The 121,585-nt window shown below is 41.7% G+C and overlaps 5 protein-coding genes and 1 non-coding gene across 19 annotated transcripts; 3 read left to right on the top strand and 3 right to left on the bottom strand.

Moving 5' to 3' along the window:
• Positions 1-7,059: 7,059 nt before the first annotated feature.
• trnat-ugu (transfer RNA threonine (anticodon UGU)) lies at positions 7,060-7,132 on the bottom strand. The gene has a single exon. It is a non-coding gene; the product is annotated as a tRNA-Thr (tRNA).
• A 74-nt stretch (positions 7,133-7,206) lies between these two features.
• On the top strand, positions 7,207-13,850 carry LOC104926956 (cholesterol 24-hydroxylase). The gene is made up of 15 exons (XM_019269845.2): positions 7,207-7,445; positions 7,556-7,633; positions 8,230-8,311; positions 8,552-8,625; positions 8,889-8,975; positions 10,038-10,176; positions 10,314-10,424; positions 10,510-10,672; positions 11,009-11,074; positions 11,243-11,315; positions 11,402-11,486; positions 12,391-12,501; positions 12,690-12,778; positions 12,874-12,940; positions 13,027-13,850. The coding sequence occupies exons 1-15, from the start codon at positions 7,297-7,299 to the stop codon at positions 13,165-13,167; spliced, it is 1,515 nt and encodes a 504-aa protein (XP_019125390.2). The 5' UTR covers positions 7,207-7,296; the 3' UTR covers positions 13,168-13,850.
• Positions 13,851-13,986: 136 nt separating this feature from the next.
• On the top strand, positions 13,987-60,185 carry ccdc85cb (coiled-coil domain containing 85C, b). 7 transcript variants are annotated; one of them, XM_027283987.1, is made up of 9 exons: positions 13,987-14,270; positions 14,396-14,533; positions 14,790-15,518; positions 44,088-44,167; positions 45,345-45,386; positions 50,433-50,537; positions 55,129-55,221; positions 56,033-56,131; positions 57,178-60,185. In XM_027283987.1, the coding sequence occupies exons 3-9, from the start codon at positions 14,801-14,803 to the stop codon at positions 57,265-57,267; spliced, it is 1,227 nt and encodes a 408-aa protein (XP_027139788.1). In that variant the 5' UTR covers positions 13,987-14,270; positions 14,396-14,533; positions 14,790-14,800; the 3' UTR covers positions 57,268-60,185. The 7 variants fall into 7 exon arrangements, with proteins under 7 accessions (XP_027139788.1, XP_010739225.1, XP_019125420.1 ...); XM_010740923.3 differs by having other exon boundaries at positions 14,396-15,518; positions 50,436-50,537; XM_019269875.2 differs by having other exon boundaries at positions 14,396-15,518.
• A 322-nt stretch (positions 60,186-60,507) lies between these two features.
• Positions 60,508-67,075, bottom strand: ccnk (cyclin K). Of its 3 annotated transcripts, none has more exons than XM_010740924.3 (11): positions 66,883-67,075; positions 65,713-65,951; positions 65,334-65,415; positions 65,099-65,239; positions 63,891-63,996; positions 63,744-63,801; positions 63,194-63,363; positions 62,878-63,086; positions 62,673-62,703; positions 62,311-62,382; positions 60,508-61,848 (listed from the first exon to the last, which is right to left on the bottom strand). In XM_010740924.3, the coding sequence occupies exons 1-11, from the start codon at positions 66,889-66,891 to the stop codon at positions 61,301-61,303; spliced, it is 1,665 nt and encodes a 554-aa protein (XP_010739226.2). In that variant the 5' UTR covers positions 66,892-67,075; the 3' UTR covers positions 60,508-61,300. The 3 variants fall into 3 exon arrangements, with proteins under 3 accessions (XP_010739226.2, XP_019125383.1, XP_010739227.2); XM_019269838.2 differs by having other exon boundaries at positions 65,108-65,239; XM_010740925.3 differs by having other exon boundaries at positions 65,713-65,948.
• A 4,183-nt stretch (positions 67,076-71,258) lies between these two features.
• On the top strand, positions 71,259-102,114 carry bcl11bb (BCL11 transcription factor B b). 6 transcript variants are annotated; one of them, XM_019269871.2, is made up of 4 exons: positions 71,259-71,763; positions 71,892-72,196; positions 80,106-80,489; positions 96,887-102,114. In XM_019269871.2, exons 2-4 carry the CDS (start codon positions 72,133-72,135, stop codon positions 98,950-98,952), a joined length of 2,514 nt encoding a protein of 837 aa, XP_019125416.1. In that variant the 5' UTR covers positions 71,259-71,763; positions 71,892-72,132; the 3' UTR covers positions 98,953-102,114. The 6 variants fall into 6 exon arrangements, with proteins under 6 accessions (XP_019125416.1, XP_010739230.2, XP_019125417.1 ...); XM_010740928.3 differs by having other exon boundaries at positions 71,259-71,794; XM_019269872.2 differs by having other exon boundaries at positions 71,259-72,196; positions 80,109-80,489.
• A 6,749-nt stretch (positions 102,115-108,863) lies between these two features.
• On the bottom strand, positions 108,864-110,261 carry LOC104926961 (hypothetical protein). Its single transcript, XM_019269857.2, has 4 exons — positions 110,186-110,261; positions 110,056-110,111; positions 109,664-109,981; positions 108,864-109,555 (listed from the first exon to the last, which is right to left on the bottom strand). The coding sequence occupies exons 1-4, from the start codon at positions 110,209-110,211 to the stop codon at positions 108,945-108,947; spliced, it is 1,011 nt and encodes a 336-aa protein (XP_019125402.2). The 5' UTR covers positions 110,212-110,261; the 3' UTR covers positions 108,864-108,944.
• Positions 110,262-121,585: the final 11,324 nt, after the last annotated feature.

The raw sequence follows: 121,585 nt of genomic DNA, 5'->3' as shown, positions 1-121,585 counted from the left end.
ATATCGAATTCCCTTATAAGTTTATTCCCTTGTAAAGTGCTTTAACAGTCAAATACAAAGTCAGACCATCAAGAGAGGTTCCTGAATTCAGTAACTTGTCCACATAGCTGAGCTGGTGGAAGTTGTGATGCTAAGTTGTTAAATATAATTTGTGGTTTTGTGTGTTAGTAATGTGCTGCATGCAATTGTAATTATTCATCTACATTTTACCTTGTATCCAACACGGCGATGACAGGATTCAATTAGGTATTCATGAGGCATGAGTTCTTTTGCAAGCACATACGAGCAGTGTGTCGCAGTCGCTTTTTGAACCGGCGGCATCAAACGTTCTCTGTTTACTGTTTTTTTCGTCCGTGTATTCTCAATCGAACATTTGTTTTCTTCATGAGTTCAGTTTCACAACTAGAAGTCAAAAGTCGTACTAACATTTTTCAGACCTCTAAACAGACAGCCGCAGCTTTTTTAAACCATGTACGCTTCAGGATTTACACATGTGTTGTGAGCATTCTTTTGGTGATTCACAAGAATGACACATTGTTCGTGGATATGATTTTTAGTTGTGGTCTGGGCCTAAAGTTACAACTCCAAGCAACAGCAAGGAGGTTGGTTGTGTCGGCTTGAGACTCCTTTAAACTGAGATTCCCCGAAAGACAAGCTAAATATCCAAATTATACACAAGGTTCCAGTCAACCACTCAGACAGAATAACCTTGCTAATACACACTTAATACACAAATTTAACCTTTAAGCCCTTACATGGCTTGACTAACTGCCACCATCACTGTCATCCATCTCCACTGTGGTATCTAGGTTGATTTATTCGTCCCATCATGCCGTCTGAGGCTATACTCTTTCCAGAGGATTAAATAACACTGAGATTAAAAGTTCAAAGGTTAGGGTAATGCAAATCCATAGGCTTAGGCAATCCAAATACTCTTCTTAGATACTCTAATTCCTGTAGGTCATGATGTCTATCCTCTGCTTGCTGCTCTCATTGACTGAATGGAAGAGAGAGAGAGAGAGAAAAAGCCTGGTTATGCATTTACAAAAGTGGGACACAATTAGCAGGGGATGTACTAATGTTCATGTGCATAACCAAGGGGATGCTTAGAAATCCATATATCCGTCTGCGTGGTGATCATCCACTGTGGAATGAGTGATAAAGAGCATGGTAGGTCTACTATAGCCCTTCAGTAATTCTTAACTTGACTACAGATGAGTGGAGCGTGGAGGGAAGCCAGACACATGTTGACCACATTGCTGCCGCAGAATAACAGATAAATAACCGCAGATGTGTAGACAGAGGAGAAAGCGGAGAGAAGGGAAAACAGAAGAGAGGGGAGAGAAGGAACATGAAAGAGAAGGGAGGTTTCAAAACTCTGCGGCTAAAAGATGTTATCTAAAATATTGAATGAAGCAAGAGTTCCCAGGCGGATGCTTTTAAAAAGTGGGTGAATACACTTCACAGCTTATGGAGGACATGTGTGTCATGTCACTGAGGGGAGTACGCTGTGGTTACACAGAAGTTCAAGCTAACCAAAATCATTGTGTTTGCAATTTAGCATGAATTATTTCACATACGAGATGTGAGAAGGTTGCATTGCCTTCCAAAAAATCTAAATGCATGCTTCACCAAGCATCTACATTCAGTGAATCTGTGTGTGCGTGTGTGTGTGTGTGTGTGTGTGTGTGTGATGTGATTCATTCCTTTAGTTATAGCACTGGTGGCCCAGGCCTGGTGCCAGCGCTCGGTGGTTGCAGATCTGTTTACTTTTGTAGGCTGGCAGGAACATGAGATTTCCTCTGGGTGTACTGTGGCTGGTCGACCTGCAAAACAGCATGGCCCTTCAAGTCTGTTGCTGCTCCTGTTACAGGCTGCCTCGTCCCCAGCGCACCCCCCCCTCCCCCCGCAGATGACTTGCGCTGAGGGTAACCCCATGCAAACAAACATACACTCACACAGACACTGAAAAGGGTTCATTGAAGTCGTGAAAAACCGGCCCGACATACTGCGCTAATGCTGGCAAACACGCTCGCTCCAAACCCACTTACAAACTCACACACATACTTCAGCTGCTCTGCCTACATGACTCATAAGAATGCCAGTGGATCTTATGGATTATCTGGAGTTTGGACTTATCCCATTCCCTGACCAGCTTGACACAGAGGAAAGCCTTGTTCTGAGATGATCAGCAAGTCTAATCACAAAATGGAGCCTCCATTCATAAGAGGCAGAGATGCAAAGGTTATATAGCACAAATAACACTTTTTGTTTGGCCTACTTTCTTCAGCCGCCAGTGATGCGGGTTGTTCATTTTCCAAGAAATAGCTAGACTAAAAGTTGACAGTTATGCTTTAGTGCTTTGAGCTGAATGCTAGTATGCTCAAAGCTCGTGCTCAGTATGCGAACATGTTTACAATGACAATGTTTACATACTAATGTTTAGCAGGTATGTTTACCATGTTCACATCATAGTTTAGTTAGCACACTAACATTTGCTAATTAGTAGTAAACACAAAGTATGGGCTGATGGGAAAGTATTTATCTAAGTATTTCATCATAACTGTGTCGTAACAACATATTGGACACATTTTTACTTGATAATGGCCTTATGCACGAAGAGAAGGGATTACACAAGCTGTTAAAAAAATTCATCCTGGAGGGAGTGTCTGTACCAAATTTCAACTATTCAGCTATCTCAACAGTTATTGGATAATTGGTGAGACATTTCACTCAAAACCACAAATGTCAAACTCACAAACATTTCTTGTGTCACCAAAGTCAAGCAGGATTTATCATCTAGGGACCATGAAAGTCCACAGTTCATTTTGTGGTTATCCATTGAATTATTTTCAAGATATTTTACTAAAAGAACAGAGATGTCACTCTAGTGGTAGCGCTACAGGAAAAGTCAGGGGATCACCAAAGTCAAGAGGATTCATTTTCTGGGGACCATGAATGACCCAAAAGTTCCATGACAATGCATAATTGGTGTTGAGATATTTCACTAGAACATACTGGTGGACTTGTATGTGTATCTTACAATATTTTTTTAAGATGCCTAGGGTCAAAATGCCCTTTCATGTTAATATTTTCCATGCTTCTCAATCTTGCAGACAGAGAGAGTACAGGCAAATTGTTTTATCAAGCAAGAACAATATTCAGCAGGAAAATGCCAACACTGGACATCAATATCCTCAGAGAAGTCTGAATAACTGACATTCTTCAGATCAACCAGACTCTACAAACTTTTGTTTGTTTACTCACGTCCAGTGGGAGTCTTAATTTTCTCTCTCTCTCTTTCTCTGTTCATAATATAATCAAAAGAGCAGCCAACACAATACCTTCGGACATGAGACAGATCTAGTAGTACTGAGGCGGCAGCCAGCCAGCCATAACAACATCAAACAACCCCTAGCCTCCAGCGTTTACACAGAGCCAAGACCCTGGACCAAAACTATGATTGCTCATTCTTTTTAAGATAAAAATGCAGACACGCTTGAAGGTTATTGCAAACAATATCTACAGGTATGAAGTGGCCATAGTGGTAAGAAGTGGATTGATCATAGCAAACCAGTAGGTACAAAGTGGTAGTTCAAGTCAGATGAGATCAGAGATATTGTCTTGCAGAAATTACAAACATGGACAACACTCCCATGTAAATGTGCAATATGCAGGCATGTTTTGACACTAGAAAGCCATAATACAAGACATAATCTGTCTTATATGAGCTGGTCTTCTACAATCCATGTTCTCAAAGTAAAAGCTGAGATGTTACTCAACATTCTAGGAAACTGACAAAGAGCACCCTCTGCTGACCAACATGACTAAGTACAACAGGCCGCAATTCAGATTGAACCTCCAACTATTCTGTCTAAAATTTTAGCAGTTTAGCATAATTAAAAACTTTGTTGTTTGTAATATTATTCAGAATAATATTACTTTTATATCAGACAAATTCAACAGGATTTTTTCTCACCAAAAAAACTTTAAAGCTTTTAAAGTTATAGGGCTGCAGCTAACCGTGTTCATTATCAATTAATCTGCCAGTTGCTGTCTCGTATGTGAAATTTAGGGAAATCTATTTATATAATATGGCAGAAATGGGATATAAAAGTCATAAGTATTTTTTTATCAGTATATAATCACCTTAAATGTTTATATTTCTGCCCAGAACAAGCAAACCAAACACTGACTCTGTACAGGGGTTTTCAGGGTTTTCTTTTTCTGTGTGTGGCCACTGTAGGTTCTCCTGTAGCGAGGGGTATTCAGTAGGCTGCAATCTGCAACCTTGCACTTGATGCCACATAAAGGATGCAGGACCCTGAAGGGGGTTATTTTCACGACAATTACCCACTTACTGTACACAGTTACTTACTAGAGAAACTAGAGAAATCTATATTAGCAACGATCTGCTAAACAGAAATAACTGTAGACCGTAGAATGCTGTAAATGACCAATCAGAACCAGGTATTCAACCTGTGAAGCCTACACACTGGACCTTTAAGTTTAAAGTTAGGTTACTTTATTGTCTCCCATAGGAGAAACTTGTCTTGAATTAGGGGAAGTGCTGCCTCAACAAACAGACCAGAGATAAATCAACATAAAGTCATTCAAAGACATACTTCCCAGAACATACACATCGGTGTACATGAATTACAACCAAGAACACATCTCCATTTACATGTAAAACCAACTAAGTTCCATTAATCACTAAGTTTTCTCGTCTGTCTGTACTCCAGGAGTTGACCATTAATGAGTTTAACCGATCAAAAGCAGTGAATCAGATTTTTATCTTTAAATTGTCATCAGTTCAGTCGGATGAACAAAAACATTGTTGGTTTATCCTAAAGAATCATATTTTACTTTCCCCGTTTCAGCGCCTGGTTAAGCAGTTTACATGCATTTTACCACAGTAGCGGTGTGTGTAGATTTGCATTGCCTCCCCTTTTCATGTTGGTAATTTAACTCCTCCACACCGCAAGTCTGAAAAGCTGTTAACAACTTGGTTTACCACGTCAAAATAATCCTAATTTGTGTGTGTGTACCACCACCTATGGGTTGAGATGGTGCTCTTATAAGTTACATACGTTATATACATAGATAAAACAGTATTGCATACATGTTGAAGTTTTTTTTTTTGGTTTATAGGTTAAAATGACAGCAGAGTTTGATCACCAAAAAGACATTGCTTACATTTCATAGCTATAATTAATCAGGGATATTTTTTTCTTTTAGCACTTCACCCCATTACCTCCTACAAACAGGGTATGGAGTAATGCCTTAGGCAAAAAAAGGGAGTACATCAGACGCAATCAATCAAAAATTAATGGTAGTTCTTGATTGTGTGTTTTCTGCGCTTACTTTCACAGTCACAGTCACAGCTTTTAGTCATTTTAGCACTGAGGAATGTGCTTTATGATGAGCCAATATAATGAGCAAACCTAAGCATTTGATTTACAATGTCTATCTGCATCACTTAGCTTATCACTTCTTGAGAATTGAGAATATGCAATTCTGTGTTGACTCAGATAATTACCATGTTATTCCAGTGCTGCTGGAGATTAGTGTAATTGTATAAACCCAGGGAGAATTTCTGAAGTGAAAGCTGGCGGCATCTGATGTGTGAAATGCATCTACCTACGTAGTTGTACGCTTCAAATGGTAATACTGATGCTATTTTCAGTCATGGAGGAATTCCCATGTCAACTAATTGGTGAGAAAACTCATAAAACTCTCTAATTCACCTCTGCGTCATGTTTATCGTGGGCCGAAGTTTACACGGTGCATTGGGTGCATGCATCATAGGGTTTCTGCTTCATTAAGAAGGCATCACATCTCAGTTTTAGGGACCTGATATAATCCTATGAAGTTATGTCTAAACAGTTTTTTGTTTGCTTTATTATTTTCCTGTATGCTACTTTTCAGGACACAGCTGACGTGGTATACCCTGTGATATAACCTGAAAAAATAGATTCATAATGTCATAAAGATCCTAACTAAACTGAAGTAAAAAGTTTGCTATAACATGAATGTCAACAAAACAAAAGAGATTGTCGTTGACTTCAGGAAAAATCAGCCAAGTCACACACCCCCCTCCTCATCAATAACGCTGCAGTGAAGCTGGTCAGCAGCACCAAATTCCTGGGGGTGCAGATCACAGATACACTGACCTGGTCCCTTCACACCTCTGCTCTCGTGAAGAGAGCACAGCAGCATCTGCACCTTCTGTGTCGGATGAGGAGAGCAAACCTCCCCACTCCCATTCTAACCACTTTCTACAGAGGGACAATTGAGAGCATACTGACCAGCTGCATCTCCGTCTGGTTTTTGGGCCTGCAAGGCCTCAGACTGGAAATGTGTAGAGAATGTTGACAGTGGATAGAATCATCGGGACAGCACTTCCTTCCATCCACAACACTGCACGCAGACACTGCCTGGCCAGGGCTCAGACAATCACCCCCACCATGGACTGTTCTCCTGTTGCCCTCTGGTAAGAGGTTCTGCAGCATCAAAAGCAGAGCAGCCAGATTCTACAGCAGCTTCATCCCCCACGCCATAAGACTATTAAACTCCCAATAATCCCATATTACACTAGTCCCTTTACATTGATACTGTGAACTCTATTGCACTGATAATCTGTTAACTCTATTTGCACTATTCATATTGTCTATTTATAAGTCCTAATTTTATTCTGTTTCTTTTTATATTTTATTCTATTTTACATTTCATATACTTTTATATTTATACTGTTATTACTAGGTCTCTTGTTTTTATTCTGATTCTTAGCAACGAAATTTCACTCAAATGTACATTGGAAATGTGCAGTTGGATGACATTAAGTCAGTAAAGTCTGTCTATGTCTATGTCATGTATAGTTTTTACTCTGTCCTGGTAGAACTGAGTCAGTCTGCAACTGATAAAGTCTGAATTTCTCAAAGAAAAATCTGTTTTCCTGGTTATGATAATAAATGCTGTACCATGATGTTTTCTATGAGTGGTTGGTGTTAAAGTAATGCGCCAGATATTTGTAGTCAAAAATGAAAAGGTTCACCCGACAGGCCCCAGCGAGGATCGAACTCGCGACCCCTGGTTTACAAGACCAGTGCTCTAACCACTGAGCTATGGAGCCTGTTATGCTGCCGACAGAGGTCGTCCTACATTTTTAAGCTGTCTCTGCACCAAGGCCCATACGGAAATGTTTTGCGCAGTTAGTGCGCTGACATTTTCTTTTCACGGTGGACTGGCTCGCTCGCAGGATAACGTTAGGGTTTTTGTGGGAGATTACTTTCCGACATGGCCGTTTTCCATTTGATTTTGAGCTGGACTGGTCATGCTTTAATGTTTCTGCTGGTTCTACTTTTCATAGCGTTTATTGGTTATTGTCTGTATATTAAATACACTCACCTGAAATACGACCACATACCTGGGCCACCGAGAGACAGGTGACTAAGTTCAGTGGTTGACACTAAAATTAATGTTACTCTTTTTCTAAACAGATATTGAGCTAAAAAACAAATTGTAACGTTGTTAGCTGACTACTTTTCTTCCACAGTTTTCTTTTCGGACATTCAGCAACGATATTGAGAATAATGAGAAGTGGTGGCGTAGTACACGACCAATTTCTGGAGTGGTAAGTACTACCATATTATTATTATTTATTCAAATGTGGAAGATAAATAAGTGTGTTAAATGTCACTAGATAACATTTACCATCTCAAAGTCCATGTATGCCAATGCAGTATACCCCCCTCTACAGGCTGTTATAAGCTGTAACATCTGCCAACTAACGCTAGGTCTATGATATGTGGGTTGGTTAAGTACTATTAACAACAACAAAAAATAAACACTTTTGTTTTTGTGCCCACTTTTCATTGTTTTAAGCAAAAACATGTGACTTCTTTTATGCACTCTATCTCTCAAATAGACCTTTTTCGTAATAATGTGCAATAATCATGCTGTTGAGTCAGCATCTTGATCTGGCACACTTGCCAGGTGAATGGATTATCTTGGCTAAGGATAAGTGCTGACTAACACAAATATGTGAACAAAAATTGAAAGAAAAAAAAGTTTTTTTTGTGTATAGAAAGAGAAGGAGAACAATAGTGTTTTGATTATATTTGTCTTAAGTGTGGTTTCGATATGTGTGTACTGTTCCTGTTCTGCATGTGTAAATATAGATGTAGTATTATTTGCAATATAAGTTTATAACAAAGATGTAATTCATAGGTGCGAGGCTTATGAGCCTATTTGCAGGATAAATCTTCTGCATTACGTTATGATCGCTGTGACCTGTCCAGAGGCAACCAAGGTAAACTCCTGCACCTTATAATAACATTTGTGCCACCATTAGTTGCATTAGCATTGTGCAATAAACAGTATAAAAGGGAACACAGAGAAAAGTAGAAATCATTAAAAAATAAAGAATCCAAACAAAAGTCTAACATTGCCAGCTAGTGCTATTGCTATTGCTTTTTGGTAGGTATAAACATATATCCTGACAATAACAACTTGTCTTTTATTGTTCCCTCTTTCGATGGCTCTGTTTCAGGAAATCCTGATGTCTCCCAAGTACCCCAAGGATAAGTTTGTCTACGGGAAACTCTTCTACCTGTTTGGCCAAAGGTAGTTTATCAAACTGTCTGATTAGTTCGCTATACTATTCATCCTGAATACAGCACAGAATACAGTGGCATGGTCAATTATTGTTAATTAACGGATAATTTAGCAACGATAAGTAGAGGTAGTGTAATTCATCATACTGAATTCCTGAACTGAAATTACAGAGTAAAATACATACACTCTAATGTCAACTCAAGTAATCCTGGCATCATTTACAATCTTATTTTGCTATTTTCAAAGTATTATGTTCCACGTCTCTCTTCAAGGTTCCTAGGTAACGGCCTAGTAACAGCACAGGACCACGATCAGTGGTATAAACAGCGCCGGATCATGGACCCTGCATTCAGCAGCTTGTGAGTTGCTCAACCTTTACTTTATATCTGGTGTTTGCCGTCACTGTGTATTCAAGATAATCCTAAAATTAACCCGTATTAATCCCCATTGGGGAAGTCCGGGTGTTACAGCAGCACAAGGACAGAATAAGTACAGATAAATAGAGAAACTTGAAGAGAACTAGAGAGGGAAAATCGAATGCCACTTGTTGAAAAGCTTGACTAATGACTAGGAGCTAGACTGATTGGACTGGTTACACAGCAGACATTTTGACATGTCAAAGCTAAAAAAAAACACAGGTAATAACTGTAACAATAGTTCAATTGCACTCAGTGTCCCAGTAACAGTAACAGTGAACAACAGGACTTCCCCTAAGTCCACGGTTCTCAAAGTGTGGGGCGCACCCCACTGGTGGGGAATCAAGGCGTGACAGGTGGGGCACGCCAAACGGGAGGAAATTTTTTATGCCTATCTTTATCCAGACATCCCAACTCTCCCGGAAGTTCTGGAAGTCTCCCACGTATTGATAGTGGCTCACTGATGCCTGCAAATGAGATCCAATCTCCTGGTATCTGGAGCAAGGCCGCGCACTAGACTAGAGAGTGACTTAGTGTGTGTGTGTTTGTGTGACACACGCGTGTGCTCTTAGTTATTACGGAAGACAATACAGGTTGGAGGCTCATGGAGCCAAAAGTATGTTTGCTTCCAGAGTTACATGTTTGCAACCAGCAAAGTGAAAATCGTAGGACTGAGCAAGTATAAAAGAATATTTTAGATGATTTTATACAGCCATTCTCCACTATAGCTTGGAACATTCTGCCCCATAAACACTAATACAAAAGTGAAGTGAAGTGGAATTGTGTAAAAGGCATGGCAGATGAAAGAAAATTGAAAAGTGAAAAATTTCTCAAGGGTTATGAAAGTTTGAAATAGAGTTTCTAGGTGAATATTCGACTGAGTGGGAAGAGATTGAAGATGGGTGAAGTGGGTTTGAAGGGGCTTCAGTTCGATTACTAACTCGATGACTAAGCAAAGAGAGTTAAATACTCTCAAATGTTTTAATGAGGACTTATTATTTGCAGGTATTTGAGAGGTCTTATGGGCACCTTCAATGAGAGGGCAGAGAAACTAATGGATAAACTGTCGGAAGTTGCTGATAACAAAACAGAGGCCCATATGCACCGGCTATTTAACTGTGTTACCCTTGATGTCATTGCAAAGGTACAGTGCTATGGTCTGTTTTTCCTCTGCAGTAGTCTTGATCAGATCCGTTTTTATTGGATAACTAATCACAGCAGTTCATCTGATTAGGTCGTAACTGTCTTAGTATGTAAGTTTTTTTTCTTGATAACCTTCAGGTTGCTTTTGGTGTCGATTTAGACCTGATGGAGAATACTACACCTTTCCCTCAAGCCATAGAGCTTTGTCTGAAAGGGATGGTGTTCCATGTCAGAGACTCCTTTTTTTGGGTAAGACTTCTTTGCTTGCTTGTATGGAGTTTGTTTGGTGAAAATATTGCAAACTGTGTCAAAGCCTAAAATCCTGTATTTCCAGTTGAATCCAAGGAACCGACCATTCATGAATAAAGTGAGGGAAGCTTGCTCTCTGCTGCGCACAACTGGAGCTCAGTGGATTCATAAGAGGAAGGTGGCCATGCAAAACGGTGAAGACGTCCCCAAGGACATCCTCACGCAGATCATCAAAACTGCTGGCAAAGGTTATGGTCGCCAAAGTTCAGCTTGGTTTTACCATCAGTGTTGTAATGAACAATAGTTTTTTATGTCGAGTTAAGAAGTAAATATTTATTTTGAAATGTGCTAAAACAAATGATATAAAAACATCATCTCAAAATGCATAATTAACATTTCCATACTGATAAACTGCAGAGCAGAAGTGCAGTCATTTACAGTAGAGTATATATCTAGGTAAGATAGGTCTGTATGGTATGTGTGTATAGTTCAACATCAATGTTTATGTTTATAAATTATATGATATATGATATGACAAAAATACTGGTTTACTTGTCCAAATTTATTTTATTTTATTATTCCAGAGGAAAGCATGACTCAAGAAGATGAAGAGTTTATGTTGGACAATTTTGTGACATTTTTCATTGCTGGTGAGTCTGTGTGTGAAATCGTCCTAAATGTTATTTTTTAGTGTTTTAAGGTGAACCGAAGCTGCATCTGTGGTTTCAATCACAATCACTTTAAAATGGGTTGTTAATCCGTTTTTGCTCCATTTGAAGGTAATATTCTGATTCATTTTGCCACCTGTAACATTTTAGGACAGGAAACAACAGCTAATCAGCTGGCTTTTTGCATCATGGAACTTGCAAGACTCCCTGATGTACTGGAGAAGTAAGAACTAATAATGCCATGCAAAGCAGTTTCAGTTAATGTTGCAACTGAACAATGGTTTATTCAGTTGTGTTCTTGTTTCCCAGAGTGAAGAAAGAAGTGGATGAAGTCATTGGGATGAAACAGGAAATTAGTTATGACGAGCTGGGACAACTGGTCTACCTCTCACAGGTACAGTGCAGGAAGTTAACCCTTTGATGCACAGAATAGGTCAAAAGTGACCCGACTGAGTTTTTACTGTATGTTCTATATCTTTGCAATAAATTAATTTTATCATTTAGTATTCAAGGTTTTTGATCATCATACATTCTTATTTTATGTTTTCTTTTATTACTTTATTACAAACTTAATGTGAAGCAAGTTATAAGATTTTTGAAATAGTATTAATAAACTCAAATGACTGCAAATGCATTCATTTTTAGGGTTTATTAGTACTATTACATAAATCTTATTACTTGCTTCACATTAGGTTTATTAGTTGATTTACATTAAACCTATGTAATTCAAATAGATGGAAATTTTCTATGTTATTGAAATGAATAAGTCTGCATTTTTGCCAAAACTCGAGTGTATTCACCTGCTAGATGTTTCACAGCTCCCTTTGCACAACTGATACTTTTACAATTGTTCTAATGCTAACCTAAGAAAATATTTGATAATTCTGAAAGATAGCTGTGCATAATATTTGATTAGGTTTAGGTTACCTTGAGAGTACCTTGTACCTTGTCAGAAAGGTGCAAGTAATTACTGTTAGCCAGCTAGCTGTTGATATATTCTATTTAAGTTAGCTAATTATATTGTAGTTAGCTTAGCTAACTTTAGTAAAAAGTGAGATGGCAATTTGTGTAGTGATGTGATCAGCAAATATTAAATGTATGAGTGTCTGACCCCACTCACTGGTAAAGTAATTATTTGAAACAAATTATTGTTATAGCATTAAGTCATTTTATGTTAAATCGCATCAAATGTGGCATGTGTGTAAACTTTTTTTTACCTAAAGTATGAAAGGAAAACTGAAAATAATGATCTGTTGTAATCAAAAACAAGATTTTTTGAATACTGTACCCCCCCCCAGGTGCTGAAAGAGACTCTGAGGATGTACCCCACAGCTCCAGGCACATCTCGTGACGTAATGGAAGACATTGTCATTGACGGTGTCCACATACCCAGAGGAGTAAATTGTGTGGTGAGTGATTCACTTTTTGTTTGTGCCTCTTAAAACAGGAAGTGTGTGTCAGAAGCCAAAAACGTTTTATTGTGTGTTTGTGCTTTATATTCATAAAGGTCAATGATACCTATGACTTAAAAACACAAACAACAACGGGATGTGTCTTTTAGAATTACTGACAACGCTTAAATTATTCTGAAATTCAGTTCAGCTCCTATGTGAATGGGAGAATGGAAAAATTCTTCAAGGACCCGCTGACTTTTGATCCAGACAGATTTCACCCAGATGCTCCTAAGTAAGTAGTTTTTTTTTTTACAACACTGATCATTGTCCCAGATAAAAACAAAAAGGTGTGTATTGACTGAATCTGCCTCGTATCTGCTTTACAAGGCCTTATTACTGCTACTACCCCTTTGCCCTCGGTCCACGTTCATGCCTCGGACAGAACTTTGCTCAGGTGGGTAGTTATGAAGACGTGAAGAACCAACACAGACTGGCAGAAAACATAACAACACATGTAATTAACTGGTGCTGTGATTATAGATGGAGGCTAAAGTGGTGATGGCCAAGCTGCTGCAGAGGTTTGAGTTCAGCCTTGTGCCGGGACAGAGCTTTGACATCCTGGACAATGGCACGCTCAGACCGAAGAGTGGAGTGGTGTGCTCTGTTCGACACAGGAAGTAAATGGTTATACAGCACCATGGCAGCAAAAAAAAAACAACAAAAAAAAAAACACAGTATATTCAAATGAAGTTATGGTGATGATTTTTATTTCATGATGAGGATTAATTATTACGTCATTAAGCACTTTAATCTTGTTGTGATTAACTCTTAAGCTCCTCCAAACCCGCTGAGCTCCTAAACCTGTTGTGCCTTTAACACTAATATAAAAATGCTGTAATTACCACTTTTACACAAATACACTACAGATGAAAATCACACACTGATGCAGAAATAACTCGCCAGTTTGTTTGTTTTGCACTTTAATAAACTGAAAATTAATTTAACGCCAGATAGCCTGATTTCATTTCATGTTCAGAAGTGTTTTTGTTGTTGTTGTGATTGTTGTTTGTACTCAATCAGCCATGTTTTGTCCGTTACAGGCAGTGTAACACAGGGGGGCGCTATGACCATGCAAAGAAATCTCAAACGCACCTGTTAAACTCCAAATTCCCCCAAAAACAAAACACCCTCACTTATCTCAGCTGATTTGCTGGAGTTTGTTTTCATGTTTATTAATATTTAAAACCAGGATGTTATGCGGTGAATCACACTGTAGGCACAGGCTGATTTCAATATAATCTGTTTAAAAATGTAAAAATCAACTAAATAAGGTCAAAAATAATAAAATGTTTACAAATATTAAAGGCTGTGTGTGTGTTTGTGTGTTTATCATATAATGATAATATATTGTAGTGCTGTGTTGCTGTTTCTTTGACACGGTTCGTGTGTTTTGGTCTCGCTGTTCCTTTAAGAGGGCCGAGCCTTGAGCCCCGTGAGGCTTCACCGCACTTCTCGTGTACCTGCTGCCCACTCCTCTCCCACGTCTTGATTGGCCGTCTTGGACCAAATCCTCTTGAATGATTTCAAACCCGAGTGTTTGGACAAGAAGAAGAAAAGGGAGGAGGAGGGTAGTGGAGAGGAGAGGGGGGGACTGCTGCTGCTGATTCCGTGCTGGCTGAGCTGAGAGGGGGCTTGAATCCTCCGTCCACCGACACAGCACCTCAGCAAAGAGGCTTATCCGAGGAGCGTTGTTGACGGTAAAACGCGTTCAGGAGAGATCACCGGTGAGACATAGTGAGCTTTGTTATTATTTTTTTTTTACAGGTGTCGTTTTTTTTCACCTTTTAGGTTACATTTGAGCTAATATTAAAATTAGATTTTTTTTTAGTTTCCCATCATTTGAATGGAGCGATGTCCAGCGGAGACGGTGCACATTGCGATGGGACGCGGTTTGTTGTTCTGACGGGACTCCGCTCCGGGGACCACGACCTGATCGAAAATCACTGCTGATCGATTAAAAATCATGTGTTGTCGTTACTGACGGAATGTGAGTACAAACTGTTGTTACCGAGACTCATAACGGATTTAAGATTTAATGAGGCCATTCAGTTCATGCACGGGTTGCCATAGCATCATATTAATATTTCTCTTTTTCATTACCGGCCTGTTGAAGAGGAGGAGAGCATAACCATACTTTTCATATTTTGGACAATGCATTCGTGTTTTGCTTAAATGAGTTTTGACAGTTCATTTTAAGGCGACTTTTTTTTTTTTAAACAAACAAAACAAACTGAGACTCACAGCCAACACAGTCATGGCTAAAAATCCGTCCGAGGGACCGAAGGACGAGCTGAGCCAGCTGACGGACGAGGAGCTGCTGAGGTGCAGCAAAGACGAGCTGGTCCGGAGATTAAGGAGGGTTGACAGCGAGAAAATGAACTTAATGATCGAGCATGGCAACATGATGAAAGACATCAACCGGAGGCTGCAGGTGCACCTGCACGAAATCCGGAGTCTGAAGGAGATCAACCAGAAGCTGCAGGACGACAACCACGAGCTCCGGGAGCTCTGCTGCTTCCTGGACGATGACCGACAAAAGGGCAAGAAGCTGTCCCGGGAGTGGCAACGCTTCGGCCGCTACACTGCCAGCGCCATGTGGAAGGAGGTGGGCACCTACATGATGAAGCTGAAGGAGCTAGAGGCCAACCAGGACACCGTGTTGAGGGAGAACACTGAGCTGAAGGAGATCATCCTCATGCTGGATGAGGAGAGGAACGGAGCAGGGTCCAGGAGCTCCATAGACAGTCAGTCCAGTTTAACCAACCTGAACGGTGGCACCGGAACGGTAAGGGATGTCGGGGACGGGAGTAGCACGTCCAGCACAGGTAGTGCTGGGAGCCCTGATCACCACAATCACAACCACATACACAAGCCCACCTCAGAGAACAGTAAGATGGGCCCCACCATGAGGAGGTCCATGGATGACCTGTCAGCACCACACCATCACAGGAGCATCCCCAATGGACTAAATGGTGAGTACACACACCTGACTTAACACAAGCCCCACAAGATGCACACCCCAGAGTCAATCAGACTTGAACTTAAACTGGCCTTTTACACTTTATTTTTATGCCCAAAAGTTACTCACATGGGCTGGGATGGATGACCAGAAGTTGCCCCTATGTTGACACAAGTTGTTGCTTTTTTGAGGCCTCCTAAATTTATAGTTGTTATTGTGTATTTCTATGTGGTTGAACTCTCAAAAGACACACATGCCACTGGTGTTTTTACATCTGTAGTCCCCCTTCTTGGCTTCAGCGCGCATAGTTTTGCGCATTTACCATGTGCGTGTGATTGCACTGACAACATATGCTGATCAAAATTACTGTGAGGGATTAACATGGGGGAGTGGGGGGGCTTAACCTCACTGTAAAGTCTTGATTGGGGTGATTATAGGACACACACACACATACACACGTGCACACACAGCATCCTTAAGTGGCCTTTTGAGTCCCACGCCATCCCATCATGTGAGTCTGCACTGATTTAGGTCAGTGCACTCATGGTCCTCAAGGAAGAGGACTTATCTAAAAGGCTTTTAAAGGGGGCTCAAGTAAATTGATTTTTTTTTGGGGGGGGGGGTTTGGTGTTTTCTGATTATCATTGTCGTCTTTTGGTTGTGGAAGAGCACTCATGTCTGCTTAGGGCCCGTTGGAAATGTGTGGCATGGGACCAAAAATCAATGTTCCTGTTTTAAGACCTAAATACACAGCTGAGAGCTGGGATGAAAATGCCGTGATGGAACAGGAGGACACTAAGCCTCGTTTAGCCAGCACATGGGCTGATAACTCGGCATGATCTGTTTGGCAAGGGGAATAAATTCTGTTTCCCGGGAGGAGGAAAAAAAAAATAAAATCCTCCATCCAGTTGAACCTTGTATTTTATTTATTTTTTCACCCAGATTTACAAGGACAGGTCGTCCGCAGCATATAGGAGCTCAGAGCGAGCAGCTTTAAATCAGATCACATAGATCACATGGTATTCATCGCACATTCCTGGAATTGTGGACTGTGGAAACCGTGAAGGTAACAAACGCTAAAGGTTGGAAACATACAAGAGGGAGAGCCGAGGGAGCCCTTAATCTGGAAAAAGATAGACACATGTGAACTCGCACGGCTACACACACATTTTTGGGTGCTGTTTTTGGCTGTCATTACATAACATCAGTATTGTATCTGCAGCAACCCCAGCACCTCTCTAAGCTGCTGTTTTGCTAGTTGTGTGTGACATTGTGTGCCCCTGAGGCTCTGGCTCAGTGTGTTCATCATTGTCAATGATGAACTCAAACACACACACAACACAGCTAGCATGGGAATGACCCGCTTCACATGAGTTTCATTGTAAACTAATGCATTGGTAATGAGTTTGATGCTATCTAGTCCTCAACAAAGCTGGCTTTAACATAATTGCAAACAACTCCATGTGGAAAGAAACAGAACTGGTTGTAAAATAACCCAAGATGGGAATCAATAAAACCAACAACAAAGCAATACATCATTGATCCTAATCAGCTATTACACAAGTTGGATGAGTGCAATCAGAAACAATACACCTCAAAAGCATGCTGGGATATAAAATGTAATTTTGTCCTCAGGTCCATGATAGCTTCTAAAAGCCTGATGAGTAAGAAAAGTCTTCACCAGCACAGATTTACTCAGTTGGCTGCTTTGAAATCTGAGTGGAGTGACCATGTTGCGAGGTCAGATCTGGCCACGGTGTGAGGTCTGCAGAGTGACTTTATTTAATGCTGTCCAAATGCCAGTGGCTCCCCTGAGCATTTAGGAGACAAGCTCGAGGATTGCCGCTCAAGTGCTAAATGAACAGCATCTGTCCGCTTGCCAGACACACACACACACACACACACACACACACACACACACACACAGACTGGAAGAAGATGAGGAGGATTGCACTTGGTGTCCTAAGAGTAAAACCGACCAATTATTTGAGCTTGTGTTTACGGCTTTTCAGTCAATCATTTTTTTTGCATTTCTTTGCATCATTTTGGCAAATATAAATCTAGATGTTTGTCTTTTTAGAGGCAAAAGAGGTACTGGGAGAGAAGTGTATGAAAGGGGGGCCCAGCAAAGGGCCCTGAATGAGTTTTGGTAGTTTTGGGGGAGTGGCTGAACGGGAATAAGGGGTTGGCTGGGAAGCCAGGGGGTGGAAGGGGTGGGGGACCGTAGGAGGGCATATTGAGCTCAAAGGAGGTTGGGTTTCGGAGACATCCTGCTGTCTGCTTAATTGAATTTCTTGTGCGTTGACACGGCTGGCAACCCCCCTCCACTCCTCTTCCTTTAGGGATACAGGCTTTGTGTGTGTGTGTGCATGTTTACTCGGACATGGTGTGTGTGTGTGTGTATATGAGTATTTGTGTGAGGAGAGCGAGAGCTTCTGTTCTGAAGACGTAAAAAAAGAAAAGAAAGAACAGCAGGGGCTACGCTGAGCACAACTGTGTTCCATAACCTACAATAGTGACTTCTGTTTTCCAGACTTCTCAGCATCTGCGTTCACTTTTGGTGGTCTGGAACCCAATTCTAGTCGAAGACCGCCTGAAATATGATGCTGTCACACAGAGCTTGCGTTAGACTCCTCTATAGTGCCACACAGCTCAGTATAGCTGCGTGAGACTAAAACAAAGTGGCCAAGCGAGACGGCAAAGTGCTGCTTTGACATTGTCCAGATGAACTGACAAGGATCCTCTCTGCAATAATGCTTGTTGACCTTTAACAGACCCTCACACATTCGCCTGGCCTTTCATCTGCCAACTGGTTTTAAAAGGAGCGATGTTACAAAGTCAGCAGGTAAAGTGACTCTAAACAGAGTGAGGTTTCTCAGACACAGACAGAGAAGGAGAATATTACCCAAGCTAGGCTGACGTCAACATATTTTGCTACATCAACCACAATTGGAGGGACAGTGTTGTACAGAGGGCAGGTTTTTTTTTTCATTAAAAGCATTACAAAGTTGTCCACATCGATGATGTCACCAATATGATGCATGACTTGCGGTTTGAACCCATGAAAGCAAATTAATTCCAGTCAGAAGTAGAAGAAACGGATGTTCTCGTTGCTCAGAGTTTCTGTACCCTTGGTGATGTAAGTAAGGTTGCATAGAATCACACGTGTACACTAATGTAGGGTAATAAAACAGTGATTTAGTAAATGGGATTCAGTCCAACTGTGCAGGCCCACTGAGGCTAGTTCTAACACATTTATGCAAGCAGTGGCATTATCCTTCACCTGCACACAAAACCGGTATGTGTGTGTTTGTTTTTCCACCTGTGCGCCAGACAGGCTTCAACTTCTGTCGACTGCTGGAGATGGCACGTGAAAGCAGTGAACCTTCACTGAAGGGTTTCCAGTGGCCTTTCCCTCCCCTCCCTCCCTTCTCTCATTCCTAAATGCTTGGTCATGCCAGCATATGAAACAACTTTGTAGTGAGATCAGTTCCTGTGAACTTCCTTGCAGGTGTGACATAAATGTATGTGGAACTTGTGGAAATGAGCTCATCTTTGGTGAACCTTGACCCAAAGATTCAAGTCCAAGACCATTGGCCATCTTTACAGTGAATTTGTGTGATCAGCCCATCTTTACATTTGAGGGAAGCTGAAAGCTGAAACTTTAACTCTTATTTAACCCCCCTCTGCTGGATTATAAACTGCTAACTAAAACTTGTTTTAGGATAGTTTAGGATAGATAATATAACAGGGTTCTGGAGCCAAATAATTTATGTGACAAGGCCTTAATGCTTTTCGGACCTCTTGTTTTTTTAAATTTCACTTTTATTTAACCAAGAAATGAAATAAAAATCTTTTTTTCAAAGAAGTTCTGGCCAAGAAACAGCACAAACAAAGAAAAAGTAAATTAAAAACTTACACAAAACAAAACAGAAAGTATTAAAAACATAATTCAAAGTGCAGTATGAGTTTAACACGAGTCTGTCACTCCAATCAGTCGCTCTTTTGGGCCTCTTTGAAACCAGTCAGATGGGTTAGTGACTCACCAGAGATTTACACTCGTAAGAGCTACAGCACAATGCATTCATTAGAATCTGATTTCTATATTGTTTCGATTCTAAGAAGGCTGCTTGCACTGGCGTCCTACATTTGTTCTCTTGAGTAAAATCTGCTGTTCCTAAGGAGACATTCCTTCCTATGTTTAGTCACTCTGTTGAGTCACCCTGTAAACCTGCCCACTTAGGCTCAAATTAGGCTCAAATTAGTACCAATTAAGTCACTGAGAGCTCATAAAATTGTGTGTTTAAACTGAGGTCTTTAGCACTTGGCCTTTCTATGCATGTGTTTCTCAATATATGAGGTGCCACAGTGATCGTGAACTCTTTCCCCTCTCTGATCTAGAGGCTTTTCTCGCTCTGTCTCGCTCTCTCTCTCTTCAGTTTTCTTTTCTTTTGCCCTTGGGGAGTGATGTGACCTAAAATCTCACAATGAAACTGTAAAACCAGCCCTCCCAGTTGGCCAACAGTGTGTGTGTGTGTGTATGCGTGTCATCACGCTAATGCAAATGAGTCAGTGCCTGGATTTTCACATTCATGTTTGACAGGAGCATTTGCCAATTTTCTGCCTGTCAATAAGCTTTAAAAGTCAGACCACGCAGATCTCTTTCATAAAAGCGCAGTCTTAAGTTAAAAGTCACTTTTTATGTGACAGAATCAAAGTCCATGTTTGCTAAAATCAGTCAGGCTTTTAATATCTCTTGTGTTTTTCTTAGTAAGACCCAGCTAGATAAAGGGAGCCTTGCTGTTTCTCTATGTGAGCTCCATTCTTGTTTCAAAGGAAACCAGAGGATCAACAACACAATGGTGTTTTCCTCTCGTCTGTGGTTTCATGTCATTGTGTGGCATGTCTGCCGGGCTGAAAAAGGGCGTCTAAGCAGGAATAGGATGTTTCTGTCGCTGATTTCCTGTTTGTCCACACTCTCCAAGACGCTGAATCAACACCTCCACCTCCATTGTCAGGGCTTAAAAAAAAGACTTACTAAACTGAAATGACAGCTAAGATTATTATAATTGCGAAAATTAATAGGATCACATTGGGTCATGTTGAAACATGTAACAGAAAGTGTAGCCCTTTTTATGACCTTTTTTAATTGTCCCACAAGGAAATGCTGACATATCATTTGCTTTCGTGTTTAGTCTTGCAAGAGATATTTTTTTCTTTCATTAACTTCTAATTATATTTTAAGGCAAGTTTTTTTTTTTTTTTTTGTCTGCAGAGTTGTATCAAGTGTTTTGTTTTGAGAGTTTCCCTGGAGCACAGCATGGGCTCTCCTCCACTCTCTGGCTTGCGTTCCCAGCACCCTGTCTTCCTGGGTGAGGCCTGGTCGGCTGATAAGAGAGATAACGGAGTAAAAACACTGACACACACACACACACACACACACACACACACACACACAGGAGAGACTGAGAGAAAGAGCCCCAGGGGGAACTCTCAGCTGTGTACTGTCAATGAAAAGCCAGCCTGTCAGGACGTCCCGCATTCCTGAATAAACAAAAGAGGAAGTGGGTCTCTCTTCTCTTAGTGACACAGCAGGAATGAGACTGTGTGGAAAGGGGAACAGGAAGTGTCTCTAGGTTGCCGTTTTGAACTTTTACCACCCTCAACTTCCCTTACTTGACAGACTTCACTTCTCCAGTCTTTCCCTCTACCTCCATCTATCTCGATTCCTGTGAATCTGCCGTCTGATCCACTGTTCGCTCACTCCCATCAACGCAGCATTCAGCCGACAGAATGAGGGTACAGAGCCAGCATGAGCCTCGCACACACAGACATGGACTCACTGGTAGATCTAGTGCCAGTGCCTTTTACAAAGGAAAAAAAAGAAAAATAAGTTTGCTGTTTGTGTGGTCGTCACCGACATTTTTCAGGGACATAAATGTTATGTCATACTAAGCAAAGAATGGGTTATCTTCCAAATATGTAAGGCAGTTTCAGCCACTTATCTCAGCATTCCTTTCTTTGCGTTTCTCGCTATGATCCAAATTTTTGGCCTTCTTTTCTGATTGTTGGGCTGCTGGAGGGGCTTGGTTGCTCAGTCGCCTAGGCAACGGCAATGATCAGTGGGGCGAGTGGACAGAGCCCACGCCTAGCCTCAGAGTCACTGAAGCGGAGGGAAGTAAGGGATAGGGGGATGGGGATAGGTTTGGGCATGATTGGCCTCCATGCTGGTTGACCCGTGTAGAATGATGCCAGCCAGAGCGAGGTCAGCTCTTTGTGTGTTTGTGTGTCTGCTCGCTGTTTTGAAGTAACTTACTCATAAGAGACAAACAGGGTGTGGTTTGAGTTACACACTTGTTTTCAGTTCTAATAGAATATTGGTTATAATCTAATAATTCATGCTTTGAGCATATTATTGTGCAATATTGTATCTGAACTTCCAGTATGTAATACCACAATAGTTCATATATACTAAAATACAATATCTAAAAGTAAAAGTAAATCTCTGTCTAAAACAAACTTTCTTTCTTTTTGGGGAAAGTAACTGACACTAGACAGCCCAGGGTTCGAATCCGACCTGTGGCTCTTACCCGCATGTCATTCCCCATCTCTTTCCCCACATTCCTGTCACTCTTCAAGCTGTCTCTGTCAATTAAAGCCTCCCCAAAAAAGATAAGCTGGGTGGCTTTAATTGTGATGTAATTGGTATATGTCTTTGGACTGCAAATTCATATGATTTAAATTAGAAATATCTTATTTCACCTGTTAAGTAAGAAGAAACTGTCAGTGTTGTATAGCAACAGATCAACTGTAAAAATCCACCAGCAGGATTAATGCTTTTTGTTAGTATAGTTGATTCTGCTTTTGATTTTGATACTCAAAATTGAAAGCTCATTTTGATTGATTTTTTTATTTAAAAATGAAATTGTGACACGTCTAATGGAGATGTGTCTATGAATGCACCTGCCAGGATTCACTCAAAATGGATTTTAAAGATAGACACAAATAGATATGAGGTAAAATAATGGACTCACTCCAATTTCCATTAAACCTAACCCTCTGGGGGTCTAAGCGATCAATTGCCCACACATTTGGTGATTTATAGGATTCCACAGAGTTTATGTCATCTTTACTCTATGCAATACAAATATGCGTACTTGTCTTTCTCAATATTGAGAAATAATAAGTTTATTTTACATGTGTCTTTCTCAATATTGAGAAATAATAAGTTTATTTTACATGTATTTCCTAACAAAGTAATATGCTGTGCAATAAACTCTAAAAATATTGCTGCACTCTACAGCCCAGCTTATGGAGGGCATCAATATTTTTAGTAAGAGGTTTCTGTAGGAGGTTTTATCAAAGGCACTGTCCCTCGCTTGTCCTCTGTCCCATTGTCAGCCTGCCCTTAACTGACTAAAGTAGATTTTAATGTGCAGCACTGCACCTCTGGAAAGACCCATATTGATCTGTGTTATATGTCAAATATAAACATCTGATTAAGATGCAAACGAGAGACACGGGAGGGCAGTTCAAAAGAGTATCTGGGTTCAGGTGGCACAGTGACAAAAACCCATCACAAACTGCACCACAAACTCATCATCAGCAGTTCGATTCTGTCTATGCAACACACCCAGTGACCTTCGATAGTGAAACAGTCCCAGGTTGCCAAAAGTCAGCAACTCCTAAACAGAACACCTCTTCATCAGCTCATTTCGAGGCCCTGGGAGGAACAAGGCGTTCATCTGGATTTTCTGCCTGTCAGCTCTTTGCTTTTGGTTGCTGTGACATTGGAGACTGGAGTCAGCAGATGTCTTCACCTTGCTCGCATTTAGATACTGCTGTCACAACACTCCAGCATGTAGTTTAACAATTATAGATTCCTCTGGTGCATTAAATGTGGGCATGGGGCCACTTTTGGTGGGTCTTCTCTCATGGAATGCCTCAATAGTTTTCAAGTTGAGAGACATAATTCCTCATTTTGAATACGCACAAATGTTGCAATCATGAAATATTGAATCGCTTGACTGGTTACGTGGATGATAACAACTTTGCAGTCATAGTCGGGACATAACTGGAGCGCCTGCAAAAAATGTAGATCTGGCAGTGAGCCTTCTAGATGAATGAGATATTGCAGAGCTTCTATGGTCGGCTGAAGCATCTGGAATGAGTTGTACAGTCTCAACATCGTTGCTCTATCCTCAGGATGTTTTTTAGGATGGTTTCAGGTAACTTTGCTTTGCTGTTCTGGAGACTAATTTCCTCTTGCAGGCCAGCATTTAGTGCCAAGACTGGACTGTGTAACTTTGGAATCATGTATCTGTTTTGGTTTGGGATGGGCCTCGAGAAAGGCATTTCTCTTGACTTATTACTTAGAGAAGCGACTTGGAGAGAAGCAGTAGTTGAAAAACTTGGCTGACAAGCGATCAGTCAAAGGGGATTATGTGTGCAATGAATGCAGAAGTTAGATGCTTTCCAACTTCCAACTAATTTTCTAAACACGTAGAGAATTAACTGATTTGGGAACATATGATACGGTATTTTGAGGTCTTGTGTTACAGGGGGTTATGGAGTTCGAGGGGTTGCAGTGTAACCGCCCTCCTCCTCCTTTCCAATAATGCCTCACTTTAAGGCCACTGTGGCCATCTGTCAGTGTAGTCTATTGTTATTAAGATAAAGTTACAAAGACGGCGGAAATAGGAGTTTCTTTTCTGTCCCTCTGAAATTATGAAACACTTACATGGAAGTATATCTTCACATAGCAAAAACAGGAAGCAGCTCTACAGTTCATGAAGGAAAAGGGGAAATTTTGTTCCAACTGTGAAGACAGTTCTTTCAAAAATGGGATTCCTTTACCTGTTAGCCATGTGAATGGTATCAGCCTGACGATGGCAATGTCAGTCCACCCCTTTGGTCCAGTGCCATGAAATTTGGTACAAACATCAATCTTCCCCAGAGGATGACCCCCCTGACTACCGGCAGGTCAAAGTCTTCACTCATCCTTGATGTCTACCCAATGGATTGGCATAAAATTTGTTATAGACATTCCCAAAAGTTGATTCATACTGACTTTTCATCTAGTGCATGGTTTTACAGGATAGATTACCATGAAACGTGTTAGAGATGTGACTCAGGATAGACAACAAATCACCAGTCACATAAATATCAAATGCATTCATAAGTGTTGTCCCCACGTGTTTCCTGTGGGATCTTTAACCTTGTGCTTTATTAGGAAAAGAGGAATTTTGACAGATGAATAATAGGTAAGTCACACGGGTTAGATCAGAGGCCATCTTTGAAATCTCACTGCTGTGAGTACATCATCAATATTCTCCCATATTCCAAGTTCAATTCCCACATTAAGTTTATTAAAAGATGATTAATCTGTTTTCCCAGCGTCGTGCTGCTTATGACGAATATTCAGCGACAATCTGATTGCTGTTGAAATTTCATCAGAAACGTATTAAAACCACCCCACTTAACTGGGCTTGGCCTTGGATTATAAGGGCTGATCAAAGTCATTATTTTTTTGAAGCCAGTCAAGTGTAGAGCGTTCGATTCCACTGATGTGACTGTCACAATCATAAAGCGCTTAGGTGAAAGCTGATAATCATCAAGGCAGTTTGTCTGGCTAAATCAATGGCTGGCAGCCTTGATGGATGAGAGAGAGGGGAACAAGTACAAGTGCGTTTCATCCTTTCATCTATGCGCATTTATTTGACATTTTCAGTATTGGAGGATTGGAGTATTAATGTTGGTGGAACATCCATCAGAGATGTCCACATGATTATCTAAAACTCTGCAGATGTTCCTAGGTCTCCGTCCGATCCTCTTTAACTCCATCAGTGTAAGCATCAGGGTTCAGCCGACGTATAATGTCTGATCACACACAAGCAGCTTGACACTGGTTGGCCACAGTGACCACTCTTAAAATGGGACATGGTGGGGATTGATAAATGGAGAATGGAATGAAAGTGGAGATAGGGACACTTTGGTTTAAGAGTGTTTTGATGGAGGATAGAGGGAAGAGATGTCATGACGGCCATTATGGCTTCATATAGAGCTGGATGGAGCCAGTTATTCATCTTCAAATGGGCGTCATGCAGCATATTTCATACACAGGAGATGACACTTCTGACAGTCAATTATAGCCGGCCTGTTTCTCCTCTCCAATAGTGCTGACTCTTTAGTTCTGATCTCACACTGCTTCACTCCTCTGCTGCTGTTTTTTGGAGAGTTCAACATCAGCACATTTTGAATCAGGGATTAGCTTGTCATTTGTTCACATTTCCAAGTGTGCCTTTACAAGGCACTATAAACATGTCATAGCCTGAATTAAATGCATTATGATATAATTTATGCTTCTTTATGGTATGGACATTACAGCGCGTATAATTTGCACTGGGCAATAAATGGATTCTATTAAATTATTAATGTTATGGACGGCCAACAATGCTGAAGTTTAACCACTTTATCTGGCCAGAGGTCCAAAGTCTTTAAGTGGTTTAAGATGACAAATACCAGAAGATGACACAAGAAAAATATAGTGCAACAAATGTATTTGGAAATTACAAATATGTATCAGGATATAAATTTTAGGTTTTGTCATCCAGCAGTATGGTAGTGAGTATGGTTCCTCTATTCCTTCCTTTATATAACAAGATAAAAACTGAACTTTAAACTTTAAGTTTTAATCCTGTCGTAATTTTATTTTGCAACAAATTTGGTGACTGGTGGTAATGGCAAGTAAGTTTTTAATAATCCCAATGCTGTGTTCAAAATGTATCCACCACTGAAGACAGCAAACACACCTTGAGCAACTAATATGTTTACAGTAAAGCCAACCAACTGTGGGCTGAGATGGTTCACTGCGTCACACAGGTTTGATAAATAAGACTGTAACAATACTGATTTCTGTCTTTTGAATTACATGACATGCATGTTTACACCTGAGGTGCATTCATAATTTTCCATGAATACCTGTCTGGATGTGTGGGTGTGATTTTAATCTTGCACTGGAAAGGTGGACAATGAGCGCAAAACTACTTTTGCAAAACTACTTAAACAACTTAGATGTTGGACTAGGCCAGACAAGGCTGCAGCATTATATAATACGCTTCTGATTCTTAACAATTGATGGAGACGCCACTGCAGCTGTGACATTTTCAGTGACATCTGGGTGAGCTTAGAATGATGAGTGAACTCAATGAACCCTCCCACACATCGCCGCACACAACTACACAGAAGAATCCTTCTCAGAAACCTCACCCATTTCTTTGGTGACTCTTCTTTGACCTGCGCTTGTCTCCATAGCTCATCGCTATTTTTATTTTTTTTATGGAATATATTGATTGAGTAACAAAGGGGGATTTCAGAGGATGTTTTACAGTGCCTTATCTCCTATATATCCTCGCTGTCTTGCTCGCTCCCCTCTCAGTCAACAAAAGATGTAAGGGGATTAAACCATTGATGCCGTAGCTTTGCCGTGGCTCTCTGAAACATGGTGGAGGGTTAGGAGGGGAGGGCTTCTCCGTTAAAAGGATTTGGAGAGCGGGATACAGAGCTGTATCTCTGCCCACCACTCTTTTAAATACATGGCACGTAGCCCTGCGTATGATATGCAATGTATGAACCGAGGCGCTCTCTTAAACCCTTTAGAAGACATAACAGTGTTAAATACCATGCACCCTTGATGAAAGTGCCCTTTATTAGGGTGCAACAGGGTGTCCTAACAGGAAGTTGAAGGATAAAGGATGGAGGGAGGGAGGGGATGGGGTGTCTCCTTCAGTGTTGTTGAGGAGAACCTCTAAAAGAAAGATGCAAAGTTGAAGATTCAGGAGCAACAGAGGACACTGCAGAGCATGCAGCTTCTCCTTTCGCTTGTTGCTAGGATACTATACCCTTTCTATTCAGTATTATGGGGTGTTCTTTACCAGGCTTTCTCTGCACAGTGGCACCCCCTTTTTTTGCTCTGTGACTTTCTACTGTACATCTTTCGCCGTGCTTCTGACAAATTTCCTCTGTCAAGTTTCATTTTTCTAAACAGGTCGAATCTTGTTGCAGAGGAATGCGTCTAGATCCAGGGATTTCCTTGACTCTGGTGGCTTTAAATCTGTTGTCCCTCAAGGAGGAATGTGGACTGTATACCTGTAGGGCCTTCTTGTAGTCGGCACATGTACAACAAAAACATCAGGCATTAAATACAAAAGGATGAAGAGGCAGTCTGTCGCCATGTGCTACCAGTTAGAAATTCTCCAGACCCATGCTACATATGGTGCAGTATTCAGCATGGAACAAGATGAAAGGTACAGTCTAAGCTGTTTCCATGTAGAAGTTAATAATTGACTGTTGGATGAGGGAATGGTATCATAAAAGCCTGCCAAAGTAGAATGAAAGCTGAAGCATGCAACTGATTCCTATTGTGTTGATGTTGCGTTTACCACAGCGCAGTTTACAGAATGGGTGGAAAGGCTGACGGAGGTTTTTTTTTTTTTCAAGGAGCCCACATCAGTGGTTGTCAGCTGATGAGGGCTGAGCAGAAGGGAATCTGAGAAATGAGGAGAGTCGAGAAAAATATGGAAGAGGGAGAGCTAGGATTAGGAGAAATGGATGATGGTCGGGTCTGTGGAGGATTTAGGGAAGGGGACGCGAGAAGGAAAGGGCAACGAGAGAGTATGAAAGGGGAAACGGAGGTGGAAAAACAGTGGAGATGAGGCAGAAAGAGAAAGGTGAGAGGGAAGGGGAAAAAAGAGTCAGTGAGAGGGCAGAAAAAAGAAGCATATAAAAAGGAAGATGTCACTCACAGGAGGCACAGCTGGAAACTGACCATCCCTGAAACCTCAGCTGCCGCTGCTGCTGAGAGGTTGAAAATAAACACTTAAACCAGAAATATCACTACACCTGCAGAGCACTGTAAAATGCACACTACTGAGCCCTGAATGCCGACTTTTCACTCCTTTATTTCCAGGGAAGTAAATATTTCAACAGCGAAATCTGTTTTATCTCCACTTGCACAGCTGCTATCACTGTGCTTTACATTTGCACTTGTTTTTACTCTCCCGGTAAAAAAAGAAAATCTAGCAAAGTACTTTTTTTTTTCAAGCCTTTTGGCAACATAAATAATTCATATAATAATAATGTCAAAAGAGTTTTTACTTGCATAACTGATTTCTGATACTTTCATCTCTAAAATACTGAAAACCAAGAGAATTAAAAGGTTTCAAGGAATTAATATTATTGCCTACATTGGAACTTTGAGTCTGCTTTGTACATGATGTTAGAGATTCCTGCATTATAACAGTACAAATACACATAAGTAAACATACTCCCTCTCCACATTCCAGTCGACAGCTTAATCCAACAAATGCAACACTATGCAAGTCTCTGATGTGGCTGTGCTTTTACAGACCATATTGTGGTCTGTGTGTTGCATAACTGATCCAACTTGGACTTTTTCCAGCTGCTTGAATGCTTCGCTATCATCAGTTATCTCAATGGTGGTCTCAAAGTTGACTTATTTACAGTTTTGCTCTGAGTTATGGTCTTCAGTGTGAGAAAATCCAAGGCAAAATTGTGATTACTGCGAAGCTGTAGATCTTAATGGCTCTTGGGTGGGAACTTCACATGTCTGGGGAATGTCAATGAGAGGAGCCAGCTGAAAGGAACTTGGAAGAAAGGTAAAGTCGGCGCAGTGTATTGTCATTACGATGTAACAAAAACAGCTGGTTATGTAAGTCAGGCGTCAGTGTCTGTGAACATGCCCTGTTGATGAACTGCTTCATTGGATTCCACATGTGTAAAGAAAAATGTGAGAGAAGGGTCAAATTAGAGTTCATATTCCACAAGTTGAACAGAGAGACGTGGGACGTTGTTGTCTTTTGATTATGTATATATTTCAGCACTATTGAAAAAGTACAACATATGTTATTAATAAATGTAAATGAAGGCAATAATTAAGCAAGTGTAGCGGATAAATATGCAGACAACAGTGTTCAGCCTGCAGCATTTTAAATTTTAATAAGCGGCTATTGTGTAATTAAAAATCCAGGCTTGTATGCTTTTCTTTCAGGCACTGTGCTGATGCCACACAGATGCAATCAAATCAGAATCATTCTTCTCTATGCCCGCTTCATCCTGCACAGAATAGATGGAATCTTTCCCAACACTGTGAGAGGAAACCTGGACAGGTTGCCAGTCAATCACAATGTGACGCACAGGCTGACGGACTAACACATTCACACTTCACGCGCAATCACAGTTAGGCTGACCTGTGTGTCTTTCAAGCGCGGGAGGAAACACATGGAGGAAATCCACACATGCAGGGCAGAGAGGAGATACTTCTAACGTGATAAATTAAGTAAAAATAATTTTTTAAAAAGCAAGAGATTGATGTCATTGACAAGCTAATCTGGAGTTTTTGCTGTAAGATTATTAGAGGTTTCCATTACTTACTTTTATTAAACTATATACATATATTAGAATCGATCCTAAAATATGATTTGCCTCTTCCTACATCTCCCCTTCTTTCCTTAATCTTCACCGTGGTTCTGTCAGTAAGATCCATTGAGTCGAAGGGACCACCTGGTCACCGCTGGCTTGTTCTGATCTGTGTCACTCACGGCTAATGTGAGCTGACACAGCAGCTCACAGTGGACAGCTGGCTCTGCAGCAGACAATAGAGGCCAAGCAGTGTCTGACCCAGCTGTACTGTCCAAGGTAAAGTTAGTCTGGCTTGCGCTGTTGACTCATCCTTTGGTGCCTTTTGACTGTGGCTGCAAAGGTCTCTGAGGTAGTGGAGGAGTGCTGGCTGACTGACTTTTTGAGTAGACAAACAGCTTCACAGCAAAATAAAAGGGTGCCAAAAAGAATTAGTAATTTCTGAGCATTAGTCGTCCATTTATTCATTTTATTTTTATTGTTTTCTATCTTTCTATTATCTACTTGATGTTTTGTTGTGTTTCTATATTGTTATTCATTGTGTTCTATCGTATTGTGCAGCACTTTGGAAACCCTGTGTTTGCTAAAATCGTGCTGTATAAATAAAGTGGATTGGATTGGATTGGATGCTGTTGACGCGAAACACGAAGTTTGTAATATCACACATTAAATGTCTGTGGCTCCTGGTGTCTCCAGATATTAGCATAAATGATACAATAAAGCACACCCATATCACTATATTTTTAATATTTGGCCTATTAAAACATTTGATTTGTTATTTGCTTTCTTGGCAAAACGGGGGGGTTGATACCAATCACGTGTATGTATGGTAAATATGTAGCCTAACTGGAGCCAGCAGCCGCTAAGCTTAGTTTAGCTGCAGGAAACATTCTGTCTTTTACAGCGGGTTATTTATTGGGCTATTTATTGCCAGGAGCCATTGCATGCAACCAGCAGACGCCTCAGGAAATTACTGGTCTGCAGATTTTTTGAATTTCTGACATTTTTTTTCCCCCGTTTCCAGCCTTGTTGCTATGCTAAGCTAAGCTAATGAACCGCATGCCGTAGCGTCATATTTAGCATACAGACACAAGTGTTTTATCTTGCGCTGTGCCATATCATGGTGTTCAAGATGATACTAGTGTTATTTTTAATATAGACAAGACAGATTTATATTTAGACTTCATACCTTTCACACATAGCAATAACGGCTCAAGGAGCATGTTCCAAAAATGGGAGTGGTGAGGAATTGGTTTGGTTACAAAAGTATAACAAACTATCGCGTCATGCAAGAAGTGCAAGAATACCAAAACAAAGGGGTAAATACAACAGTGGTCGAGTACAGGAACCAAAAATCTTTTGTCATATTGTCCAGAATATAATTATTGCAGAAATATTGTAATATTATTTTAGGGCTGTATCGCCCACTCCCAGTTGTATCAATCTTTTATCCACATCTCTGCAAAAAAGTAAACTGGCATATTCACAACATGTCAGACTATTACTTTAAAGTTCATGATCAGTTAAAAACTAACCAGGCTAGCTAGATATTTGTTTCCAGGACTGGGCTGGGTGTTGCTTCATTCAACATGAAGTCATACTGAAGAGTTTATTTTGGGCCTCTTCAAATTGTTCTTTCAGAAGCAGTTTTGTGGGATTCTTAAATCTGTCTTTTAGATCATTTACCCAGTAGCACAAGTATTTTATTCAACCATCCCCTACAGTTTGGTGGCTTTGGAATCCAGTGGCAGCACATCAGCTTCAGCCACAGCTCTGATTTTCCCGTCACAAACAGTTTTATTTTATAGTTTGGGAACACATTTTGCTGTTTTGCATTCCATTTATGGGACCCAGACCCAGAAAAATCTTCAAAGACTGCAGCTGGTAGATTGATGAGGCCGGCTTATGATTCTGCCATGTCAGAGGATGTACGTATCAAACCACACTGCCCCTGTAACCACCCTGCTGTTTAAATGATAGCCATGCATCATAAAGTGAGAAAGCGTGACTTGACCACATGGCGATGGGGTGTCGGGGAGGTCTCTATAATAAAATTACCGGTTGATGAGTTTCCATTAGGCTTTATGGGGTATTTATGTGTTTGTGTATTTGTGTGCATCTGTGTTTGCTTGCATGTGTGATGGAGTCCTGCTGAACTGTAGTCTTCATCAGATTGATTCAGGGCAGGTTAACCATCTGGCTATAAACCAATAGTCCCCTAATGGAATTTGTTCCTGTGGTTGTGTGTGTGCTTTTGCCCCCTGTACAAGCTACACTAATAAACCTAATGGCTATAAAGTCAGAGGGTTTAGGCCTGCAGTGGCAGTTATGGAATCGGTACCCTTGTGATATACCACATCACAGTGTATAATGACATTTAAAACCTTCTCTATGCACTGGCATACCGGATATTTATAATGCCATAATCCACTCCATCATCCGATCAAATGTAATGCCCTAAATTTTAAACTTGTTTGACTCAGGCGGCAGCAGCAGTTATAAATGTCATTATTGTCTTACGGGTAGAAAAAGGGTTGTTGTTTGTAACAACACTGCTTGATGAAGCCATTCATTAGCTCCAATTAAGTCTTTACTGGTGTGATTAATCACGATCACATGATTGGAGCTGTGTTAGGCTGAGTTGCTGCTTGTTTTATCGATTGTAGACTTTATAGAGCTCTCACATGCATTTTGCCAGTACACAGTGTATCTTTGCAGTTAGTATACAAGAATACAACGTTTTCACTGTTGAATGCTCGCCATGTGTCTTCATCAGACCTGGACTGCTAAAAATAAATAATGTTAAAGTAAAGTACACTTTCTTGTATCATCTGAATGTAGGCATAATAGTTGTTTATAGTTTGAATACATTTTTGTATAATACAGTGGTTTCCAACCTGGTGGTCGGGATACACCAAGGGATACAAGTGTCAAGCTTGACAGTGTGACAAAGAAGAGAAACATGCAATCTTTGCTAATATTTGTGTTTTTCAATCAAATGTATCCTCTGAAAACATTCTGAAGTTGTCACAGCTCATATACAGGGCAGACCATCATAAGGGGTCACCACATTCAGGTCAAAAAGGTTGTGAGCCACTGGATTAATATTTATTTTAGCCTAAAAAACACATGAAAACCACATAGAAAACCTGATGAAAACCTTTTTTATACACAAATTTAAAAACATCACACAACAGGTAGAACACTTATTGATGGAAGGTAAAGAAAAAAGTCACATTGGAGAAGCTGGATCACACAAACATTTGGCATGTTGCAAGGCACGCTTTGTTCCAGATGAATTTAAACTGGAAACAATCAGACAGGATCAGACACCTTGGGAATGCTTGGCAGCTCTGATCAAAAACCAGACGAGTTAAGATAACATGTTGTCGGTGTGGCCCATCTCTCAACCAGGCAGACCAGGCTAATGTTTGCATGTCAGGGCTTGTGAAAGTTTACATCTTTAAAAACGTCACCCGCATTTACGCTCACTTGACTCTCTCTGTGATGTCTCACACCTCTGACCACATTTTTCACACTCGCAAACATACACAGATACACATGTGCTTTCTCTCTTTCTCTGTCTGATGCTGTTTGCCGTCGGCGGAGGAAGGGGAGTGCAGCGTGTGCAGACATTCGGAAGATAAAAATGTTATTTTGCTGCTGCTGCTTCTTGCAAGGAGATTTTCTGCTGGGGGTTAAAAATAGCCTCTTTCTGTGAATGTGTGTCCCTGTTTGGAGACCATTCTTCCCTGCAGAGGGAGGATGAGGGTGTCTGCGACTCAAAGCCAGATACAGCACCCTTTTTTTCTTTTTTTTGCGAGTAGGTAGACGTGATTTCCAGCTGAAAGATCACACAGGAAAAGTCTCCAGGGATAAATTCAGTGACATGGATAATGAGTCCTGGCTAGCCTTGTTTTATTTTGTAGTGCAGACCTGGATGAAGCTGTGCAGTCTAGCCCTGAGCCAGCGCTAACCATTCATAATGGGAGAGTAATAGAATTCCCTTGGTTATTATGTCTGTTCAGGTCCTGTCTGCACTGTATCTCTTGTCTCCCTCTCCCTACTGTATGTACATCTCGCTCTCATTCTCCTTTTTCCTTTCTAATGGCCTCTTTCTCGGCGACTGCAGAGTATAAGTGCTGTCGCTTTTGCTTAGTTTCACCACATCTCAAAATGCTGTTGTCGGGGCATGTCAAAGGCTATGGAACTCCAATCCAACATCAATCCAATTTTAGCCATGTTTGGGATGAGATAACTGTCTATCTGGACAGCTCTTACGTAAAAGCTCTTTCTCTTTGTGGCAATTACTTTGCTAATAGCCCTTTGGAGATCCCTTTTATCCATCAGTGCTTGGTTAATGGTTGGTAAAGCTCCAGATGACACCAGTGACTGGATAGGGTTTGGTTTCATTCAAGAGCTTTGCCTTCTCTTTAGTAGTTACACATTTTGTTGAAATTACAAGACAGGATTATTCTTACTCGTGTTCTTTTTGCAGTAATTTCTGGGATTTTGTCCATGTTGTCACAGGTGATGATTCTTTGTTTTGAGATATAGTCAACCAAAACACGAGAGCTAGATTTTGTCAGCACTTGGATTAAACACCAGAGCCACAAGTTGGATCTTGCCGGCTCCCCCTTTCTCTTCGATTTGCATTAGAATGAAATCGGAGGCGGTTATTATTCATGTAAACAGTAATGAAACCACTAGATGATGTCACTGGAAAGAAAAGGTTATTTTCACTGGATTGGAAGAAGTGCCGGTTTGCAGATTGCATCAGAACCCACATGGCAGATGGGATTTTCAGAGGCTGATAATAAAGGGGTTTCAGGGTTATACTTATTGAAGGAACATTCTCTGTGTTTACCATCTAACTGCTAGCTGCTAGACTCTGCTTACATAAGCACAACCTTTGCCAGCTCAGCAGTCAGTCAGACGGGCTTTTAAAGGAACGGGGAGGCATGCAGATTTATGCAAATGAGGTTGCCATGGGGTTTGCGGTGGTGAAACCGTGGTAACGGGGAGAGGAATGAGGTTAAAGAGGGCCATGGGCTCTGGGAGGACGTCCTCTACCCACAATGCCCTCTGGTGTTTGTTTACACACTGCGGTGGGTTGTGGGTTGTGCGAGGTAAAGACAGCCATCTCCTTAAGCATCTTCTGCAAAGCCTTTCATGGGCACCGTGTGGTATCATGTTGATATCCAGACGTTTATAGGCAACATATCTGTTAAGCGTTAATTGCTGTTTTAGTTGACATTTTCTAAATGTTTTTGTTGAAAGGGGCATGATTTAACTCACTTTAACCAACAAGTACATATTCATAATTCCTGCTAGCAAAAGGCATGTAATCACCCCAACAAAAAAATCGATCTGAACGGCTGTATGACACTGAAATGTGTTTAAACAAAAGGGGATTGTATAGTTGTGCAGTGCCATTTAAAACAAATAAGGGGAAATCTCTGTAGCAGTAAAGTAATTCCACAGCCACCACGTTCTTCTAAGCAGAGCATCTAACTGGTTGACTGATCCAGAGGAATGTAGTGTCCCATCCTTGATTCGGTCAAGAGTTATGACCCCTGACTTTCAGTGTCAAGGGTCATGAGTGTTACTCAGTGTGACACAGCAAGCAGATTTTGAAGGTCTTAAGATAATACTTAACAGAAGATGTTTTACAGCAGATGGCTTTAATGGAGTCCATGTCCTTATCCAGAAACATTTTTACTCCTTTAATCAAGAGTGCAAACATGCTCTAAACATAGTCTTGACTTTATTCATTTGCTTAAGTTCAAGTGCTTAAATTAATTTGCAACAGTTCAAAAACGTTGTGGAAAGGTAATCTGCAACATAATGTAACATATAGGCTTGGTTTTACCAAAGACAAACAAACGTTCATAGCCAATCCATCTCCAAATGTTACTAATCTTTGTTTTGTTTGACAGTGAATAGTCACCGCACATACACATGGACAGTAATTAAGGGTGTGGACCAAATCTAAACCCACAGCTTTGATTTCATGGGATTAAACTTCTGCTGTAAACTAGCTGCCAGATTGCCATTCTTCTAGTCTAATCAAAAGATTAAGGGCATAGGGCACCAGCCTTACAAGTGGCCTGATCTACGAAATACATAAGCTGTGTTGCTGTTGTTTGATGGCTATGTTGTAGTCAAGCAATAAGTGTTTTCTTTTTAAACTAGACAACTTTTTACTTGGTCACGCTCAAAATGATCCAACAACCCCTTACACATATCGGTCACGTAATCAGTGTACTTGTTATTTATAAACGGCACATGGACCCACACAAATATCACACGTACATAGACACATTTTCAGCCGGGCGCACACAGCTGCAGGCGTGTGAAGGCGTCCGCTGACCCTGCAAGGGTGGTGACGGCGAGCTGTGGAGACAGGGGAGGGACGCATCACTTTGCTGGACAGGATGTGTGATAGCAACGAGACACACGTCTTTGTTGCTGTCTGCTGGAATACCTATTAATAAACTACTTCTCTGTCTGTTCCTCTGTCTTTCCCTCCCACTAAGGCTGTTGACAGACTGATCAATAGCTTGACATGGGAGATTTATACTGGTCTTCAATTTCCACTCAACGGACATTAACAACCTTTGATAGATTAAAGAGCCCCAGCTGACCTCCACGCAACTTGAAATGACTTCAGTGGGTGTAATTATAACATGTTGTGGTTATTGTGTTTAATTAGATTAAGTCGATAGTGTTACTCATCGACTTCGCTCTGTTTTATCCAGACAGATTAATTTATGTTGGGAAATATGCATGTGAACACCTGTTTTGTAACATGTTTACCCTGAACTCTTCTGGAAAAATGGATAGTATTTCTAAATCTACAATATAAGGGAAGAAGGATGTGTACTGTCTGTGTCTGTGTCCATTGAAATTCTTTTGCTATTTGGTGGGAAGCTGAACCATTATTTGTAGGGACTTTCCACTGCAGGACCTTTCTCAGGGGACCAAGAACCTTTTGAAGAGCTCAGGAATTGACGTCAGAAGTTGGAATGGCTAAATGTTTAACCTATAAACCTGATTATCAAAATTGTTACCAATAAATTTTTTTGTTGGTTGAATCTAATTGGTTAATCCACTAATTGCTTAGAAGTTATTTTCAAGGTAGACAGGAAAGCATTTTAGCAAAGGGAAGTCCAGAGTAGTAGACAGAAAGCACTTTTTGTAAAAGTATTACTCAGTGAACACACACATTATATATTCAGTATCTGCATGTGGTCAAGGTCCAAGGTCCCCTGGCAGCCAATCAGGAGTCTTGTTTCCACTGCAGAACCAAACAGGGGCTTCACAAAACCATCATGACACAATATTGAAGTCAACACAAATTCTCTTCCACACAGTTTTCTATCTGACACTGATGATTTCTTGTACGTTCTGTTCGGCAGCTCATCAGAGAAAATACATTCAGTGCTGAGTTAAAACCCGTTAAAGCTGTCTCTGGTTATTAGTGAGCTCTGATTGGCCGTGCTGTTGACAAGCGGGCAAATGATTAAAAAGCTGAATTCACCTGGTCAATGTTTAAGAGTTGTTGATACGCAAAAGCCGCCCTTTTGACGTGTAATTCATTTTTGCACTTTAACTTTCACACTGGTCGCTCAGCATGGATCGTCTCTCTTCAAGCATAGAGTGTGCTGTGCTGTTATAACATGCAGACACACACACACACACACACACACTTTGAAACATTCACATGCATATGAGAAAACATGTCTACACACACACACATACACACACACACACACACACACATACACACACACTACAGAGTGCGTGGCGAGGTGAGGTGCTCTCTCTCCCTTAGAGCGGGTGCCATGTCTTGTCAGATGGGGTTAGCTCCCTGCCAGCTGATGAGCCAGTCGAGCCTTTGAAGCCCTTCCAGGGGCCCGTGGTTTACGTGCTTGGGTTGCCAGGTTCTGCCATCCCCCTCATTAATGCAGCATGGGTGCCCACTTAACTTGCTCGGCTCTGTTCCTCTGGTCGGCTTACCCTGGCTATGACCGAGCGCTGGGCAGCCAAGCAAAGGAGGCATGCACTCGCGCACATAGCCATACACACACACACACACATGCAGTTCATACAGACACACAAGAAGGGTTGCAAGTTCATTATACCCATACAGACATGCAAGACATAACACAAGCCTACCTACACTCATGTACTGCATATGTGCACACCATTCCTTAGCTCTTTAGTGTGTGTCGGAATGTGCAGCTTGTGTTGAGAATGGAAAATAAGGAACATGGAACTGAAACAATTAGGCGAAATCCCTAACAGCAACTGTCCAGTCATATATATTATATCTTAGCAACTGTAACTAGGCAGACCTGTTGAGCTTTAGATTTCTCCACATGTGGTGGTGTGCATGGACCTGTAGTAAGAGGGATTCTAAAGAGTTTAGAAGGTCTTGGTGTCTCCCTTCATTGCCTCTCTTAGGCCAAAATAATGATATCAAAAGTAAAAGTGTCAGCTCTTGCTCAAACTGGCTTACTTCCTACAACAGTACCCTAGAGTTACCTCAACAGGCAAAGAGTATTATCACAAGCTAACTGCACTATTTTGTGCGGTTTTATATCGCGTTAGAAAAGGACCAACATGTTGGTCTGCTGCTTTTATATTGTTTTTGGCAACCTGTGCCAAACTCTTCACCTGAGACATTACATTTCTGAAACTCACTGGTTAGTCCTCATATAGTTTTACATGCTGGAAGCATTAGATCGTCAAGAGTCAGACAAAAAAGGAACTTAAAGCATCACATCGGGTTGCAATTTTCACTGTTTCCCAAGATTTTATAGACTAAACAATCATAAAAATAATCAACAGGTTAATCAAGAATGAAAATAACTCAAGAGTTTCAAGCCTAATGTAAAAGCAGTCAGGCTCTTTTTTCCCCGACGAAACCAGGCTCGCCTAACTGGCACCAAGTTCTGACTAGAGGCGGTGGTGCCTCTCTCCTTCTTTGTTTCTTTTTTCTCTCTTCACATCCCATTTCCCTCTCAATTTTTTCATCTTTACCCTCCCTTTCTTCAAGTTTTAATGTGGGTCCCAGTCAGATTCTCTTGATTTTTCTCGAGGTTTTTGAAGTTGCCGGTTAATGGAAATGTTTTCGTATGATAAATTAGACTTTCTGTAGCCAGTGAGATCAGATTTCATGGAATTCATTGTACTTTGACTTGGGTGTTGGTGCAGAGAGAGGGAGAGAGACTGTTTGGACTGTTTCTGCTCTTTCTTCAACATCTTGAGGTAATTGACCCAACCTCCTGCCTTGAGCACACATACAGTGTAATCACAGATGGGTTTAAAAATCCCCTCTCTCGCACAAACCCTCTCGTTTGCTCTCCCTCCCTCCTACACACGGACACACACACACTATATATATATACACATACACGCATACACACACACACACACACACACACACACACACACACACACAGTTACCTCAGATACCCATGCAACCCACATGCGTTCCCGATCTTGCAAATGCTCCACATTCACTCATTCATACTCCACGCACATGTACACACATCGCTGAGAGAATATCCATGTCTGTGCTAAAACACAGCGTTACAGCTGTGAATAGGAGATGAAAGCCAGAGCCGAGCCAGGAATAATAAAACCAGAGTGATTCCAATGCACTGCAGGCTTCTATGGGTCATGGGATCTGACATAGAAACTTAAAGGAAGCCTGGCCCTTCTTTATCATACAATTCTACCAAAGCTACTTTGATGTATCAAAGACCCTTGGAGTCAACAGAGCAGAGGCTAGTTTTGCTCTAGTTGTAACATCACAGTCAGCATCAACTAAATACCCATTGTAAATTCATACACGTGTGGTCTAATTTTAGACATGTTAATTTGCGCAGCACCGCTTTACCAGCATGCCTGGCTTTCTGCTTTCTGCCTGTACTTTCTTATTTGCTGGAAAAAGAATGGCCTGCCTTGACATCTAATAAACTCAACCACCCACTGCCCCTGCACTGGGAGTTGGAACATATATAGAGGAGGCGTGACAGAGGGAAAGAACAAATGTAGAGGTGGAAAGGCGATCTGAAAAAGGAGGAAGAGACTGCTATTGAAAATATACAAAATCAAGCACTTTTAGGATCAAGCTTTGGCTACATACATATTTTGGTCTTTTAGCTGAGTTTGCTGCTCTGAGGGAAATCATTAAGACCAGTGGCTGCTTGGATTGGTATAATCATCCAATAATCGATAATTGTACAGCAAGTCCTTTAAGGAGTCTATGATGTGGATTTGACTAAAATGGTCCAGATCAAGGACCTCTTACAATCTTTTTCAGCCATAACACAGTCTGCCCAAATTCAATACAATGGAAAAATCTAGTGTATTACAACTTGAACTGTTGTTTCCAAGGTCAAGACCTTTCATGCTTAACATTTTTTACTCAGTTTTAGTTCTGCAGTTGTTTCTGTTTGCATTTCCGATGGAGAAATGTGCTTTGTTCCAAGTAAAACTATCTTGCAAACAATGTGATTCTGAGTAACTGTGGCATGGTGCAGAGGCAAAGTGAGCTGTGAGTGGACAGATGGCGATAGGATGTTTGGAGCGCAGTAGGACACAAAGAAGAACCATTTGAGGTCGTGACCTTTTTTAAAGGTTGCACGAAGTTCTGGGGGAGCTCTGCTTTCATTCTGTAAAAGTTTTTGGAAGAAAGCGCCTCACACACGCTTTTTTACGAGCAGAAAATGAAGACAATAGAGCGTGGAGTCAAAGCAGGGGGATGTAATAAAAACAGAAAGAGAGGGAAACTGGGAGTGGAGCACAGTTAAGGAGGGAGTGGCCGCTGGAAGTGGGTCACAGCGGCACTGACGTGATACAAAGTGACGCGCTGGGGGGGTGGGGGGGGGGGGGGCAGACTCGCGCCACCGTCTGCGTCACCTTCTCGTCCCTGCGCGCGCGCGCACACACACACACACACACGCTCTCACATTAAGAGCTCTCACATGCTCTCAATTCATTGGGTAAACAACACTTGTGCAGAGGTAAAAATAGCTTAGTTGTTCATCATGAGGACAAGGTTTCCCTTCTCTCTTTGCCTCTTTGTCTCTCTATCTGTTTTGTTTATTGCTTAGTTGGATACTTTTACTTTCATACCGCTCTACAGCACAGTGCCTTGTACCCACTTTATCAGCTCTTAAGATCCCAGTCAGGTTATGCATAAGTAATAATGGCCTCTCCCTGGGTGCTTGTTATGCATAAAAGAGTGGATGCAGAGTTGAGTTTCGGAGGGTAATTATTTTAGCTCGGTTACTCAACCCCTGTATGATCTTCCAGCTTTATGAAGGAGAGGGTAGAGTATGTGAAGCCGGAGGCATGGAGGGGATGAAAGGCTGGAGGAGTGGCAGGGGAGCCAGGGAGACACTTCAATTGCCTGACCCCTATCTCCCACCAGGATGACTTTCTGGAGCCGGGTGTTAAAGAGAGGGTGACGGCTACATTCTCCCTGTAGATCCCTGCAGCTCTATGCATGTCTACTGTGTGTGTGTGTGTGTTTGCGTGCGTGTGTGTGTGTGTGTGTGAAAGGGAGGTGTCGAGACACTTTGTGTGTGCACAGTGTGTTTTTTCTGTTCCCACGGCAGATCTGCACATATTTAAGCAGGACCTCTCAATCATGTCATGTGTGATGCTGCAGTAATGCGCTCTGAGATTTAACATAACCCCTCTATAGCACATCAAAGGCTTAGAGACGGGGAGTGGAAGGGAGAGCTGTGGTATGTGAAGACTGCTCATGACAGTGGGATTCCTCACTACAGGCCACCTCTGGGTTTCTCTAGTCAAATAGAGTACACCTCAGCTACGTATCAATATTTATCTTTGATTTCTTATCTTGATTTTTGTTTAATTATTTCGAAGGAGATAAAAACATAAGCCTGACAGACTCTAGATGACTTTAGAGTTTATTGGATTACTGGTGTAAGATCTCAATCTCTGTAATCTAAATACACACAGCACCGAGGGAGGAGGACGAGGGGGGATAAGGCAATGAACATTAATTTTCCATCTTCTCCTTCTTGCTGTGGTTTCTCTCTTTGTTGTTTGAGTGCACCGGGGGATGACTGAAGGCTGAAGGAACCTTCATCCTAATCGGCTTGAGATCTGGCCGCAGGTCAGGGCAGCAGATGAATCCAGATTAGAGGGTCACAAGGCAGGACGAGAGGATTAGCAGCGGCTCTGGCCACTGCGGCCTCCTGGTCTAGCTGTCCAACCGGCGTCTAACCAGCCAGCCGACAGTGCTGTCCGCATAGGACCTCAAAAAAAAAGTCAGGTGGATGGACATAGATAGGCCTGCAGGCCCTGCTGTGACTTTGGTAGACATAACTTCCTTCAGTTGTCCAGTAATGATAGTGGAGCATTAGGACTGATGCTGAGAAGTTAATCTGAGCTGCATATGTCTAATCTGTTACCCTGATGGTGGGAACTGGTTACTTGTTTCACATGATGTCAGGATCCTGCATAAAGCTGACCATAACCTTTTGAATCAAGTCCATATAAACATAGTGAATGCTCACCTTTGTGTGCCACAAGAGTGTAACTATGATCTGTGTGTGTGTGTGTGTGTGTTTTTGATATTGGATTTCTGCAGAATAGCGCCCCCTGGTTGCAAAGTGCTAATTAGCTTCATTACATGACTAACAGACTGGTTAGACATGTTAGGGTCAGTTAAGGAAAAACAAAGTCAGGTCAGAGTTACCTAGCTGTGATTTAAAGTGTGTATGTGTGTGTGTGTGTGTGTGTGTGTTCAATACCCTACAGCAGTGACTTCTCATCTGCGTCTTAACTCAACCCAGCGTTTTCATCAGCAACCTCCCCATCGGCTTTGTTGTATCTCCCCATCACCCTCTCCGCTCTCTGTCTCTCTGTACTTCCACTTAGAAAACAAAACAAAATAAAGCTGTGTGAGAGTTGCCAGAGTGCGCTTCCTGTGTGTGTACCTTCAGCTTTGATCTCACTGTAAATTAATCATGCCTTTTCAGATACCAGGCTCCGTGCCACATACTGAGTCAAGCTGCACCTCCACTCTTCGCACAGCTCCTGTCCCTGGTTTGAACTGGGTAGAGTTGATCCATGTCGACACGGGATGCTGCTTTATCAGGATAAACAACATTTGAGGGGAATCTCTGTGGAGCAATTAGGACATGGTTAGATTGTTGTCAGGTGGTTTTCTTATCAAATATACCATTGATCTCTGTTTCGCAATGATTAGGCAGTGCAGGAGAATGTGAGCCAAACTGTGAAATGGCCTCAGTCAAGTATGAGGTCGAAAGTTAGGTCAAGCACTGCTAATCTGGGTGGGAACACTCAGTGCTTGACCCTTGACATCAGGCTGAGGCTAGTTTTTTTAGCACATTGGGGCTTTGTACAAGGCACTATACACAGCTGATAGATTCACAGAAAAATATAGTTTTTCTTAAAACTAATCAACTCAAATTTAGTCACTAGAATCACAAGGATGAATTCTAAATATCTGCAGTTTTGAGGTGCTAGAAATGGGAAATTTGCAGATATTCTCTGTTTCATGATTGATTGTTTTTTGGTTTTTGACTGTCGGTTGGTAGCTTTTGGAAACATTGATTGGCATTTGTTTTCTGATGTGTTTTTAGGCTAAATATTAAGAAAGATGATCAACATGTTGACAAGATTGACAATGAAAATAACTGTAATAATTTCTGATACTTGTTACCTTTTACTTGTCATTAGTCTAATCATTTGGTTTATAGCTGAATACTTGCTAAACTAATGTCATTCCCATCAGACTCTGTGGTACTTTGGTTTAGTGCTAATTAGCTGAAAAGGGAAACTTTGCAACTCTCATTATAATGTGTGTAGTATATGCAAATGAACATGCCGTCTGCACCCAGAGGTCCCTGCCCGTTTGCCAGCTCTGAGTGCTGTTGTTTGAAATACAGATTGTACTGCAGATCAGCCCAGTGCATTCTGGTTGTTGTAGGATTTATATCTTTTGAGCAGAAGGGAATACCACAGCCCCTTTTCTCTATTTTTTTCTGGTCATTTATTACCAATTTCCTAGCCTGTCTGTTTTCCATTTACTAACCGCTTCTCCCTCCTTTCTTCTTCGTCTCTCCTACAGATTCCTCCTCCAACTACATCAGGCAGCTGGAGACGAAAGTGCGGATCCTGGAGGATGATAACAACAAGCTTCTCTCGCAGGTGAGGTGCAGATCTACATATGTAAATGTTGCCCAGTTACACTAGTAAGCCCAGTCCAGTACGATTTGAACTTAACTCCAAACATAGGCAGCTGTGATGAGATAAAGTGGTTTCCTGATGTCTCTGTGAAGCCGACCCCTCACAACATCCTCCTTGTTAGTCTGAGAATATGGTTATCCATGTTTAATTCATAGGGAGTCAGTAAGCCTCAGTAGGGAGTAGTGATGTTAGCCCCCGAGGCGAACTTTGGGAGCAGAGGAGAGATGAGAGAGGAGGGGGGGCATTAAGTGACGGTGACAGAGTAAAGCATTTCTCCCAAGTTGACCTTGCTCTGACTTCTCCTAAATTTGGAGGATGGAGGACTGAGTGAGTGGAGGTGGGGAGTGTGACAAGGGGGGGGGCAGAGTTTCTTGTCTGGTTCACAAGGAGTTCACATGTCAATCTGCAGAGGTGTGTGTTACATACACACCACTACAGGCGGTGAAAATTCAAACTAAAACAAATATTAATTGGTCAAGTTATGGCTCCTTAATTATTACTAAATATTCACACATCATTGTTTTTAATGGATCATTTGTTCTGTTTTATGAGGTGATTCAGTTCTTTTAAAGGCAAGTTAGTCTGCAGACAGTCAGATTTGGAATTTAACAGCTCAAACAGCTTTTTGATTCGAAGCCTTTATTCTTTTTTAAAGCGATTTCTCTTTCTTCAATTATCTCCCAGCAGATTCATATGTAGGAAGATGGTGTAGGCCAGAATCACTGATAATAAACCTAAATGATCGTCATAAGTAGCCCTTAACTGCTACAATTAGGTACTTCACATTCACACCTCACAGCAGTCACGACATATAATATGACCCTGCTTCTTAAAGTCCAATTAAATAGTCCTTGTTCACACTTGAACACTTGAAGTGGGGATGTGTTTCTTGTTCTTTTCTGACTTGCAGTGGTAATAGAATGACAAGTTAATTGAATACTGCAAGATATAAGAGGGTTGTATTGTAAATAATCAGAATACTGCTCTATAAAAGCGTAAGTCTGTTTGTTTTTACAGTATCTTCATCTTATGTGGAGCCCAAGAAGAACACAGTTGCTATCATTGTTGTTAATAATGGCTCCAAATAGACAATATTCAAGTAATGAACCAATATACCATTATGTTTTTCTCTCCCTAGGCTTATAGCCGATATAGTTTATCACAGATACAGACCAAAAAGGTAACTTTCTGAAATGTCACAGTTTGTTGGCTCTTCTGCTGCTCTGTCGGTTGAGCCTCTTTTGCCTTTTCACTCTTTTATCTGTGTGGTGGTGGGACTTTTTCACAGCTTTGAGCTTCTTGCTTACTCATACGCAGAGGGTGGACACAACAAAAGCCAAGCCTGTGCAATGCAATGTACTCCTCATTCACTGTAATGTAACATCGAAGGGTATAATGTTGAGTTTTTGTCCTAAATCAATTCTATGGTAACGTTTACAGGAATAGTTTTGGGGTAATACGCTTATTTGCTTTCTTGCAGAGAGTTCAAATAAAAGATGTCTGTATGCTAAATGTGTAGTCACAGCCAGCAACTAGTTAGCTCAGTATAAAGACTTGAAATAGAGGAAAACAGATAGCCTGGCTCTGTCCAAAAAGACATCTGAAGATCACAAATGAACATTCGATGTCTTGTTTAATTCATATGAATTGAATTAAAGTGTAAAAATTACACATTGTAGTGCATTCTCTGCTGGTTGCCTGGCAATGTCACAGTGACAAGTTATTTTACCTGCATGTAACCCCTTTATAACTAGTTAATGTTATCTTGTCAATTAACTAACTTAACTTAATTAGTGAGCTTTAGAGTTGCTGGTAGGTGGATTTTGTTACTTTTGGACTTGGCCAAGCAGCTGCTGACTGTAGTTTCATATTAATCGTACAGACATCAGAGACACATTGGTCTACTTATCTAAATCTTGTCAAGTGATTGAGAGTATTTCCCAAACAGTCAAAATATATGTTCAAGATCATATTCAGGGTGCCAGATGTGACTCAAATTTTCTCCTCTTGACACTCCAATATATCAAAGTGCAGCCTCAAATGTTACCATAGAGCTGAATCACCCTTGTGACACTGTGTGTGCAGTGTTTTTAAAACTTTAGGGATTGCATTACCTTGTAGAGGCGTTTCTTCTGTGTCCAGTCCTTGTTATGCACTGCGTGCATGCTATGCTAATGAATGAGCACAGGTGGCCCTGCTTGTATGTGGGCCCTACCTTTTGGCAAGAAAGCCTTCCTCTGTCCTTGGAGCTGTTTTTGCACAGCGCACAGTCAGTGTTTGGTACGAGGTACCTCAGGTGAACAAATGCCACATTGTGCTTTGGTGCGTAAATGACACACGCTTGTCCTGGCTTGTCGCTACGTCTGGTGGGCTGAATAATTTAAGACGCGGGGCATCACAGGTAGATTCAGGAATCTATAATGCATGGTCGACAACTGGTGTGTGAGAACAACTGAAGGATGAAAGGGAGTCTGTCTGGAGTTCAAAAATACTGTGTTGATGATTGTGTTGTAAAAAAATGTTGCTTTCAATTATATTGTAAGATAGGTAGTAAAAACATAAATGTACTCCAGTTAATAATGTGAAAAGAGCTGGAGTTTACTATTTAATTTGACTCTGCAATAACATAGCAGGTGGAATTGTTACAGAGGATTAGTTGCCTCAGTGGACATATTGCTTAACTTCCTGTGTTATGAAACTGGCCCAGTGGAACTTGTATTGAGCCTAAAGGAAACAATAGCCTCTTATCACTGGAATGTTGACCCTCCAAACCAGCTCGGCTGAAGGATTTTACCGTACCAAAGGGAGAAGGGAGAGAGTTAACAACAAGGTCCCGCTGTGAATATTAACAAGAGCCTACACAGCACAGGTGTGAACACAATGAGAAAAAACAGGCGTGTGCTCACGTGCACGCCCACACTCGTACCGTGACGTGCACCTCCACATGCATGTACACGATTTTCTCCCACTCAGATCTCCCATGTCTTTTGACTCACTTCTCTTAACTGTTACATACTGGCTTCCACTTTGTCATTAACATGTAAGCGCTCAGTGTGACTTCATGGCGATTTAGAATGATTTATACGACAGATTCACATGACGCTCCATCCATAAACTGCAGGCTAATTGAGCTCATTTCGTGAGAGTCGACTGCAGTAGGGTCCAGTGGACTTGAAATGACGTTAATGAAGTTACAATGTGACTGATTTATTGAATGAGAAGTCAGATTGGCTATGGCCATGGTTTATTTATTGATGCCATGCCGAGTCAAGCTGTCCATTCCTCACACGTTAACGTCATGTGGTTAACAATCAAAACGGTGGCAGGTTTCAGTAATTTTTTAAAATGATTTGTCCTTGATTTGAGACATAAGTAGACACGTATTTAATCAATTGTAGCTAGTTAGACATTTTCTCCTTGAGTTGGTTAAAAACGTTATCTCTGTCTGACTTTTCAATGTTTGAAAACCCCATTAAAGGGTCTTAATATGTACTTGATCTTCACAGAAATCATCTTGTGCTGGAAAACCTGTACTAAAGCTACAATCCCAAGCAAAAGGTTGTTGCATTGTTGCTGTATTGCAGTGTTGGGTTGGTTAGCCCTACCATTTTAAGTATAAGGTGAAATAAGCACAGGATGCTCAGATTCTGTTCTGTATTCTGCTAAATTACGACACTCATGGAGCAAGCTGCTCTCCTCTCTACCCTTTTGTCAAGGTGGCATCACCCCTGCCCCCTCATAACTCAAACAGGAAATGAAGTGTGCGGTCCATGGCTTCTCCCTGTCAAGAACAAGAACATTGTGATGGATGGATAGGCACGGGGGCCTGAGATTTAGCCAAGAAGACTGCACAGGGTCAACTGTCCCCAGCTGTCTGGCAAACAAATAGCCTTCTTGGTCTCAGTGGTCAAGGTCAATTCAGGAAGGGAATAAAAAAAAGTTGTCGACATACGTTGGTTTGCAAAAGCTAGAGTCAGCATAAGTCTTCTTATTTAGTTGACAGATGTGTTCATTTCATGGATTGTGTGCTTATATCACTCCTTCAGATATGACATTTAGGGCAGAGCCTGCTAACAGACACAAAGCCTGGAGAAATGACACAGATGTTTGCAAAGAGAATTGAGGTCATGAATATGGAAACCCAAAGGATAGAAAGTGCCATGGGAAGGATGGAAAGGTTAGAGGAACGCTAGTGTGATACTAAGCTCCAAGAGGAGAGGAGACGAGCAGAGGGTGAGGGGGGAATATCAAAGGACAGAGAAGACGAGGGGAATGCTGATTGTAGCTTTGTGTGTGTGTGTTAACTCTGTATGTGACAGTGCACCTGTGTGACTCACAGAGAGATAATACAGAGGCAGACAAAACAGCACAATGTCCAAGCATTCACAGACACACACCCTCAGCTCACCGGGCTATTTATTGCCCAAGTGCTCCCAGGCATCACGTGTGTTAACACGCCGCACCCCGTGCAGAGGGAACACTAGTGCGTGACATGAGAAATGTCATAAGGAACAGTAGTGTTGCCGTGTTTCTGCCTGCAGAGAGAAGCTAGGCTGTTTACCGCCTCCAGGAACCAGTGGTCTTTGGCTGCTAATGAGGACAACTCTTAGGAACTCTGTTCCTGCGTAATGGCCCTTGATGGTGACACAACGTGATACAGCCAAGCGCACTGAAGTGCCATTTACATAGCAAGCCTCAAATAAAGATCAGCTTTGCAAATGAAGTGCTGGAAGCAATTGCGTCACAGTGACAATAAGAGTGCAGGTGCAAGTGTAGGAGGGGGCAGAACCTAATGACCCATCACTGAGCACCTAATATGCACAGCCTGACCAATATATAAACATGCATATTATCTGATGACAGCAGGTTATGAGAGATAGTATTAGTATTAGTGTGTATGTTGAAAGACTGGATATTGGCACTGATTCAGTTCAGCCGACTCAAATCTTGATTTAGTTACATCAGATAAATACCAATGCTGAATAAAGCTGTAACGCTGTAATCTCTTCATGCCAACACATTTAGCAACATTTAATGCATTTAATGCAGAATACATGTTTCTTTAGAAACAGTGGAAATGCTTAGGTTGATCTCTGGATTTAAAGAATCGATACTTGGTCCTTTCAATAAAAAAAATTAAAAAAAGAAGTTTTTATTCACTTTTATGTTGCCAACTATGCAAATAAAAATTGTAAACTGGAGCAATAAATGTTTACTGGCAACATTTTTGTCCATACTTTTAACTGTAAATGTTCTCAATTCAACTTGAATTGATTTTTGTTATAAATCAATTCAATAATATAATTTATTCTAGTATAAAACATAGTTGATCTTTGATAATAGATAATACTATTTTATTTTGTTTCAGCTGTGAAATATCTTATAAGCAATAAATTGTCAGGCAGATATCTCAACCAGCATCAACTATCAGCTTATCATTGATACGCCTGTGTCTGCATGCATGTCTGTCAATGCACAGCCTGACCAATATATAAACATGTATATTATCTGATGACAGCAGTATGGCAGATTGTAAAGAAATGCATAAAGATATGTGTGAAGCGTAGAAACATGATTACATAGCTTGTCCACCAGAGAGCACTGACAAGTTTATTTTTTGCCCATGTCCAGAATTCTTAAACAGCCATATTTAATTATTTTAATCGAAATGATATGTTTATGTTAAGATGGTAGATTTTTTGGATTGATTGTACTCTCAAATATCTAATAACTGGTATCGACATCAAAAACCCAGTATTGCAATATTGCAGTATTGCAGGTAACAAAACATAAATATAGGTCATTATGTTTGATTAGATTTTTGTAATTCTCTTGAATTCATATTATTATCTGCTTCAGAAATCCAGTATTGTTCGGGCTCAAAGTCAAATTAGTTGAATGTTTTTAAGTATTCCAATAGAGTAATGTCTATGTGTCGCTGTATTGACACTAACAGATGCCAATCCATTGATTTTATCATTAACATTGATAAAAACATTGAATTTAAAATAATGAAATTATTACTTAGCCTCAAAAGTGAAAGAGCTTATAAATCATAAGACACAGGAAGTATCCTATGTTGTTAGTTTTGTTTTGGATTAATATTTTGGACTCCTTAGCATGCAGTAAAGCCCAACGACTTTTATTTGACACGGCACTGAAGCCTCATATCTATGCTTTTTTTTTTGTGTGTGTGTGTGTTTGTTTTGTGCCCGTTTGTGCTCAGCAGTGTAACCCAGGTGACCTTCGTGCCCTGAGGAAGGGAATGACCCTCTACCACTCAGAGTCCCAGCTGTCCTCACTGCCACAGCGCCAGGACGCCATGCACATGGTCAGTACCCGGGAGGCTAAAACACACACACACACACACACATGGAACAACACAAGAATGGTAAAAACTCAAATCGACACACACATATACAGATTCCCACACATACCTAACTACTTAAACAGTCATAGTCAAAGATCAGCACTGTGACACGGCTCATACAAAACGTGGTTACGAATAGAGACAGGGTTTAATTGCACACACACACACACACACACACACACACACACACACACACACACACACACACACACACACACACACTCTTAATTGTAGGGAAGACTGTGCCGGTGCCTCCACAGTCAAGTCAGCTCTAATTCACTTTACCTCTAACGCTCCAATTACACCTCCACAGGCAACCTCACTCTCTTACATATGACAGGAAGTGAAACACACTCACACACAGGAAGAAAGAGAGAGAGGTTAGAAAAAGAGTTGGGGATGAGACAGACTGGAAAAAAGAAAGGAGGAAGAAGAGAAAGTAAGACAGAGAGATTTAATATGAAGAGGAGTGGGCCTTCTCTTCTCTTCCTCCCATATCCTCTCTCTCCAGCTCCCTTCCTCCTCCCTGGAGCCTGTTTGAACTGAATTCCACTATGAAAGTAATAATCCTCTCCAATCCACCGCCACCTCCTGACCCTGTCAGTGTCTGGGGAGGAGAGGCTGGGTAATTGTTTTCTGACTGCTTAAGGAAGGTCAGAGCCAGGCTATGCCACTAACCAGAGGACTAAAGCTTCCCTGTGTAAAAATCAATATTGTGTTTTAATCACAGGCCCAGTGTGAGGCGCAGGCTGACTGCGCTCAGAGCCAGACCGCACCTTTTTAAGCTCGTGGGTCAAACCCGGCTCGCTCTGCAGTTCGTGCAGTTCAATAATGTCCATGAACCTTGATCCAAGGAAAGGTCTCTCCCCGCAGGAGGGAGGATAAACTGCAAATTATCTTGACGGTTGTGTCTCTGCATTTAATTTCACAGTGTGGGTTCAAATGAAACAAGGTCATGATATTGACGTTAGGTGTGAATTTTGGCTCCTTGCCAGCGCGACATTTGACGCCATTCTGACTGAGACTGGAAAGTGGAAGTGGATTTGTGTGACGTCATTTAGTTTCAGTCAAGGAGACGGGTGCATCAGTCGCAAGTTCAGACTTAGCCTTGTTATAAAACTAATGTTCACTGGCGCTTTATGCATCGCTGAATTAAAACAAGTTACACCACATCAACTAGTTCTTATATAGACACTCTGTTGTATTGTATTAATTTCATAATTAAACCCTTTAATAATATTTACATTGCGGCCATTTTCCCCTGATGTCATGTTCAGGGTGGAAAGTTCAAATAGTAGTTTCTTATTAGTAGTACTGCTGTGTTCCAGCAAGTCAAACTAACTTATAATTTCATAGCTTTTTGTGAAAATCTGGTGAGACAGCTGGCGATATTTCAAGTTTAAACAATATATTTGATAACCAATTAGCTACTGTTGGACAACAGCTAATAGTTAACATTAAACTACTTCTAGCTGACATTAACATTTGATAATATTACAAGTGATGAAATGAAATATGGCTCCCTATCCCTTGAAATATGCCCTGATGTCCCTCTGGCTTTTCATGTTCGGTTGCTGATCTATCAGGAAGTGATGAAATGACAAACGAACACAAAAACAACACGATACAGAATCTGAAACATGTTAATAACATTTAATTAATCGACCAAATTAAGATTTCCATCTCACTATAAACTGCATGAATACTTTTAACCCTGTAACACAAATATATCTTTGTATGAAACATATTCACATTTACATTTGGAAAATGTACTTATAAATATAAAACTACACCCTAAGCTAATGATAAGATACTGGACAACCAGTTGCATCCTGCACAAAATAACTTCTGATCCACGTCCTTGTCTTTCCAAAGCCTTTGTTGCCGTGACAACTTTACGTACTGTAGTTGTAAAGCTGTACGGTGATCAATGGCCTGCCCTCCAGTGTGAGAGAATGCCCTTGTTGGAGGATGGAGGGAGTGGAGAGTGAAAAAGAAGATGAAAGATGTGAGGACTATAGCAGCAGAACTGTGTTGTGTCTACCCGTCCTGATCTATCAGCTCATCCTTTAGATTTAGTCCTTTGTCTCATACAGGCTTAGTTTCAGGTCAGTCAGTGTGTGTGTGTGTGTGTGTGTGTGTGAGAGAGAGAGAGAAAGAGAGAGAGAGAGAGATTGTCAGATAGAAAACAAGCAAGAAAGGAATAGAAAATAAAAGATGGATAGAGGAAGGAAGTGGGACGGGCGGTTTGATTCTCACAAACGCTCAACAGTCGGCTCTGATTCTGTATGCTCAGACTACAAACTATTGATTCTGACAGCGTTTGCTTTCCCCCCTCATCCTGCAAGGCCTAAATCAGGCCTGTTTATGCAGGCAAGTCATCCCCAAATGCACATCCATATGAACAGTAAACACAGCCCGGGGCTGGCTGTGTTTCTGAGCTGTCCAAATACGTTTTTTTACTACACGGCTCCAAATCAAAATAAACTGAAAAGAACCTGGCCCAGATGCTAGCAGGAAGTGTTTACACATTTCAAATAGCTTTAACCCACGGAGCAGAGCATCCGAAGGAGGCGACAGAGATTTACATGTTTTTTTCCCCTTATAGTTGACTTCGAAGTCCAATGCAGAAGAGCTGTATGGAAAGTTAAGATGTTACATTTGCTGCTGTGACCTTAAACAAGAAGAAACACATTTTAATCTGATGTATACGACCCTATACATCACTCCAATCCTTATTCCTACAAATCCTACAAAATATCACTATTGCTACAGTATCAATAGTAGCAATAGTGCATTGTAAAAATATTACAGACTAAAAAAAATAAAATAACAGTAAACTATTATAAATGATCAAAAGAAAAAGTACTCATGTAAGTGTTATATGTTATAATATTGTCTTATTATTTCTGATTAATCTGATTCATTTTACATACTGTTAAGTTGATTAATATATAACAACGCATCACATTTTATAAACTGATTACGTATTTTGCATTCTGCAAAGTAAACAGCAACTTACTGTTGTCAAATAAACCGTCATGGACTAACAAACTTCATTAGATATTACTTTATTACTAAAGTATGCTACTTGAGCACATGTAATTTGTTCCATTATACCACTACATAGCACAGAATATCAGTGAAGTCAGTGAATGTCTGACCATACAGTTCCTGATTTTATTTTAGACCGTATGAAGACAGTTTAGTTCTTGTATGACTGCTTGTAGATAACATTCAACACTTGTTTTGTTAAGTGAAATCAAAGTTTTGTAGAACAGTATTTACAGTTTGTATTTCTCATAGCAGCATATTGAAGCATGTATTGTTTTGGTATCGGCACCAAAACTTCAGTTATCTTATCAGCATTAATATACTTTTTTTTTAACAATACTTGAGTTGAAAGGAGGGACGGTTTTGAAAACTCTTGGTGCTTTCAAAGAACACTGAGACTTATGAGTGTGTTGTGGACTGGCAACCTTTTTAATACAACAAAGAAATTCATATTAACCTTTTATTTTATTATTGTTTATTATTTTCTGATATCAAAGCTCATGAATGAAATATCCAAGGGCAGGGGACTCAGTCTCTCTTGACTTTTTTAAATACCAAAACAGAGTGAATAACATCAACTTTTTCTCTCACAGTTTAGGCATATTCATGAATTTTTATAATCTGAGAAAATGATTTTGTGTCATAAAACCATCACTGTACATACACTGCAAATAGTTCTTGTGGTGTTGCTGTGAGCAGTCAGGCTTTAACCTGCAGGACCAGTGAGAAATCAGACAGTTTCCACCAAGTATCCCTCCCAGCTGCAGTGGGATTATTATTTTATCTCTGTGCTGGTAGGTTGTGTGGGCTCATTCTGGCACCTAAACAGGGCCAGGGGGGTGCGGATGGAACTGACAAACGCATCACTAGTGAGTGGAGAATTGAACCCGAGCTAACAGACCCACAGAGCTGTGTCTAATGCGGGGTCCTGATGCCAGGTTACTGTGAATGGTGCCATTGTATGTCCCAGAGATCTCTGTGTCCCCTCTAACAGAGAACTACTGTCTGGAACTAACTGGGGGGTAGGATGAGTCAGGCAACCCCCTGGTCCTCTTCCTGGCTGGCTGCTCCCATCAGACCAGGTTAGATCACAGTGTGCAGGTAGCAAACTTGGCTTTGAGTTGAATACGCGGTGAATGCAAAGGGGGGAAGAAATGGAAGGGGGGGGTGATTTGAGTCGGGATGAAAGGGATGGCATTTTCATTGCTACAGTGAAGGAAACCTATCTTGTTAAATCAGATCCAAACACCCTTTGATTAGGAGAGGGTTTTTTTTATTTGAGTGAAGTGTCTTCGTTCTCCATGAGGTGGTGCTTATTTGACTGCATGGTTAAACGTGTGTGACGGCAGATGTGATGAAATGGTTTGACAGGCTGCAGAAAATGTCCACCAGATGTTGTGGTCTTACATCTGTATTCCTTTGTCACAGGTCTTCTCTCACGTCTTTGCTCTTGCTGTGCACCATCTTAACCTCATTTTTTTACATTCACCTCCTTTAGGGTACTGGTCGCCTCCCAACCAGCGAGTCCTCTCCTGCCACAGGCTACCTGTCCTGTGTCCAGAAGCCTGAGGCCGTGGTGCACGCCATGAAGGTACTACAGAATATTCATTGAAGGGAGATTGTGGCCTTTCTGATCACTGTAACTTGATACCTAGTTTTCTTTTTACTACTATTAACAAAACTGAGTTTTGTACTGTTCCACGTCTCTTTTTACTGTGTACTCTGCTGTGCAAAAGTCATCTCCACTGCACTCCTGTTCTTACATTCAACATAATCTGGCTCAAGATTTTAGGAGAGACATTTTTCAGATTGTCAAATATTTAAATCTAAAGGTTTTTCTATTTTTTCTTTAATCTCATCCATCCATATTGTCATTTTCTGTTGCTGTTTTTAATGAATATAGCTGTTATATATGCTGTTCTTAATCCTGAACAGCAACTGTTTCTCTAACCAGTAAAAAAAACAGCCTTCAATGTACAAAAAAACAGATCAATATGAATCATGGAACAAATCTGAGATTCCAGTCCACATCTCTGAAACTGGATCCGCATTCAGAGGTCTGGAACCAGCCTTAAGATGCTTGAAAATCTCTTGGTTAAGTGCAAAATTGATACTGTAGTCAAAAGTTTTTGATATAATGTCGGAAAGCTCAAAATGAGCTCTTTTTGTTCCAAAATTCAATTTGTGAAAAATGTTTAAAACCACATAAGTACAAAAATGCCTGGAAGATGGAAAGCAATGAAAACTAAAACTTCTTTTCACCGTTTTGTTTTTGCTCCTTTATAACATTCCTAAAATATCTTTAGTCATCATCTTTAGTGCGAGAATGTCCGTCTTCACCTCGGAGCGTACGGATGCACACACATGCACACAAACTCATCGCTGTGTCTGTCTGCCATCAGGTGCTGGAGGTCCACGAGAACTTGGATAAGCAGGTTCCCGAGGACTACGAGGACGATCTCAGTGAGAAAGAGAAGGCCATTGTGCGAGAGATGTGCAACGTAAGTGCAACATTTGTCCAACTCCCTGACAGTCTTTCTCCTTCTCCAACACATTGCTCTTGAATCTTCTTTCATGTCATAATAAATATCAGAAGACTGAAGCTTGTGTTGTAGTAAAGAGAGTGTGATCGCTGCTTACAGCTTCTGTAAACAGCTTCTTATTCCCATGATGCTCCTGTTTGTTCTGTCTGCGGGTCAATTTTTTTTTTTGTTCGCTTCCGCCGAGTGCAAATCAGGTCACTTTTAGAGCTGCTTTCATTAATGAGGAAGCCTCATTTAGACTCGTTTGCTCTGGAATGGCACTTGCAGCAGTGTCCTGGGCACAGCGTTCCCTCTTCGTTTCTTTCTTCCTCTCTTTCGTTCCCTCTATCCCTCCTCCCTCCAGGGCCAATATCCAAACTGGAAGCCCTAAGTAGAGGCTCGTAGTTGAGCTGTCACAGCAATTAAACTGGAGCGGCAGGGAAAAGAGCACTCCCCTCCCACCCCCTGTGCCTCAGCCTCACCCCTCTATTCTTTGTCCCCTCGGTCCACCCCTCCTCCTCCTCCTCATCTCCCTCCATCTTTCTATGCTGGTGCTGAAAGGCCCGGTCCAGGATAAAAGCTCCGCTGATTAGAAAGAAAACGAGAGCCAGGCTATCTGGGCCCTGCAGAGGTATGTGACAGGCCAGGAATCTGGGGGAGCACTACAATAGTACCACTGTAATATCACTGGGGTCCCTCGGGGGCCCCCCTCTTGCACACTCGTACAGAGATCTCAGCACTGGAGTAGAGCAGCCTCCCAGTGACGGAGGACAGAGATTCAGAGATAGTGTGTGTGTGTGTGTGTGTGTGTGTGTGTGTGTGTGTGTGCGCGCGCGCAGCTCAAAGTCAAACTAAACATTTGAAGTTTTCACTCTTGAAGAAGAAAGTCTCTTCTTCTCTTCTGCCTTAGCCCTTACTCTTTCAGTCTCGGCCTCTGTGTCTGCCTGTCTCTTTCTGTACTCGTTCTCGCTCTCCCCCTCTCAACTTTCTCTCTCTCTCTCTCTCTCTCTCGTTTCTGTTTGCAGGTGGTGTGGAGAAAGCTGGGTGATGCAGCGGGATCAAAGCTGTCCATCAGACAGCACCTCTCTGGGAACCAGTTCAAAGGGCCGCTGTAGCATGGCAACACAGAGAGAGAGAGAAAGAGAGGGAGAGATCAGGATTTACAGTATCTACACTCACATGAAAACACCTCTTACTACCTGCGCCTACACAACCCATCATGCCATGCTTCCTACTGCCTACAGCACCCAGCATTCCTTCAACAAACACTCTTTTAAGACTGGCTAAGATAGCTACTAAATGGACCTGTTAGTCTGTTATTCACATGTACAAACATGTTTTTATCTCTCAGAGCTTATGAAGCATTGACAACTGGCAGCTAGTTTCACTGATTTGCCACTTTTTTTTTTTTGTTGTTGTTGTTGTCGTTGATTTTTTTTCGAAGGCTTCCAGCTACACAACGATCTCTCTCTATAAAAGCTATAAACACACACCACCCTCAGTCCTTTACAGCATAGTTGTGCTACACTAAACCCTCGATATGACATGGTTTCAAGCACAGACCTGATGAGGCCGCAGGGGCAGAAATCTCTTCACGTGCTGCTGGGATCTGAAAGCGGCATTGTGGCGGTATCGTCAGATAAGTTTTGATAGTATACCTCCCATAGAGACCCCTAGCTCCTCACACATATATCGCCCCCCCCTAGTGGTCAACAAGTATAACTAGCATTAGCATTCTCAAGTGTTAACTAATGTGAAACCCACTGTGACCTAGCGCCTTTTGCTCATAAGACAAGTCTATGGATAATAAAGTCTAGAGATCACTGTTAACTTGTGTATATTATGTATAAAACCATAGCACTACTTCATTGTTATTGTTCATTTTACTTTGATCTATTTTGTATTCTAGCGTGGCCATGTGATCAATTATTTAGTTTGGAAAGTACACACACAACCGGACCTTTAAACAGGGTTTTGATTTTGGATAAAAAGAAAAAAAATGTAACCTTTTTGTTGTTGTTGTTGTTGTTTGTTTTTTTAAATTCTTTTCCAGATGAATTGCCATTATTCCTTCTCTCTGTAACCTCTGAAAATGTATCAAGGCCATTCTGAATCAAACCATCTCCATGGGCTAATGGATAGATAATTTTCTTATTTTGTAAAATTAACTCAAATTGTATGCTGTGTGCATGCTTGACAATCATTTTCTCAGGTTGGGAGGGCTACAGCTTTACCTTTTTCCCATCTGTGACGGCGAGTGTGTGTGTCTGTGCGTGTGTGTGTGTGTGTGTGGGTGGGTGTTTGCGTTGGCTTACGTGCGTGGAAGGAAGAGTGAATGATTCTCTTGCAGCTGTAGCATCTGCCTGTGAATCGTCTTTTCCTCTGTTAAACCCTGGTTACAACTCGGTTGAAGACTGCTAAAGGCATTTGCTGAATCCATACAGAAAGCCTTGTACCATCAACTTTTAAAGCCAAACAATAAACCCCTAAAAGTCAAGTTTGGATGGCATTTTTTTGGACTTTACTTGATTTATTTTTTTTGTTTACCACTTTTTATCTCGGCAGATAAAAAAAAAAAGTAGCTTTTCTTAAGCTCAGTCCTTTTCTGTTGCCATGGATTCAGCAGGTGTGTTTATGCAGCGCATGTTACTTAAACTTTTTTTCTTAGAATATGAGTCTAATATAAGTCTTCCCTTAGATGTCTCCTGATAACACTAACATTTTAAAAACAAGTATTTCTTGATGTCAGAAGTATTTATTGCCGGGTGTCAGATAGAGATGGGAGAGCTGTCAGTAACTGGACAGTCATATTTTAAATGTATCAGATTTCTTATTTGATAGTTAAGTTTAGTGACTGACAGCTCAGGCTCTCCCATCTCTAGTGTTATTTGTTCCAAATTAGAACATTTGTGAGGCTGCCCGCCATGCACCTCTGTTCTCTCCAATAATGGGTCAAAAATAAATCAAAGTATGGTTTTTTAAAAGTGTCCTTTTTTTCTAGGAACTGATTTGAACCCGCACTGCAATTTTGAATACTTTATATATGGCATTTGATTTAAAAGAAAAAAAAATGTGCCACATTTTTTTCTGCATGGTGTTTTGATTTGGAACCCAACTGTCTTTTTTTTTTTTTTTTAAACATGTATAGTGTTTCTTTTATTTTTCTGCCTATATGCTAAAACACACAGTACAGAATCCTAGAATCTACAGCGTAAATGTCAGTTCCTGTAGTAACTAGCATGGCTGTAACTTCTTTTCATGAATTTCACTGATAAAATGAATATTTGGCAGGTGGAAAGAAAACATGAAATAGGCCACTTTTAGACAAAAATCTGGGAGAAAATAAACAAAGTTGGTTAATGATATTGTGAAGTGATGTCTTTATTTGACAGCGCAAACATTTTTTGCAGGTATGTTTTCTTCTGTGGATGACAGACTGCCCTCTGCTGGTACACAACTGGAAATTAAACTACAGACATCCATGAGGTTCAGTACATAATGAGTGATTCCCAACCAAATAAAGTCTAGTCTTTATAAAGAGTATAAATCAGAGTTATCATAAGAAGACTTACAGTAACCACTGCAACTGAGTGCATGAAAATGTGTTAGCAGGTGAGCAGGAGTAAAACTTGTTTGCCGACAGTAAAAGGATAAATAGTTGAAATAAGGTGGATTGGTTAAAAGTTCTGAAGCTGTTGAAATATTAAGAGTAAATCCTTAAAGTGCAGGACAAATGGTTTTATGTTTGTTCTAATTAAGTGTCAAATATCACCCTGTTCATAGTCCATGCATGGGAACATATGGGTGGTGCAGATTAAATGGTACTCAAGCTCATGTCAAAACTGTGAAAGTTCAGACAGAAATCTGGTGAACACCTAGTACAGATTGACACTACTCAGTCCAAAGTAGGAAAAGCAGGTCTTTATTCTCAGACACAAAACCAAAGCTATGAGCAGGATACAGAAAAGAGAAGCCTGACTAAGGCACATATGGATAGAAACTCTAAAAAAAAAAAAAAAAGCCTAAATGAAAAGATCATATCTACAAATACAACCTCAGACTGTCCAGTGTTAGACATGGTTGGTATGATAACGGTAATACTGTCTGCAGTGCAGATTCACTAAAAAATAAAAATCTAAATGAGTCCTAATGGTAGCAGAAGCATCTTGCAACAAGACCTTAATGTTTTCACAGAATACAAAGTAATGACATAATCTATTTATCCTTTTTATGTTTGACTACTGTTTGTTCAACCATCTCAACTTTTATTATGCTCCGTGGGAATGTGGAGAACAGAAAAAACAGATTGCAGGGAAAAAGGACACCAGTATGACTGGAACTTAACAAAAACCAAAACACATAATCAGGGTGAAAGAATACAGAAGGAAATAGAAGACCTTTTATCCACTTAAAGGTTTAGTAAAAATGGTACATTTCATCCACCTACAATTAGTGAATGAGCATGTGTGAAAAAAAACAAAACTACATTTCCAGAACAAAAACAATGAGTGCACTGTGTTTGTTGTCAGATCCTGGAACTAGGCACATTAAAAAGGACCAGTGTGTAGTGGCATCTAGCGGTGCGATTGCAGATTGCAACCCCCTCTACTCGCTCTACAACCCCAAGTGTGACAGAGAAACTACTGTGGCCATCAAACGGCCTAACTACTGAAAAAACATGACGCTTCAACATGGTGGACTCTGTGGGTGAGGACCAGTGGTGTCTGTAGATATAAAAGGCTCGTTCTAATGTAATAAAACATAAAAATTCATATTTTCAGGTGATTACACACCAATGAAAACTAGTTATTTATATTTTATTTGATTGTTACAATAATCCCCAAATCTCACACACTGGTCCTTTAAGTACCATCATGTACATGTCTATCATTTATTTTATTTTTAAAGTTAATATTATGACTGCAGTCATTTTTAGTGCCAGTTCAGGTTCTCATAACAAAACTGTCCAGACCTCACTTTACCTTTCAAGTCTATTTGTTGTTCAGCCTTCATTAAGAACCTCATCAATGAACGCTCTGCCTCGGTTTGTACCAGAACAAGTTCCCGGTTGTCCTCCCTCTCCAGAGAGCTTTCCACCTCCCAGATGTGGCTCTACACAGATTCAGTTCATAGACTGCTGTCACGCTTTCATCTCATCCACCCACCACGGTTCAGGGGCATGCCAGGTGGAGGGGGCAGTGGGACCTGTGACTGTCCTGGGGGCACAGGGGGTGGAGGAGGGTACCCAGCAGGTGGAAGACCTAAACCTGGAGGGGGTACGTGGCCTGGTGGCATGCGTGGAGGGGGCGGAGGAGGATAGCTGTTATAGCCCGGTGGCGGATACGTTGGTGGCAAGTTGGGTGGCGGGTAGGAAGAAGGAGGAGGCGGAGGGCCTGGAGGTGGTGCTGCAGACGGATAGACGTGGGGGTGATATGGCGGCATTGGGGGTGCGTAGCTGGGCGGCATAGGGGCGTAGGAGGGACCTTCTGTCTTCATCATCGACTGCAGGCTCTGGAAACCTTCGCCGGACATGTAGGAGCTGGTGGTAGACATGATGTAGTTGGAAGGTGGAGGTGGAGGAGGGCGATGGGGCAGGGGAGGGGGCTGATGTGGGGGTGGAGCGTGCGGGGGAGGAGGAACTGCTTCGCTTCCTGGTTCGGCTTCCGTGGGAGGGGCTGGAGCCGGGGCTTTGCGGTCTGGTGAGCGGCAGGAAACGACAGGGAGAAAAAAAAAACGGCTCGTTAAAACGTCGCCATCATCTTTCCTGTAAAAACCATGAGGCTCACCCATGATCTCAAATAACCTCTCCATTCCCAGACAGTGAGCGCACAGCTAGACCACGACTGCCAGGCTTCAGCCACAGAGGAGGTCTCATTATCAGGCTCAAGCACTAATCAGATTGGTCTGGGAGAGGTTAGGAGTATGCGTGTGTTGGGAAACATAATGTCCAGACGAGTTGCTGGTTATGTAAGCAGGCTGAGAGGACTAAAGTCTTTGGGTTGCTTTCTAAGCCCAAGTCACAGGCAGGGGGTCCTGACTGCTCATTATGGGCCTATTTGGCAGCACACGCAAACTGTCAGCGGGGTCCTGAGAGGACGCCAACACGCACCTATGCTCTGATCCAATTTGTAATCATTAAAAAAAAAAAACAGTCTTACCTGGGGGAGGCTGCGTTGTAGGCAGAGGGGGCATGGGGCTCTCCAGTCTAGGAATTTTGGATCCAACTTGTTCTGTAAAATCAAAACAGGCTGGTCATAAGATGCAAAAAGGCTATTTTAAAATGAGTGAACGCATTACGGAACTTTGCTGGAGGCTCAGACATTCAGAAAATCTGCCAGGAAAATACTAATCCCAGCCTCTGAGAACACACAGTATATATCTGTAATCTTACCAAGACTTGATCTGAACTGAAGTCACGTTTCTTGGTATTTTAGTAGATACATACAGTAACAGACATTTAGAAGATTTCAGTCCTTCATGAGCAGAATCTTGCCTATATGAGGTTTAACAAAGTTCTTACCTGGAGCCTTTGGTTCATCTTTTGGGGATGTCTGGAAAAGAGATGGATGCAAATGCTCTTTACTTTGTATGAATCATGTACACAAGCTATAAAACAGTTGGACATTTTGAATAAACAAATGTAGAACATTAAAAACAGGTAAGTTAGCAGCTGTCCAGTGGCCGTGGCTTTAGGGCAAAGACATGCAATCCAAGCATACACTCACATGTGAGCGTTTGAGCTGGCGTGCAGGGCTACCTCCCTGAGGGGAAGTCTTCTTTGGCGGTGGGGGAGGAGGATTGGTGGTTGGTGGTTGTCCCTGTGGGATTGGAGGAGCAGGGACCGGAGGAACAGGTGCACGCTCCTTTTCCTGTATCTGCTGAGGGATGGGCTTGTTTCCCTGGGAGTACAAATCCAGGATCTGGTGGCAGATGTCTGGTGTAGAAAAAAGTTTTTTTTTTTTGTTGAGACAAAGTCTGATAAGACATGAATCAAAACATTGTAGGAACAGCAGGAGTGTGTCATGGCTTCATGAGGAGCACCTTCAAGCAGCTCAACTGGGACGTCCTGGACAAACTGCTCCCACCATCGGCGTGACGACTGCTTGGCGGTCCACTCCTGGATGTCAAACTTACAGAGGCGGCCGGCCAGGTACATGACGGCTACCGCAATGATCTCTGGTTCCCACTGCAGGGACAGCATGGTGCACAGGCTGCAAGGGATATAGGCAATATGGTTACAGTCTTCCCTCAGGAAAATGCTTTTTAAATTAAGATCTAGGAGAACATCACTTCTGTCCCCTGGGAACAGTTTCTGTTCATCTGCGCTGCTTGCGGCGTGTATTTATTTGCTTGTGTTCTTGTGTTCTCACTTTGTAGCTTTTCTTTTCTAAACGCTGCACATCTGTTGTCAAACTGGTGAAGAGCCTTTCTTAATTTGCAGCATGTTGAGCTCTCAGTGTACAACTGCCTTCATTTGTTAGCAGACAATAGACAAGCAGACAGAAAATGTGTGGGGCGCATCCTACACATGACGCACTGCGCTACAGAAGAAGTCGTCTGTAATACAAAGAGTTAAAAACCAACTGCTCACCTGTCATTGACAAAGGTCCATGCCATCTGCAGCACCTTGCACACTTTATTCTTCTCACCTTTAACAGGAAGAAAAAGATCAGTAACCTTTTCAGATTCCTACCAAAATAAAGTACGACACTATGTGGATCTACTTATCTCGTCTCACCTTTGAGCTGCTTGACGTAGCGCAGCAAGAACATGTATGGGTGCTCCACCTGCAGGTCAAATTTGATAGTCTGGAGCAAAATTCTCTCCAACACCATCACCTCTTCCTGTTGAAAGAACACACAGATACATCACATCCATGTCCGTGAGAAGGCTACACATCCATGCACAGCGACCAACTTTCCACTTTTTTCAGACTTTTACACAATGACATCTGGAGCATGAAAACACATCATAAATACTATCAACGTATCTTTAATGAATGCATCTTTCTGTGCCTCTGCACACTGGTCTATTTAGGATCAAATTAAACTATGATATATGAAACTCGCTAAGATGGTGACAGCTGTCAACTGCCCACAGTACACATGTACATATGTAATTATTACAGACTTGATAATTTCCACTCCTCATGTCAAAATGATCCAGCTACTACAGTGGTCCCTCGTTTATTGCGGGGGATACGTTCTAAAAAATAACCCGCAATAAACGTAATCCGCGAAGTAAGTTTTACAATTATTATATGTTTTAAGGCCGTAAAACCCCTAACCACACACTTTTATACACCTTTTTACATGCATTTTGTACAGTACTCCCTTAGTTAATCAGGGCGCAGAACACATGTGCGGTTCTCCCTTAGCCAATGTAGGACGCAGAACACAATGCGCGATCATACTGTACAGTACGCTGTAAAAAAAAGCATACAAAATTACACTAAACAAATCCACGAAACAGCAAGTCAGCGAAAAGTGAACCGCGTTATAGCGAGGGACGACTGTATATCCAAATGTATTCAGAAGGATTAACCATCTCGTTTTTGTGGACGTTCTTTACTTACAGAGAAAATATGAAAAATACGCATGAATGGGTCCAATGTTATTTTACATACTCTGTGTACAAGAGGTAACATTAAAAACTGATCCTAATCAAACAACCAATGAATCAAAATGTACTGACTATGGGCCTCATTCCAAACCATTATATCGTGATAAATCAGTGTGTCATCAGACCTGAGATCTGCCTCAGTAAATCTTTGCACTCACTCCACAAATAGTCCCACGTAAGCACAGTTACATAAGATTATGGACGTTTGGTATGATAGATTAATGCTTTCGTTTTGTTCTATTGGGAGCTACATGTTGTTGTGTCAGGGACAACTTACAGCTGCCATGGTAAACAGGGAAAATGTCTCAGGACAAGAATACAAACCAACTGCACCTTCGGATCATCTCCAAACTGGGCAAACTGCACATCGTTCAGCAAGCTGCGGGCTGTTTTGATGATGTCTTTACACTTCTTTGGGGTTTCTTCCACTTTCCCTGCCAGAAAAAGGCAGCAAGCACCTGTCACCTGTTAAAGACACAAATCAAAACATTATTCCCACACATTTAGTCCACTTCCAGGGGACAGGGAAAAACTGGCAACAACTATCATCTGAACTTACATATCTGGGGAACTGCTTGAAGGAGTGAAACATGTAGAAACGGTGGAAATATATGATGCCAGTTGCCAGCGTGTCATAATGTCTGATGACAGTCAGAGTCAAGGATAAGACAGAAATCATACACAGTTATTTGCAGCTATGTAAAATGAATCTCAACGACAGATTTCACTTTGACTGTGCTGCTCTGATCATTGCATGCAGTAACTCACTGCTCACAAGCATGTCTTTACGACAAAATGTTAATGTACAAACTGTAAAAGAGTGTATGAGAGCAGGACACAGTATTGTATCTGTACAATTTCAATTTCCACTGAAAATCAAAGTGAATTAAATTCTCAGAGTTTTCCGGTATTCAAATTGTTCGAACAATCAAGGATACAGGCCAAGTCTGGTTCCAACATCAAAAATGAAGCGCGCTCCTTCTCTCCGATAGCGGGCCTCTGTGCCAGGGTCCAGGCCTTCAGACTGAGAGGGGGTGTGGGCTAAATCCTTCTTGTCCCAGTACCAACATGGCTTGATGTGGTCCAGAATTCCTTGGCCGGACATTGACAAGTTCTCCTTGGATTCCTTCATTGGCTGAGGAGAGGCGACGGTTGATGGACCCGCTGCACTGGACTGCTACATTATAATGCATAAACATGTCCACAATATTACAAACAACATGAGTGGAAACATCTACTGAATACTAGCAGTGCTGGTGTATCCAGCCAACTGTCATGTCTGTCAGAATCAGTGCTCCCCGTCTTAAATCTGGAATATAAAGAGGACAGTTTAATATTTTGGCAATCTGTGACAAGCCTGAAACTGGAGCTACAAACTTTAATTAACAAGTTTTACACTGGCTGTAATTATCTCACAAATCTTTTCTTCATGGTCCAAAATAAGTGAACTCCAGGGCCACATTTTACAGCCTGCGTTTCCCTTATGTCTAGTTTCTGTATAGATTATCAAACTCCTAATTAACAGATTAAAACTCCTCAAATTAATACCGACTCAGCAGGGAATGTTTGTTTGTTTGTTTGTTTGTTTGACATGGCACCTCCCATCCCATTCATTCATGAATCACGGCTATCGCTAAGCACACAGGTCACTAACTACACGTACATGTGACATGATTAATAATATTGATGTGATTGTCAAAAACAACGAAGAAGAAGAATAAGAATAATAATAATAAGAAGAAGAAGAAGAAGAAGAAGAAGAAGAAGAAGAAGAAGAGTTTCCCTGAGTCAGCAGAAGTGAAACTGATTTTTTTTTAAAAAGCTCGCGTTAGCCGACGTTAGCCAGGCTAACCTGAAGCTGGCGTCGTGGAGCTAATGTTACCCAACGTGACCACCAACCATCATGTCTGAACCAAGACGTGACCGTCTGGAGTCCCTTCACCACGCTGACAGGTTAACGTGAACTTTGATAGTGGCCGGTTAACGTGAAGCAGCCCCGGTGACACTCGTCGCTAGCAGAGACTAGCAGCCTGGCTCCACTCGCGGTCTCGACCTGAAACGAGTTCACATCCACCTCCGTCATCCACCTTTCTGTCCGCGACTCTTACCTTTAACATGTAGCCGTCGGACTAAAGCACCCCAAAAAACAACAACAACAGCCGGCTGGAGGAATATTCCGCAGTTCTTCACGATAAATCGGCTAACAAGTCAGCAACAACAGACCCCATTGTAACCAGGGGACCGCCATTACAGAATACGTCACAGACTTGTTAGCGGACGTCATGACGCAGGGCAGCGGACACACGTGCGCTGTCGTTAAATGTTATCTTTCAACTGCTAAATTAATTTGTTAAACACTTTAATTATCATTCCTGCTACTGGATATCTTCTTATATCATATACATAGAAATGGAAATTATATTTGATTGTTAACGTAATGAGAATGTTATTCCCAATAATGACCACTAGGGGGAGACAAAGACTTAAAGGTGGGCATGGGCAGCCAGGACTGGATTTTTGCCACGAACACTTTGTATGATTTGACCAAATAACTCACTAGATCAGGACAATGTTTGTAACAACGATTATTACTCTGAACAAGGCTTCAAAGCTCAATAAAGAAGAAAGCAAACGCGTATTTTTTTACACGTATTTACATATGCAACACAAACAATTGATGCACATTTTATGAATAGTTCAAATTTTAAAATATATATATATGTACCTGTTTAAAATGATGTGTGGGTCTGTGCTCAGGCTACAGGGCTATATATATTAGCCCTATAAATGAATAGAAACATTACCCCAAAACACCCTGGTGACTTGTCCAAGGATGTACCCCCACCCCTCACCCAAAGCCAGCCTCCTATGACCCTGATAAGGATAAGCGGTTAAAGATAATGAATGGATGGATTCCCCCCAAATACATAGAGATAATTATCATTATTGATGTAAAGATATTTGTTAAAGGTGAGTAAGTGGATCAGAGCACAGCTGCACCCAAAATAAATCAAAATCAGACAGCAATAAACACCTTGTTTTGTACTGAGAGGTCCATTTATTTAAACCAGTTAGATGTCATTGGAGAAACCATGTAATGTGATGTGTTTGTTAACGTGAATAAAAATCTGAAATCAACAAGGGGCAACAGATTTCTAACGCTCTTTGAATACTACTTAAATACTAAACATATAAATGGATGCAATTTCCTTTTCTCTTTGTGGTTTATAGGCTATAAACTTTTGTAACTATATATATTAAAGAAATCAAACTTTTTAATGAGCGAGGTAGGTGCTGCTCTAGACTAGAAAGAGACTGAAGCCACACCACAGTTTTTGTTTTGCCTTTTATCTTAAGATGTACATTTTATTTGTGTCATTACAAAAGTCGAACAAATAAGACTGAGATTTCGACATTTCTTCGTTTTATGAGCTGCAGGTGACATATTACAGCCAATCGTGACCACAATCATACGCATACGCTTGGATGCTTTTGTACACACATCAAGTCAAAATTAATGTTATCCTTTGTATAAATGTAGGCTTTGGCTATGAAATGCAGAGAGCCTACTGAAGCTGCATCCTTTGCAGAGCATGGGAGCAATACAGTGAAATAATCTTTTGAAAATATGGATTAAATGTTTGGAATTTATGGTAAATAAGAAAAACGCTTCTGGCTTTTCTCTCTTTACTCACTTCACTCTTTGAAACTTGAAATGGACCGCAGCTCACAGTAATCATCACCACCTTTGTTTGCTTTAACTGTTACAGAGTAAGAGCAGACCACAAGAAACATGTTGTCCTCTCTTCGGTTCTCCTCCCCACCTTCACTTCTGAGGAAAGGCAGCATTGAATCATTTACCTCATCCAAATTAAAATTTGGAATCTGCATGCATTATATATTCACCCATGCTCGGACAAATCCTCTTAACTGTGGGAGAAATTGTCAGGATGTGTCCTGTAGAAAAGTAAAAGCCCTGTCTTGTTGTATCGCCGGTAGCAAGGGAGCATCTCAATCTGTCACTCAAGTCCACACACACACACACCGACCACAGTAAATCAGCTTATGAATAATATATACTTGTACTTTCTTTATTAATATTAAACATTGCATAATGAAGCACCGACTATAAGCAAATCCCAGAGCAATATTCATATTACCATGAGCTGTCCTGGAGTGGACCTTTCATTGTTGATGTCAGTCTGGTGTGGTTAAACACATCAAAATGTCTGCTTTGACCACTTTTTACACTTAACCTCGTGTACCCAAAAATGCTTTTTTTGTTCTTAAAAACGGCAATGTGTTCACATCAGTGTTTTTTTTCCCCTCATGTGTACTGGTCTATTTTAAGATATTAATGTAATTTTAGTATTCTTTAGAGAGTAAACAGATGGGAAGAGGCATGAAATATAGAAGATAAAAGGATGTGACGAAGGTTGTGACCCAGAATTAAAGCTGGTTAAGCTGTATGTTCTTCTGTCCACTGATGTCCTGACTTAAACGCTGTCCTTGTGCTCATTTTTATGATTTAACATAAATTATACACATTGGGAATCTACCTAAATCCCACGTCATTTTGGAGAAGAGCCAAAATGTCAGCATAAGGTCTCTTTGTTACTTGGACAAAACTTTCATCTCAGCATATCCTCTTCTCTTGTAGCTATTGCCCTGCGGTGTGTTCGGGTATCTCCAATCCAAGCGGTGCCACTTAACCACGCAAGATGCATGTATCCTTAGAGGCAACACTTTGGACTTAAAACCTTTCCTGTGTCCACAAGCAGGGTATTTGTGGTATATTGGCCCTGTGCAACCCAGCTTAAACTGCCTTTGCCCGGAGCCAGCAGATACAAGCTATAATGGAGACATTGATGTATTATTGAGAAACCCATGGGTAAGGATCAAGGAGCTGCTCGCAAGCCAGCAGGGATAGCAAGAGAGTGTGTGAACTCAGGATAATGTTTTCCTTCAGCATCCAGTGTGTCCACGACTGCTGTTGCTCTCTTGGCCCGATGCGAAAAAAGAAGACATTTCATGTAATATCACATACCGAATTTATGCGCTCCAGTCAAAGCAATATGCTTGACAACATGCTCGGCCTATCTGTGAAATATAGCTGTTGTGCTCCAGTGTTTCCATGAGGAGTCTGCTGAGGTTATGTCTACTTGAGCCAGAGCTGAGATGACATTTCATTTATATAAATAATTACTGTCCTGAAAGTCCCCTAGGCCTGCCCTGAAGCAATCAAACTTCTAATGCTCTTAAAATTGCCCACCATGTTTTATTAATGGCAGACTATAAAATGCATTGCTATAGCTGCACACTTCTCTGCTGATCCACGAGGAAATAGTGTCAACTTTAAACGGCCGTATTAAGCTTTAGATTTTCATTCAACAATGTATTTCAACTTTGAATTGCATGGTAAGGTAAAAGAAAGAAGGAAAGAAAGGAACTTGAGTGTGTTCTTAGCTGAGCCGTAGCCCGTACAAAGCACTTATCTATGCATACACTGATCTAAATGAATACAGTGAATTATGTGCAGAATTATTGCCCATTAGTGCCATTAATTGCCTCTGAGTGAACCTGATCTGCTCTTCAAGGACTCTCTTACATTCTGAATTGTATAAATGGCAAATTAAGGAGGCTTCATTCAAAAAATAAAGAATAAAGTATAGTAGCGCTTTGTTAAGGTATCACCCCCCTAAGCAGGTTTGCAATGTCTCCTGACTGTGCCAACAGAGGGTACTGTTGCCTCACAACATGTTTAAATTATCCCAACAACAAAGATGCAGCCCCCTCGCACCCACACCCCTCACCTCCACACCTCTGATTCAACGTGAGGACATAGGTGTGCTTTACATTTATACAGTGTAGCAGTGATATTGGGCCCTTTACACAGTCTGGAATGTCACAATAACATAAAAGTATTAATTATCTCAATTAAAGGTGACCTTTGAACCCGGTTTGACCCATGTGGTTTATTTAATCTGATCCAGGTGTGGGTGGTCGTGATGTTCCAGCCATTTTAAAACATTATAGACATTTCAGCTGGCATTGTATGGAAGAAAATATCAGCCAAATGATTAAACATAGAGGGAATATGCAGTGTGGAAACAAGGGGAAACGTGATAAGACTCGACTGGAGATGCACTGACTATTGTGGTCGATAAACATGAAGGTAAGAGAGGAAATTCTGGGTGGTAAACTTCAAAAAAAGGCAGACAAATTGACCCTGCCTTTAAAAGAAGTAAAGACTGGTGAGTGATAATTACTTTTTTGTACCAAGCACAGGGCTCAGCTCCGGGGAGCCACCGCTAGTTGCCTCCAGTGTCCCGCGTGTTGTCCGCCGCCTTCACATGCACCGTGTTGTGTCTAACGCGTAAACGTCACGGACGCACATGAACTTGAATCCCATCCCACTCCACGGAGGCAACCCCAACCACACACACCCACCCACACAAAAAACACAGGGTGCATATAGTCTGCACTCACACACACACACACACACACACATAGACAAACGCGGGGTCCTCCCAAAACACAGAGCCTCTTTCTTTCATCGTGTGAGTCAACAAGAAGTAGCCTCGACTCTGTAGGAAACTAGGAAACATTGGACCTCTGCTTGTTGGACGAGGAAGAGGAGGAGGTGTCTTGTCTGCCCGCCTGTCTCTCTCTCTCTCTCGCTCTCTCTCTCTCTCTCTCTCTCTCTCAATCAACGAGGCTACCGCCACCAGAGCCAAGAGTTGCCGTTCCGCGCACCGATGCCAAAACGCGCAGGAGGAGTCAGTGCCAAAGGGTCATTTTAGCGCACCACTGCTGAAATGGAAGGACTGTAGGGAATCCTAGAATAAACAGCAGTCATTTGACCCCAGATGATACAATCATATCATTAGAATTAAGAAAAGGGAAAAGGGAAAGGAGCCAAATAAGAACCAATACGCATCCCCGGTGGAGTGCTCCGTACTTCATCCGTCACCACGGTCGCTTCAGAGGTGGGCAGTCCAGGATATTTATCTGCAAAAGGTCAATGCAAAACATTACCTACCTGCGCACATATCGGCTCATCGGCCGCTAGTAGCCAACTGCTTCCTAAAACTACACTTTGGCTTCCTCAATCCAGGTGTTGCTTCCTCCGAAGACGCTGCAGGACATAGTGGACAAACTGGTCTTCCATCCTTATCGCGCTCCTGTCCGACTCCTCACCTTCCGAGCGCGCATCAAAGTTACAGCTGAAGACTGAATAGTAGAGGGATTAGGAGAGGGAAAAGTTGATCACCTGCGAACCAGAGAAGACCGACACCACGGTCCAAGCCGACTCCAAGTGCCGTTCACCGGGCGATGCCAGAGTAAATGCCGGGGCAATGTCCCGCCGCAAGCAGGTGAACCCGCAGCACTTATCGTTGACGCACAGGGAGACAATACAAGGTGAGTTTAATTCCTTTAAGACCTCTCACTTCATTTATGATTAAGTTTTCTGTTTGAAGTGATTCATAGTTTATTATACATTTTCATTTTCAGGGAAAAATAAAAGTATTCTTTGGGAATAGATTGAAATCATGCCGGTTGTTTTTAGTCTTTGAAAAAGAAAGCAATTACAGACAATAACTGTGATTTGTGAAAATAAATGAATAATGTGATAACACTTGTTTACACACAAAGAAAACACTTCACTGTGTTGGGTTTTTTTTAAAACATACTAATCAGATTGAATTTGTATGGATGTATTCATATTTATTGATTCACATCTTTCAAAATTATCAACACAATTCAGTAACAATTGCGCTTTTTGCAGCTTCATAAGACTTTACTATGAGATATGACCTTATGACAATTACATTGGGTCTGTCTGGCTAAGTGTGTGTGTGTTTGTGTGTGTGTGTGTGTGTGAGAGAGAGACAGAGAGAGGGAGTGTGTGTGTGTGTGTGTGTGTGTGTGTGTGTGTGTGTGTGTCAGCGTGTGCACGCACGTGTGCCGCGCGTCTGAGTGTGCCATCCAAGATTTCATCACAACACAATTTTGCATTTTTTTCCCAGTATATTGCAACATGTGGCAAGATGTCTATTAATGTGCACTTTATTCAACATTTCACCTGTTTTCTATACAGAATGTTTTATTTTGTAACTCTGTGCACTGTGTAACTTCTCTCTTAATTTAAAGCTATTTTTAATTTAAATATAATTTCTCTTTTCCTTTCGCTCACACACACACACACACACACACACACACACACACACACACACACACACACACACACGCACACACACGCACTTAAAATGTATTTTCTGCACACATAATGGCCTCTCTGCACTTTCAAGTAACATTTCAAAATACAAATCAAATTGTGCACAAAAATAAGTTCACACATAAAAAAAAAGAAGACACCACCAGACATTTACACGCACATAACAATCAGAACGTTATTAATACATATTTTAAAATGAAGGGTCATAACTTGTTTGAAGCTTTTCACAGCTGCGATCATAAATTGTGATCAAATTGCGCAGATTAAATCTGAGGGAGATTTTTTTTTTTTTTTCCTGTAGCCATAATGATTAAAAAGTCGCATAATCCAATTTCAAATCAATTATATCAATCTAACCTTCATCTCCCAGCGCTCTGCTTTGCCTAAATCCAATTTCATAGAGGCCTAATCTGGTCTAATTCATTGCAGAAGTTCATGATGTAATCTTTGGCCAATGTGTTTTGTGTTGAAAAGGGTTAGGCGCATTCCGTCCCACCCGACACATTTAGCATTTAGACTAATCATTTATCTCATTCACTTCGTCTCTCTCTCTCTCTCTCTCTCTCTCTCTCTCTCTCCCCCTCTCTCTCTCTCCCACTCTCTCCCTCCCAGCTGAAATAATTACGGTAATTTCAAACGTAAAGAGCAATCTGAAATCTAAATGTTTGCTCCTATAACCAGTGTTGTTGCTTTCTAATTGAGAACTTATGGCGCGTCCTCAGCACATTTTAGGCACATTCTAAAATATGGATCCAGTTTATTAATCTGACAGTTTATTCTCTCTGCTGGCTGTCACAGTCACTGTCTGCCAGTTAATTAAGGTGGAGACCGAGTTGATCCCCCACGATACATTTTTCGACTGTGCAAAAAAAAAAAAAAAAGAAATTCCAACACAACTACAGTTTCACCTCAGGCATGTGTGTGTGTTTAACATTTACCTGCATGAATTTGGACAAATAATTGCAACATTTAGCCTATTTTCATTTGTCTTCAGGGAATTGATACAAATTAGGATGAACTGTTAAATATTTACCTCCCCTCCTTCCGGCCATGGGTCATTTTCTTTGACATCTTTAGTTACACACAACCTCCCAGCACCTGCTGCACACTCAGCAAATTCTTCAAACTGAACCTGTGCTATGTGCATAATTAGACTAAAAATTAGTTGTCACAGATAAGCTTTAAATTTCTTTATTTCCTTGTCCTGAGTTGAAGCCTGCGTTCAAATGTCTCCAGGCTGCATCTGTTCTTGCCTGAAGCTTTTAATGACTGGTTTTTAGAGATCCTTTTAATCGCTGCTGACCTCCCTGCACACACTTGTAAGTGTCAAACAACAACTTAAGTTGAGACATTTGCAAATGTTGACAAATGTTTCATGTTCGGCTTGATCGTGCAGAGGTCAACGATATGTTAACGTAGCTATTAGAGTGAGTACAGTAGGATGCCAGAAAGCTGGGCCACCTGGGCCTGAATCTTGTCCTACCTGTTCTTTCACATGATACACACTGTCTCCTGCTTTATGATCTGTGGCCTCAAGCGGTGACAATGACCTGAGAGGCAAGTGCAAGTTTAAGGAAGAACTGGACCTGCAGGTATTTTTGTTTCTTTGTTTTCTTCGTGATGTCATCAAGGAGGTCGAATACTAAAATTGGACTTTAAACAGATGACCAAAAGAAATTAAATAAAAAGCAAGCATTGTATTTTCTAATCAATTGTTCTCTGTGAGAACAATGTGTGCCTGTGTGCGAGTGTGTGCACAGATGCACTTGTATTTGCATGAAGCGCCTAAGCTGTATTTACCATACATACAGGATATCTTAATAACGATAGCACATCGGCAGCTGTGATGGATGGGAGGCTTTTAATGTACCTATCATTTAGTTTGTGGAGGCTGCATGCCGCTGTGGGCTGTTTCCTTAAGATGGGCGGTTCTGGAGAGGACCAGGATCACTCCTCAGGCTGGAGGATCTAAGCAGTGCTGTAGGGAAACACAAAACATAATTTGATTGAGTCAACATATAATAAAAGCTTTGCGTTCACACTTATTGTTATTGTCACGTTACAGAAACTGAGTCAGAAAAATCAAGTGGACTTATTTTTTATCTTTTTAATATGACCTTGTCAAAAGGTTCGCACTGTCATGTGGTCGTGCAACATTTCAGTGTCACCTGTCAAGACCCATCAGAAAGGTATCTCCTTACAAAAGTAATTATATGAAGTTTCTGTAGGGTGACAACATATATCAACCACATGTCAGATCAGGGGTTATTCAGTGTAACTAAACTCAGCCAGGTGCCCTGCAGCCATAGGCTTACAGGTCATACGTTACCTGGGAGTGCAGAGAACCTGTATATCAGCATATTTCTGGACAGGCTATGTACTGGAAATCTTACTTGCCAGGCCAGACATCAGAAGGGCCGTACAAATGACTGAAATGAATGTGCACAATGCAGAAGCCAAGGAAAACAGTGACACACACACAGACACAGACACAGACACACACACACACACACACACATAGACTCAGCATATACTTTAAAACAGCATATATCACACTCAAAACACATGATCATATATGTAAACTGTATATGTTCACACACTAACAAGTCTTGTGTACCGAGCTGTTCTGTGTAAGTTGAATTTGACCTTCAGTTTACAGTTCATCCATTGTTTTATTAAGGCAAACATCCCCTTTAGGCTTTTTTGAGGCTCCCTAAGTCAGTGATTCAGCTTGGAGTCACATCCCTGACAAAGAAACCCATCACAGGAATATCCTTATGAATTACTCACATATTAAGGTGGAACGAATGGCGTTAAGTATCACAGGCCTCCCTTGTTCAGATACTGGTATTTTTTTGCAATCTAATATCAGGATTATTACAGAGAGCAGTTTTCTGGATCCAGCCACGGAAACACCTCGTGATAACTGTTTACTCTCAAAAATGGGCATGCTACTTGTGAAACAGTTAATGTTTTCGTCTTCATTTGCATCATATGGCTGTCAAATGCTGGGGGAGAAACCCACCGTACGCACTGCAACACCAGAGTAAATATTCACACACATTGTGGTAACCGGATGATAATCTCACAGGAGATGATTGGTGAGCGACTTGTGATTTACTGTGAGGCATCGCAGTTTGTTCTCAGATTTTCTTTCTACATTTCAATATTACTGAACACATTTAATCAATTTTGCAACGCTATAAAGCTTCTTTATTATTCTTATTATATCTCTTAAAATTGTTTGGCAAATTTGATTTATATCTCCAAATGTCATGCCTCATAGCTTGCAAGTCATTTATAGTAATTTAGTGACAAGTCACAGTCAGCTGTAGAGCCGTATTTTGCTCACTCTCAGACGGATAATCTAAGATTTATGATAAGAAATGAGACTGCTACAGATTAAATGGTGATAAGATAATGAAACACACAGGCTTGGCCTTACACAACACACACTGTTGCAGCTCTCCTTGGCAATCGCAGCCGAGAAAAAGGGATAGGCTAAGCGAGGCCGCTTGTTGTTTGAATTTTTGATTGCAACCATCTGCAACGTTGCTGGTGTCATTTATTTTCAATGACAGCGTGAATCTTACCCGACTTTCCCTGTGGGGTTTACAAGTGTGTGAGAGAGAGAGAGAGAGAGAGAGAGAGAGAGTGTGTGTGTGTGTGTGTGTGTGTGTGTGCAAGTGTTTTTAGCTCAGCAAATGGAAGGGGGAAAACAAAGAAAGGGAGACAGGTCTGGACCCATACAGTATGGTCGACTGTCATATGAGTGCCCCTGGCCTTACTCTGCCTTTACCAGCAGAACAGAGAGTGCAGCTGGTATTAAAATGTTGTGTAAGGTCAGGACTCCAGCATCAACGGAAAATAGTTTCATGGTTTCTGTTTAACGCCGCTCGAAAGAATCTTATCAATTTCACATCATTAAATAAAAACAAACGTTTTAAATTTCGCAAAATTACATTTTCTCAGTTTCTTATCTAGGGTAAGAACTTGTCGAACCACGCTGCGAAATTTTTTCTTTGCCTTCACCTTCGCCTCAGGCAACATTGAAAGCAATACAAACAGTTACCGATATAATAAGAGCATATAAGGAGAGAGAATTAAGGATCAGTCTAATTTATAGGAACAATTATTGAGAGGAACGACGTATATGCACCTTGGCATGTTTCACACACACAGCTTGTTTTACCTGGCTACAAATGTGAAAAACACTTACATTTACTGTATCATATGATCGTAAAATTACAACACAACTCTAACCGACACTGTATGACAAACATTTTAATATTTGCAAATTTTTAAATGAAACAGTCACTCGTCTCTGACCACAATATTTCTTCATTAAATACTTTTTGGCCTGGCCTTTGAATATATTTTTCCACCTTTTACACAACATGGAAATATTGGTGAAAGAGGTCCATTGTCTTCAGCTGTGTCTCCCATCTGGTATATATTGTGCGGTGGCAGTGTGCAGCGGGAGCAGGCAGCAGCAGTGGAGTCACTGACTGACTCTCTCCTCATCAAGCTGATAGGGGGTGCTCTAAGGCTGCCTGACTTAACTCACACTTGATAAGGCAGAGTAGCAGGACTGTCAATGGGTGAACATAGCGATATATAATATATATATATATAATATAGTATAGATAGATATATAGATAAATCTATAAGCTATATATATCTATCTCATAACTATATATATATATATGTGTGTGTGTGTAATTGTGTATGTGTGTGTGTGTCGGGGAAAGACAGAGAAAGAGACCAAGAGTGAGAAATAAAGTATGTGTGGTATCGTGTTAGACAGCTGGGTTTCATTGCTATCATCACGCCTTCTCAACGATGGCATGTTTGACAGTGCGTCTGCTATGCTCCCTTACCTATCAACTATGTTCCTCTCACATAGGAGTTTATACAGATGAATTAGACACTGTCTGTCATGATGATAGGCTACATTAGAGTGTTATTCTTTTGTGTGTGTGTGTGTTTCCATTTCGGCATGTTTGTGTCCATGGTTGATTTTTTTTTTTTTTTTTTTCACCTGCAAGCATTCCATGTTCAGTCCCTTCTTGCACCTGTGTTTTTCTCACACAGTTGAGCCTCGGGATAGGTGAGGGGTGCGGTTTTTAGAAGATGTCCAACTGATATTCAAGTGGTATATTGTGTCAGCACCAATGCCTACTAATTTACTGCCTTCTGCCCCTCAAGCCATGTTACTCAACCTTAGGTTAACAAACTGCTCTATTTGTCTTGTGGAGAGAAAGTCAAGTTCAAATGCCCAGGTGTCTGTCATCTCGCTGACTTGATGCTGTCTCTTTCTCATTTTTCAACACACGAGCAATCTGGGTCTTATGCCACCTGTCTTGTTTTCAACATCAGAAACGAGAGGGGGCCATGTTGTTAGCAAGCGCTCTCCTGCACAGTCCTACTTATATGCATTGCACATATGCACACATGCATGCGTGCACACGCGGTTACATGGCTTGTGTGAACACACTGGAACGTTGCTTCATGTGAATTATGGTCACAAGCTGTGAACTGTAGGTAAATATGTGTTTGTGTTCCTTCTTTGCCGCCAAAGATTATGAGATGGAAATTATTTGGCAGGCATCCAGGAACCCATCTCCATTTAGAGAAAAGATATTTGGCATCGGATCATCACTCCAGGGCGAAGTGAGTGGACTGGAACGTATGTGTGTATGTGTGTGTGAGAGAGAGGGGGGGGTGGGGGTTGGCTTCATAGTTGCAAAGAAATATTGGAAAATTAGGTAAAAATGTGCGTAACAGTCAGCCGAAACTCTGACTCTAACAGTTACAACTGAAAATTTAGAGGAGCAACGCCCTCCCTGACAGTTTGAGATGGGTGATAAGAGAGTTTAGGATCTCTGCTCTGATAACTACCCACCGAGACACAGGGACACACAAACCAGCGCACACCCTCTTTGTCTAATCTTTGCAATTATTAGGGTGTCATGTTTGGAGAAAGAGAGAGAGGAGGGGCAAAAGGGGAGGGGGTGGGTGGTTGCTAGAAGTGGAAGAGCAGCAACAGAGACGGGCAGGCGCTGCTATGCTCTTCTCCCAGGCATCAACACCTCTCCCTGGGTACCCGCTCACTCTGACACCCCTAGAGTCTCTGGAGCTTCGGGTTTCCTCCGGGCTTTTTTTTTTAGAAGAGGACACATCTTCATACTGGTACATCAGGGTAGTGTTTAAAAAAAAAAAAGAGGTTGTCCATGAGGGATTTACGTTAAGCTGCGGGACTCAGTCTACGCCATAGGGGACAAGGGGGGGGGGGAAGAATGTGTAATGGTTATTAATGACTGTGTCAGATCTGTGAAGAATGAGATTTACTCTCTTAACAGGACCCCGGGTTTGGCTTTATAGATTTTCTGTCTGTGGAGAATACAGTGTTCGAACTCACCTGTGTGCTGCTCCATTCATGTACACACACACACACACACACACACACACACACACACTTAGACGTCTCTTTTTTTTACTCCCTTTCTCATTTTTCTCTTCCATGTCTTATTCTCTGCTACACACAAACATGAATACACACACACACGCGCGCGTGCTGGTGGATATGGCCTCCGCTACACAACACTTTGTTCTGCACAAGCTGGGGCTCCCACGTGGTGAAGGCAGCCGTCTAGCAATGACAGCTTAGTGCAGCGAAGGCCCTCACCGGAAACCCAGCCTGCACTGTGAGATGAATAGCTTCCTGGCCACACACACACACACACACACACAAATAGAAGCACAGACACACATATACATGCAGTGTATGTGCTGGGTCCCACCTACGCAGATCTCTCACAGATAAGCTGCGCAGGTGTTTGTCTAGGCGAAGTAGCATTACAGGGACGTTGTTTTATGCCATGAAAGTGACACAAGTGTGAACGTAATGATCATCATGTGTGGGAGGGAGAGATGGCTTTTATCAGGTAATGTTATCAGGAATAACTAAACCTTGCTGTGTGTTCTTTCTCTCTGTCTCTCACTTTTCTTTCTTCTTGACCTTTTTAACTCTAAGAAAAGAAACACAACTGATAACATTTGTCACCCTCCTCTTCCTTCCCCTTTCTACAGCAGAGGCCAATCATGATTCAAGGGCAGTATCTCCATCTCCGGAGCCATCTACCCCCAGCCCTCTGAGGTCGGGACGCGGGGAGCATGATCTGCTGACATGTGGTCAGTGCCAGACCAACTTCCCTCTGGGCGATATCCTGGTTTTCATCGAGCACAAGCGCCGTCTGTGCCGAGGGCCTGGAAGCAGACCGGGGTCCTTCTCCAAGCCTGGAGAGACTGGCGGGGTCACAGGCATTAGCATCTCTCCCAGGGCCAGGTCGCTGGAGCTGGGTAGAGGGTCCATTCCGGTGGAGGTGGGCATCCAGGTGACCCCAGGCAGAGAGGAGGATGTGGAGAGGAGGCTGACGCCTGCCAGGGGGATCTGCCCAAAACAGGAGAGAGGAGGTACGGAGGCCGAAAAAACACTGTAAATTTAAAGGAGGATGCTAGAAAAACCAATAAGCAGGGATATCTTTTGTCAGTATAGATGTCTTAAACACACATGTAGGTGCAAAACACACGCACACACACATCTCTCACCTGTCCAAGACTGATAGCTCTCCTTAAAGAATTCCAGCTGCTTGTTATTTTGACAGTGGCCTTCAGGAGGGATTAATGTAGTCTGGGATGATTTCATTAGAGTGAGTGAGTGCTGCACTGTATGTCTATTCTGCTCCGTAAAAGTAAAACATCACACACAAAAATCACACACACATAACAAACACACACACTGGCAAGCCTGAAGGACTTCTTCAGCTGAAACCAATTGTGAAAGAGGAGGAAGAAGGTGATAGGAAGGTGATAGAGGAGCCGCCCCTAGTGTGTGTGTGTGTGTATGTGTGTATGTGTGTGTGTGTGTTTGTGTTTTCTTTTTTTCTTCTTCTTCTTCTTCTTCTTTTTTTTTTGCCCGTGTGAGTGCACATCACGTGTCAGAGCGTTTTTTGTGAAGAAATCCCGCAGCATATGAAAAAAGAAGAGGTTAAGAAAGCTGATTAAAATTCATCTGTGTGCGTGGTGAGGAGAAGGGGATTAATAAAGCAGCAAGGCCGTTCATCTGGCTATAGGGCGATGAGGGGTGGGGTGGGGGGGTGGCGACGCAGGGAGGGGCGGGCTGTAGACTGCCAGCGCTGCAGGGAAACCAGTTCAAAGTTATCAGGGGAGACAGTCACCATCACACCCGAGAGCTGGGAAGGCTATCCAGGATTACACAGACTCCAGCAGACTAAGAGGGACTCGGTTAGAGGAGGGAGTCGGCTGTATTGTTGAAGTTACCAGCCAGAATTACATGAAAAAAGATTATACAGTTAACACTGAAAGTGGTAACCACAGTGTCTTAAACTGGTATATGGAGGGACTTACATAGTAAAGGGTCGACTTATACAATCCATTATAATATGTTGTATGTATGTGTGTTTAAAATAATGTTAATGTAAAGTCTTTGGAATTATTGGAGTCTAAAAAAGTCTTTATAGAGAGTAGTAGTCCTAAAAAAATAAATGCTATAAATAAATGCTATAAGACGGTAAACATTGCACAGAGTTATGCTGTAAGATTCCCACATTAGAGGGACATAATAGAGTCGTAACAATATTCCGTTTATTAAAAAAAAGTCCTTACACAAGTGCCACCACACGTCCAATAACTGAGCATGTCTATAATGTATTTTCGCAAGCAATGGTGGACTAGGAGAACTCGTGTAAAATGTGTACATTTTGTGTAGATGTCACAACATAAAGCTGTGGTTGTACGTGTTCACTGCAGCTGAACATTTTATCTTTGTTATATAATTAAAATTGGAGCAAGCAACTAGCAAACGAACGCATTAGGAAAGACCTTTAAACGTAGCTCAGTTTGAATTTAGCTTTCAGTGTCACACACACGTTCAGTGTTTTGCTGATTAAGCTGGTCTGTAAATTATATTGCAAAATAAGTTTCTGGGCCACAGATTATAGGTTTGCACGTTTTGTTCATTTCCCCAATCGAAGCTGGCGGAGACATCTTTTGTCATCACTATAGAGATCAGCACATATGCACAGTTGTTCTGTGTGTCTGTGTGTGGCCAGCAGCTGTGTGTGTGGTCACCGTCTTTTGCAGCGGGGGGGGAAAAAAATGTATTAAATCACAAACAACATGTGACAGCGCAGTTTTAGATGTCACAGCTAATAAAACAAATAAATAATAAAAAGCCTGAGAATTTTGTAAAAATTCCTTTTTTCAAATCAAGAATAAAGATAGGCGAAAGGAATTATTTATAATCTCTCTTAATTAGAAAAAGTTGTGACAGTTTATCAGTTTTTTTTTTTTCAGATTGTGATGTGACTTTTGTTAATTGCCAATTTTCTCAGTTTTACTTGTAATTTAATGAACATTAAACCCACCTATAAGCCTCATTGCAGCAGGAAAACATGAACCAGGCTGGAAGCTGAGTGAAAAAGAATTTTACATGGCATTTTGTCTGTTAGGTGGTCGGAGGAAAAACATTTAGGCAGTTAGCGAGTGAGTCAGCCTTGATAGAGCGGCAGTCAGTTAGTCACTCACTCACACACTAAAGACAGACAGACAGAAAGACAGTAAGACAGACTGTCTTATCACTAAGAGAACAGGACATGAAAGCACTTGAAGCCCTAAATGAAAGAGAGGAGGAGAGCTTTGTTCAACACATTAGATTGCCACTCAAGGCAGTCTCAAGTTTCAACCAAATTAGATTACATTATTAGGTCTAATTAAGTCCAATGTGTTAGCAGCACACACACACTTAGAGGCACACACACACACACACACATAAGGAAATATCATCACATTTGCTTGCACGTGGTATTTGCACTTCAAATGTTTGCAGCACAGGTGAAAGACACAAGAAAATGAGAATATGCAAGGAACATAACACAAACCTGCACTCACATAAGTACAGAAATGTACATAATGTACTCTTGCGTGCATGAATTACCTGTGCCGCATGCAAACCTCTTAACCCTCTCCTCTCCTGGATTGTTTTTTTCCCTCTTTCACCTGGTTGTGTTTTATAACATCCTGTCTGGCCTCTTTGTCTGTCAGCCTGCTTGCTTAAACTGCAAACATGCTGCAAGGCTAGCAGATTCAACCCCAAAAGGTGCAAACACACTCACACAAACACAAACACACACACACACACATGCACGCACATGCGCACTCTCTCTCTCCCTCTCCCTCTCTCTCTCTCTCTCGTGCACACGGTGTAGATGAAAAATGGCCCTTCTGTGCCCTATTTTATTTTCCTTGAGTTTCTCTTGCTGATGCATGCACTCTGTGTGTGTATGTGTGTGGCTCTGTCAGAGTATGTTAATACGCGTGTGTGAATTTGTGTATGTGTACGTTGTGTGTATCCAGTGCCTGTGAAGAATGATGCGTGTCACCAGGCAAGCGAGAGGTTGTCGCTAGGGGAGTGTTACCATGCTAAGACGACCCTGGCCCTGCTTTGAACCCCTCCCAGGACGGCTGCCGGGCCCCCTTGGAGCACTTAAAGATGTCTAGTACATGAGGGCAAAGTCACATCATGACAACATCTCTCTCTCTCTCTCTCTCTTCCTGTCTGTCTGTCTGTCTCTGTCTGTCCGTCTGTCTTTTTCTTTCTCAAACACTGTGTACAGAGATCACATGGTAAATATTTCATGAGATCATATGAACGACAGTGACATCCTCAAACATCTCTCTCTCTTTCTCTCTCCGTCCACCTCTGATCTCTCCGCTGTCATTTTTGTGGGCATATCACTATTAAGATAACATACTGTGGAAGATTTTGCATTGGTGTGTCTTTTTTTTTTCTTCTTTCTGTGGGAAAGCCGCTTTCACGCTCGATACAATACCGATACTGCTGTTCTTAACTGAACCAGAGTGACACTGGATTTATGATCAAAGAATGTAAATGAGACATCCGCCACTTTAGAACCGTCACACATATATGCAGAGCATCTCTTGCGGGTGTGAAAGTACGCAAGAGCTTTTATAAGGTGATAAGATCAGTTACTGTTCTTGAGCCAATCTGCCACGAGGGTGATTTATTTTTTTGCTTTTTGAAATGACTAATCTTGGTTTCTGGATTCAAACCTGTGGTGTAACCTACAAAACGTAAAAGCAATGATGACCTTTGTACAGAAGAGGTCAAATCTGCAATGTTCGACACTTGTTTCAGTGCTGTCACTAAATAAATGTGACATTCGAGTTTCCACACCTCACCACCTGTGTGGATTTGAAGGTGTCTCTCTCCCCTCTTCTCTTCTCTTCTCTTCTCCCCCTCTCTCCCTCTCTGTTTCTCCCCCCAATCTTCTTTTTTTTTTCTTTTTGCCCCACCACCCAATGCTCCTTTAATCACCTGGCTTGCTCTCATTTCCATATTAAATAGGCTTTAATCATGAAAAGCAATCAGGCTTTTGCATATTCATACCTTCCCCTGTACGCCGGCTTCCCTGTCTCGCTCCAGTGCCAAGCAGCCAGTAATCAGTAGGCAGGCGGCGTAATGCCATAGCCCCGGCCCATCGCATGAAAACACACACACTGTGTGAGTTAGAAATAACTTCACATGCTACTTACGCATTATCTCTACTCTAAGAGAGAGAGAGAGATAGAGGGAGAGGGAGAAGGGTAAGAGATAAAAAAAGAAAGATGGCGAGACTGATCCCTGATTTGAGCTGCGAATATTTGTACAGAGGCTCAAGGAAAAGTCGATTTGCATAATGACTTTGTAGTTTTGCATTAATCACATTTGCATATGAAAATGCGTTAATTACTCCTGATTTTTTTTTTTTTTTTTTTTTTTTTTTTTAAACTTGCTTCATTTGATGTCCAAGCTCTGGGGTTGTGATTAGGGGTTACATGGTGGCAGTTGTGTAGGTGGTGTGTGTACACTTGTGTGTGTGTGTTCAAACTTTAGCATTACTGGTGCATTTCAGTGTGTGTTTATGTGCTCTTACATGAGTGTTTTGAATGCTTGCCAGGGAATTTATCTTGTGTCTGCTTTTGGGCACGTGTGTCTCTTTTCATTTTCTGATTTGTGAGTGTGTTTCGCAGTTTCTCTGAGTGGCAAATATTTCCTTATTCCTCTGTGGGAAAAAAAGAGGAGTGTACTCCATCCGCCATTTAAATACATGGATTTTTTTTTGAAAAATGAACACGCGCTTATTCATGATACAGTATCTCCCTCTCATGTGTTTCTTTTTTGCACTTTCACGCTACAGTAGGGGAAAAGAAAAAGAGAAAGTGAAAGATAAGATATCATGATGTTCGAGAACACATTTCAGAATGTCAACATGATGCAGATTATTGGACTTTATAGACAATGTAGTTGCTTATATAAAAAATATAATAGAGGATGCTACTTTTAGACATTTAATTTTTTTTTTTTCAGGCTGAATTTTGTTTTTGAATTTGATACATTTTATACAGTCTAAAAAAAAGATCTTGTTTATTTGCATAATTGTAAGTGAATGCTGCATTTGACTCATGTGTAAGCGTACAGTCATCCCTGCACAGCTACTTGTAGGCACTGGTTGAAACTAAAAGGGGAATAATTCATGGCATGAAAATAACTTTATCCGTCACTGCAATTAAAATTTAAACACTTGCAAATGACGGTAAGAGCAACCAGCATGTTTTTTCAGAAATTTGCGCATGAGCAGTGATCTTGTGGAAACCCGCAGCAAAAGAAAGCTTTTGTCTTAGATTAAAAAATTGAGTAAAATAATTAAATCATTTCCATTTAATTCACCATTTATATGTCTCTCTGTATGAACATTTTTGGTTTACATACATACACATCTGTGTGTGTGTGTGTGTGTGTGTGTGCGTGTGTGTGTGTGTGTGTGCAATTACAGTATACGTGTTCCTGCCTGTGTATGGGCCCCTAGAGTTGTTGGCTCATAACACTGCGCCTCAGACAGGACCACCCCAGGGGCCGTCTGACTCTGCTTGTGTGTGTCTGTCTGCTATATCCAACAGGGTCAACTAGGTCTGTAAGAGAGCTGCTAAAATGGCACAGCTGCACATGCACACTGCCACAGCCACCTGACACACACGCTCGCACACGCACGCGCGATGTACATTCGAACATGTATGCAGAAGAAAAAAAAACAGAAACTCAACATGCATGCAGGAATACACACACAGATAAGAGCTACACACACACACACACACACACACACACACACACACACGAAACATGTGTGCATGCAGGAATGCATACAATGACTCCCATCTCACATAAAGGCCTGCATCTCCCACCAAACACACTCATGCACACACAGACACATGCACATACACACACAGCTTAAAGGCTCCCACATGAAGGCATCAAACGCTCCACAGCCAGCTTTATGGCACTCATATGGCAGCAGATTTGATATTTTCCTACCACAGCGGGGGAATAAAACTCGCCACTAATTTGGACTGCGAGCGCCACCGCTAACTTTCAGCATGTGCCGACTGACTGTGTCTTCCAGATGTGTGGACTCTTTGCTCCTTAACAGCCTTACTTAAGAGGCATTAGAAACCTCACACCCCGTCCCTGCTACGCATGGAGAGTGATGATGGCGCTTTGGTATTCAACACAAACACACTGCTTTGTGTGGAGCTTTGAGTGAAGTGCTGATGTGAAGTTCATGGTCTCGCTGCTATGGACCATAAGTCGTCTTGTGTCAGTGGGAATCTGTGAATGTGTTTATGTTCTTTGCATAAATAGCTATAATCAAGGTAATTTGACAGCTGCACTGCAGTTATTCTGACTTTTGATAACAGGTGTGCTTTCATCAGTGCTGGGTAATGTTGCAAATTTTTAGAAGGAACCCACTGCAATGACAGCAGAAGTACGCAAGAGTACAGTATGTACACTTTCGCACACATGTAAGACCCTAAAGGAGAACCTGCTCAGCAACATGTACACCTTTTTTTTGCCGCTCTGGAAACACGCCTTACAGAAACCTACAAGTCTTCATGATGGACATACAGATAAAATGCTCATGTGTCTGTGTGTGTGTTCAGCTACTGTTGAGTCTGCCAGACATTAGTGCATAACATATAATATGCGCCTTTCAGGAGTAAATGGGGAGATTTTCTGACCGCGGCGTTCACTCAGGTTTTTCTATTGAAAAGTATCGCAGTGTTTTGCCTTTGGGAGGAAAAGGGCTACCATTAGTTATCTGTGAAAAGGAAAAGAGATGGTGCTTGTTAGCCAGTCAGACAGGGGTAATCCTACTTGCTACACTGTTGTTGTTCCTTTCCTCTTATCTTATTAGCGCCCGGCTCTGATTGGGCAGGATTGTAGGAGAACAAAATGAGGAGACAGCGTTTATGGCCGTATTTTCCTTTTACAGGCTGCTTCACCGCAAGAGATATTGAAAGCCTTTCATGCTACACTTACGATTCCCCTTATTTCATCCACTTATTTGTCTCAGGCAATTACTTTGAGAGAGAACACTGGACACGGACAAATACATGATGAACATAAGCTGCCTTTATGTCTGTTTGTCACTTAAATATAAATCTGTGATGTGCCCTGACCAATATCAAGCGTGCAGACAACATTAAAATATGGTATTCTTTTATATACAGTAGCTATTTCTACTAAGCAATAAAAGCTGAATTCATGGGAAAATGCTTATTTATAATGTAATTTTAAAGAATCTATTCAAAAGAAATTAGGAAAAAATTAAATTTTCATTACCATATCTAGTCATACAAGTAGTTTTAGTTTTATTTGTCCAAAAGGTTTTGATATATACATCTCTGAGATGTCTACTTCTACCCCAATTATTAGTTGAAGTTAAATTAAAATAAAGAAAAAGAAAATACAGTTAAAAATTTTCAGAAACAGAGTCCCTGTGCTACTGTGGATAATCTACAGAATGCACAGTTATTCATTTATTTTTTTTTATTGTTCTTTAAGTCATTCCATTTCCAGTAAAACTGCAGAACTTTTAACAGCACTGTCAGTCTGTGGATTATCCAGAGTACCAGGGACATTTCATTTGAAAAGAGACGTTGATGTTGAACATTTCAAACAGTTTTTTTTTTTTCAATGCTGTGAGCACCACAGCAATGCATTGACGTACTCGCGGAAGAAAGATCAGATGAATATCTCAAAACCTGGTCTACATAAAACCAAGAATATTTAAGTTCTTTTAATATATTGGCTGAACACGTTTGTTCCCCTGGCTTTATTCACTATACATGTAAATATGTTTTTTTAATTACCTTGCGCTATTTATAAAACCTTCACTGCCATATCTGAGAACAAGGAATAAACATCTGCTCTGGTCTGTTTCTTGGATGAAAGAGGACTTGCACTGTCATGTCCATAGATGGCATTGCAGACAGGAGAGTTAACTGCTCAAGGTTAAGGGGCTACACTCTCCCTGTATGCTGGCGTAATTCATACTTTTCCAGAAAGCCCTCTTCTCTGTGTCTGTCTTCCCCAGAGCAGAACAGAGCAAGCCAAAATGAAATAAAGCCTAAGATGTTATCAGGGTGATTGGTGCCAGCGGAGCTTGTCTGGGCCTGTGGTCTGGCGGGGCAGCGCTGGCCCGTACCAGCGTTTGTACGTGTGTGTGTGTGTTTGTGTGCGTGTGTGTGTGTGTGCGTGTGTGTGTCCTAAAGGCACTGGATAGATGAAAGCTTTCTTTAACCATAAGCTATGCAGGAGCCGTGCCAGGAGCAGGAAATGTATCAGCGTGATAACAGCCAGAAAGACAGAGAGAAAACGAGAAAGAGAAAAGAAAGAAATGACAGCGAGAGAGAGAGAGAGAGAGAGAGAGAGAGAGAGAGAGAGGGAGAGGCCACTTGGAACCCACAGGGGGAGGCCTGAGGCCAGAATGAGTCCAATCACACGCACACAACACACACAAATGTCACTTCATAAATATGTGTTGGGTGTGTACGTTGAGAGATGAATCTATGTTCATCTCTGCATGTCTTGTGAGTTTATGGGTGTGTGTGTGTGGAGCATTTGAGGTTAGGTGTACTCACACCTGAGTATGTATAAGACCGGTAAGAGAGAGAGAGTGAGAGAGGAATTCACCTAGAGACATGACAAAAATTACGTTGTGCCGCCGGCTTGTACTGGATAAGGACACCTTGTAGTCGAGAGAGAATACAGACACACGGAAACAAAGAGGATATTGTGCAATCTTATTGTACATAAAAGCTATGTAGGAAGAAACAGTAAATTCATTTTTAACTGTATCTTTAGTTCATCTTTATTTTGAAATATCCTAAATTGTATAAGCGCCTCACATTTAGAAGTACATGACTTGAGTGTTATAGATAAAATAATTAATTAATAATGATAAAAAAACTTCAGAGAGGCGTAAATTTATGCTTATTTTTTGCTTTTCTTAAAAATATTTTTTTTATAAACGTTAAATGAGACTTTTATGTCTGCACAGTAAATATGAAGCTACAGCCAGCAGTTGGTTAGCTTAGCTTAGCACAAAGAATGGAAACTAGGGGAAATAGCTAGCCCGATTCTGTTGAAAAGAAACAAACTCAACCCCTACCAGCAGCTCTAAACTCACTAATTAACACGCCGTATCTCGTTTCACCATTTCATCGTTTCGTACAACAACTGCAGTGTAAAAACAAAGAGGCACGACTGCAGGAAGCCACCGCTCTGCTCCGAGAAATAGTCATAACCCTCTGCAAAACCACAACGTGTCGTTTTAACACCTGGTTTTTGTTTTTGGATTAAACCAAGGAGATATGAAGTGTTAAATAGTGAGTTTTAGAAGTGTTAGATTTTTGTTAGCTTTGGGCAGAGCCAGGCTAGTCGCTTCCCCCGTTTCCAGTCTTTCTGCTAAGCTAACCAGCCCCTAGCTGTAGCCTTATATTTAATGGACAAATATGAGAATGGTATCAGCCATCTCATTAAATTTATTTGCATGAAAGCAAATACACGTTTTTCCTAAAATGTCAAACCATTACTTCAGGGGTTCCAAGCATATCACGTACCCACATCCTGCTTCTCAAAACAGGCTCCAAAACCTCTTTTCCAAGATCGAGCAGAGCGGTTAAATAAAGAGAGCTTAATATCTTAATATCTCTGGACCATTTTTTATTTTTAACACTTTCCCCCTTTTGTTACTTCCTTTTAGTAAGCTAACACTAATTAGATAGCTTGCAAATTGGCGTCAAATGATGCAACACTTCTGTGCTCTCTCCTGTGATGCTCACAGCCTTTGCTTTGTGTTGGAGCGTGGGGAAAAAGCACTGTATCCTCTCACAGACTTAAGTGGCCAGAATTACACATTACACCAAAGTAATTGTGGAGTAATGGTGAATTAGATCATGAATGTTCGAGCTCTCTTTCCCAATCACTAGAATGGACTCTACGCCATGTCTGAAGCATGTGAGGGGCAAGTTTTATTGTGGGTTGATTGGGTTGGAAGGGCCCGTGTGCTTCATTCAGGGCTACGGTGGTATTTTCCTGTGGGCTGCTAGTTAAGTGGGACTGGCTGCTTGGCTCCAGTGGGCAAAAACCAGCTGGGGACCATTACTACTGCTGAAAGAATATAGCACCCTGTCACATGATGGTAGCCCGACATATAAACACTGAGCCGGGTCTTATACATGCATACACATACATCACAAACAGAGCCACAAATGCACCATTTTTTTCCTTGCTTCTATTTTCATATTTTCTGTCATATTGTCTTCTTGACACACACACACACACAGAGGTGAGGTAAATCAAATGCGTTCACAGAAGATGTAACGTGTTACATGTCACTGCAGAAGGTGCTGCCGTGGAGGAATTTGCACCTGCTTATCACAGGTTGAAATGAGCACTGTATATCTGTGTATGACACCATGATATTGTTTAATTAAATCTAGTTTTGTTTAGTTGACCATTCAAGGAAAAAAATAATAAAAACAAAAACAAAAAAATCACATTTTATGCACTGTTTGTATAAAATGATTGATCCGATGAAAAATTTAATAAACCCACAAAACAGAATTCGAGTGTCACTCACATGTCAAAGTCAATTTCCTATTCACTGCCACTGAATAGGAAATTAACTTTCTGGACAAAGTGAGAGTGCCCGAGGGGTATGACTGGAGCTCATTTGGATGTAAAACCTCGAACAAACATTGTGTGAGTCCACAAAGTCAGTCTCCATTTCATTGTCAAAGCAGCTTGAGTTTTTTGTCTTTTGATGCCATCACCTATCCAAACATTTCGGTGTTTTCTTTCTCGCCTGTCGTGTCAGTGGGGACCTTTTCTCTAAAATATTTCACTTTGTTTTTATCCTATTTATTAGTAGTGGATTGTTTTTTCCTGCTGTGAGTAGATGATTGAATGAGAGATTAAAGTGGTTGTAATTCTAAATGGAAATGCAGGTGATAATAATAAACAAAGTGTCGTTCTCATCCCATTTCCCGTACTGTCTGTGATCCTCTCTTTTTTTTTCACTTTTGCTGTCTTCTCTTTCTTTTCTTGTTTTCCTTTTCTCCCGCCGCCCTCCCTCTCCTTCTTTCATCCTCTCCTCCATCTTGCTCCTCTCTCTTCTCGCAACCACAAGCACGATTGAGTGTCATCCATTTGTCAATGTCACATGATAGACAGCAGACCCCACAAGTGCGTGCACATACCCCCCAAAACACACACAAATACAGGCGCTGGGACCAGTTAGGAGCTGATGGCGATGAGTCAGGCTTAGAGAAATGCCACAGAGAGCTTAGCTAATGCACTTTATGGAGCTCCCTTTTTCTTTTCATTCTCCCTCCCTTTTATTTTTTTGATTTTTTTTTTTGGTCTATATCGCTCCTTCTTTTCCCCTCCCTCTTTCTCTCTCTTTGTCCTAGAAGCCGAGCCAAAAGTCATAGCTCTTTACTGACAGAGAGGTCTTTCCAGTTATTTTTCACAGTGCGTCCCCTGTGCCCTAGCTGGGATAGCTTGCCTCATGGCGGTAACGTGCTCCTTCGGTCGTGCTACATGAGAGCCTCTTCCACTCATGCATTGTTGTACAGCTGGTCTAGCTCAATGTGTGTGTGCGTGCCTGTGATCAAGTTGTTGGAGATACCTGATCCCTTTTATTGTTCATTTGACCCGTATCCCAGGAGGCATGAGGGTCAGGGTGGAGTACCCAGATACCTTGTACAGGTGCTTAGTGTGCGTGAGAGAAAAGGAAGACTTGAAGAGGGAAGACTGAAGAGATAAATACACTTAGGAGGTGAAAGGCTCTTGATCCCGCACACTTTTCCAGAAAGCACATTAAGGAGCACTGTTTCTTTAAATCCTCTCTGGAGCTGTCAGGCATTTCAGCTGGTCATATTGGCTGCAGACACACATACACACACACACAGATGTATATGGTTAGGAGGCCGAAGCTGGTTTGAGTTAACATGGAGCCAGTCACACTGTGTGAGAGCCTTACCCCCTGCCTGCTACTGCCACCCTCCACAGTCTCTTTCCTTCGTTCTCTCTTTCTTTCACTAAATATGTGTGACAGTCAGCCACTGCTCGCTGGGGCCTTACTTTTACCGTCCGAGGCACCCAACGCCCTGCAAAACACACCCGCAGACGTACAAGCTTGATCTACGTGGCCTCGTGTGTCCTGATTAACCTCCTCTATGACAAACAAGCCATCAGAGTAGAGGGGAGCGGAGCACTGAAGAAAGAGGAGGAGGAGGAGCAGGAGGGACGGATGGGAGATGTGAGGAGGAGGAGAGGAGCAGAGGTGTAAGGGGGACGGGAGGGGTAGGGGGGGGCAAGCGGGCGAGGTGAGGAGGCTGGGACCCCTGGGGACCCCTAGATCACAGCCATGCTAATGAGGAGCTGCTTTGCCAGCAGCAGAGGTGTCAGCTAACCCCTGACAGGTGCACACACGCGTACTCCCAGGGCTGGTGCCTGGTGTGCACGCCTGTATGTTGCGAGAGTGTGTGTGGGAGGGGCTGCAGGGGCAGGTTTGTGTCCCAGTGGCCTAGCCTGCGGGCGGCTTTGTTCCGTATGCAAATCTGTCGCCGTGGCGTTCTGTCGCCCTTGATGGAATGCTGGAGCAGTACAGCGAACTTGAACCCCAGGAATGCTGCAATGCACACAGACGTATACTTACACAGACATCTACTGTAGCACATCCTCTGCTTCCCCAGTCGCCGTCTTGTTAACAACCCGCACTGTCTTCTGCAGTAAAGCAACATTATTCCACACACTCCAAACTTTGCTCCCTGGATGTAATATTTTTCACCCTGTCTACTGTAGAACTGTCCATGACGGATGAATGCTGTACAGCGGAGAAGTTGGTGGGCTAGCGTTCAAATGCTACTTATTTTCAATTATGATTTTTTTCCCCCCAAGCTTTGTGAGAGTTAATTTGGCATCAGTGAGCATTCATTACCATCCACTCACTGTTCGCTGTCAGCTGAGAAGCTCCAGTTCGCCCATCTTGTCGAACGCTGAGCCTGTGGATTTTTGTTATTCTTCTGTGGTCTTATTATAAGTCCCTCTGGATTAGAGAATCTGATAAAAGCCCCAAAATATAAGTGTAATGTAAATGGAGGGAGCTTGTGCTTCTAAAATATAAATCAAACTCAGGCTGGAGGGATGGCATATGTGAATTCCTAAATTAAACACAAATCCACATGTCTGCACCAAATGCCTGGTGTCTACTTCAACCCCTCCAAGCTCACACCAACTTTCCTCACTGGCCATATGCAAACAGTCAATACCATGGCTCCCCTTCATTCACTGGCATTTTGTTTGTACTTTTTAAGGCAAAATAATGGCTATAAAAGGCAATCTGGAAAGAATAAAATCTGATGTAAAGCTCAGATCTTGGTCCCTGAAGACTGGGTTAATTGGCCCGGTGGTTTAGTAAAAAAAAAACCCAACCCAGGAGAGAAGGAGAGCATTATTGCTGGCCCACCTCAGCTCCACGCATGTGCCAATGTTTTAATAACTTCCTCCAGGCCTCCTGGCCCTTAGCCCTTGTTTTGTTGCACAGGACAAAGAGTTGCCCTCCTAAGCTGGTCTCAGATCTGTATTACGTTTGTCTCTTTCATGGGAAAGTCTGCTTGGGTGGACACCTGGGCAGAAATATAACTAAAAAGTCTAAGATTCACACTACTTCAGGTGATTGCCATCACACTATAGCATTTACAAGCAGCTCTGCTGCTAGCAGAATGACAAAAAAAACCCCAGCAGAATTCAGTTCATAATGCAACAGCACATTACAGGATCCTGCTGTGACTCCATTTCGTTTAACCTTTCATCTCATTCACATTCACTGAACAATGTGTGTGTGTGTGTGTGTGTGTGTATATGTCAGTACGTGTGCGTCTGTGTGCATATGGTGTGCCAGAGTAAATTGGGCGATTAGGTCCAGCATCAGTGACTGCGTGGAGAAGAGAATGCAACTATTCTAACTGGTAGTTGACCTTGGCGGTCAGCAGTGGAAGGGTCCCCGCTTGCGTGTTAGGCAAGCGGTTGTAATTACTACAAACTGAAGCATGACACGGCCCACCGTGATTCTTTAATGAAGGCTTTTATTGGCTGGAGCACTAAGCAGCGACAACATTCACATTCTACCAGCATGTGCGCAAGTGGTGTGTGCGTGAGGATGCCTGCGAGTTAATGTGCGTTCATCCTCACGCAGATATGTGTGCATGTGTCTATATTTGATTCTCTTATTCACTATTCCAGTCTCTCTTCTTTTCTCCTCTCTCTGTTTTCCTCCCCCTCCCCCCCGCCCGCTTTGCTTGTTTGGGAAGTTGATGAAATTTGTCTTTGGCTGTCATTAGGCAGCAGCCATCAGCTGCCACTCTATTAGCTGCCACGCTTCCTTTAACAGCATATGGCACAGCTGGGTAAGATATGACAAGATGCAAATGTGTAGCTGTGGTGGTGGTGGGGTGGAAGGTTGTGAGGGGGGTGGTGTTGGTGGTATATGATTGGGTAGGTTGTATTGAAGCCATGTCTGCAGACCAAAATACAGATAAAAGATAAGAAAAGAAAACAACAGTATTTTATTAATTGAGAGAGATCGTCAATCCCTCTCCCAATCTCACATCTTCATTTCATATTGATCCTCACATGGTGATGAGATTATACAGCTCCCAAGTCTATAGACCCCTCTTTGTCCCTAGGGGCATGTAAATACCCTCTATGTGTGTATCACAGTTTATACGTGCCTATGTGTGTGTATGTGCCCAAGCACGTCTGGCCCTTAAAGTCCCTCCACCTCTCTTCTTACCCCCTCTCCTCCTCCTCTTCCCTTCCCTCTCTCGCTCTCTTCTCCCCGTCCAAGCTGTTAAGCCGTCCAGCTCTCCGCTGCCAAGCGGCTGTGTGAAGACTAGCCAAACTAAACACGGGCAGGCAGCCCGCCACTCGCCTCACACATACACACACGCCAAGCACATGCACAGACATACAAGCGCAAAAATACATTCACATACATGTCCACACACACACACACACACACGCTCGTACACACACGCGTTAGTAGCGGGAGTCAGGTCATGTCCCACCCCACACAAACAGTGAGAGTGATGGCTACACCAGAGCCCCACTAATAGCAGAGAAAAACAGACAGAATCAGTAAATGAGCCCCTCATTAACTTCTTCTGACCCTGTCTCCCCCGGGGAAAGCCAAACCAATCACACCGCCAAATCAGCTTCCTGTACTAGACACTGATCCAACATCAGCTTTCGCTCATCTGTTCTGCACGATACAAGTGTGCGAGTGTGTGAATTAGTGAGTGTACCGAGGTGCGCTGTGAGAGTGGCGAAAGAAGGAAAGTGAAAAGAAAATACTGCCGCGCATGTATCCGTGTCTGCATGTGTGTTTTACATTCCATGACAATGGGTGGCTTTGAGTCAGCCATCTCCAGGCCTATTTTCTTGATCACATAAGACTTTGGGCAAGAGTAACTTCTCCGTCTTTGTTTTCTCCCCTCCGGGCTTCAAGTTATGGGACCACCGTACCAACTTGACTCTGCTTGCGGTAGCCGCTGATGATAAAGTAGATGCAGATGCCTTGCAAGCAAACACAAGACTGTGGAAATGCCTCTTCAGTGCTAGCCTGTGTTGAATTAGACGAGTCCCAACCGGGGCTCTTTTTATGACTCACAAGAGGGTCTGACAGGGCCATGCCACAGTGACTGATAGATTCATTTGGCATTATTAAGTCATGCCATTTAAAGGGGCAATTTGTCAATGAGTGACGTACAGTTTTTGTATGTGTGTGTGTATATGTGTGCAGCCACAGCAAATCACTTTACTGTACTTGTTATTACACCAGTGACGTAGAGCTTTATTTAATGTGGATGCTGCGTTAAGACCGGAGGGGTCTTTACTGTTTACACATTGTCTCCATCACCTCTCCTGTCGTCTCCTTTTGTGTGCCTCTCTTTCTCTCTAATGCCACATCTTACCCTCCCTCCTTCCCCCTCTCCCATATTTCCTTTTTTCCCCAATGATGTGTGTGTGTGTGTTTTTTTCCATTGCTGCCTCCCCTGTCTCCATATGGAAATGACAGAGTAGACGAGATGGATCTGTATATTAAAGCCTAGCTGACATTAGAATTAGCATAATGTGTCGTGGCCTTAGGGCAGTACCTGCCATCTGCATTAGCCCATAGACACACGAACACACTCAAAATTTCATACAAACACAGACAAAGCCCATGAAAGACCCTCATAGACAGACACAAACACATTTTCCTAAACCCTGCACACAGACGTTGATAATAAACATGAAGACATTAAAGTAAATATGTTCTTTCAAATTGTTGAATTCAAATTTTGACAGTACTAATGTGGACTTTCTTTCTCTTGACCAACAGATAAAGATGAACCATCCAGCTACATCTGCACTACCTGTAAGCAGACCTTCACCAGCGCCTGGTTCCTGCTTCAGCATGCCCAGCACACTCATGGCATCCGCATCTATCTGGACAACCACCCAGTCAACTGCTCCCTCACTCCCCGTATGGCTCTGCCTCCACCCCCATGCTCTGAAGCCCTGCCCCGCTCCCCTCTTCCAACGTTCCTTGGTGACACCAACAACCCATTCCACCTCCTCCGCATGGCTGCGCCCCTGCTCAGGGAACACCCCCCTCCCCCGGGGTATTTGGAGACTCGGCTGCCTGCAACGCCACCCTTTGTCAGCCCTCCACCACCCCCTAGACCCCCTCTAGAGCGGCTGGGCCCCGAAGAGATGGGGCTGCTGTCCCAGCATCCCAGTGCCTTTGAGAGGGTGATGCGGATGACCCCCATGGAGCCTCCTTCTATGGATTTCTCCCGACGTCTGAGGGAACTGGCTGGCAACACAACCAATAATGGGGGGCCCACACCTCCTCTCTCACCCAATCGTGTGCCACCCATGCACCGCCTGCTGAGTCCCACGCTTTTCCAGCCTGGTGCCAAGCCCCCAGCGTTTTTGACCTACCCCCCTCAGCCACCCACCTCTCAGGGCGGACATGGTTCTTCCAGCCCCCCTGACACCCAGGGACAAAACCAGACCCCGGGAAAGTCCAAATCCTGTGAGTTCTGCGGCAAGATTTTCAAGTTCCAGAGCAACCTGATCGTTCACAGACGCAGTCACACAGGAGAGAGGCCGTACAAGTGTCATCTATGTGATCATGCCTGTTCCCAGGCCAGCAAGCTTAAGAGGCACATGAAGACACATATGCACAACAAGTCTGGGTCCATGAGTGGTTCCCCAGAACAGGGAAATAGAGGAGAGGGAGGAGAGGGTGAAGAAAAGAGTAGAGAGGGAGAGTCAAGAGGGATGGGGATGGACATTGAGGAGGAGGAGGAGGAAGAGGAGGAAGAAGAAGAGGAGGAGGAGGAAGAGGAGGAAGAACTGAGGAATGGAAGTCGGCCAGATTCCAACTTAAGTGAGGACTCTCAGGAGTTCAACCAGAATAGGGAGAATGGTCCTAGACAGTCTCCTGAGGAGAAACCCTTGAGTGGGGATAGAGTAAATGACAGTGGTGGGGTGGGCATCATGCACCCATACAACCATCTGGACAATCACCTTAGACTTAACCCTAACAAGAGAAGTCTGGAGAGACAACCTAATGGAGATGGAGGAGAGAGGGTTGAAGTAGAAAGGGAAAGAGAGAATGAGAGGGAGCAGGACAGAGACCGAGATGAGCAGGAGGACCACAGGCCTCTGATGAATGGCAGGATCAGTGTATCTGAAGCAGTCTCCTTCCCTGGGCTGTTCCAGCGTCGGCCAACCCCAATCACCAGCCCAAGCCCCTCCAACAACAAGCGGATCAAGATAGAGAAAGAACAGTTGGAGATTCCCCCAACCATACCCCTTATCTCCCCAGAGAATGTCTACTCTCAACTCCTGGCTGGCTACGCTGCTTCACGCCACTTCATCAGAGAACCCTTCCTGGGATTCACAGATTCCCGTCAGTCGCCGTTCGCCACCTCCTCTGAGCACTCCTCTTCAGAGACGGGGAGCCTCCGTTTCTCCACTCCGCCTGGAGAGCTGATGGAGGGTGGCAGCGCCTCTGGCCGCAGCGGCAGCAGCACTCCTCACCTCCTGCGGGGTCCTGGACCCGGCAGGCCCCCGAGCTCTAAGGAGAGGAGAAGTGACACCTGCGAGTACTGTGGCAAGGTGTTCAAGAACTGCAGCAACCTGACGGTGCACCGACGCAGCCACACAGGGGAACGGCCCTACAAGTGTGACCTGTGCAGCTACGCCTGCGCCCAGAGTTCCAAGCTGACACGCCACATGAAGACCCACGGGCAATTTGGGAAGGAGGTGTACCGTTGCGACATCTGCCACATGCCCTTCAGCGTCTACAGCACGCTGGAGAAACACATGAAGAAATGGCATGGCGAACATTTGATGGCCAGTGAGGTCAAACTGGAGCAGGCGGACAGAGGTTAAGCCAGCAACCATTAGTTATACAGCCTAGTGCACACAAGCAAACACACACACACACACACACACATGCATACACAAAAGCACACACACACATGAACACACAAAATCCCTATAACCACTTCTTCAGCTATGGGGCTTGGCTGGATAATCTCTCTCTTAAAATATTTTGAGACTGATTGATGTTCATCTTTTTTTCTTGTCACAGAAACTGCCACCTGAGAATATAAACAAAGGGAAACTTTAATGAGAACTTGTCTGGAATGCCCAACTTGGTGTTTCCTGGCAAACTGTCTGAGGATTTTATCAGTTAGGAATCCATGGAGCCTTTCTACTGTGCAATAATTTCTGTATTTATTGGATTTTTGTAATGATATTTGGCATGTGCAGGTACATCTTTGTGGGATTTCATAAGGAGTTAGTTTTGAAATGTGCTAAAACATTTTTTTTTTCTAAAATGCGATAACTGGAAAGAAGTCATCCTTAAAACAAATTTTCTTTTTTTTTTTCCTTTAAGGAAACTTATTATCATGTGAGAGTAAAATTGTGTGAAGCAGTTAGCTTTTAAAAAGTAAAAATAATTGTTTTTTTATATTAACTGCAGCAGCGGACTACAATCCATTCCCCCGTTCCAGGCCTAAAGCACTGAATGTCAGCCTGAAAATAAAACATCATGCTGGATTGTAAAAAAATCCAACATTATCTTAGAAACCTGATAAGTTATTTTAATTTATTCAGGGGATTTGTCCTTAAAATATTGGCATGTGAATAATTTCAAAATGCAGTTACTGTATTGCTGTCCTGCCTTTAGTCAGGACATAAATAAAGGTTGCACTTAATGGAGACACCCTTAACTGATGCTCAGTACATTCCCAATGTAGGATTAAACCACAATATTTAATATGTTGAATAAGTTAAGACTACTTGTGATTAATGTGAGAAGGGGAACAGTCCTGTTTATTGTTTGTAAATATATTCTTTTTTTAATATGTTAAAGTAGCCCCGACTGTACGTGAAAGATGGCCTAAACAATCAGAAGACCAGCTGCTTGCATCATCCACAGTATATGCTAAGTGTAACTACCATTCATTATTGCTTTATCAGACCCACTTGATTATCTCGCCCCACTCCCCCACATCATGTGTGCTTACTGAAAGGCAATTTGTTCAAGCTACTTCAGCAATTGTAACACTTTCTAAATAATTTTCGATCTCGCTCTGGCGCGAGAGAGAGAGATGTCTGGCGTGGCATCTCTCTCTGACCCAGGTTGACTTCCCATGTCCCCCAAAGGATCCACAAAATGGTTTCAAATGAAATTCATATCAATGTGTGTGTTAGCGTGTGTGTTCTTCTCTCTGCAGTGTGCTCTAAGCCTCCCTCCGACGGCGTCTTTTCACAGTTCACTAGCTCAGATTCATGCATTAGAGCGGCTTTTAAAAGGAAGCCTGTTCATTCGCCTCACAAAGTGATATGGGTTTAACTCCCAGTAACAGATTTTGAGACAGTGTGCATGTTCGTGACTTTTGGGGATTACGGTTTTTATTTTCTGCATCGTTCATCCTGAAATGAATCTGGTAGAGAAAAAAAAAATGGTCATATGAGTTATGATAATTTTGAGCACAGCTGCAATGGGGGATGGCAGGGCGACCTTGAGTAGGGGCTATTCTTATAGTAAAAATGAAAGATTGGAACTGAGAAATGAAGAAATGTGAGAAAGAAATGGAGGGAGAGAGAGCAAGACCTTGACCAGGGAGAAGAGTCATTCAAATGAAATTGGAAGCATATGAAAAGTGTGTTTTTTTGGTACCCATATGCACATCTACTGGCCACATCTTATAATGGACCATCAGAGTGAGACAGAGCGAGCGTGAGAGGGAGGGAGACAGCAAAGCCACATGAAAGGAGACTGAGACTACATATTTCATTTTAGTACTGCAATTCTCAATCATCAAAATCATCTTCACTTGAAAGTTCGACCTGCTTCCTTGGCCTATTGTCAGGTTTTATTTGTGCCATTTTGTTTGGATAGAAAAAGGATTATACTGTATCTTGAATGCAATTTGTGATTTTTAATTTTTTTTTTTAGAAATGAAATCACGATGAGGTCACAGCAGATCTCCATAAGCTATTCAGTTACCGCGTAGTTCGATATATTTTAGCAATTTAACGCGAAAAGTGAGATCGGCCGAAGAGCTGCTTTCAACTTGCTTACACATGTTGATGCATGAGTGCAAAAATCCAGATTCTGTTGTAAACGCACAGTGTATTAATTCCAGGAAAACTCAGCTCAGAGTTAGGCTAAAATGAGCCATACGACTATGAAATATATCACATTCAAATGATGAACAGTGAAACCCTGAGAGAGATCTAAATCCCACATGGACATTCAGTCTTACAATATGTTTACAGTGTTGAAGTATGCCATTAATGAAATACTCTGTGTAAGTGTTTAAAATGATAATAAAGTATTGTTTTCTCCAATGTTCTTTCAGATGTTTTTGAATGCCATAGCAGTTTTGTATGATTATCCTGGTGGAGGGATTTTATCTTCATGAATATGTTTCTGTACGATTACTTGTTCACTGTATGGGAAGACAATTTTTGAAATGTAATATTGCAGATTCATGCCAGATTATTATTTTTTTCTAACAAGAGTGGTGCCATTATTGACTTTTGGTCTCTTCAATCTTTTTGTTAATTTTTATTTAATTTTTGCATGAGTTTCCTGTTGTTGGTTTGGTGAAGCTATCCTTCATGGATATAAAACAAAATGATTTCAAAATCAAGAATTACAAGCATGAGCTGATCTTGAAAGCAGGAGGGAAATGATGCTTTGTGTTAGAACGCTTTTCCAAATCAACTTCATGAGACATTCATGAACATTTTGTTTTTTTCCTCATGGTTGTTTGAAGGTCTTGTGATGGCACTTACAACTGTAATTTTAAATACATTTTCATATTTCACTTTTCACAACTTTCACTTACACTCTTTGTACAAAATAGTTTCCTTGGTCTTTTTGGGGGGAGTGCATCATTGTGAAAAAAGTGATTTCAGAACAGTACACATCTGCTGTTTTGAACATATATGTATTTTTGTAATGTGTTGAAAAATCAATACAAGAAAGCCAACACTTCAATAAATGTTGCAATTGCTCTATGATTGAAGCAACTTTTCGTTCTGAATTATTTAATCTTCCTTTTCTTCTACCACCACAACTGAAAACACTAGAAACATAATAATTTTAGTGTAACTATATATCATATACTAAATGTCATATACTATATCATAATGCAGAATTCTCATATATAACACCACTCCTTGTAAATCTGCAAAGACAGATTTATATATTTTTTCAATTTCTTTAAAGGGTTGATAAAAATAGATACTTAAGCAAGCATGCATAAAAAACAAAAACAAACCGGAAATGGTGTCCCCACATGAGTGAATCATGCATTCTTATGCTCATGAACAAAATTACATACTAACTACTAGAAACGGCTGCTAATAATTTGGTATGACTCCTAATCCAATGTTGTCTTAAGGGTGTGGAACCTTACTTTACTGCCAACTGTCAGCCAGCAGTGGCTGAAACATGCAGGGTGTGTACTTAAAAAAATATGCAATAAAGCTATGATAATGAACAATAAGTCAGGATTTGACCACTGATAACGGCTACCACTACTCTATTATAAAAACAGGGACTCCACTCCTACAGTAGTTTCTCTTCAATAGAGAAGAGTGGACAAGCCAGATGAAATCTTTCATGCTGACTCATTTGCAACAATCCAGCATGCTTCGTTTGGTAGGAAATAGTTAGAAGACGGTACATGTTAACTACCGCATTCACACTGATGCTGTCTTGTGTCATGTTATTATGGTTTTACAGTAGGAGCATCTTCATGGCTTCAAGTACAGTGGTATAGTGCAAAATATACACATATATATGAGTATGATATATAAGATTATACCTACTTATCTTTTAGTCAGCATTGGGTATGCCTTAATCTTAACTTAACCTTAACATATAACCTGTGTAGTGACTCTGATGTACATCATATTTTGTGTTCTATGAGCTGATATTTTCTTGGATGGTGAAGTATGACACAGTCATCTATTTCATGAGTCGATAGAGTAAGGAATACTTCACAAAAAATACATCTCTGCAGCTCTTCTGTTGCTAATGTTGATTTCATAATGATCTTTACTCCCTGAAGTCAAGCAGCAGAAGTGGCAATGTGCAAATACTACTGGCCCATTTTTGGATGAGCTAAATATGCATTACATGTCACAGGGTGTTAATTCTTTGCTGGACAGACAGCTTTAAAATAATAATAATAATAATAATAATAATAATAATAATAATAATAATAATAATAATAATTGGGAGCATAAATTCAGAGTTTACCAATTTCTCCAGGCAACACTACACCACAGTTCAAATGTGTTGTTGCTCAATAATTTTTAAATTCATATTTTATTTAATATTTTTTAAACGATGATATAAAATAAACATATTCTCTAAATTATGTTCAAAACATTATACCTTAATGAAGCTTTAATTAGCACTACAGAGTCACATTTTGTAACACTCAAAGTCCTCAGTGTTTTTCAATCATTAGAGGGAACACAAACTGCAGTGGATGTTTGATGGCTCTCGTGTGACATCTGAAGATTTCTGAGTTGTTGTTTTTATGGTTGAGCTGAAGAAATACCTATCATGTTGTCAGTGAGGAATCTTGCTCGCTTGCAACTATTTGGCCAAATCTTCTTGGGGCAAGACAAGACACAGATAGATGGTAGGTACTGAATCTTGATCAGACAAATAATATTTCACATTGTGCTCAATACCAGACCTATACGTTGAACTGAGATGACTGATAGAAAACAATACAAATGAGAATGTGACTCACAGGTTTTATTTCTGAAGGAAGCTGTTGACAGTCTCATGCTTCATAAATGAGTCCTGGCATGAGTATGGGGACTCATCAGGTATTTCTTGATATCAGGCCAACAGCAGTCAAGCCTGTCCTCGCTTGAGCCTCCAGGCCATTGGATACCATAACAGAAATAGTGCACGTACAGTGTGTGTGTGTGCTTTAGCTCAAAGAGAAAGCGCGAGCAGAGGGAGAAGAGACACAATAGAGTGGAGATAGAGGAGTGAAGAAAGGAAAGAAGGCTTGGTTTGTGTGAGAAAGTCAGATCAGGAGGAATTCTTGATGCTTGCCAGCTCTTGCCACACACAACGACCCATGAAGTGTCTCAGTGTCTTAACATTATGCATGATTCAATGTAAAAATATAATTATTATGTCAAAATATTCTGAAAATAATCAAACATGCAGCTACAAATTACTTACCCAGATGATGTTTGGAGGATTTGGTGTCTGCAGGAGGGATCTCATCTTTCCCAACTGTGTGTGTGTTTGTGTGTGTGTGCCTGAAGGCTGACATCTGGGTGCCATGTTGATGATTCTGGTCTTCTGGTCAGCAGAAATGTGCATGTTGTGAAGATGTCACATTCCCACAGCTCTTATGTTAGCAGTGGCATAACAATTCATCGACATACCAAGTGGAACAGCATGACTTTCAGTGATTAGTGGCTGCATAAGTTTTTAATTATTCAAAAAAGGTAAAACAAAATTGATTAAAGCTCAAAATGTTAATGATCTCTGCGCACTTTATCTATTGCTTTCCGTTCGGTATTTAATACACATAAAGGATACACATTTCCATGGTATTACACATATTTTTCTTATCAAACTGACATGCTGGAGAACAAAGTTGTGTTTGTCTTGCACAATTGCAAATCACATTACAACCTCAAGCGTCTTATTTTACAATCTATTTTGGCAGGACCTTATGCTCACACAACTGTCTATTTTTTTAAAGGGCTACTCTCCATATAATCAGAAGCCACACAAATGTGTGCTCACAGACCCATTCCGGCCACTTCTCTGCCACCAGCTCATCTTGTTCAGTTCACATGTGACATGAGGTTAAAAAGCTCTCTTTTAAGCTTGTTTAGGAAAAGGCCCCCTCCTGTGTGCCCAGCTCCGTGGGAGAAAAGTGGCCTCCAGCACCAGTGGTGAGGAGGTGCCGTATCCTCTTCACCAGAAAGCACTGGGCAGAGGCCATATAGTCACAGACAGTGAGTCGCGGAGCGGGAGATGGGAAATCATGGTTTGGAGTAAAACCATGTCCTCGGGGAACAGGGTGTCAGCAGGGATTGCGGTTCACGTCCTGGGCCACACAGAACCACAAGGCCACCGCAGAGACCCTTCTTTCCACTGGATCACAGGGCTCAGGCCCCACTGGCCTCTCTGTAGATATCCAGTTACTAATCTACCAGTCCTGACCAGTACCCAGTCAAATGACGCTGCCCGCCCAACGAGCAGAATGGGCTTCGCCCTGCGACACAGAGACCAGAGTAAATCTGGCCCAGCTGGCTGCTCTTGGGAAAAGGGGGAAAAAAGGAGTCAGGAATGGATGGAGGGAGAGCAGGGAGAGCAATTTAGAAGGGTGGTCAGGAGACAGAGAGCAGTGTGGTCGAGCGTGGTCACTCAACAGCTGTGGCTTGGGAAGATTCTCTCTTCTGGGAGACTCTGACCCAGAGGAACAAAGGCTTTGTGGTCATGTCGAGCGTGTAAGTAAAGGACAGGAAATGCAGGCTTTTTCAGAGGGAGGAAAAACACTGAAGCCACTCAGTGGGAGGTTTTGGTCGTTTACGGCACAACCATGTCGTCAAGCATCAAAACGGAACTCATCTCAAAGCAGAAATGACAACTTATGGTTGCTATAATTGCCACCCCTATATTCAGGCAGTTCCTTAACTATAAAACTAGTATCCATTGTTTGACACAGTATCTTTTTGAAATCTCTTCTGCATTGCAAAGGAAGAGTGAGCAGACACCTGATGTAATCCACTTTAGTGCTGATTTGCCTTTAACCGATCCTCTTTTCATCACTAAAAAACTCAGTCAGTGGGTCGTGACTGCACAAGCCCTCGTACATACTGGCCATCACCTCGCCATGGAAACACAGTGAAGCAAAACATTTATTTATCTTTGCGCTCCAGCCACACCCTCACTGTCTGCATATTTAAGTCTGCTCCTTCTCTTTTCTTTTAGTCTCTTCATCACTTGCTCCGACTGTCATAACCTCACTTGCATCTATTTTCATTTCTCAGCTCTTTGTTCTCTGTTTCCTCTCCCTCGCCTGGTTCTGCTAGATTGATTCCTTCCAGATAAACTTTCTCTCCTCGTAGAGTCTTCTAACTCCCTCTCCTCCTCACCTCCCCTCCCTTTTATTCCACAGACAAACTCCTTTCTCTCTTTCCTACCCTCTGTCCCACTGTCAGTGTAATTCCATTGGTGTCAGACCTCCCAGGTGGGCCCAGACACAGGTAGATAGCTACCGCGGTGGGGAAGCTTCGCTCCTGTCGGCTTCCTGACGCCCGACCCCCCCCCCCCCCCCCCCCCCCCCCACACACACACACACACTCGCAGGCACAGGCACACCTCGCCTCAGGGGGGTCAGTGTCATTGTTGGCATTGGGCACATGCTTGTCGTGGTGCAATATTAAATCTTCTCATTTGATTTGGACTGTAATTATGTCGTAAAAACAAACTGGCTGTGAAGCCGTGGCCCGCCAGTGTGATCTACTTTCATCAAGTGCAGACTGGCTTAATTATAGAGTGCGCCATACACCCATCTTTCACTGGGCAGCTTTTCCTGCTGCTTCTTTAAGCCATCACATTCTTTTATTGTGCGTTAATCACAAGGCAATTGGGCCGTTTGCAATGGCTGGGGGTAGATTTTAACACTGGTCTGTACACATCCTGCGAATTCTGAAAAAAGTTATGCAGTTGTACATGGTAATGGAATCTGATGCCTCCTCTATTTCTGCGGTGCACTTAATGATATGGTTCTCATACCACAAAGGTATTCAAATGTGAGGGATCTCTGTAAGAATAGAGGATTTGCTGTTCTTTGTGCACTTCAAATTGAGTGTGTGAGGTTAGACAGATAAATAGGTAAATTTGACAATAAATGACCAAATCTCATCAAAAGAAATCACGCTGATGTGAACGACTGTAAATAAAACTTAGATCTTTTTCCTGTGGGATTTGATTTCTGTTTCATCATCTTAAGAGGGAGCCATAAAACACTTGAAGGAATAACACTTAAGTATGAAGATCTATGAATTTTACGAGCAAATTATTTCCCCATATAGCCACGGCTTTTTTTTTTATCTGCTTTTTTTACAGCCAGACATCTGAAATACATGTTTATTTAGGCCTATATTTGCCACATGGCTAAGTCAAACCAGATTCCACCTTCACATCAACTCGCACAGGAGGACGCCAGATGCCAAATCGCAACATATGGCAAAATGTATATTAATTTTTGCTTTGCTTCATGCAATATGTTTTGAAGCACTGCTTCAAATCACTCAAACAATTAAATCATTTGTATTATATCAAATTATATACGTAATATCTGAAACGGAATGCTTATATTTAAGACACTGAGGAAGGTTAGTAGGGACTTAAAGTTCTAATATTTATAATTCTAATAATAAAAATCTCGGTCAGGAAAGTCACAAAACAAATAGACAAAATCCAAAATCTGGAGGCAGCTTTTTAATCAGAACGGGGGTACAATTATAATCTTCTCAATGCTCAGTGGCAACCAATAAGGAAACACAGCAAGGGTTTATGTCGGAGATGAGTGTGTGAGGGAGGGATAAAGGATGGCGCTGTCTGGGGACTGACCCCTTTATGTCTTAATAGTTGAGCTGGAAAAAGAGGGGAGACTATGAAAGCTGAAGGGTCACTGAGGGAGAACTCCCTCGTTTTTGTCCCTCTCCACCGGTCTTTTATGATGGGTTCATCTGTGTTGTGACAGGTGTGTGAAGTGGGCACCTTACTAGAGGTAATTGCCATTTCTCTCCTGTGGGTCATTGTTTGTCCCTATGCCTGAAAAGACCATTAGAAAGGATTTTTAGGTTGCTACAAAGGCAGAGGAGATGACTAAAAAAAAGAAATTCTGAAAACCGGAGCAGATTCATTAACAGTGGTGTGTGCTGTACATAAGACAGTAAACACGGCCTGCTGATGTGGCTGTTCTTTAGCTGGAACAGACTGCGGTGGCTTCATTGCAGAAACCATTATGGTGCCACTGAGGAAAGTCATAAAGGTGATTAACAGCTGCTTCTAATTAAAGATCAATGGAGAGTCTTTGGGGTGATTTGTTATATGAATTAGGATGCCCACTGTCCATTAATGACATCAGGCAATGTCACTAACAGATTGGGATATTGATTCACCTTTGTTTGAAACCACCTAAACCAAACTATAGATCATGACTGACATTGTATACCTTTAACTCACTGAACAGCAGCCAACATGGTTAAATGTTGGAATTGCATCACAAGATGGATAAGTGGCATAAGTCTAAAGCTGTAGTCAGGATTGACAACCTGAGGCACACTCCTATATCCTGATTCAGTAAGCAGATATGCAATGCATCACAGGAGGTAGGAGCCAAGAAAGAGTTTGTGAACTAAACCAGAGACTTATAGCTGAAATGTTGTGTGCCATTGTGTCACAATACCAGAGCCCTGATATTGAAGAGCTAGTGTGATAAGTATTTCTCTGCAGGAATGGAATACAATAGCCATTAGGTTGTCTTTAATGTAGAAGCAAAGTATAAGAATTGTTTGTTTCACTTGTATCTACAGTGAGCAGGTCCTCCTTTCAGGAGGAGGCCATTTTTCTAGAACAGACAAACCAAGCACTGAGCTAGATATGGCCTTTTACATTCAAAATGAGGGTGAGACATGAAAGTCATTTGGTTGCAATGTACAGCTCCACTGCTAGGTCAAGCTAAATCACACAAGTTATTAGAATAGGACACTTCAAGGGAGTGAAACATCTTTATTCAGAACAAGGTCAGCAGGATTATTTAGTATCCAACCTGAAAGACAGGAGAAAAGAGTTAGAGCAAGTTAATCCAAAATGCTGGGTCGCGCCAAGAGTAAGCTTGTGGACCAACAGCTCCAGAGGGTTGGTTTTGTTCAGGTGCCCCACCAGAGCCGTAGTTGCTGTCAATGCTTTGCTTAACAGGTTGGCTAGGCTGCTGGACACTGGTCTTGACCTGTGGAATACCAGGGCTGGCAGGATAATGGTATCTGATGTAGTGAGCATCTTGCCAGTGGTCCGTTCCCTGTTCAAAGCTGCTGCTGGAGTGAGTGATAGTGCCTTGAGGATACTGGCCAGTCAGGAACATGTAGTCATAATAAGGAAAAACATGCCCCCTACGTCTGCCAGGATATAATGGCCGACGTTCACTGGTAGAGTATCGTCCCTTTGAAACTTCAACTTCAGGGGGTGCTGGCTGGAAGCCTTGCTCCTCAGTCTCAGATTCATAGTTGCCATGCTCAAAGCGGTTCTCATAGCTAGACAGTTCACCTGCCTGGAACTCTGGACGAGAGCCAGGCGGACCCACGTTGCTTGAGCCAAGTGGTTTAGAGGCAGGTTTGTTGGCAAACCGGCGAGCAGTAGGTCTTGTGCCACCAAGACTGGGAGGTGCAACTGCCCAGGCAATGTCTAGGAGCAGAAGTTGAAGAGATAAGGATTGCTACAAATAAGATGCAAGGCCAATACAACAAGGTTAATTAGCCATTGCGCAATCTGTTTAAGTCACTAACCAGTTACCTTGGGTAGAGGTGGGTTGAGAAGAACTTGGCCATGCTGAGCCTGCAGAAGAGCTGCTAGCACGTCCTGGATGTGCTGCAGCAAAGGAGTTAGAGCTGTAAGAAGATGCTGCTGGTTGCTGCCTCTCACTGGGTTGAGGGTAACTGGGTTCTCTCCTGGGAGCATTTTGAGGGTGGGCTGAACTTGAGACAGTTTTAGACCCAGCCACAGAACCAGAAACCACAGGGGTAGAGCCACCAGAAGAAGGCATATCCCAGGTAGCAGTAGATGGAGGATTTGCACCATAGCTACTGCTATAGGAGGAGCTAGGATCAAAACCTTAAAGAGAAAGAAAGTTTAAAAAAATTAAAAAGACCCAGACAATGCTTGATTATCAATCAGTGATACTTTACCTTGCTTCTTGGGGTAGCTGTAACTTGTGCCCAGCAGCATAAGAAGGAGCAAAGCCCTGTTGAAAGACAGGCAAAGCATAACTAGTTAACAGAAAAGGGTCAAAACATCACAAAGGAAACTGCCACTTACCCTGAGGCACCACAACCAGCCACCATGTTGCACAAACTGTTTAACTCTATCACCTCTAACACACTGTGAAGGATTTATACTGCAAGTGTGACCTGCTCTGACCAATCAGAACCTCATGGGTTAACGATACACAGTTGCTAGTAAATGAAGCCTGATGAAGGTGGATCCCCACCTGAAACTTGCAGCAGTGAGTGTATCAAAGTTGATCCACATGTCTCATTTTTGTTACATTGCTACACTGCATTGCAACAGAAGTGCACCATGTTTTACCTTTATAGTTTTATTTTCAGCATAACTAAATTCTGTTTTTTTTCTTCTGTGTATTATTGTTGTGGTGTTTCTTTTTTTAATTCTATTTTTCATGTAGCAATCTCATTTAAATTGTCGGATATGAATTATTTATTTTTGCCAAATAGTGTGACCTGCCTACACTTATACATTTATAAGGGAAGATTTTTTTAGTACATTTAATTGCTTAGCAGTTAAACACAAAGAAATATATAACGTGAAGAATAAACATTATATCTTGGAAACATTTGAACTACTAACAAACATAATCACATTAAGAAGATTAAGTTTTGACCCAAAAGCATGACCTGACAAACATATCCTGAAGAAACTGTTAAACAGCACAACTATATGAGAAATCTAAATGCGTTTGATAGTGGCACATCCCTTCATTAAGATCTTACCCCTCTATACCCAGCTTGAGACTGTGCCAAATGTGCCGTGGTTGTGCATTGTGACAATTTCCGGCACTTCAGATGTGTATTTCCTGGCTTTCTAATCAGAATGCTATTTTGTATCTCAAAAGGGGATCCATTCAGCCCGACATTAACAGCCCTCGTCTGTGATAATGTGGATGCTTCGGGCCATAGGCCACCAGCTGCATCCACTTGTCAGTCTTTGGTACAGATGCCCTGTCTGTCTGCTGTGGCGAATGAAACTCATGGACTAAATTGGCACTTATTGTGCAGAATGATTTTATGTACGCATTTTAATGTGCCTCATCCAATTCCTTAACATGGTTTAATTATATCTGCTGACAGCCATCTCAAATTTTAAAACGATTTAAATGGAAAGCTCCTGTCCCTCTTGTAATTTGTGTCTTTGAGTGGCCAGTGGAGACCAAACAGAAAGGCTATAGATCTTTGTATCAAACCTGAATACTCTCAGGCAATTTATCCAAATCTGCTGGATTTTCTGTGCATCATATTAGTTTCTCATACAAATCAAATGAAGAGAACTCAATTATGATGGATCAATAATTCAGCATTCTCAATTATGCTTTAATTGTAAGAAGCAATATCATCCAATCTTATTGTGTGGATAGGTGTTGTTGCTCTGCAGAGCTTTAGCTGATTGTTTATATGAGATTAGAGCTGTGTATCAACGAAAAAAATCAGGCAATGTCACACAGCCTTGGATAGCCAGCAGTGCCACCAGTGACACATACATAGACATACACACTACCGCACACACACTCAGATACACTCCCAAGTACACGCGCACTCTTAATGACACAAACACATAACATAAAGCCAAATGCTGCCACTAAAATTTGCATGGTGCTCAGTAATGCATTAGTGAACATCACTTGGCAATCTGTTCATACGGGCTTAATTGGATTTTAATACCGCCTCTGATCTTGTTTTCTAATTAACGGCGGTGGCTGGCAACCAAGCAGAACCATGCACCCAGCAACACCTTTGATCCCGGCCATATGGAGTTCCTCCAAGCACGCTGGGGATGTAAAAATCCCTCACCTAGACGTGGGCGAACAACAGGCCCCCGAATCAAAATGGATGGGGTGAGGAGAATGAAGGAGGGTGGAGAATAGAGGAGTGTGGCGAGGGGTGTTGAAAGAGGAGGGTAGGGGGGCAGCACAAGGTGGTGGTGGGGGTGGGCAGTGGCATGTGTCATCCACACATCCCGGCGGCATTGTTATTGATTAATTTCTCTCACGATCAGTTGTGATCACAGATACATAAAACATGAGGGGGGGGGGGGGGGACTGAATGCCTGTACACCTTATCATCCTTGCTGCCATTTGACACCCTTTCCTTGCTACGTGGAAATGTCAATAGCTTTTCTAATCTGTTTACTTCTCCCCTTGCGGCCACTGCTTTATGCTTTTGATGAAGGGCTGCCAAAAATGTGTCCTTTTCTACCCTTGCTTTTCATGTTTTGGCAGACAGATTGTGGGTATTAAACTTTACATCTGCGTAGTCACCCTGGCTCTCTTGCTGTTATTAAGTTTTTGAAAGGATATCACTTTAACAGTGTCCAAAATTCAGTGTGTTCAATACGTATTAAGACAGCTTTGATGCGAGTTTATTTAATTGTTCTTCATGCTGCAATCAGTGCTCGAGAATATCTAAATAAAAAAACGTTAAGTTTCAACCTTCCTCCTACAGTATCTGACTGGGGGTTTCTAAAAAAAAGAAAGTGTAGGTCTCATCAATACTCCAGTATCTCATTAAAGGTCCAGTGTGTAGGATTTGGTGGCATCTAGCGGCGAAGTTACAGAATGCAACCAACTGAATACTGATCTGCTTCACCCTCCACTTCCAAGTATGTAGGAGAAATTAAGGTGACTGCAAAAGACCCTATGTAGGGCCATTGTTTGGTTTGGCCTTAGTAGAAATATGGTGGTTCAACGTGAGGGCTCTGTAGGAGAGGACCTGCACCCTCTGTTGACATAAAATGCCCATTCTAAGGTAAAGAAAACACAACATTTTATTTTCAGGCGACAATTCACTAATGAAAACATACATTATAAATATTATATTCCCTTCCTGTCATATTCTGCCAATAAATCCAGCCAAATGTTTGTATGACAAATATTAAACTACCACTAGTGTCCAGTTAGCTTAGCTTAGCTTAGCACAAAGACTGGATAGCCTACAGGTGACTAAATGTAGCAAATTCTGTCCGTTTAAAACTCAATATTAACACGTCATACAAAAGCTGTAAGAAGTGTAAAGAACAACAGGTTGTGGTTTTACCAGCAGTTATGTGTACAGCTATTTTATAGCTGGGGGCAGGGACTTCCTGCACAAGATGTGCTGGTAGGCATATTTAGTTTTGTTTGGACAGCGCCAGGCTAACTGTTTGATCTAAGCTAACCAGCTGCTGGCAGTAGCTTAATTTCATTTATTGTAAAACCACAAAAGTGGTATCAATCTTCTCATCTAACTGTTGGCAATAATTTCATTTCACAAAATGTTATTTTGTGTGTGTTTTTTGTTTGGTTTGCTTCTGTGTATCACCTTTTGCACATCACTTAAGGGGGTTACAGTACACTGTCAAAGCCGTGGAAATTCCCACAAGAGGTAAAAACAATGTGCAGTGTGTCTGTGGGGGTATTTGTTCATGTTAAGTCAAGGCATCTGGACATGGTGTGTCGTTTTAAAGACATTTCACAAGCCATTGTTAGTTCTGCTGATTGGTGGGGGAGGTCACCAGTATTTAACCTCTGTGAGTGGTTACAACCTTGACTTCAAATGAGAGTAATGATAACACACAAGACAATATGGCAGTCATCCATGCATGGTGAATGATTTTAGTTGAGCAAGCTGCCATTTTACTACTGTCTGACAGAAAGCAGCTCATTAACTATGCATATCAATTAAAAAACCTGAGCAAATGTGACAAATTCCATATCTATAACAGTTTGATTGACAACCAGAAGGGTGATGTTCATAAAGGGTGTCAAATTTCCCGCAATACTGACGGATACAGTGTTTTGGCTATGTTTACATTAACACGGCCTGTATGAAACAATATCATTAGACCAGGGAATGTGATTCTTATAATTATGTATCTCCAAGTGTTGATCCTAGAAGCAGCTCTGATTAAAGAGTATTTAAGTCCACAGAGTCGCTCTTATGTTGCGGTTTGGCAATTCACCATGTCTTTTATTTTTACTTTTGCAGAGAGGCACATCAGATGGCCTTCTACAAAAATGGCAAAGGAGAGGGAAGGCCTCAAAGTCTCTGTCAGTGATTGCACCTGAATAATGATGCCTTTTTACATGCTGGTTGTTTGTCCTTCGCAGGGCAATTATTTGAACAATGTGTATATACTCTTTTGAAGAGGATTGTGACATATTGTGCCCTGGCTAATGACTAGAAAAGCATTAAGACTAAAGTGGGGTTTCTAATGAAGATGGTTGACAAGGCCTGAAGGCCTTATCTTTCTTTTATATGGAACTCTTTCTTTTTATGAAGCGAAATCCTTGCCCTCCTTAAATTATCAAATTGTCCTTCAACCTTAGCATGTCATAAAGTTTCTCATCTTTCTATGAAAGACACTTTCAAGCACATTGAATGAGATGTTTACTTAGGTAGCATATTTGTGTGACCCAAATGGAAGGTGGCCTTAGCAGATGTTTGAAACAATAACGCACTAATGACTAAACCAATTCATGTTATTCTAACACTGTTGTATGCTTGCCAGGTCTGTACACTTTTCAGTAGAAAAGTTAATTAAAACCACTGCACAAGTCACGCTCTGGAAAGACTTGCTGTCAGCGTAGTTTTTGGACAATGCTGACAGTCTCAATATAATTGCATTTTAGCATCATATACATTATTGTATGTCTCAACACCTTTTGCTGTACCAATATAGCTCAAATTGGTAATTACATTATTAATCACAATGATTTTTTTTCTCAGCTACCACAATGCTGATTGTAAGATGGTTTCATCTTAAGGTTGGAGGCCCCTTTTTTTAAACCATTTATCAATATTTCACTTTTATAAGAGCCTTTTTGGAAAATACAGCACAGTCTTACTGCACTGCTTACTTTTGGTTCCCAGTCTAGTCAATCATAGATTGAATTAATTAATCGATGTTTTAAAATCTTCCTGTTCCTGTTTGTACAAAATATTACTTGATTGTCTTAAAAAGTATAGCTCACTCATGCTGTCTGGCATGTTGCAGTTTGTTTGTCCATTCACACGTCAGCTGGCCCGTGGCACAAAAGCTGCTCCACCAGTTTGTCTGAAAATGTCACATTGGCCTGTTAATCAAACTGTTAGCACAGACAAAAGGTTACAGTATATATATATATATATATATATATACTTTTATATACCTTTTCACACCAATAGCAACAACAAGGTTGTCATGCAAGGCTTTTACCTGGCCCAAATAATAATATGTGGACTGGAGGAGACGGGGATAGAACTGCTAACCTGTTTTTTTCATAGTTATGTGATAACTGTGAGTCATTTTCCTGATGATTGCATATCCCCATAATATTGAATTAAAGTTTGGATGAGGATTGAATACAACAGAGTTGTCATCTCAAGAGGATCAAGGTTTTAGCCATAAAATGGCTGGGCTGCACTTTACACCTTTAAGCTGACTTGGCCCATGAACAGCTCAGTTTGTAAATCAAGATGATCATTTGACCATAACATGATAATTGTGGGATACTGAGATGAAACAAGAGAAGATTTAAATTGATCCTGGCCTTAATCACAAAGAGACAGACACAGTAAAAGACAGATTAAAACACCCACATGGGATCATTTAAAAAAAATCTGCTGAAGGTAGTGTACAATATGTCTGCGTACAGTATGTACCCATACAGCAAATATGTTTGGCTGACAGTCTAAGTCGAGGCCTAATTATTGGTTCCACAGAATAGACACAAAAATATTCCTTCCTTGTTCTCACACACTTGCACATATAGCACATGTGTGTGTATGCATCATACACATTGCAACGTCTACAGCGGTGTACACGCCCAGTGTACTCAGCCCAAGGTGATATTGGCACAGATACAGAAAGAAAAAGACAAGTCATATCAGCAATGCAAACCATCCCTCGGGTCAAAAGTGATCAACATCAGTGGAATACCACAGCGAGTTATAGACTGAGGAGCAGTTAGGAGAAAACGCTGGAATGAGCCATCTTGCTCAATCAACGCTATGAAAGGGGAGGTATAAACATGCATTTGAGTATACGTTTTTAATTTCATGTTGTGTCCCAATATGTTTTCCACTAAAAAGAGTCAAGAGAAAAATATATATTTGAAACTTTCAGTCGCTGATTGCATAGACATGATAAAGTACTGAGCACTCGAAAGTATAAGAGCAGCAGTCTTTTTAAGAGCACCACATGTTTATGCTTGAATCTAAAGGACAAGAATACAGGTTGTCTCCTATACCAGAGGAAGGAATTTCAAAAGAATATGGTCAAGTCAGAACCCTTTTGTCACATGGCAATTCACTCCTTTTCTGCCTGCCGTCAAAGAGGAGATTAAGTTGTCAAAATGTGGGTCTTGGTCCAGACTGGTCTTTTGAGTGGATATTCACTAGTCTGATCTCCGCCACTGCTAATAGACAGAGCTCAAAGGGGAGCAGAGAGAACAGAGGAGGGAGAGGGGTAAGAAGGCTTTAGGATCACTTTACCTGGATTCGGCAGTGTGGCGCTGGTGGATTAGTGCCCCGGGCCTCATGGCACGCTAGTCTGCAAACACCCCCATAACACTGTTCTACAGGTACAAACACACATGCATGCTCATTTACAGCACAGTGGCCAGTAAATGCACAGAGGCAAGTTTGAAGTTTATCATACATAAGCACCAAATGTACCTCCAAACATGCCAACACATCTACATGTTACACACAATAAAATGCCTGATGATGAATGGTGATCTCAGTAGTTTCACAACATCTCCGATCTATGCAGCCGCAGCCCAGATAAAATAGCAGCAAGTAAAACAAGTACTCTTAATTCCAGTGGTTTTATAAAACTCCTGCACTGATTTCTGGCTTTCGCACAGTTGGGATGCCTCACACAAACTTTCTTCGACATCCTAGAAGCTTTCAGATGTCTGTTCCTGGTCTGATACCACTCTGTAAGGTCACTCACTCATCCAGAACTACAAAACCATAACCCATAAAGGAGAAAATACAGGTTGTTCTTGGCAGGGAGGAGAGAAACCCACCGAAGCTTCATCCCTCTCTGCCGCCTCTGCCTGCTCTCCCCCCAGTCACTACCTGATGACTTCTCCATCCGTTTTAATTGGTAATTATTTTGCGGGGTTTAATGCCTTTATTCAGACTGTCAGTGTGGAGTCAGGAGAGGAGGATTAGGTGCCCCAGGGGGACGAGACACTGGCACGGCCAGGACAGCTCATTTTTACACGGGCAGGGGAGGAGGACAGCTCATCTTTGATCCGGTTGGGGCTTCGCAGGCCAGAGGGGTGACAGCTGCACTTTCTTTAGCCCACATTTGAATTTGAATTCTATCTTAGGATGCAGCGCGCCGCGGACTTGGCAGGGCAGTGGGGTAATCTGCTCGGCACAAACGCCCGGGCCTTTTCTTCCTGTGTGCCCTCGCAGAGATTGGAGTAATTAAAGTTAAATGGAATGCATTAAAAACTCACTTGTGCCGAGGCTGTGGCGGCCGTGCCAACAGTGAATGGGCTGGGGCTGTCCTTTTACGCTACTCTAATCCTGCGGAATATATGTGTGCCCCGTGACTTTGATGCTACGCTACCAAAGCATCGGAAACGGCTACCAGTGGAGCTACAACTGACTGCTGGCTTTCACCTCAGAAGAACATCTTGGAGAGCAAATTCAGCTGGATTCTGACATTGGCAGGGGGTTGGATGGAATCAGCTCGGAAAGGCTATTAGCACTTTCCAGACTCACATGTCACTCTTAAATTGCTACGCTTTGATGTACGGTCTATTTAAATACCACACACTCCCTTTTCCCCTGACCTGTGGTAATATTTAGAATCCTGACTAGCTGTCCATAACACATAAAGAACTTGTTCTATTAGTTGTTCATAAGAGCGCACATTTTGACAAGAACAGCTTTCCATGCCAACAAATGTTGGCTCTTAACCAATGGAACTTTGCAGGAGATGGCCGCTCCCAGTTTGTCAGCCATCTTGACATGGACAGTAATTGCAGCAAAAGACAAACGTGTACCTTTAGCCATAGGCTGGGAACCAGACCTGCTCTTCAAAGTGGATGTCAACAGACTTGAGGCATCAGACGTGAAGGTAATTGTTGCCGTCTTTCATTTTAGAGGAATGTGGACAGAGACAAAGGGGGGCAGGCTACAAAACTATCATCATAATCTCTCCCTGGCTTTGTGTGTGATCCTCAAGTCCTTCTAATGAGAGGAGATAGGATGGGGAGGAACATAGAGGTGTGGGAGGAGTGAAAGAAAGGAGCTTCACAAAAGTGTTTTGTGAAACAGAAAATACAGAACAGTGCAAGTGGTAAAGGAAGGGATCAATATGCAAATTAGAATAGAATGAAAAATCTTGCACACTTACTGATGATATCTTTGTGCTCTACTATCTATCTGGGGTTAGGCTAATTATCAAAGACATAACATCAATACATCAATCAGTTCATCTGTTCCAAACTGTAGACCTCACAAACAACTTGTGAAAAGAGTTGGCTTGAGCCAACAAACAGTCATTACAAACGTTTTCCAGGTTGCACAGTAAATGCCTACAGCCAAAAGCATGCACAAATGTGTCTGATAGCACTACACGTTACACCAAATATTTCCCTCAAGGCTCATAAGGGACCAGGTGTATAAATGTGGTGGCCACCCAGTATGACTCTTTGACTTTGACATTATACATTACATGAATCCTCTTTCAGGTCAAGACAACATTTTGTCTAAAACACACAAAACAAGGTTTGCCAAATGTTACTGTAAATCAAGTTTGGACTGTGTTGTATGCTTCGAAGGACAAAAAGTCTCAAACGTACTGGTCAAGTCATCAGTGCTTGTATATGAATTTTGGGTATGTCATCTGTCCAGCCCAATATTCCTAGATAGCATATCAATACTGGATTAATCAGCAGCTTTACGTCCAGTGCGCACATCCAGTGAAAGTGCAGAAAGTAGTGTGCCCTGCTGGACGAGTTTGTATTGTGCATTTAACGTTTGCCTTTTTAATAACCATATCCTTTGCCTCGCCTTAGGCTAACCTTAACCTTATAGTTCTTTTTGTAACATTCAAAAAATCCTTGATAATCCTTTAATAATGACATCTTCAGCTGATAGGTGAGCTATAGTAACATCCTGGGCATCAGCCAAAAGAACACTGAACACTAAAGTACAATACTGGAAAATAAATTAAAATCAGATTAGAATATTGTTACTATCTGTAATGTTCCTGTATTTTATTTGTAGCATAGACTCTATTATGATAACTAGCTGCTGTTCATCAGCCAACACCAAAGCGCAACCAAGCCCAGACCTATGCCACACAGCCAAGCCACAGGTAGCAAGCCAACCCCAACTTAGCTTGGGTACAGTTAACTAGTTGGCCCCTGCCTTGCATTGCTCTTGACTAGTAGACATCAAGCTTTAGTTACACATTTGCTTTGTACCACTACACAATTTATTGTTGGTTAAAATCAGCACTGTTTGTCTTCATACATAAGTTAGCATCAGGCATAATGTTAGATTGTAATGTAACTGGCCATCTTAGAAAGTATTTTGATGGCGATAACATTAGCGAGCAAGCTAAGGTTAACCAGTTAACTACAACCCAGCGACACTGCATGTATCCTGCCACATTGCAACATCAGTCGCCAAAGTAACCTGCAAAAATCAAGCCAGCCATTACCAGACAGATCATCCCTGGGAGTCAGATGAATTAGTGGAAGTTATCCACCCAAAAGTAAATATATTTCACATTCTTGTAGTAATGTCTTTGACTTTGGACTTGGTGTTGGACTCTGCATTGTAGTGAATGCCAGTTATTGTTTGGTATTAGTGGACTCCATTTCTAAGATAATGTTAGTGTTGCACACTCTTGACACTGTAAGGAAGCAGAGAGCAGGCACTCGGGAGCGTGCATAAATGTCACATGCTTTGCAGTTTTTGGAAAATTTGCCCCAGGTCCTTGTCTAAATCGTGGAGGGGCTTATTTTCTAAGTTAATATGCGTATTTCTTAAAAATATTTAGATATTCCTTCAACCATAGTTTTTTTTTTTTAAACTAGCATCTTTCCATAACCTTAGCCATAGTTGCTTTGCATAGATATTGTAGAGAATTTTGAAAGCTCTGACACTGAACAGAGACTTGTACTGCAGAACTATCATATCTGACATCAGGTTTCATTAGGTGTTTCTGTAAGAAACCTAATGGAGAATGCAATGGAGAAATATTAAAATTACTGTATATGTATGTATGTAAGTACGAGCATGAAGCAAGAAATTCTGCAATATATATATTTTGCATGATGAATCCTTCTCCTTTTTTGTTGCCTGGAATATTTTGTATGAAGCACCTAAATTGGATTTTGAAGACAGCTGATCTGGCAGAGTCTTCGGGCAGATTAGATGAAACACCAGCAAAGAATGGGGAGACAGTCGGGATGGGGAGCCCACAAACCAGACAGAGTGGTAGACTAGCAGACAGGAGGGAATGACAGAGAAAAGGGCAGACCAACCACACAGACAAGTATCCCGGTCATGCACTGCCCTATCGTACAGATGCGTACACTCGTACATCTGGACATTTCACCTGCAGGTTACGATTCAAGTATGTCTGCAATGCATACATCCTCTCTTTAGCTGCAAAATCAGGGGAAAGTGCTGTGATTACAATCATACTACTATTGTCTGTAATAAACAGGCAAGCTGGTGCTTCTGTGGAGGAGGGATTCAAGTGCTTGTTCACTTAAAAGTGAAAAGAATCCCTGAATAACTAATTAAAAAGCATCTGAATACCATGTATAAGACCTTGGTTTATACTTTTGCAGATTTGATTAGTGGTGATTTGTCTATTCGCTGACAGACGCTTGATGTTGGCGAGATAAGGGAAGAAAAGCCAAAGCTTTTGGCTGGGAAGCCCTATTATTCATGGGCAGCATTTGAGTGTGTATTTCCATTAGATGTGTGAAGGCCTCTAAGGTCTAAGAATGCACTTTAATAGATACCTGTCAAATGTAATTAACTATGTTTTTCCTATATCATACGCTTTCCCATCGCCTCCAGCCAGAGGCTCCACAGTGTGTTTGTGTGTGTGTGTACACTCATACACATGCATATGTGTGTCTGTGTGTGAGAGAGACAAGAGTCTGTCTCAGCGCCTTTTGCCACCCAGCGATTGGAGACAGTTTTAATTGCAGCATGACAACCACAAGAAAGGACCAGAAGCCCCATAAAAGCCAAAGCAAGCTGGCAGCCGTCCCACAGTGGAAAGCTAGCCATGCCATAATTACAGGTAAAAAGACCTCTAGCACTGTAGCTCAGCACCGTGTTTATTTGACACCAATCATGCAACTATGCAGGTATCCCAACAATAACGTGCTCTGTCCCGACAGGACTGAGGTGTCTCTGAGAAAGACTTGGACATCGCCGGTAATCAAGAATGTCTTGTGGCATGGAGACTGAA

The sequence above is a fragment of the Larimichthys crocea genome, chromosome XI (genome assembly GCF_000972845.2).
Source record: "Larimichthys crocea isolate SSNF chromosome XI, L_crocea_2.0, whole genome shotgun sequence".
Taxonomy (NCBI): domain Eukaryota; kingdom Metazoa; phylum Chordata; class Actinopteri; family Sciaenidae; genus Larimichthys; species Larimichthys crocea.
The sequence above is the reverse complement of the archived record's forward strand: the minus strand, read 5'-3'. Positions and strand labels throughout refer to the sequence as shown.

Excerpts from the sequence above, each read along its gene's own strand:
- bcl11bb (XM_019269871.2), top strand. The coding sequence starts at position 72,133 with ATGTCCCGCCGCAAGCAGGTGAACCCGCAGCACTTATCGTTGACGCAC. Across the intron at positions 72,197-80,105 it reads GCACAGGGAGACAATACAAG|CAGAGGCCAATCATGATTCA; the intron begins GTGAGTTTAATT and ends CCCTTTCTACAG. Across the intron at positions 80,490-96,886 it reads CCCAAAACAGGAGAGAGGAG|ATAAAGATGAACCATCCAGC; the intron begins GTACGGAGGCCG and ends CTTGACCAACAG.
- ccdc85cb (XM_027283987.1), top strand. The coding sequence starts at position 14,801 with ATGGCTAAAAATCCGTCCGAGGGACCGAAGGACGAGCTGAGCCAGCTG. Across the intron at positions 44,168-45,344 it reads ACAACAAGCTTCTCTCGCAG|GCTTATAGCCGATATAGTTT; the intron begins GTGAGGTGCAGA and ends TTCTCTCCCTAG. Across the intron at positions 45,387-50,432 it reads CACAGATACAGACCAAAAAG|CAGTGTAACCCAGGTGACCT; the intron begins GTAACTTTCTGA and ends GTTTGTGCTCAG.
- LOC104926961 (XM_019269857.2), bottom strand. The coding sequence starts at position 110,211 with ATGGTGGCTGGTTGTGGTGCCTCAGG. Across the intron at positions 110,112-110,185 it reads GCTGGTTGTGGTGCCTCAGG|GGCTTTGCTCCTTCTTATGC; the intron begins GTAAGTGGCAGT and ends GTCTTTCAACAG. Across the intron at positions 109,556-109,663 it reads TCAACCCACCTCTACCCAAG|ACATTGCCTGGGCAGTTGCA; the intron begins GTAACTGGTTAG and ends TTCTGCTCCTAG.
- LOC104926956 (XM_019269845.2), top strand. The coding sequence starts at position 7,297 with ATGGCCGTTTTCCATTTGATTTTGAGCTGGACTGGTCATGCTTTAATG. Across the intron at positions 10,177-10,313 it reads CCCTTGATGTCATTGCAAAG|GTTGCTTTTGGTGTCGATTT; the intron begins GTACAGTGCTAT and ends GATAACCTTCAG. Across the intron at positions 12,779-12,873 it reads TTTCACCCAGATGCTCCTAA|GCCTTATTACTGCTACTACC; the intron begins GTAAGTAGTTTT and ends CTGCTTTACAAG.
- ccnk (XM_010740924.3), bottom strand. Across the intron at positions 65,240-65,333 it reads TCAAGCAGTTCCCCAGATAT|GTGACAGGTGCTTGCTGCCT; the intron begins GTAAGTTCAGAT and ends TGTCTTTAACAG. Across the intron at positions 61,849-62,310 it reads TACAACGCAGCCTCCCCCAG|ACCGCAAAGCCCCGGCTCCA; the intron begins GTAAGACTGTTT and ends GCCGCTCACCAG.